Here is a 144,179-nt window from a genome sequence, read left to right on the forward strand (position 1 = left end):
GGTGCAAACAAATTGGGAAACATTTGCTGTTTTAATTCACACACACTCCTCCCTACACACTCACACACACTCCCATACATACACACACACTACCCCCACTTACATGCATATATACTCCTCTCACACATGCATGCACATACACACATACTCACACACACTCCCCCCACTTACACACTCACACACACTCCCCCACTTACACACTCACACACGCAACTCTCCTCCACATGCACATGCACATAATATACACATTGCTCCCACTTACACCATATACTCCTCATGTACACACTCACATACACTTACACACACTCCTCCACTTACACACTCCTCACATACTCCCCTCCACATGCACACATACACGCACTCACACACGCATACACACACTCCCCCCACTTACACATACACTCACACATACACACACTCCCCCCATTCATACACACACTCACACACATACACATACTCCTCCACTTACACACTCACATGCACACACTACTCACTTTCTCACTTGACTATGAGACCACACACTAAGAGAATGCAGTGTCCTGTAAATGCTCACACACTTGTCAGTTCTAAAGGTGCCAAATGCTTGATCTCTGAACGCGTTTTCCTAGCACATTGTTCTGGGGTGGGGGTCTCCATCCTTCAGTAATGTGGACCGCGTAGGACAACTCAGATGGTCTGTCTGTTTTGTCACCTCACATCCAGCTAGTTTAAGTCCAACTGGCTGGAGACCATCTTGTCTTCCCGAAGGCCTGTAAGAGTGGACAACCATAAATAATCCAAGTCCTGTGCTATGAGAGCAGACTAAAGCCAAAGAGAGCATCGCTGTTGGGGTAACCTGGAATAACTCAGATAAGGCTGATACACATGTATTCACCTCCCCTCCCTCTTTCTCCTCATCTGAGAGTCAAAAATCCTCCTTCCCATAGGACACTTGAAGCAAAGCATGCATATTTAACATGTCTGCATTCGAGCAGAATTCCAGTCACAGCCCAGCCCACTGCTCCCACGGTGTACTCAAAAAACTTTTACTCAAAAACGAAATAAACAAACAAAATGCCAATCTTTTATCAACTTATAACTTTAGAGAGAGTTGTGCTAGGTAATCCAGACTGTCTTTGAGCACTTAATCCTCATGTCAGCCTCCCAAGTACCGGGATGACAGCCTTGTAACAGCACACCTGGCTTCCCTTAACGACAGTCTTAAGCACCTCCTTCCACGTGCGTATTCACGAGTTGGTTGAAAAATTTCCAGCACACAGACCACCTGGCCACCACTTTCTCCCTTCTGGAAACTTCTTTTATGTGTTTTTTCAGAATGACCAGGGGATCTAGGATTGAGTTTATGGGCAAGTGAGTGAGACCTGTCATTGGAGAGGCCACAGCTCTGGCAGGTAGTGAGTGAGGCAGAGGGGGAGGTGGATGAGGAGAGATTGGTCCAGCTTCTACCATGCCTTGGAAGGTTCTCGCCTTTGATTGTGTGCTCCGGTTCAGTGAAGTGATAGTTACACACAAGAGAAACAGAGCATTATAGCGCATACCATGTATACGCTGAAGTCTTTGACTTTTCCTTCCTGCGAGATATAAAAGTAAACTGTAAGAGTCACCATTTATCATCATATTTGATAGAGAAATGTTTTAATCCTAAGATGTATGGCACATCTGTGTTCTGTGGACTGGGTTCTAGGGACATAACATTCATTTTGGATTCAGATTAACTTTCAAGTTGTATTTTAGCTGAGTTAGCTTTACCTTCCTTACGAACGATGTTTTTATGTTATTTATTTAGGGTATTTATAAAACACTCCCGTCGTTTTAATGGTCACCCGTGGGTGCAAGGAAAATGGCTTAGAGAAGTTTCCAAAATATGGTGACACCCCTGTAGCCAACCATTACAGAAGCAAGAAAAACAAACACACTAAAAAACCAGCCTAGGACATTCCTTAACTAACGGGGCGGGGGGGGGGGCCGGATAAACCAAAAAGCAATGTCTTTCATCATGCAGGCAGGTCAGCTAATGAGGATCCGCAGGCGAACCCAGGAATGATGCGCTATAGAGGAGGGTCTCTTCTAGGGGACTCTCTTGCCTCTAGCTCCCAAGGAGGGCAGGTTAGAGAGGATGGAGGAGATTAATCTCGCTGAAGAAAATGGGAGGGAGAGGAATAGAGCATGCGTCCTAGGTAATGTGGAGGCTCCAAGTTCTGTCAGCAAACCCACAGAGAGCCGCGTGTTTCAGCTCGGCCCCCTTCTTGCTCTGTGAGTAGAAGGGAGAGATGTTTTTAAGTTGTTATTTGTAAAGGGGCTGTAAGAGAGATTGGTGTTTTGTGTTGTGGCATTGCTATCTAGATCTTGAGTCTAGAGTCTCAAGATCTAGACTCTCACAGAGTCTAGATCTGTGACTTTAAGTGACTGAAGTCTTGGGCAAGTTGGTTTGCTTTCCTCGAGTCTGAAGTGCTCTTCCCACGGAAGTGTTCCTCTCCCCCTTGTGTTTACACAGTATGCACGGAAACAGTCTTCAGCAACTGTGACTCAAACCTAAGGAAAGGCCAAGCAACCCTGAGATGGATGGACGACTCAATGCAGGAGCACACAGACACATGCTTACTCACTTGCCTAGAGAGGAATGGGGCAGGAGGAAAGGCTAGGAGAGACACAGGTTAGGGTTATCTGGCTTTTGCCTGCCATGTTGAAGCGATGGTTTGGATAGGGGGCTCTGAGGTCTTCTTGCCTGTTTTTTGTTTTTGTTTTTTTTTAACCAGTGACCCTTACTAGATCTCAGGGCTCAGCACCCCATAACATTACATGATTTGCAACACTACAGTGAGGAATAGTTGGATAGCTATTCATTGTTCACCGGCATAAACTAGCGAGACAGAAGGGCAGAGGAGCTGACTGACCACCGTGTGACCGTGAGAAGTCCCCAAACCTCTGTGATAATGATGCTTCCTGCCTCCTGCCTGGCAGCAGTTGGTTTGAATGGACAGTCTCTGGGGCTTAGCACACGTTTGCTTTTTGTTTGTTCTTTGAGATGGGGGTGGGGGGTCTTGCTATGTGATAGGTTCTTTGAGATGTGGTCTCAATCCCGCATTGTCACTCACGATTGGCCTTGAACGTGACATCTTCCCGACTCGGCCTCCTGCGTGCTGGGATTATAGGATGCACTCTCATGGCTGGCCTCGGACATCCTGTTGGTGTTACTGCTTTTAGTATTTGCAGCTCACCCCACAGCCGGCCTGAAGGAGAGACGTGGACATTGTGTGAAGCCTTTTTATGGTCTTTCCGTGACTCTTACCTGGCCGTGCCTACCCTGTCTCTAGATCTCTTTGGGATGTGCCTATGGAAGGAATGACCGTGGCTCACTGGCCTTCTAGCAGGCAGACCGAGCACACCTCACTCCTCGTCTTCACCCGGGACTGGTGTTCATTGCCTGTAGCTCTCCTTGGTATTTCCACTTCCTTCTGAGCCCACTGGCTCCCAGGAGGGCTTACGGTGGCCGCTGTTGGCCTAGATGGTGAACAGAGGGTGGAATCCATAGGTAATTCCTGACTTTTCGTTTCCATAAATCAAAAGGAAGTGAGAAACAGAATTCACGGGGCTGGAGCCATGGCTCAGTGGTTAGCGGCCCTTTCTTTCCTTGCAGTGGACCCAAGTTCTATTCCCGGCACCCACATGGCAGCTCATGGCAGTCTAATATTCTATTTCCGGGGGATCTGGCACTTACTGTGGCCTCTTCAAACAACAGGCAAGCCCGCCGTGCACTGATATATACGCAGGCAAAACACTCACACATACATGTAAAACGAAAAGCAGCAAGCAAAGAAGAAAAGGAGAAAGAAGAGTAGAAAACATCAAGTCTTTAATTGATTAATGTAATTCTTATTGACTCCATAGAGCCAGAGAGCGATCACTACCGTTTGAAGAGACAGGAAATAAGTATTTTTCTAAAACATTGCAAAGGGGAGTGCCCTTAAACACCCTCTTTCATCAGTCCATGAGCCAGACAAAGGCCATGGCGTTCCTCCACAGCTGGGCAGAGCACAGCGAGCTGGGCGGACCGTTTCAAGCTAAGCCCCGGATACCCAGATTGCAAGGCCTTTAATTTATACCTCTGTGTAGCTTTGCTATTGACATTTATTAGCCGAGAGTGTGGCTGCCAACACCAGTTTGGAGTAGATTGTGGTAAAAACAGATTTCCTCTTTACACATTCTAATCAGTGCGGAAGGACTGTTTTTATTGAAACCGTATCTTAGCTCAAGCCTCTCTACACACGCAGACGCACATGTACAGAGTTTAAATTGTATTTATGGTTGGTAAATGTTCTAATTATGGGGCTGCGTGTGTTCAGAGAGGAAAATTAAATCAGTGAGCTTAGGAGGTCATGCCGCCCTTCCGCTCCGGGTTGGGCTCCTTATGGTTTTAGGCTTTGAGAAATCAGTACCGTGAAATGGCGGGTGACAAGCCGGGCAGACATTTGTCTCCTGGCTGATTTACAATGTTATCTGCAGATTGTTTTGTTTTGTTTTGTTTTCCCCTTCTTGATGAGGTGAATTTTGATTCTTTACTGCCTGCTTCTCTTAACACATCACAGCAATTACTAACAAGAATCTCTCCTGGATAATGTCCCGGGCCTCGCTTCCCATAGTTGAACACATAAAATATTGCATGGCGGCAAAAAAGACGGATATCATTGACACTGGGCTCAGTGCTCAGCATCATCCCATGCTGTTGCCATGGTGATGATGAGCAGACTCCCTAGCCATTGGAAGTGCCTGCCCTTCTCTAGGACTTACCTGAACAGGAGTTCTGATGTCTTTCCAGTGTTACTAAAGAATGAGTCTTAGGGTCTGGGTGGGGGTGGGGTGCCTCAGTCCAAGCACTTGTTTGTGACAAACGAATGCTGGGTGTAGTGCACACTTCTCACCATCACTGCTGCATGCTGGTCATACCGATGAGTTCCAGACCAGTAAAGGACCTTGTCTTAAAAGAGGTGGACAGGAGTCCTGCAGATGACACACAAGGTTGCCCTCTGGCTTTACACACACGTGCATGAACGTACTCTCTCAAGCTCATGAATCCATTTAAAGCAAAAAGGAATGGGTCTCAGCTCCAGCAGACTAAGGGAGTCTAAAGGGGTTTGAAAATGGCTGTTACTGTTCCTATAGTCAGCTCCAGGAGATCATACCTTTCAAAAGTGGGCCCGATCTACCCAGGTCTTTCCTACCGCAGTGATTTTGCTGCTAAAGGCAACATGCCTCATGGTATAGGTTCCAGTTGACGGATCACTGAGGAGAGCTTTCACTCACGCTGTCAAGTTATTTGGCTTATTTACGAACAGCTCACTTAGCCTTCCAGGAAGATTGTGCACTGTAGACCTGCCAGCCTCCCCTGACCGGTTGCTGACAGTTGAGGGTAGAGGCGACTGCGGCAATCCGATGGGTGCCTTGGGTTGGATCCAGATGCTGAGTTGATTAATGTTGGACTCAGTGCTGCCTGCAGCCAGGCCACGTGAGTGCTGGTCCTTAGGAAACTGCTGTGGTAGCTATGGCATCAGATACTAGCAGCTCGTATAGATACTAAGCAGGTGCCAGGACTGCATCAGCTCAGAATCCCCAGAAAATCCTGCAGGATACAACCTCCCAAGCAGAGAACGGGCTTGCTCTTTTCCATGTCTGTTAAGCAAGAGGCTGCTTCCTAAATCGGGAAAGCACTAGTTTCCACTAGTTGTTTAGACAAAGGCAACCCATGAAGGCACCATCCCTTCAGGGTCACCGGGGTTTGTGCTTCCTCAACTGGGAACCAGGGTGCTTTTCACCGTCCCACAACAGAGTCCATGGAGCCAGAGACCTCGTTATTCACGGCCCTTGCCTATCCTATGGGCCAACTATTTCCCAAAGAGTGGGCAAGCAGCACTGAAACCTCCTGATGGGCCTCTGGGGTTGGGGCTTCTGTCCTATCATGCCCTCTAGATCAGTCCAGTGCTTGAACAACATCAAGAATCGCTGGCTTAAGCCAGCCCTTCCCGGTTTGGGTTTTGGATACACCAGGGTCCAGTGGGCACAGTGATGGAGCTCCACCAGTTACTTCCAGCCATTACATAAAACGTTAGAAACCACACTCGCGGTGGCTTTGGAACATGGACGGTCATTGTGTGCTACGAGTGCATGAGCATTAGTAGAAGAAAGAACGATTGATGAGTGGCGGTTAGCGTTCTTGTATTTATTGCTTTCTGATGTGCTGTTTTAGACATAGGGATGGCCAAAGATGGGGACATCCCTGCCCTCAGGATGACTGCAAGCTTTAAGTGGATTATTTTTAACATTGCCACAGGTGACATAAAAAAGATATAAATAAATCTACAATTAAAAAAAAAACCTTAAATCCCTGGGGAAAAGAAATCTGGTGGTGAGGTGACGTGGCTTGAAGGCTTCGAGGCTGAGAGAGAAGTGTGGAGAGAGGAGGGTTGCCTGACCACAGCTGGCTGCCTGCTCCTCTGTCTTCTTGTTCCCATGCCACCTGAGCCTGCTCCTGGGTTCTGCTCCCATGATCCATCTTGGAGGCCCAACCTCTTTCTGACATAGTAGCATCCTGATCTCAGGAAGCATGTGCCGGACAGGCTCATAGAGGCTCTGCATCTGTGTGGAAATCTTTAAAGGAGTCCTTCGACTTACATTTTTTTTTTTTTGGTAAACCTGTTTGGAAAAAACAAAAACAAGCAACAGTGACAAAACAGAGGCTCATGCTGTAGCCCAGGTTAGCTTGGAAATCACAGTCCCCCTGCCTTTGATGGCTCATCTTTCATTATCCTAGGCCATTCTCCTAGAAGTCCCTTTCCCATCTCACCAAGGGCTGGAAGCCAGACGGCACGTCTACTCGGAAAACATCACTTTCAACCTAAGACATCACTTCAGAAAATGCATAGGTTTAATTTCGGTTTGACACTTTCCAGATCTTTGTTGTTAAAAACTAATTACATGTTTTTTGTTTTTTATTTTTTAAATTTCAGCTTAGATCTCTGCTTATCAAGCCCTCGGCCAAAGTCCCTGAGCCTGAGGAGACGGTGAACCTAGCTCTGTGTATCGCTTTAGTTTCACCTCTCATCTGCTTGTGATTTCACGTCCAATGTCTGTGTGCTCGAAGGATGTCTTGTATAGATACAACATGACGGACAGGTAGACATAGCAGGGCTGTGAGTACAAGCAGGCTTCTGAGGACAGCTGACGCTTACACTGAGGACACTAGCGGCCATTTCTTCTTTGGGAGAGGTGGTTCTGACTCTAAACGAGCGTGAGTGTTCAGGAGGTTGGTAACCCTGTCCTGTTGAATTATGATGAGAAAACAGTTCAGTTGCTTGCAGAGCCAAAAACAAACCTCAGGACTGCTTAACTCATCCGTCAAACAAACTGTATTTTAGGAAATGCAGGACAGGGAAAAATGCACAAAAGAAAAGGAGATTTATTTATTTGTACAAAAGTGGAATGACAGGCGTTTGAGTGGATCCAAATAGAGTTTAGGGAGGAAAAAAAAATGTGATTCATTGCCAGCTATTAAATCTTGTTTATCCTTTTTTAAACTAACCAGAAACACATTTTGGAAAAATCCAAGTTAACAGTTGAAGCACTGAGAGCCGTTTCAACCCTGCCTTGGCCCCGTGCCTACCAAAGGGAGGGGAGGGAGCAAGATGCGTCAGCAGGGTTCCGGAAGTCTGGAAGGGTGAGCATCCAATAGCCACCCAACCTCTGCAAGGAGTCCATCCATTTCCTCAAAGTGTGTGTGTGTGTGGGGGGGAGTATATCTCAAGGCAGCCAGGAGAAGGCTTTGAAGGACACACAGGATTTTCCTGAAGACACAGTCTCTGAAAGATGCGTCCTTCAGGAAGCGCCACCTCCCTGTTGCTAGCGGATCTGATCGGTGCTGACTCCAGACACAGGCACAAGACTGAAATTCTTCAGCACGTTTGGTCAGGTATCTGAAAGCAATGGCTGGAATCCCACTTGGTGGTGGAAGAAATCTTTGCAGTGCATGTGCTGAGATGGCTCCTGTGTACCCCTCTGTCAAGGCCTGGGAGGGAATGGCCTCTTCTAGCTGCTTCCACTGTCTACCAAAGGCGCTGTATGTGCCTTTAGAATAAGAAGAGATGGACTTAGCCATAGACTATAGGAATTAAGCTCATTTAAGTAATCATAAAATGTACCTATTTTTGGGGTGTGGGGAGAGTAGTGCAAAAAATTAACTTCTTTGGAGCAGAAACTCTCATATCCCCATTGTTTTTTCAAGCAAGTGTGCCAGCCTGAGGAATAGTTTCAGTTGTGACTGCAGATGGGACTCCTCTGAGTTTAAGGACTCCAGGAATGGCCAAATGACTCATCCAGAGAACTGCTTTTCTGCTTCCCGCTCCTGCGTGGCGATCTAGGTGGAAGGGGCAGCCTTACTGTGGTTTTCCAGCTTTCAAGCCTCCGGGCAATACTTCATAAAGCAAAAATCTAATGCCAGATTCTGTTCTCCCTCCCCGCCAAACCTCTGGTCTCTCTCTCTTTTACTCCCCCCACTTTCCTGCTCATGTTTCTACCAATACTGTAGATTTCCTGATGGTAACAACTGGGCCTTAGTCAATCTCATCTGTCATAAAGAAGGCCTTGAATGTGTAATTAGTCTGGGGCCTCCTGCAAATAAATACAGAAGCTTCTGACATGGTTACAACATCCCCCCACCCGCCACCCCCTGGGGCTAAGTAGACACAGGTCCCAGATGCAGGTCAAGACATATTTCTCCAAGTGTCTATTTCAATAACTAGTACTAGAAAAATGCTTTTAAAATACTTTAACTCCAGAGCCAGCATCTTAACCTTAATCACAACAGAAGAGAAGATCGGACTTCCCATCTGGTAAGGCCTCAGCATCTGCACTGAGAATGAGGATCCCCTTGAGATGTCTGTGGGATAGCCTTCATAAGAGGAGCACAAAATGTCCAAGAGGGAATAGGGAAAAAAGTTAGAAGAAAGTTGTGCTGTTTGGTCAGGCTGGCAATTTTCAGAAGTAGGAAGACTTGCCCACTGTGGGTGGTGCCATTCCCTAGGCAGATGATCCTGGGCTGTATAAGAATGAAGAAAGAGATCTGAGTGCTGGTCCACACCTATGCATTGCTCATTGCTACTGACTGTGGATGCTCTGTGTCCACCTCCTTCAAGTTTCTGAGACTGTGTCTTCTCCACCATGATGAACTGTAATCTGAAACAGTGAGCTGAGTGAAACCCTTTCTCCCTTAAGTTGTTTTTAGCTGAGTATTTTTTTAAAAAAGCAACAGGAAAAGGAGTCAAGACAGCATGCACACTTCCTTCCTAATTACTGAAAGAAGACATGGGTCATGATTTGAACCTGTAACGTCCCCTACAGGCTCAGGGGTGGAAAGCCAGGATGCTCTGAGTAAATGTGTGAAGAACAGACACATGATCAAACATGGATGAACTTTCAAAATACGGTGTAAGATTTTACTTATATATGACATTTCTAAATGGGCAAATTCATAGAAACAGAAGCATGGGAGGAAACGGCAGAGGCTGCTGATGACATAGTCTGGCTAGTGATGGTTGATTACTCGAGAACCACCGCACCATGCACTATAAAAGGTGGATTTGGGGCCGAGTGAATATCATCAATGGTGAATTACTTGGCTAACATGGCTGATTCCCAGCCCTCCAAAAGTGAAGGGAAAGTGATTCTGTGCTGTATCAGGCATCTCAATAGAGATGTAATTAGAAAGAAAGAGGACGGAAGTCAACTCATGGGAGCAGTAGTCATTCTTTATTCTGGAGTCAACTGGAGCAAACCCAAGATCTGCCTTCAGGACTGATGGGCTCTTCCTCAACCACATTTCGCTCACCACCCTCTCAGTCTCGGGTGGGCATTTGGTTCTGAGTATTTGTTTTGGTGCCTAGACTGCGAGTAGGTTGTGAGGTGTTTTGGTGCCTAGACTGCGAGTAGGTTGTGAGGCTTCGTTGATGCAGCACTTAACTGCCCCTGTCCCTAACAACCCCATCACTGTGTGGTGGTCCCTTGGATGCCGGACAGCCCAGATGCTGGAAAGCAGCAGGAGGCTGGCTTGGGAGACTGACTGATGAACAGGGCTTGAGCTCCGTGAGCTGCTCATTTTTGCTGATGTTGTTACTGCCGACACAAGACAAAGCCTTGGGGTAAAGAGAGACCGCAATCACAGGGGTCCCGAGGATGCCACAGATCGCTCTTAGGATCTGCCTGTCCCCTTCCTCAGCAGGTGCCATCACAAACACTCCCTTCATGAATTTAGCTTAGAGCACTCAGGGACCAAGCCTCATCCTAGTGACAGCTGAGGCACTGGCTGTGCCGCTGATGAAGTACTGGCCTGTTTGCCTCGCACACACGCTGTCCTGCTCTGCACTCCAGGTGGGTTGGGCTCCTTCCTCCGGCCGGAGGTACCAAGACCCAGAATTTCCATCCTTACCTACTTGGCCTCACTTCCAATAAGCACAACTAAGCAGCCTTTTCATGCGAACAAATGACTGAAAGAGAGTGTAGGAGACCCTCTCATCCTGCCTAAGAAGGAAGGAAACTCACAGACACCAATGCAGGCATACTGAAATGTGACAAGACTAAAGTGTAAGTGTCTCGATGGGGCCATGTCATCAAAACTAATAAACACAGAGGCTCGACACAAATAACACCCCCCAATAGTCAAATATGTTGAAAACTCTCCAAGTGATTCTAGTGTGAACTCTGGCCATTGTTTAGTCCCCGAGGGTGACACAAGCCTGATCATTAATCTAGCTCCAGCCCAGACAAATGCTAACTTACTGAGATCTCTCCTGAAGACTGCAGAGGTGTTTCTGGAGTTAGAAATATGTTTTCCTTATTTGTCTTAGTGGGTAAGTCTGAGGGCCCCAGAACGAATAATAGGCAGACATCCTGGAGAGACCACTGTTGGCAGCCATAAGGCGCTTAGTTACTGACAGGAATCCTGAAGAACCAGGCTTGGGAGAGGAAGAAATCAAGACCTCTATGAAGAATGGAGGCTTGGGGTATAGGAGTGAGGCCATGGCTAGAGAAATCCGACTGAAACAAAGTTAGATCTTGGGTTGCTCTGGACTTAAAGTCTCGAGGAGTACATGAGGCTGACTGAGTCTTTGACAAGCCTGCTGACAACCATAACTGCCGTGAGAAGGAAAAAAGAGCTCATCTCTTGGCTTCTGTGGTAGGATGTGGTAGATGTCATTCCACAAGACAGAGAGGGTTCCCCTATTAAAGCAATTTGTTGTTGATGAGGAAGATATCAGAGGGCTAGAAACTATCCATCATTTCTTACTTTTATAGTATAGAAAATCACCCCAAACCCACGAAGTTGAATCACAGATTCTCTCTGAGTGAGCGTGTGGTGCTGTGTTTGCAATGTCAAAGACGGTATCTGGACATTGCTAAAGGAATATCTAACACTGACACTAGCTAATGTGCTTGTATAGCTGGGCACACTTGGCTACTTCAGGAATGATAAGATGAGCTAGAACATAGAGCAGTCATACAGAGTATCTGGATCGGATTAGATACCTACGTAGGCAACCCTATGTGATGGGTGTCTTCAGCCATTTTTCTCCTATGAAAATATTTAACCAATGATTAGCAGTGAGAGACAGGGATGAACAAGTCCGAATGTCAGCATTGAAAGATACTGTATGCAATTAATGTGCAATCCATAGTCTATGTATTTCCACACATAGGCTGTTTGTTGGCTAGCGAGAACCGCATAGTATAGCAACCAATGAGGAGTGTGCACCATGGGGTTGGTAGATGAGGATCTGGTGAGCTGACCCTTTGGAGAGGGTGATGGCTAGTGCTTTTAAGTGGGTTGTTTAACTTTGCTGTGATTTTTTTCCTATGTAAGTTTCATTCTGAAGAAAAGTTGAACAACACAGCTGAAAAAGATCCACTGTTTCAAGGAGACAGAAGTTGAGAATCATCCAAGACCACAGATTTTTACAACCTGTGCCCTTTGAAGATGACGGGTGAGCCAACACTAGGTGGCGTTCAACAGGCAAGAGGATTGGAAGAATTCTTTGATGTGATGGGAGAGCTCATGGGTATCCCAGCGTGTTTGGAAGACTGAACATCACTTTTGTGAAAGACAGAGGAGGAGCTGTTGGCAGAGGTGCATCATGGAGATTGGAATGAACTGAAGGGTAATTGCCAAGACAATTTGCTCATCATTGGCTGACAGAGGGAATGAGTTGTGCTCCCTTTCACCAGAAAGTGCTCCCTCTCACCAGAATTCCTCTTTCCCACGCAGTTGAAGATGGCAACATGCAAGACACAGCCTGCCTCCAGGAGCTGCCCTTTCCCTGCTAGTTTTCCAGAGACTTGACTCTCATCTTCTTTGCAGAGCAATCCCTTGGGGCTTCAAAAGAAGGGAAGCCATATGTGTCCATGGCACTTGTCCTGGTTCTGTGGGTCCAGTTGGCACGCTATTATGAGTCTTGGTGGGTGAGCCACAGATAACATTTGCTATGCCTCTTTGCATGTAATCTTAGCACTAAAAGGCTGGGCAAATGTTTTATTGATTATAGGGAATTATGAATAATAATGGTTGTGTTTGCTGGAAAGTAGGGAGAGATAAGTAGGAACATTTTTTTTGGGAGGGGGGTGGCTCATAGCAGTGAAATAACTGCCATGTTAGCATAACGGGATATTCCTGGGAGAATATGGATTGCTCCTTTTCCTAAAGAAAGATTTCTAAAAAAAATGGCATAATGCTAAGGACTAAGAATATGCTTAGAAAATCTAGGAGTCGGTGTGATAGAAGTACTATCAGCGATAAAGGGCCAAAATATATACTTGACTATGTTGCTTATAAAATTTCACATGCAGAAAACTTGACTTCAAGAAATGTTACATTTACCTGGACGGTGGTGACACACACCTTCAATCTCAGCACTCAGCAGGCAGGGGAAGGCTGATTTCTGAGGTCAAGGTCTGTATGGTCTACAAAGTGAGTTCCAGGACAGCCAGGCCTCTACAGAGAAATGCTGCTTCAAAACACAAACAAACATGAACAAACAAACAAACAAAACATGGTGCATTGAATGGTGTTCAACTAACTACTGTTTTCTGCACAGGTCCTGAGATTGCATTTATATAAAAATATCCACGCATTTATATAAAAGTTTATTAAATATTAAAATACTTAAAGCTCATGTTTGTATAGATGGAATTGAAATGGTACTCATCAAATCATCTGTTCTGTATATCACACAGCTTCTTTAAAAACGGAGAAATGCTGACATAGCACTTCACAGAGGTAGGCGACTCTCTCATTTATTTGTAAAACAAATAAACATTAGAAATAGTCATTGTATCTGTGACCTAATAAATTTCTCTAGGAGATTTATAAGAAAATAATTTTATATTTCTGTTAACACATGATTCTTTCCATTTCTCTTTCATGCATTGACATCGAGATGTAAAAAAGAAAAAAAATCTCATAACAGGATTGCATTTGTTTGGGTGGGATAAGAAAATCAATTAAGAGTCTATGCCAATGATCCAATGCGATATAGAGACGTCAGAGGCAGGATGAAGTAGTAGGAGTGTGAATACTTTTTGAAAGTAGAACCAGAAAGATTTGCTGATGGGTTGAATGTGCGCACGCAGGGAGGACTTGAGAATGACCTCAAGATTTTGTTCCAAGCAGACAGAAAGCTGAAGTTTCCAAATACTGTCATAAGACGATTGGACATTCAGGGTTGCTCTTTCAATTCAAGTGTTTAATGTGAGATGGTCTAAGAAGTTATTTTTTCCCTCCCTCCCTCCCTGTTTCCCTCCCTCCCTTCCCTCTCTTTCTTTTTTGTTTGTTTGGTTTGGTTTTTTGAGACAGGGTTTCTCTGTGTAGCTCTTGCTGTCCTGGAAGGAACTCACTCCGTAGACTTGACCTCAAACTCAGAGATATAACTGCTTCTGCCTCCTAAGTGCTGGGAACAAAAGCTACACCGTCACTGCCCAGCTGGGTTTAAGATTTCTGAGATGCCAAGGAGTGGGTAGCAATCGAAGTCTAGAGTCCAGATGAGAGGCTGGACAGGAACCTGGACATCATCCCTGCACAGGACGTACTGAAAGGAAGCCTAGTACAGGGACAGGCGAGAGGAAGGTGAGGACAGACCCTTCATTTTGTGTGTGCCAAAATCAGAGGTCAGATCCAGCAAGGAGGCTGATAGAGTGGCCAGAGAGCCAAGGTAGACCCAAGGATAGCTATGTCCTGGAAAACAAGAAAAGACTGTTCCTCAAAAAAACAAAACAAAACAACAAAAAGACTACTCACCTTTGTTAGCTGCCTAAGAAAGGTGATAAAGATGTGAACGGAGAAATGGACAACCAGGTCTCCATTTGTCCACAGCTCTTCTGGCTTCAGCACTGGAAGTCTGCTGGCTTCTCAATGGCCATCTGTACTGTCACCATCATCTAAGTCAACAGCTCACCTCCAAGGTTAAAACTGGGAGATAACTGGATCTCAAGACCAGAGCTCTTCAGTATGAGATCAGTGTCCCTGTAACTGATGCCCGAGAGCTGCCCTGCCTTTTACTATACTGGGTATAGTAAGAAAGGCTGCATGGATGAAGAAGACAGTAAGTTCTGTTAGACACTAAATCTGCTGGCACCTTGACCTTGGACCTCAGTTTTTGGAACTATAAGAAATCCATTTCTCTTGCTTTTAAGCCACCCCTTTGTGGACCTTTTGTTATAGAAACAGAATTCCTTGTTTTGAGAACTCTCTCAAACCCCAAGCAAACAGCAGTGAAGAATGGCCGTTGGGTTTAGTAACACATTGCTCATGCATTCAGGAGAAACCTTGAGTAAGAAAGGCTCATAGGAAACAGTGAGGGGTTGGGGATTTAGCTCTAGTAAGTGCAAGGCCCTGGGTTCGGTCCTCAGCTCTGAAAAAAAAAAAAAAAAGAAAGAAAGAAGGAAACAGTGAAAGTGAAGCCCTGCACACACTGGAGTGACTTTGAGGGAGAATGAGAATTATTCTATAATACGTTTATATCAACCTCATGTAATATTAAAGTTAGCTAAGAAACCCCTCAAATTTAATAGCCAAAGCTTGAAATATCTGGGAGTGGAATGCCCTATTTCCTGGGACCTGCTTTGAAATACTTCAGCAAGAGGGGAAGAAGTGAAGCAGTCTTGCATGTTTGTTTGATTGTTTGTTTTTGACAGGGAGGGTCTCACAATCTTGCTCTGACTGGCCTGGACTTTGCACTGTAGACCAGGCTTATCTTGAACTAACAGAGATCTGCCTGCCTCTGCCTCCCAAGTACTAGGATTAAAGGTGTGCACCATCAGGCCCAGCCTGTTCATAATTCTTAATTCTGGGTGATATAATTATGAGATTCGCTGTTCTCCATTTTTACATGTGATAGATTCAATATGGAAAGTCTTAAAAAATTAGGTAAGGCAGAAGAAAAGGAGTTCGAAGCAGCAAGAACACACAGATCTTATGAGGAGTCTAGCTATACGTGGGGAACAGATAAATTCCTAAATGAATGTGTATTGTGGATATAAGCATCCTCATATAAAGGAGCCCCTGGGATTCCTGGGAATAGCAAGGCCTTCCCCCATCTGAGTGTGGATGCTGACAGTGTGTACAGAGAACACCAACCATGGCTTCCTCTTCCCTGCTGACAGACACTGAGACTGCTCCCATGTAGAGACCCCTGATAAGATTAGCTCTCCTCATTCCTGCTGAGCTCCCAGGCTGCTGCTGCTGTGACATCATCAGAGTGTGCGCCCACCTGACACCCACTTGTCTTCCCATCTGTTTCTTCATTCCTGTCACCCCAGTCAGGTCAATCCTGCTTTACAGGTCACAGCAGCTACAGAGGAAGGGAAAGGCATAGGCAGCGTTTGGTTTGGTCTCTAGACCTTATCAGTCCATTTGCTTTTTGAGACGGGAGAAGCTGCAGCACGGTTGAATGCTGACTTAGAAGCGTGGGTGAGGCAGGTGGGGTGGGCCTAAGCAGTGTGCTGTCCTTGAGCAGAAAGGAGGGATGGGACCGATTGGATGTGCCGCATTCATTTGGCATCAACCAGAGGTGGCAGAAAGGACGGGTGGGAAAGGCAGGCACTGTGTTGGCAGGATGGCTTCTGTTTTGTTCTAGTAAGTTGCAAATGGGCTTGTGGACTGCGAGTAGAGGGAAGAGGACCCATCTGAGGCTTAAGCATAGAGGAAAAGGCGAGGGAGAGAAGCAGAGTTGCTTAGAGAAATGAAAAAGAATTTTCAGAGATTTCCAAAGACCTACTTGAGACTGAGAGCAACCAGTAAGTGGAGAAGCTACAGATATTCATGTCCCATGATGCCCTGTTCTCATTCACTCATCACTCATGCAATGACCATGACTAGTTAGCTCTCTCTGCCTAACTCCTTTTGGGGAACATATTCTACTTGACTATAGGCTAATCTGGAAGTGAGGAAACATTTCTACCTTCACGAAGTAGCTATCAGCTAATAGGGCCATCAGCTAATAGGATAGTTGCTGTTATCCACTGAATATTTATGTCTCCCTGAGATTCCTGTGTGAAGTCTTACTGGCTGATAGGTGTAAGGCTATGTAGTGGACAAGAGGCACTAAAGTTGGATATAGATGAGAGATGTCAGTGAATGCTAGAGGTGTTGCAGTGTGGGAAGAGGTGTGGAACACAGAAGGTGGAAACAGAGAGACTGAGCCTAGCATAAAACCTCCACGGACTCTCCTGAGGCTCCATGGTGGTCAGGCATCATCTGATGTTTGAGAGGGAAGGTGAGAGAATGATTTGGAAGAGGAAAACAAGGAGGCACCCGCCCCAGCTTAGGACCACTGTGGGACATAAGCTGGAGAACTGCAGAAAGACAGTACCTACAGCATCCTCTTCCCATCTCAGTCAGAAAGTAAAGGGATATACAGACAAGCAGTGGAGGACATTGGGGCTTTGTTGATACTGGGTGTGAATTCCAGAGAACATCCAGGAAAAGGGTCTGGGGGTGAAAATGATGGGGGAGGGGCTGGTCACACTGGAGATATACTGACTTATGTGGAAGTGTAGCTGAGTGAGATGGGACGTCTGAGGTCTTGGGCTTCTTGTTATGGTAAAAACCAACCAGCAAGCAAACAAGAAAATGAACATCTCAGGATATATAAAAGTTTCTTTTCTTATTATTTATTATTTTTGTACACAAAAGGAAGAGTTTATTTATGACATTTCCAAGCATGCATGGCATAGTATATCTTACTCACATTCACCTTCCATTCACCCACCCTTGTCTCCGTTCCCCTTCCCACTGGCTGCCCTTTTCTCACCTGGTCCCCTCTGCTTGCAGGTCACGTAGAAAACGTACGTGTTCAACATTCATTCATCCTGCACCCCGACCAGCGTATGAAGTGGAAATTCCTGGTTTCTTCGGAGACTCAGTTGTGTCAGGTGATGTTTTTCTGGAAACTGTCTTATGAAAAAGTGATTTTGCTAAAGCAGACATGTGGGAGGATGTTTTGTTGAGAGCAGACATGTTTTGTTTTTCTGGAAGCAGCTTGGGAAAACAGAACATGATGTTTGGCTAGAGTAGATGCTTGAGAGAACACATTATGTTTGGAGAGGATGTAAGTATAACCCAACAGGCAGTTGTGTGGTATTGGTTCGCCTTGCCACTCTTTCGCCAGTCATCATTTGCCATGACATCATAGAGAGAAACACCACTGAAGAACTTCTGGCGCTGTCCCAGTGGCTTCTTGCCTGGCCGATTGGCAGAGCCTTGTGGTTTCTTCTGGATAGACCTGCCGCTGTTGATTCATGAATAGTGTTTGTGAGTGGATTGAGCTATGGCTGTTGATTCATGCAAACTGAACTGCTGATATCCTGACAACGAAGACTAGATTTGCTACAGAGAACTATTTCTAAACAGGCCCACATCCTCCTTTGTTCTATTAACCTCTCCTTTCCTCTACCTCTGATGGGTGGTGGGCTAGAAGGGAGGTTAAAGCATTTAAGTGCACTTATTAAATAAGGCTTAGAAAAATATAAGCCTGCAGGAGTTCAATCTTTTGCGCTCTGGAAAAAGCCCCCCTTCCTTTCATCTACCCCATGTACTGTGTCTCATGAAGGCAGCTTCTACTGTGCCACCACTCTTTGGAAACCTCGGATAAAATGTTTCTCTCACTTAAATCCTCATCTTTTACCTGCTCTTACCCTGGACTGGATCTCTATCTAGCAACTGTATCCTCTTTTTTTCTTAACTCTGTGTTTTACCTTCTCCAGATGTAAGAGTTGAAAACACACAGTGTGTGAACTTTTCTGGTTGTCTTATTTCACTCAGCCATGTGCATACAGGCTTCTCTTTGTCTTTACTGAGCACAATGGCCCATTTCTGCGAAAGGCTAAATGACAGTTCGTCATCTGACATACCAGGTTGTCCATTGTGTTTGAAGGTCATTTTGGTTGTTTGTCTTGTCAGTTTGAATAGAGCTGCTATCACCATAAACAAAAAGGGTTCCGTGTGTGTGTATAAGTTATAAATGAGCACACTTGCTGACTCATTTGGCAAAAATATATTCAGAAGAAACAGACAAACTGTCTCCAAAAGTAGCTGTAGCATTACTCACAGAGCTGGCACGATGGCTAAGTGGATAAAGGTGTTTGTGGCCAAGCTTGGGTTCCATCTCTGGGACCCACCCAGTAGAAGGAGAGAACCAACTCTCAAAAACTATTCTCTGACCTTCATACATGTGCCATGAAAACACACACCACATGTCCCCCCAAACACATACAAGTACATGAACACACACAAACATACCACATACAGGCACATGAACACACACACACACAAGTAATCATTATCATAAAAATTTTTTAAATAAGCATAAAAGCCTAAAATATTACTTGTGAAAAAGGGTCCTTGTGTCTTTCACAATCCTTATCTGAAACTTGTGGGTTTTTTTTTTTTAAATCACATAACAACAGCAAAAAAAAAAAATCAGTGACAGATATTTTGTAACCCTGACTCTAAATGATACTCTAAATCCTAGCAAGTACTCTATTTCCACTCTCCGAAAAGCACATTTCTGTGCTAATATAACTGTAGGAGGAGAAATAGAGGTATTTTGTGGGCAAAGAATTGAGAGTGAGACATCCTTCGTAGAGAGTACCCTGCCTTGAACCCAAAGAATCAGACACAGTCATTATCCAGCCAAGGAGCACAGGTGTGAGCCAGCAGTTGTCCTGACCCACGCTGCATGGTGTCATGGGACTTATTTCCACACACAGACTGGTCTCAGAATCTTCGTAACCAGGATAGGTACGGAGGCCTGGAGGCATCCAGAAAATGGCGGGTTTGTCATTTCCCAAGAAGTATTACCCTCGGGGTTGGGGATTTAGCTCAGTGGTAGAGTGCTTGCCTAGCAAGCACAAGGCCCTGGGTTCAGTCCCCAGCTCCGAAAAAAAGAAAAAAGAAAAAAAAAAGAAGTATTCCCCTCAGCAGAACATGGCATCAACAGCCAATTTCTCTCCTAATCGATCTTTACATCCTAGCTCTCTTTCACCTTGAATCATGTCTTCACCACTGAGGTGGGGAAGGTTGCTTTGGGCTCATTAACACACAGACCTACCGAGCCCTTAGGGGGTCCAGTGTGATCAGTGTCAGTGGCATGGGCGTACCTCACATATCCTTCCTTGTCAGCTGGCTCTGAGGAGTCGGGGTCCTTGTCTCCACATGCAGAGTATTTTATGAAGAAGGAACATTTCAGACGATTGGGTTTCTCTCTGGAAGTTAAAACAAGACGCACAGCAGCAGGCTCTGCTTGCTTGCTTGACTAGCCCCTTGGGTAGAGAGCTACCCAGCCCTGGGAGGCTCTGCTTCCATCCAAACCAAACTTCCCCCGCTGACCTCAGGGAGAGATGGTTTACATCATGAAGAGAAAACCATTTATTTATTTATAATAACTTCAGGGTTTTATGGACCCACAAGACGATATAATTGAAGAAAACATTAGCAAACAATTCCAAGTCCCAAGGTTTTACAATTTGTCGGGTCAAAGAATCATCAATGGAAATATTTCAACATTAAGAAGGGAGAGCTATGCGAAAACTCCTTTTGAACAGGGCTTGGGAGGTGAAGGTAGTTCACAGTGTATATTTTTGTTCACGACATCCTGGGGTCTTAGGAAAAGACAGTTGTTTCCAGGAACTGTTCTGAGCAACATATGACCTAAGAGAAGTGGGCCTTCTAACGCTGCCCTTGTGGGGCATTAGCCCCATAAATAACCTTAGGCAGTACATGGGCTGGTCTAAATAAACCTCTTGAGCCTCGCTTTGAACATGGTGTTGGAGCAAATTACGTAGTGTTTTTATTAGGGTTTTAAAGACAAAATAAAGAGGTTACCAGGAAAGGGAGTGAGTAAGAGTGGCTGTTGCCGTTGAAATATGCTGGCTTTCAAGTTCTCTTGCTGTTAGCAGCCATCTGCTAGTGATGTTTTTATCTACTGAAATATCCAATATCATGAATCTTTAGAAAAAGTGTTTCTGAGCCGTGTTCCGCTTTTTTTTCCACACTAGCGACTGAATGTGGCACCTGATATATGCTGGGAAATCATGCTGCCACCGAGCTCCATTCCTGGCCCTTCAGGCTCATTCTGTAGAGGTCTGGAGGAGTCGTGCGGGAGGAGGACACATGTTCCTCACCCAACACCCCTCACCTCATACCTCCAGGGAGCAGAGTTTGAGAAGGGCAGATGCGCACGCTTGATCACTCGTCTCACCATAGATATGCACACTCACTTACAAGTAAAGGAACTTCTTTATAAGTATGTGTCTTCCTGGCCTCCTCGGTCGGCCTCTTCGACGGTGCAGTCAAGTCTCACGTTTACATGCAGTCACAGACTGGCAGAGTACTGTTGTGTTGTGTAAACTCAGGGCTACCAGCTTTGTGGGCACTGCACACATTCTCTGGTATGTGCTGTGAAGACCCTCTGGGACTTGGGAGGTGGTAGAATCTGTAGGAAGTGGAGTCTGTGGGTGGTTACGTCATTCTGGGTGTGATTGAGGAGAGTCGCAGGGATCTAGTTTTTCCATCTCTACCACAGACCTATTGCTTCCGTCCATGCCTTTTCTGTTGCCATGCTAAAGCTTTTTAAAAAAAAATATTGTGTCACTTGACGGTTTCAAACAGGTATACATTATACTGCGATTATTCTCTCCCCTCTTGTCTCTTTCCTGTCCCTCTCAGCACCCTCCCGCTGCCCCTAGCGGTTCCTTTCCCAGGTCCATGACTCCTGCTCTAGGCTCTAGTTTTGTGACTCACTTAATTTAACCACAGCCACCTGCATCACCATTGCATCAAAACCATCCACTGGGTCCTGGTGTGTACCAGTTATGTCATCAGTGTGTACACAACTGAAGGTCATTACTCCCTCTCCCTGAATCTATCAGTAGCAAATAGTCCTGAAGTGTGGGGCAGGGTTCCCTGAGCCCCTCCTCTATTTATATCTGGAATGGGTCCCTTCTTCGGCAGACCTAGCACACGCATCCCGGTGCCTGTGAGTTTCTCTTTGCAATGCTTGTGTCTTGCCCAGGAGGTGACACATTTCGTCACTTCTCCCTTCCTCTCACTCTTATGTTTCTTTATCCCTGATTTTTCTGCAGTTTCCTGAATGTTGAGAAGAAGGTCTCATTAAATTTCTCAAATTTTCTCCTGTTTCAGACTCCCATGTAGCCGGGATCACAGGCCTGTACCACCATACTGTACTTCTCTGTCTTTTGTGTCTTAGCCACGAGGTGGCTGGTTTCCCATGTGCTGTGTGACCACGTGTTGCCTCCTCCTGGGGGCAATCAATCATGGACCAAAACCTCCAAAGCTGTGAGCAGAAGCAATTTTCTCTCTAAGAGCTGATTGTCTCAGGTGTTTGTTATGGTGGAGGAAACAGACCGACACCAACGCCCAAGAGTTGGGAAGAAGTGATGAGGTCATTCTTAAACACCCGAGTCTGAGGAGAAAAGCTTCCAAGTCAGAAGACAACTCTGTATCTGAGCTAACAAGTACTCTCGAATGTCTTTATCTTTTGACATTTGCAATTTATAACTTGAAAAGGTCACAAATGACCTCTTATAGAGAACACATCTCTGCCTGTTTCTCAGGTGCAGGGATTGAGAATCCAGAGTTAAGCTGCTATTTTTTTTCAAGAGCAGATTTGGAGTAAAACTGCCTCTCTAATCTTTGGTTTGGTTTGATTTTTACCTTTGTAACTTTTCCCGATACTTTTCTCTCGTGGTAACTTTATTAAAATATAAATTATCTACCATAAAGCCCACCCTTGGAAAGGCCCGCTCCTGTAGTTTTTAGTATACTCATATACACATACAGCCATCCTCTCTGTAATCCCAAAACCCTGTCAGCACCTCCCAGAGGAATCCCACATGCATCAGCAGTCGCCCGTCCCTCCTCCCCTTGTCCCCATGAGCACTCTTCTTTCTGTCTCCGTCTCTTTAGATGCTTTATGGGAGTGGAGTCATGCACCTGTGGCCTTTTGTGTTGGCCTATTTCATTGGGCATAATGTTTGCCCCATGATTCTTCCTTTTCATGGTTGAACTTTAATTTCCTTGCATAGACATTTGTGTTCAGCCAGTGATAGAAGTGCTGTTTCCCTTCATCAGCTGCCAAGCATAATGTATTTCTACTCAAGTGGTTTATATGAAGATATGTTCTTATGTCTCAAGCATGTATCTAGCAATAGGAGTTGTAAGGTTCTATAGCAATTTTGTATTTAAATGCTTTGAAGCTAATCAAAAGCGTTTTCCGGTGTGACACTCCCATTTTCCATCTCCACCTTCAATGCTTAACTGCGAGCTCTTCCCATCTCAGCAACACTTGTTATCTTCTATTTCTGACAATGCCCTTGTGTAGGCTTACGTTTTAATAAACCTATTTTTAACAAGGGTTCTCAAACACTCCAACCTCCCTTCTAGCCCACTATCCAAAGTTGAAAAGATGGTGAATAGGACAAGGGGATGTGGACCTGTTCAGATGTAGTGTTTTGGGACAAGTCAAGTCTCCATATTCAGGATAACAACAGTCCAGTTCAGTAGTGTCAGGATACCAAGCATGCATCAGCAGCAGTGTAACAATCCAGCAGAAACAGCCAGGCCTCTGTCGAATCACCATCAGTCAGCAGGAGCAACCAGGACCTGCCTGGACGCCAGAAGTTCTCTGCCGTGCCTCTCTTTAGGAAGTAAAGATGGCCAAAAACACAGACCCATGACGCACTGCAAGGCTAGCTATGCAAGGCTAGCTATGCAAGGCTAGCTATGCAAGCATCCCCACCACTGACCATTGAGTCCCACTTATTCTCCCTCCAAACATCATGTATCCTCCCACAGGTCTTGTCTCAGCAAAACAGCACGAGAGTCTGAATCACATGATCAACCAAAAACTTCCACTTTACCCATGTTAAGGAATATGGATTGAGATCTCACTGATTTTATAGGTATTTTCCTGGGGGCTAACATTTTCATATGCCTAATGGTCATTCTTAATGTCTTCAACAGAAGATATTAAATATTTAGATATTGTGATGGTTTGTATATGCTGAGCCGAGGGAGTGGCACTATTAGATGGTGTGGTCATGTTGGAGTAGGTGTGGCCTTGTTGGAGTAGGTGTGGCCTTGTTGGAGTAGGTGTTCACGGTGGGTGTGGGATTTAAGATCCTCATCTTAGCTGACTGGAAGCCAGTATTCTGTTAGGAGCCTTCAGAAAAAGATGTAGAACTCTCAGCTCCTGCACCATGCCTGCCTGGATGCTGCTGTGCTCCTGCCTTGATGATAATGGACTGAAGTTCTGAACCTGTAAGCCAGCTTCAGTTAAATGTTGTCCTTATAAGAGTTGCCTTGGTCATGGTACCTAAGACAGAGGTTATGGTGTTTAAGTTCTATGTTCTTTTAAAAAAAGATTTACTTATTTTTATTTTATGTGTATAGGTGTTTAGCTAATATATTCATATACCACATTCATGAGACCCCTCAGAGACCAGAAGGAGCATTCAGGTCCTCCTGAACTAGAATAACAGGCAGTTGTGAGCTACCGTGTAGGTGTCTGAAACTGAACCTGGGTCCTGTGAACGAACAGCAAGTGCTCCTAACCACTGAGCTAGTTCTCCCGGCATCCCACGTGTTTTTAATCAGATTGTTTTTTCTTATTTACTTGTTTATAAATTCTCTGCATGTTCTAGATGAAATTCCTTACAAAATGATCCCCAGGTATTTTCTTCCACTCTTAGGATTCTTTTCATTTTTCTCAATGGTATCTTTTGAAATAGGAACTCTGTGATTTCAGTGTGTTAATGTGCAACACATCTTTTTTTTTTTTAACTATGTGAATAGATTTAATGTGGGGAGGACTTTTCTTTTCTTTTCTTTTTTTTATTTTATAGACACCATTAAGGTTTTCCTTTTTTTTTTTTCTTAACTTGAGTATTTCTTATTTACATTTCGAGTGTTATTCCCTTTCCCGGTTTTCCGCCCTAACATCGCCCACCCCTCCCCTTCTTTATGGGTGTTCCCCTCCCCATCCTCCCCCCATTGCCACCCTCCCCACAACAATCACGTTCACTGGGGGTTCAGTCTTAGCAGGACCCAGGGCTTCCCCTTACACTGGTGCCCTTACTAGGATATTCAATGCTACCTATGAGGTCAGAGTCCATGTATAGTCTTTAGGTAGTGGCTTAGTCCCTGGAAGCTCTGGTTGCTTGGCATTGTTGTTCATATGGGGTCTCGAGCCCCTTCAAGCTCTTCCAGTTCTTTCTCTGATTCCTTCAACGGGGGTCCTATTCTCAGTTCAGTGGTTGCTGCTGGCATTCGCCTCTGTATTTGCTGTATTCTGGCTGTGTCTCTCAGGAGAGATCTACATCCGGCTCCTGTCTGCCTGCACTTCTTTGCTTCATCCATCTTGTCTAATTGGGTGGCTGTATATGTATGGGCCACATGTGGGGCAGGCTCTGAATGGGCGTTCCTTCTGTCTCTGTTTTAATCTTTGCCTCTCTATTCCATGCCAAGGGTATTCTTGTTCCCCTTTTAAAGAAGGAGTGAAGCATTCACATTTTGATCATCCATCTTGAGTTTCATGTGTTCTAGGCATCTAGGGTAATTCAAGCATTTGGGCTAATAGCCACTTATCAATGAGTGCATACCATGTGTGTTTTTCTGTGATTGGGTTACCTCACTTAGGATGATATTTTCCAGTTCCAACCATATGCCTAAAGTCCAACCATTTCATAAAGTCATTGTTTTTGATAGCTGAGTAATATTCCATTGTGTAGATGTACCACATTTTCTGTATCCATTCCTCTGTTGAAGGGCATCTGGGTTCTTTCCAGCTTCTGGCTATTATAAATAAGGCTGCTATGAACATAGTGGAGCACGTGTCTTTTTTTATATGTTGGGGCATCTTTTGGGTATATGCCCAAGTGAGGTATAGCTGGATCCTCAGGCAGTTCAATGTCCAATTTTCTGAGGAACCTCCAGACGGATTTCCAGAATGGTTGTACCAGTCTGCAATCCCACCAACAATGGAGGAGTGTTCCTCTTTCTCCACATCCTCGCCAGCATTTGCTGTCACCTGAGTTTTTGATCTTAGCCATTCTCACTGGTATGAGGTGAAATCTCAGGGTTGTTTTGCTTTGCATTTCCCTTATGACTAAAGATGTTGAACATTTCTTTAGGTGTTTCTCAGCCATTCGGCATTCCTCAGTTGTGAATTCTTTGTTTAGCTCTGAACCCCATTTTTTTTTCTTTTCTTTTTTTCGGAGCTGGGGACCGAACCCAGGGCCTTGTGCTTGCTAGGCAAGCGCTCTACCACTGAGCTAAATCCCCAACCCCCTGAACCCCATTTTTTAATAGGATTATTTGTCTCCCTGCGGTCTAACTTCTTGAGTTCTTTGTATATTTTGGATATAAGGCCTCTATCTGTTGTAGGATTGGTAAAGATCTTTTCCCAATCTGTTGGTGGCCGTTTTGTCCTAACCACAGTGTCCTTTGCCTTACAGAAGCTTTGCAGTTTTATGAGATCCCATTTGTCGATTCTTGATCTTAGAGCATAAGCCATTGGTGTTTGATTCAGGAAATTTTTTCCAGTGCCCATGTGTTCCAGATGCTTCCCTAGTTTTTCTTCTATTAGTTTGAGTGTATCTGGTTTGATGTGGAGGTCCTTGATCCATTTGGACTTAAGCTTTGTACAGGGTGATAAGCATGGATCGATTTGCATTCTTCTACATGTTGACCTCCAGTTGAACCAGCACCATTTGCTGAAAATGCTATCTTTTTTCCATTTGATGGTTTTGGCTCCTTTGTAAAAAATCAAGTGCCCATAGGTGTGTGGGTTCATTTCTGGATCTTCAATTCTGTTCCATTGGTCTATCTGTCTGTCTCTGTACCAATACCATGCAGTTTTTATCACTATTGCTCTGTAATACTGCTTGAGTTCAGGGATAGTGATTCCCCCTGAAGTCCTTTTATTGTTGAGGATAGTTTTAGCTATCCTGGGTTTTTTGTTATTCCAGATGAATTTTCAAATTGTTCTGTCTAACTCTTTGAAGAAATGGATTGGTATTTTGATGGGGATTGCATTGAATCTGTAGATCGCTTTTGGTAAAATGGCCATTTTTACTATATTAATCCTGCCAATCCATGAGCATGGGAGATCTTTCCATCTTCTGAGGTCTTCTTCAATTTATTTCTTCAGAGTCTTAAAGTTCTTATTGTACAGATCTTTTACTTGCTTGGTTAAAGTCACACCGAGGTACTTTATATTATTTGGGTCTATTATGAAGGGTGTCGTTTCCCTAATTTCTTTCTCGGCTTGTTTCTCTTTTGTGTAGAGGAAGGCTACTGATTTATTTGAGTTAATTTTATACCCAGTCACTTTGCTGAAGTTGTTTATCAGCTTTAGTAGTTCTCTGGTGGAACTTTTGGGATCACTTAAATATACTATCATATCATCTGCAAATAGTGATATTTTGACTTCCTCTTTTCCGATCTGTATCCCCTTGACCTCCTTTTGTTGTCTGATTGCTCTGGCTAGAACTTCAAGAACTATATTGAATAAGTAGGGAGAGAGTGGGCAGCCTTGTCTAGTCCCTGATTTTAGTGGGATTGCTTCAAGTTTCTCTCCATTTAGTTTAATGTTAGCGACTGGTTTGCTGTATGTGGCTTTTACTATGTTTAGGTATGGGCCCTGAATTCCTATTCTTTCCAGGACTTTTATCATGAAGGGGTGTTGAATTTTGTCAAATGCTTTCTCAGCATCTAATGAAATGATCATGTGGTGTTGTTCTTTCAGTTTGTTTATATAATGGATCACGTTGATGGTTTTCCGTATATTAAACCATCCCTGCATGCCTGGGATGAAGCCTACTTGATCATGGTGGATGATTGTTTTGATGTGCTCTTGGATTCGGTTTGCCAGAATTTTATTGAGTATTTTTGCGTCGATATTCATAAGGGAAATTGGTCTGAAGTTCTCTTTCTTTGTTGTGTCTTTGTGTGGTTTAGGTATAAGAGTAATTGTGGCTTCATAGAAGGAATTCGGTAGTGCTCCATCTGTTTCAATTTTGTGGAATAGTTTGGATAATATTGGTATGAGGTCTTCTATGAAGGTTTGATAGAATTCTGCACTAAACCCGTCTGGACCTGGGCTCTTTTTGGTTGGGAGACCTTGAATGACTGCTCCTATTTCCTTAGGAGTTATGGGGTTGTTTAACTGGTTTATCTGTTCCTGATTTAACTTTGGTACCTGGTATCTGTCTAGGAAATTGTCCATTTCCTGCAGATTTTCAAGTTTTGTTGCATATAGGCTTTTATAGTAAGATCTGATGATTTTTTGAATTTCCTCTGAATCTGTAGTTATGTCTCCCTTTTCATTTCTGATTTTGTTAATTTGGACACACTCTCTGTGTCCTCTCATTAGTCTGGCTAAAGGTTTAATCTATCTTGTTGATTTTCTCAAAGAACCAACTTTTGGTTCTGTTGATTCTTTCTATGGTCCTTTTTGTTTCTACTTGGTTGATTTCAGCTCTGAGTTTGATTATTTCCTGCCTTCTACTCCTCCTGGGTGTATTTGCTTCTTTTTGTTCTAGAGCTTTTAGGTGTGCTGTCAAGCTGCTGACATATGATGCTCTTTCCTGTTTCTTTCTGCAGGCACTCAGAGCTATGAGTTTTCCTCTTAGCACAGCTTTCATTGTGTCCCATAAGTTTGGGTATGTTGTACCTTCATTTTCATTAAATTCTAAAAAGTCTTTAATTTCTTTCTTTATTTCTTCCTTGACCAGGTTATCGTTGAGTAGAGCATTGTTTAACTTCCACGTATATGTGGGCGTTCTTCCCTTATTGTTATTGAAGACCAGCTTTAGGCCGTGGTGGTCTGATAGCATGCATGGGATTATTTCTATCTTTCTGTACCTGTTGAGGCCTGTTTTTTGACCAATTATATGGTCAATTTTGGAGAAAGTACTATGAGGAGCTGAGAAGAAGGTATATCCTTTTGCTTTAGGATAGAATGTTCTATAAATATCTGTTAAGTCCATTTGGTTCATGACTTCTCTTAGTCTGTCTACGTCTCTGTTTAATTTCTGTTTCCATGATCTGTCCATTGATGAGAGTGGGGTGTTGAAATCTCTTACTATTATTGTGTGAGGTGCAATGTGTGTTTTGAGCTTTAGTAAGGTTTCTTTTACGTATGTAGGTGCCCTTGTATTTGGGGCATAGATATTTAGGATTGAGAGTTCATCTTGGTGGATTTTTCCTTTGATGAATATGAAGTGTCCTTCCTTATCTTTTTTGATGACTTTTAGTTGAAAATTGATTTTATTTGATATTAGAATGGCTACTCCAGCTTGCTTCTTCCGACCATTTGCTTGGAAAGTTGTTTTCCAGCCTTTCACTCTGAGGTAGTGTCTGTCTTTGTCTCTGAGGTGTGTTTCCTGTAGGCAGCAGAATGCAGGGTCCTCGTTGCGTATCCAGTTTGTTAATCTATGTCTTTTTATTGGGGAGTTGAGGCCATTGATGTTGAGAGATATTAAGGAATAGTGATTATTGCTTCCTGTTATATTCATATTTGGATGTGAGGTTATGTTTGTGTGCTTTCATTCTCTTTGTTTTGTTGCCAAGACGATTAGTTTCTTGCTTCTTCTAGGGTATAGCTTGCCTCCTTATGTTGGGCTTTACCCTTTATTATCCTTTGTAGTGCTGGATTTGTAGAAAGATATTGTGTAAATTTGGTTTTGTCATGGAATATCTTGGTTTCTCCATCTATGTTAATTGAGAGTTTTGCAGGATACAGTAACCTGGGCTGGCATTTGTGTTCTCTTAGGGTCTGTATGACATCTGTCCAGGATCTTCTGGCTTTCATAGTCTCTGGCGAAAAGTCTGGTGTGATTCTGATAGGTCTGCCTTTATACGTTACTTGACCTTTTTCCCTTACTGCTTTTAATAATCTTTCTTTATTTTGTGCGTTTGGTGTTTTGACTATTATGTGACAGGAGGAGTTTCTTTTCTGGTCCAATCTATTTGGAGTTCTGTAGGCTTCTTGTATGCTTATGGGTATCTCTTTCTTTAGGTTAGGGAAGTTTTCTTCTATGATTTTGTTGAAGATATTTACTGGTCCTTTGAGCTGGGAGTCTTCACTCTCTTCTATACCTATTATCCTTAGGTTTGATCTTCTCATTGAGTCCTGGATTTCCTGTATGTTTTGGACCAGTAGCTTTTTCTGCTTTACATTATCTTTGACAGTTGAGTCCATGATTTCTATGGAATCTTCTGCTCCTGAGATTCTCTCTTCTATTTCTTGTATTCTGTTGGTGAAGCTTGTATCTACGGCTCCTTGTCTCTTCTTTTGGTTTTCTATATCCAGGGTTGTTTCCATGTGTTCTTTCTTGATTGCTTCTATTTCCATTTTTAATTCCTTCAACTGTTTGATTGTGTTTTCCTGGAATTCTTTCAGGGATTTCTGTGATTCCTCTCTGTAGGCTTCTACTTGTTTATTTATGTTTTCCTGTGTTTCTCTAAGGGAGTTCTTCACGTCTTTCTTGAAGTCCTCCAGCATCATGATCAAATATGATTTTGAAACTAGATCTTGCTTTTCTGGTGTGTTTGGATATTCCATATTTGCTTTGGTGGGAGAATTGGGCTCTGATGATGCCATGTAGTTTGGTTTCTGTTGCTTGGGTTCCTGCGCTTGCCTCTCGCCATCAGATTATCTCTAGTGTTGCTTTGTTCTGCTATTTCTGACAGTGGCTAGACTGTCCTATAAGCCTGTGTGTCAGGGGTGCTGTAAACCTGTTTTCCTGTTTTCTTTCAGCCAGTTATGGGAACAGAGTGTTCTGCTTTCGGGCGTGTAGTTTTTCCTATCTACAGGTCTTCAACTGTTCCTGTGGGCCTGTGTCCTGAGTTCACTAGGCAGGTCGATTGAAGTAGGAAGGTTTGTCTTACCTGGCAACACATCTTTTAAAAAATACTCTTCGCTCTTCTAAAGTTAGGAAGCCCTTACTTAATTCAAGGTCATACAGATGGTTTTTTTAAAAGAACATAGAACTAATAGTTGCCCTCATATTTTCCTAAGTGCTTTATTGTTTTCCTTCTCACACTTAAGACTTTTTTGCGTTATTTTGTTTGTGGACTGAAGCAGAAGGGTGTCAATATCTAACTCTGCTGACACACTTGCCAAAAGTCAACCAGTCACTGAACCAAAAATAACACAGTAGATTACAGACATAAGTGTAAGATCTGAAACTAAATAACTACTGAAAAAACCCGAGAGGGGAAATCTCATTAACATTGTTCTAAACATAGATTTAAGAAGAAGAAACCTCAAACATATGAGAAAAAGCAGTCTAGGCAAATGGGATTCCATCGGGTTGAAATGCTTCTGTCCTGAAGAGAAAAATAATCAAGAAGAGACACCACCAGAATGAGTTAACAGGAACTCAAGACAATTCAACAACAAAACTAAATTTTAAAACTGGGCTAAAGGCCTGTACAGACACTGCTCAAAGAAGCCATTAGTGTAACTAATCATTAGGAAAATGCAAATCAAAACCGCAATGAGATTCAATCTCAATCCAGTCATGACCACACCCATCCAAAAAAAAAAAAAAGATAATAAGTGCTGGTGAGGTATGGAGAGAAGAAAGCTTTCTGCATTGTTGATGGGAGTAAAGATTAGAACACTTATCAGAGAAGACAGGGGTGGGGAGATGGCTCGGCAGTTCAGAGCACTGGCTGCTCTTGCAGAGCACCTGAGTTTGGTTCCTAGCACCCACTTTGTGCAGCTCAAACTGCTGGTAACTGTGACTCCAGAGAGTCTGACACCCTCTTCTGGCCTCCATGGGTATCTGAACTCACGGGGACAACACACACAAGGCACACACACACGAGGTTGATATCAGACATCTTCCTATCATTGAGACAGAGTCTCTCACTGAACCTGGAACTCATCAGTGCAGCTGGGCTGGCTGGCTGGCCAATGAACTTCAAGGATTTCTTCCTGTCTCCACTTCTGTAGTGCTGGGATCACACGCGTGAGTTGCCAGATTATTTACATGAATATTTGGGATTCAAACTCTGTGCAACAAACACTTTACTGCCTGAGCCATTTCCCGAATTCCCTTCTTAGGACTGTCCTATATCCCAAATCACATTGTCTGTCAGTGTAAATATTCTTACTTTTTATTTTCAATCTGTATGCCGTTTGTTTCTCTTTCTTGCCTAATTGCTGTGGCCATCACCTCCAGAACTCTACTGAATAGAAGTCTTAGAAACAGAAGCTTTTTTTTGTCTCTAGGGAAAGCATTCAGTCTTGACCACTAGATGGTATCATGTAGGTCTTTCATAGACACCTTTAGCAGACTGAAGGAGTTCTTTCTTGTTCCTAATTGGCTTCGATTTATTTATTTATTTATTATTTATTTATTTATTATTTATTTATTTATTATTATTTATTTATTTATTTATTATTTATTATTTATTTATTTATTTATTTATTTATTATTATTTATTTATTTATTGTTTATTTATTTATTTATTATTTATTATTTATTTATTTATTTATTATTTATTTATTATTTATTTATTTATTTATTATTTATTATTTATTTATTTATTATTTATTATTTATTTATTTATTATTTATTTATTTATTATTTATTATTTATTATTTATTTATTTATTTATTATTTATTTATTTATTTATTATTTATTTATTTATTATTTATTATTTATTTACTTATTTTTGCCTGTTTGCTTGTTTTTGTCATGGAACAGCACTGAATTTTATCACATGTTTCTGCAGGTATTGAGATGGTCGTGTAGTATTTGTCTTTTATTGTCTTTTACATTACACCGATCCATTCTTTATTTGACCTAACCGTGAAACCCTAGTCCTAGTTATGGTAACAGTCCCTTTTATAGGTTGCTGGTTGCAGTTTAGTGCTACTTCCGAAAACCAGTTTTGTATCAATATGCACACCCCACCCCCAACCCCTACCACCCCCCATACTAATCTTTAATTTTTCTTTTGTTTCCAATTTTTGTATCAGTGTAGCACTGTCCATATGATGTGAGTTGGGGAGAATTACTGTTTCTATCTTATAGAAGTTTTTAAAGTATTTTTCTTCTTTGAAGATTGTGTGTGAATACAATGTGTTTCTCATACCCATCCCTACTATCTCCTTCTAATTTCCTTGGAGTCCTCACAACCCATCCCAGGGGACCCCCAAAACCCATCTCCCTCTCAGCTTCATGGCCTCTTACCCGTTAGCATTTGTAAATATCATTCCTTGTTTTTAATAATAATATTTATCTTAGATGTATTCACTTTATTACCATAGCCAATCCTCTCATCTTTTGATGATCTTTGCCTGAAGTCTTTCTCCACAAACTTGCTTTTACTTTGTCTTCTGGTTTAATGCTCTTCTGTTAATAATGGGGAGATTAGAGCTTGGGCTTCGTTTATTTCTCATACCAATCTCTCTCTCTTTTTTTAAAAGATTTATTCATTTATTATATATAAGTACACTGTAGCTGTCTTCAGACACCAGAAGAGGGCATCAGATCTCTTTACAGATGGTTGCGAGCCACCATGTGGTTACTGGGAATTGAACTCAGGACCTCTGGAAGAGCGGTCGGGGCCTTAACCGCTGAGCCATCTCTCCAGCCCCCAATCTCTGTCTTTTGACTGGAGTTTTAAAATGTGACTTTTGATCACGTGGGATTTATGGCTGTCATTCGCTACTTTTGATTTATGACTGTTTTCCTATTTTATTCCTCTGTTTCTCAATCAACGCCTTCTTTTGCCATCAGGCAGATAATTTCTATTTTTATCAGTTTGATTCCTTGGTTGTTTCTATGGCAGAGTGTGTGTGTGTGTGTGTGTGTGTGTGTGTGTGTGTGTTTACATGCATGCATGCACACATGTTCGCTCTCACATGTGTACATGCCTGTGGATGCCAGAGATCCACTTTGGGTGTTGTTCCTCAGGAGCTGTCCGCCTTATTTTTTGAGACCCATTCTCTCACTAGAACCTAAATCTTGTAGATTAAGATAGCAGGGGTGGCTACTGGGTCTCCTGTCTTCACCCCCGAGGACTGGGATTATAAACTCATGCCACCTTGACCAGCTTTTGACATGGCTACTAGGGTAGAGCTTAGGTCTTCCTGTTTATGCAGCGAGCATTTTATGAGCTACATCTTCAACACCTTGACTTGAGGTTTTAAGTTTTCTCTGATTTTGTTTTTTAGTGGTTACCCTGAAAATTACAAATAACACCTTAATTTAGAACAATTCGGTTAGAGTTAATTTCATTGCAACAGTACAGAATGAATTTGTTCCAATATAGGTGTTTTATCCTTCTCCCTTGCTCTATTATTGCCACCATATTACATTGCTATACATTTTAAGCCCATAAATGATTTTATAGCTGTTGCTTTGTGCATTTGTCTTTTAAATCATATGGGAGAAAGAGTTATAAATGAAACTACTATACACTGCCGTCCACGTTTGCCCTGTGTAGTTAATTTTACTGGTGGTTTTTATTTCTTTGTGTGATTTGAATTATTACCCAGTGTTCTATAATTTCCACCCAAAGGGCAGGTCTGAAAGCTATGAGTTATTTCCACTGCTGTTGATTTAAGGGTATCTTAAATGCTGCTTTCACAGATATAGCACTTTTGGCTGAGAGTCTTATAACATTGGAATACGTCATCCTCCTGCTGTCTGTCATTCATGCCTTCTGGGAAAAAAAATCCAACTCTTAGAAAATTATCCCAAGAACTGTTGAGGGAGTTAAAAAAGCTTCTGTACAGCAAAGGAAGTGATCAGCAGAAAAGAAACTAGCCTACATTAAAACCCTTGTCAACCATCTTCTCATAAGAGATTAATATCTTGAATACATAAAGAAATGAAAAAATTAAGCACCCCCCCCCCAAGATAATTCAGTCAATAAGTGAGTAAGTGAGTCAAGCAGTTTTCAAAAACTGAGATTACAGGGTTGGGGATTTAGCTCAGTGGTAGAGCACTTGCCTAGCAAGCACAAGGCCCTGGGTTCGGTCCTCAACTCCGGGAAAAAAAAAAGACAAAAGATGAAATTACAAATGAATAGTAAATATTTTTAAAATGAAATAAATAATAAAAATAAAAATAAATGAAAAAAGTTCAACATCCTTGGCCACCAGGGAAACGCAAGTTGAAGAATATTGAGATCCCATCTCACCCTAGGAGCTGGAGGGGCAGCTAAATGGTTGAGCACTGACTGCTCTTCTGGTGGACCCAGGTTAACGCCCAGCACCGGAATGGCCACTAACAATGGACCGTAACTCCAGTCCCTGGGGATCTAATGCCCTCTCCTGGATTCTACAGGCAATGCACAAATGTGGTACACAGCCCTGAATGCAGGCAAAATCCCCGTGCGTGCGTGCGTGCGTGCGTGCGTGCGTGCGTGCGTGCGTGCGTGCGTGAGTGTGTGCTGAAAATGGAAAGAGAACTATGGGGTAAGAAGAGAATGCCTAAAACAAGGTAACAAAAGATAGTGCCATAGGGAGAAAACACAAACCATCACACATTTTCTCTCATATACTGTATTATTACTATCATTTGCTGTGATGAAGCACCGAGAACAAAAACTCATCTTAAGGCATAAAGAGATCATTTGGTTTACCGTGTCAGAGGGATGGTGTATAAGGAGAGGGAGGTATAGCGGCAGGCGGCCAGAAGAAGGAGTTGGGTAGGATTTTCAGCCGCATTCAGGAAGCAGAGAGTATGAACCGGAAGTGGAACAAGGCTGTGCTCTTTCAAAGCCTTCCTCCTTGGGCGGTACTTCCTCCAACAGGCCCGCAGGTCCTAAACGTACTATAACTATGACCTCCTCAAACAGCGTGATTAATTGAGGACCAAGCATTCACACACCTGAGCCTACAGCTGACATTGCTCATCACACAGAACATAGGCTTAAATACATAAACAGAGGGGTTGGGGATTTAGCTCAGTGGTAGAGCGCTTGCCTAGCAAGCGCAAGGCCCTGGGTTCGGTCCCCAGCTCCGAAAAAAAAGAAAAGAAAAAAAAAATACATAAACAGAGATATGTGGTAGAAAAAACAGAAGGCAGACTATTTCGAGGAAGGAGACCAGCAAGAGAGGAGAAAGGACGGGGGAAGGGAAGAGGAGGGGATGAGCAAGCTACAATGTATGCTACGGGAACATCATAATGAAACCTACCATTTGCATGATCATTTAATTCATCAAAACGTCCGCTATTAATCATAGTAGCATCTGTCTTATGTATGAACTGCTTTCATTCACTGTTATCAGGAGCCTGGGGCCTTGTGTTTTGGTAACTTTTGAAAATATCCTGTGTGGGTGTGGAACTCTGAGTTTATCCTGCTTGGAGTTTGTTGAGTTTCTTGGATGTGCAGGTTAATTATTTAATCCAACTGGAAGCATCTCAACCCTCATTGGTCCAACGATTCTTTCTTCTCCCTCTCTCTCTCTCTCTCTCTCTCTCTCTCTCTCTCTCTCTCCGATTTTTATAAGAATCCAATAGTGCATGTACTGGTATGCTCTGTGGCAGCCTCCAAGTTTCTAACGCTTATGTGTTTGTATTGAATCTTGGACTAAACAGCCTCATTTGATGAGTCTTTGGCTTTTCTGACCCAAAGTCTAATGTTGGGTCCTGTGGAGATTAATTTTAAGTGTTAGCCTGTCTAGGTTAATGAATTCCTCAGAGAGTTGATAAAACATCATTTCTATGTCTGTGAGAGTGCACCTAGAAACAACTGGAACTTGAGTCCAAAGGGCAACCTGCCTTAATCTGGCGTTGGCAGAGGCACAGTGGAGATAGATGAGGACCCGAGTAGAGCAAGAAAGTGAGAGAAAGGAAAAATTGCATTTTATATATCAAGATGTAGGTCTAAGCCTGAGGTAGATGGTAGACAGTGTCCTAGCTAGCATTAATTGTCAGTTTGATTCATCCTAGAGCCATCAGAGAAGAAAGCCTGGATTGAAGAATATTGCCCAGATCACATTGGCCTTTGAATATGTTTGTGGGGAATTGTCTTGATTTTTAATTGATGTAGGAGGGGCCAGTCCACTGAGGGTAGTAACATCCCTAAGTAGATGGCACTATGCCGTGTAAGAAATCTGTCTGTCTTAGTTAGGTTTCTATTCCCAGGATAAAACACCGTGACCGGAAGCACCTTGATGAGAAGGGGTCATTTCATCCTCCATCACCTAGGAGGATCAGGGCAGGAGCTCAAGACAGGAACTTGGCGGCGGAAACTGATGTGGAAGCCACGAGGAAATGCTGCTCACTGGCTCACTCAGCCTGCTTTCTTATAGCACGCAGGACCACCAGCCCAAGAGGTGGCACTGCCCACAGAGAGCTCTGCCTTTCCACATCAATCACACATTTTTAAAAAATTCCCTGGGGGGCTCTAGCACCTGGAGCTCTCCCACAGTGATCTCCCCCACTCCCCGCTAGGTGTGTGGGTTTGGGCGCGGGGGAGAGAACTAACTCGGGCATGGAGAGCAAACAGCTTTCACCATCCCTCACTGCCAGTCCTTCTTTCCGCCGATGCCGCTTCGGTTGCTAGGGTGGGTTGAGCCAGCAGGAGACTGACTAGCGGGTGAGGGGTGCAGGGGCGCTTCTGGTGGCGATTTTGGGAGAGCATATCTCTTCCCCAAGCGGTGGTGTTACATCTCTTATGACAGAAGCTCTCAGACGATGGAATAATTACTGCACCCCTTTAATACAGAACAGGACACTTAAATACAGTTGTTTGAATGGGTCAGTGTCTGACTGCAGGTGCTTCCTATTGGTTTGGCCTGAGAGCTTGGGAAGACCTCATCTGCATATTCGGGGGTGTGGTCCTGTTTCTATGACTGATCTGTCTTGAGCCTACGCGACCAATGGTCACGTCCTCACCTGTGGAGGAGGGATTTGGGGTGATGTCCTCTGTGACTGATCTGTCTCAAACCTCTCTTACAGGGGTTTGTGGGGGGCTGCAGCTAGTGAGGCCTTGATCTGGGAGGCTGGGAATGCGCCTGCCGTCCCTATTAGGATTTCCGGGGATTCGACCAGGAATCCGGGTACCTTTCAGAGCCTGCTGCCCCACAGTTCTCCACAGACTTATTCACTGGCCTGTCTGGTGGGAGAATTTTCTTACCTGTGGCTCTCTTTTCCCAAATGACTCCAGCTTGTGTCACACTGACAGAAAAAGTCAGTACACTGGCTAAGTAGAAGTTTTGGTGGGCCAGCGAGAAGAATAGTTCCCTCTATAGTTCCCACTTCAAGTTTTTGCCCTGACTTTTCCCACTGATGGACTGTAAACTGTATGAATAAACCCTCTTTTTCCTAAGCTGTTTTTTTGGTCATAATATTTAACACAGAAACAGAAGGAAACCATAAATAGACAGACTGACTGACAGACAGCTAGCTGCACTGATTGATTCTGGGTTTTGGAGAACATTGACTAAAATAAGTCCCTGATTTTTTTTTTTTATTTCCAGTATTATTCCCTTCTGACCCCAAGTATGGTGTTTTGAATATGGTTGACCCAGGGAGTGGCACTATTTGGAGGTGTGGCCTTGTTGGTGTAGGTGTGGCCCTGTTGGAATGGGTGTGTCACTGTGGGTGTGGGCTTTAAGCCCATGGTCCTACCTGCCTGGAGGAACAAGATGTAGAACTCTCAGTTCATCCTGTGCCCTGTCTGCCTGGATGCTGCTGTGCTCCTGCCATGATGATAATGGACTGAACCTCTGAACCTGTAAGCCAGCCCCAATTAAATGTTGTCCTTATAGGAGTTGTCTTGGTCATACTGTCTGTTCACAGCAGCAAAACCCACCAAATCTCTACCAATACCTTCTGTTTTCTTACTGATATCATCGTTTAGTGAGATATCATTCTCAGACTTAATTCATTAGCCACGTTTCCCTTCGGTTGTTAATATTTGAACACATCTACCATAGCTGACAGTGTCTCCATTTTCCAAGTCCAATGTCTGGGCTTCCTTTCAGAAAGTTGTAACTGATCAGCCTACCATCTGTGCCTGGGACACAGTTTCCCAGTCCCTTTGCATGGCTAAGTCTTCCTAGCAATGCCAGATATAAACTGAAATGCAAACCTAGATCCTTCCTTCTCCTAGCGACTGATGCTGAGGTTGTCAGTGCTTCTATTACTGTTTTCCTTTCCTGTACTTGTAGAAAAATACATATTCGTTACCTCATGGGGCCTTCTAGGTGTTCATTTGTGAGCTTAGAAGTTTAATGATGACAAAGAGATTTCATTGAATGTCTCAACACCTAGGTTTCCCATGTGTTCTGATGGGACTCGAGACAACTGGCAGCACATTTTTCATAGGTTCATATAGGTCAGCAGCTCTCAACCTGTGGGTCGTGACCCCTTTTGGGGGAGAGGTAGCATATCAGATATACTAAATATAGGTTATTTACCCTACAACTCATAACAGTAGCAAAATAACAGCTATAAGGTAGCAATGAAATGACTTTATGGTCATGGGTCACCACAGCATGAGAAACTTTTAAAGGGTTGTGGCATTAGGAAGGTTGAGGACCACTGATGTAGATGATATTCCTGTGTTGTCTTCTTTTCAGTCATGAACTCAATTCTAGATATTCATAAGGTCCCTTGATTGTATGTGGCCCACCAGATTCTCAGAGATATATTGAATATTTATGAAATTTCCCTATGAAAGGCTCTCTTGGCACTTCTCTTTTTGTGTTTGTTTGCTTGTTTAATTGGTCTTGTGGGGAAGAGACAAGATCTCATGTAACCCAAGCTGATGGTAGGTACCTGATTAGCCTATCTATCTATCTATCTATCTATCTATCTATCTATCTATCTATCTATCTATCTAATGTCTTTTTAAGGATTTTTAGTAAGCCTCTTATTGGCTGAGGCTGGACGTGTTGCCTCTTGCATCTGTGACGTTAAACAATGGTTCAAAGCTGATTGTTTTCCATGGATATACTGGGGGAAGATTTTTGCACACAGCTCAGATTTAGACCAAATAAAGACAAATCTTGGGATGGAGCTTGGCAGCTTCCAAACCTTTGAATAGCAACAATCCTTTGGGGACATGTTTTTTAAGGGAGCTCCAGGCTTGTCTGCAACAGTGACTGTTGGATTTCTGGTCTCAGTTTCCATATTTCCTAGACTGTTGGCCTTTCCAACTGCCGTGGACGTGGGTGGGGGTAGTGAACTTGGGAGCAGTGAAAACACTAGGCTAAACCCGATCTGGACTGTCCAGGGTTCTGAGGTCAAACTCTGATCCAAGTATTTAGTCAAAGGACAAAGTAAATAAGTCACAGATCCTTACTGGCATGGCTTCCTTTCTAAATAACAAGGCTGTCAGTATTTCAAAAGAAACTGTAACTGACAATGCCAAGAGCTGGCAAGAATGGTGAGTAATTTAAGCTCTCGTCCACTGCCGGTGGGAATGCAAAACAGCACAACCACTCTGGAAAATAGTTCGCCCATTTGGATAAAGCCAAACATACACTTAGTGTTGGATGCCACAGTCTCACTGTATGATATTTACCCAAGGGAAAAGCAAGCACGTCGATGCTAACATCTACACGGGAATGTTTATAGCAGCTTCTTGAGTGTCACAAAACCAAGGGAGAAAATGCCCTTCAACTGGCAAAAAGATAAACCAGCTAGGTATAACCGCACAGTGGAATTACATTTGGAGAGAAAAAGGACAGATCTCTGATATTCCAGTAAACATGGGTGAATCTTAGTGGTTCCCAGAGAAGGAAATCAGACTCAAACAGCTGCGGACGGGATGACTTTATTTATAGGATGGTCTGCAAAGGGCAGAGGGTGTCGGAGCCTGGATGTGGCAAAAGAAATTATTGTGAAAGGGTATGAGAAATCTGGGCAGAGGGGATGGTGTAGCTGTTGAATGTCTTGATTGTAAGGGCTGACTGCATGTTTTCTACATTGAAAATGTGCATAACTGTACAACAAAGAGGGAATTTATTGTACGTGTTATATATTTAAAAAATAAATATGTCAGAAATGGGAAAGACAGAGGTGGAGGGGGTGGAGAGGAGTCTTCTGTTTTATTGCTGTCCATAAAGAAAAAAAATGAATACTGAGATCTTGGTCATATCCTCCTGGAGGAAATTGCTTGGGTCTGACTAGTTTCCTCCCTCTAACTAAAAACTTATAGACACCCAGATAGCTCAGTTGAAAGGAAATTAGTACTGGTCCCGTTTAATCAATGGCTTTGTGCAATGTTCATTCTCTCCTAACAGTACTTTCTGACCAATACCAACCTCTGGTTCATGTTGAGGGATCCTGTAGCTGATGCTGCATTATGTTCTAATGTGCTTTTAAAATCTCCATGGGAACAGCCAGGGGGTGGTGGTGCACGCCTTTAATCCTAGTACACAGGAGGCAGGTGCAGGTAGATCTCTGAGTTCAAGCCCAGCCTGCTCTCAGAGCGAGTTCCAGGACAGCCAGGGCTCTACAAAGGAACCCTGGCTTGAAAAAAAAAAAATCTCTGGGGGAACACTGATCCTGAGTTGATCATATCGTATGGAGCTACAACTGAAGACAGTACTCACAGTGGGCCGCTCCCTCGACAGCCAAGCTTTGGTTATCCTAAGGGTAGAAAGCACAGTATAAAGACTCATTGGCACGAGTGGATAGAAACTGTCCAGTCTCTTTCTGGTGCAGTATAAATGCTGGTTCAGTTACTCTTTTGAAATCAGTGTAAAAAGATGATCAGGTAAGTAGAGGTTGTGTGCAAGAGGGATAGGAAGTGAGCTAAGACTTGGGTAGATCTGCTCTGGTTACATACAGGCCACAGAGGACTGCTTCACTGGGTATGGGTTTGGATTTGTATTGCTGTCTAGGGTAAAGCTCTGGAGGGATGCTGGAGCCAGTGTGGCTTCCCACTCCTATGGAGACACACAGTGACCTTAACTGTCAAGCTTCATCCATCAGTTTTTGTCTGGAACGTTCTTCTCAGGCAGGATGAGAATATCTGGTCACTCCACGCAAATCGACCAAGATGGTGCAAAGCTGTGAGGGAAGCTGCTGTGGCAGGGAAATTCTCAGTACAATCCTCACTTCCTTGGTTTCTTCTGTTAGGAGGAAGGCCATTGGAGACAGAAGGGGTTTCTTCTTGATGTGGGATGTCCCCCTGTCTCAGAGAGACTGCAGTGTGCAGTGAGATCGTTCACAGGAGTAACAACTGTAGATGGTTTCAGACGCACTGGGGCTCTGGTGGGAGACCCACGGGCAGCGTGCATGCACTTGGGAGTAGGAACCGCTCAGTTAAAACCTCCCAGGGGAGATTAAAGCCACTGTTTAAAGTAGCTGTTTCGGGACTGGATAGCTGTTAAGAGCATGTACTGTTCGTCCACAGGACTCAAACTCAGTTCCCAGAATCTGTCATATAAGCTGTAACTCGAGGTCAAGGGGGGTTTGACACCCCCAGCCTCCATGAGCCCTTGTGCATGCCCTCTCCTCCTCCCTCTCTAAAACACACACGCAATTAAAATTAATAAGAAATAGATCTTCCAAGATGGTTGTTGCCTGCCAAAAAACGGCAATGGGTTCGGGAACACCAGCAGCTCCCATGAGCTGAACAATATACTCCAGAGTGAAGTCTCTTAATACTGGATGGAGTACATCGGAGTTTTTACAAAACAACGTGTAATCTTTAAACACCCTTTCTGGCAGTTCTTTATAACTTTTCCTGGTTTTCTTTGGCTTATTCCACTCAACCAGGTAGGTTGTATTAAAACAAGCCAGCAACGAGGGACAGTAGACGGAGGCTGCTAAGGGCTGTAGATGGCAGCCTGGGCTCAGGAAGTCTCTTGGCTGTGACTCCAAAGCTCCCTGCAGCTCCCCGAACTTATTACGTCAGCCTCTGCAGTCTTGGTCTGTTTCCCAGTGTGACCCACTTGTCCCGTGTGTCCCACGAGGAAGCTTCCAGTCCACTTACCCTGCCGTTGGATTTCAGTCTAGCCTGAGGCTGCAAGTGTTATATATCGCCAGTGAATGTGTTGCTCGTGTTTATCTCTTCTTGTGCTAAACTATTTCCTCTAAACTGAAACTTTCTGAGAAGAAGGGTTCCTAAAACTTGGGGAAGGCCCAGGAAGCTCATGAAAGTTACAAGGTCCTTTCCAATGTTGCATTAGCCGTAAGCGACGTGGGGGTAGATATTCCCTCTGCACATCGAGCAGGGACGCAGCTCCTATTAGTTCTCGACAGGAGGCCAGACATCAATGGTGATGTCCCCTCTGTTACTCTTCAGTTTCTTTCTGGAGGTAGGGCTCTTCACCTGAACCTGATGCTCATTTATTTTGATAGACTAGCAAGCTATGAAACCCCAAGAATTCTGTCAACTTCATCCCCTCCATGCCAAGGCTGCCATGGCCTGGCTCATATGTGGGTACAGGAAATAGAACTGAGGTCTTCATGTTTGCCCAGCCACCTCCCCAGCCCCTTTGAGTTTGTAGTAATAAAACACTGATAGCTGACCCTGAACTTGGCTGTAGAATGAATTATGTCACCTAGAACTTTACATGTTGAAGTTCTAACCACCTTTAAAGAAGAAAAACCAAAGGGAAGTAAAGCCGAAAGTCCTTACCCACGGCCATTCATATACGGAGAGGACGAGAGACCAAGAGATGCACACAGGGGAAAGGGCCAAGTGATCACAGCAACAAGCTGGCCATCTGCAAGCCAGGGAGAACCGCAGGAGAAGCCGAACTGGCCAGTGTCCAGCATCTAGAAGGGCGGGCAACATTTCTATCCGTTAAGCCAGCCTGCCTGTGGTATTTTGTTTTGGTGTCTGTAGTAGACTCTTAACTTCACAGTGAACGTGAGTTTAATTAACTGCTTTACGTCCATTATCTTGCTTAAGAGTTTAAGCGAGGTCATGTGACATCCCCAGTGCATAGATGAGGAAACACCAGCAAAACAAATTATCTGTCCTGACCCTTGAACTCCAGTCTGCTAACTGCAAAACAGTGCACGTAAGTTCAACACGAAACCATCTTACAAGAAACCATGTGGTTCGGGCTGCTCTCAGAGATGGGGCCTCTTTGTGTTGGACTTTATGCTTCTGTACGTATGAGCCCACATGTGTGTACAGGAGCTCAGGCACACGTATGTGATGTGTGCAGAGGCCGGAAGTCAACAGCCCTTCAGCGCTGTCCACAGGAAATCACGCAACTCAAGGCCTAGCCCTGACTCTGACAGTGACAGAGGGCTTGTCATGGGCTCCCAAAAAGGTAAGTCCATGTCTTTTTTTTTTTTCTTTCTTCCTTTTTTTCGGAGCTGAGGACCGAACCCAGGGCCTTGCGCTTTCTAGGCAAGCACTCTACCACTGAGCTAAATCCCCAACCCCAAGTCCATGTCTTAATCACAGGAATCTGTGATCACACCATATATGGTACAAGAGTTGATACACATTACACGTCAAAAGGGATGATGATTTGGGGGAAAGGAGCTTGTCCCAGTTTATACAGGGGGAAACCTAAATACTCTCACGGGTGCCAAAAAGAGACAAAGACAGACACACAGACAGAAGAGGAGACAGACACATAGAGAAGGCCGTGGAAAGGCTGAGAGAACCAGCTACAAGCCAAGGAATGTCACCAGCTTGGGTTTGCACACTGGGCCTCTGGACCTATGAGGAAACCGGTTTCTATGGTTGATGCCAGCCAGTTTGTGGTGGCAGCCTTCATAGATCCAGACAAGGGCCTCAGACACCTCTGTGTCGTCTTTGAAAGGGCATGTGAAGTCAGGACAGTGGCTGTGGCCCACTGGTGATGATGCTACGTGTCCCGCACCCCCCACCCCCATAGTCCACCCTGTGTATGAAAGTGTTGAGAAGCTAGAGAGCTGGCTCTGCTGGGAGAGCATGAAGACTGGAATTTGGATACTTGGAGTTTGGAAGTACTGTAGGGCAGAGGGGTCCGTAACCCGGCTTCCAGGGGAAGAGATGCAGAGACAGGAGAATCCTTGGAGTTCATTGGCCAGTCAGTCTAGCCAGTCTGTGAGCTCTGTGTTTAGTAGGAGATCCTGTCTTAACAATAAGGCGGAAGAAACCTGATGCTAAAAACCTTGAAGTGTGATCATTCTCCCAAAGTAACCAGCAGGAACCGCCTGGAGGATGAGTGAGCGAGAGCCCTCAGGTGAGTCTGTAAGTACCAGGCCCCCAGTCCGTATCCAGACATGACGGTTCCCAGAGTTTGTGACACCCTTTACTTCCTACCCCCATCCTAAGCCTCAAAGAACCATGTGAGGTTTTGAGCACTGAGAAAACAGAAATTTCCAGAGTAGACATGGAGAGAGAGCCCAGGAGGCCAACCAGGACAGGTAGGGAACAGGGTGAACATCACAGGCAGTGGCAGAGGCAAGCCACCTGGGAGGTCTAGGAGCTTTCAAAAACATTGGAAGGAACAGGATAGCCATAGCACGGTGGAGGGGCCTCAGGGCCAACTCCAGGCACCTGAGAAAATAGCAAATACTTGAGGCAGAGACACTGCACATCCTGCCCTGCTCCCAGAGGCTCCCCATGGAGGCAAGGATCACCAGGCCAGGGTGATGTGTCTCCCACGGTGTCAGTGTCCCCAGAGCCCCACAGGAATTTGACATCGGCAACCAGCTCCGGGGTGCAGAAAAGAGAGGGGAAAAAGGAAGAGAGAGGCTGAAGAAAAGAGAGAAGGGAAGTAAAGAGGGAGAGGAGGGGGAGGGGAAGAGCAAGAGAGGAAAAGGAGGGAGGAGGAGAGGCTACAGTTCCCTAAGACTTAGCTTTGCCCCTCCTTCTTGCCCAGGCTGGGAGACCGAGATGAGCCAGAAAGTTCTCTGGGAAGCAGGGGGCTGGGGAGGGGGGCCGGAGGCTCTCCCCCACCACGCAGCTGACAGACACTTGAGAACTTTCCTTCCCAAGCCTGTGTCCTGCTGGTTCGGGGCAAAGTGTGCAGGTTTCCCACCAGGATCAGTGAGGAAACGGCCTGGTTTGGACTCAAACACGCTGATTTGTTTTCTCAACAAGGCCCCAGCTCCATTCAGGGAGCCAGGGAGATGCCCGCTTTTCCAGGATGCCTCTCCCTCTCCGCCTCCCTCTCCGAGAACACATCACCCAGTGTCTGTAAGGTTTCTGCTTCTTGTTTGACATCCCTTATTTACAAAGCAAACAACGTTCCTTTTAACACACATCACACTAAGTTTATTAATGCAGAAAACAATCCCAGGAGGCCGACCCGGGGGCCCCCGTGAAACCTGCCAGCACAAACTCTTCAAAAGCCGAGCCCGTCAGATCCTCCAGGACAATATTTCACACAATGGAGTAAAAATAATATTTTTCTTTGGGCCTTTCCAGCCGCTTTTGTGGCAAGCAGACAGAAATTATTTTCTTACTCTGCTCCCAGACCAGAGCTCTGGATGAAGCTGAGTTTATTTGTTTAACACAATGATTTCATCCTAAATGTCTCCACAGCAAATAGCTGGTGGCTTAATAAAGGGCCTTTGAAAGAAGGCCGGGGCTGGGGAAATGTGTGGCCTGTGGCTCCCAGGAGCCTGGTGGGCCACAGTCTGCTGAGACTGGGTTTCCCCTCAGCCTGCTGTGGAACATTTGGAAGAGGCATATTACTGCTCCCTGGGTCAGAATATTGGCACTTGGAGAAGGCAGGAGGCTGAGCCTTTGGTCCCAAATGGCAGGCCTTCTCCCGGATGGGCCCTGCCGGATAGAAATGGACGTAAACCCACAGTCGGATACTCAACCCTGTGAGGAGAAAAGAGAGCTTTTGTGTTCATTTCTGCCTTTCCCTGATTAAAAACGATGTCTCCTGTCAACCAAAAGTTGGCCGCTCCTCACATGCCAGCTGGGACTTCTGCAGCCAGGCCTCTTGATTAAGGGAAGGGAGAGGGAACACAGCCAGCTTAGGCCTAAGAGTCCTCCAATCAGCGGACACTCCACTCAGCTAGCTAGGACCCAAGCTCCCTGGACACTTCCAACCTGCAATCAGAAGTGTCAGCAAGAACTCCAAAGGGTTGTTTGCATTTCACTCTTGTCCTTGGGAAGACCTGCAATGGGCATGCAATGAAAGAGAGCTTAGAAGAAAGACGAGGAGAAGGAGGTGACTTTGACCCAGCTCTTCTGGTGCCCTGGCCATCAGAGCCTAGACACCACTACATGGAGGAGGAGGAGGAGGATCGTGGGGTGTCTCAGGACACACAGCCTGACTGGAACCAGGCCTTCTGTGTCCATGGTAGAAGGAGAAAGATCCCACTCTAGTCCTACAGCCGAGTTGCAGGTCTCGTCTTGACCATGGGGACTTGAACGGAACAGTCGCCTGCTTCTCGATGGCTGGATGTGATTCCGTTCCTGGTGTTTCGATGCCTGGAATAACTTATTTGGACATGACTTTGTCACTAGACTCAACAGGGAAGAAAGACTATGTTCAGACCCGCGGAGACTGCTAGCATTAAAGCAAGTCTAACTCACCGAAGGTTGCACTGATGCTCGCACACGAGCCTAGACAAGACAATCGCGTGGACCGACTCACAGTGATGTGCTACTGTTGATCGATGGGCCTGTGTCCCCTTAATGCCTTTGTTTCCTTGGTCTGCATGCTTTCACTCTTGGCATTTTACAAAACAGAAACATCCTAACTTATTTATTTTTTAAAGTGCTTGATTGGACCTTGGGCCTCTCCTGTATCATGCTATCAAGTGCAGCCAGCGTTGGAATGACTACGTGATGCCGTCTCGTGCTGTAATTTATGGTGCAGAGTTATTCTCCAGCCCCCGTGGCTGGTTGTAGAACAGAGTATCTGAGTTGGTCTTGAGGGATGTCAGGCTGTGTGGAGAGTGTGGAGAAGGTGACCCTTGCATCCCCCGAAGCAGTTTCCATCTCCTTCCCTCACTCAGTGGCTCCAGGTTGCCACTGCCTGCCCCACCCCTCCCCCGCCCCGCCCCAGTCCCTTTTCATCTTTTCTACTGTTTATTTTTCCTCCTTCCTTCCAAGACCCGAAACGAGCAGATATTAACTCCTCAGTCCTGCTTGGTATTGTACATTCCTAAAGAGGTTTTACACAAATGACATTATTTGATTGTCATCGAAACCCTGAGCACGGGCACAGAGGTATGGCCTCCATTCTACCCGCAGGAAGTGTTTTTTTGTTTTGTTTTGTTTTGTTTTATTAACTTGAGTATTTCTTATTTACATTTCGAGTGTTATTCCCTTTCCCGGTTTCCAGGCAAACATCCCCCTAATCCCTCCCCCTCCCCTTCCTTATGGGTGTTCCCCTCCCCATCCTCCCCCCATTGCCGCCCTCCCCCCAACAGTCTAGTTCACTGGGGGTTCAGTCTTAGCAGGACCCAGGGCTTCCCCTTCCACTGGTGCTCTTACTAGGAAGATATTTTGAGAGTCGCTGGAGGAGGGACACAAAGAAACTGGCTCTTGTCTCCAGGAGTTCTCTATCCGGTGGTGTTCCTTTATGGAACCTCCTTAGTTCTGTCATGTAGCGCAGGGAAGTGACATTGCTTTCTTCTCTCCATCCCATACACCACTTGGTATGACTGATGTCCACCATTAACCAAGAGTAGGTGCAGCCTTGGGAGGAAAGTCAGGCCAGGTCAATGGTAGGGATGTTCAAACCCCTGCCACCCTTTATTTACCTCAAGCTGGAGTGCAACATCAGAATCAGCTTCCAAGGGGAGTGAGTTGGTCCATCTCTTGGCAGTTTCTTAATGTTGGTCTTTTCATGAACAAGGATTTGTTTGAGGACAACTTCATTTTTCAAGAAGAAAAAGGAAATAACAGAAAATCACCCCACGGGCCATTTTTAATATCGGATGCTTTGCAGACGTTCTTTTGTTTAAGTCACAGCCACAAGGTCCTTGCATGCCAGAAAAGCATTCCACCAACCAGCTGCTTCCCCAACTTTCCCCTCTGTTCATTACTTAGGTTCTAAGTGGTTCTCAACCTGTGGGTCACGACCCCTTTTGCAAAGGTCAACTAAGACTATCAGAAACACAGCTATTTACATTACTGTTCATAACAGTAGCAAAATTACAGTTATGAAGCAGCAACCAAAACGATTTTATGGCTGGGGGGTCACCACAGCACAAGGAACTGTATTAAAGGGTTGCAACATTAGGAAGGTTGAGAACCACTGAGTCGGGGCCTGGTCTATCTCTTTGAGCCTGTGAAGTGTTTACTACATCAGAGACGATGGATGAGTGCCCCTCTTGTAGATAAGTAGTGGAAGCTCTGAGGGATTAGATGGCCAGTAATCTGTCACATAGTAAGAAATAGAACTGAGATAGAAACACAGGCTACTGGCTCTGGCAGTGTGCACAGCCCACCACTGTACCCTTGATAGGCTATGTACATTATCTAGGCCATAGGGAATTAACTACACAGTCTCCATGGATGTGGTAGCTTAGAAACGCCAATTCATAGTGCGCTGACGAGCCTCCCACCCATTCCCATTTCTGTCTCTGTCTCTGTCCAGTTCTTAGCACTTTCCCACGAAAACCCTTGCTGGTGCTTTCTGATTGGCCGAGCTCCCTTTAGTGCTGGTGGCTCCCTCCTCCTTGCATCATGGCTTGCACAGGGTCCTGATTCCTATAGAGTGTATTAAACTATCTAAGTGCTGCCAGAGCTATATTCAGAGAAGGTGAACTGAACTCGAATCTCAGTTCCATTTCTAACTGGCTATTGGCCTGGTACTACTGCCTAATCTCACGGATTATACATCTGCCACTTTATAAACTCAGCATTCACTCTTTCAGCTGTTTTCAGAAGAGAATCATACAAAACCTATGATCAAATTTTGCCACTGTCTCTTGAGAATGTGTTGCAGTCCCATTACCAAAGACCCAGCAGCAGGGGTTGAGCTCTTCTAAAAGAGCTGCATCCTGAAACCTTGGAACACTCACACTCTTACCTGACGCCTCAGTCTTGCAGGAGCTAATTGGTAGATCCACGTGGGAAAAAAATCTTTCTAGTAAAACTACCTGCTTAGCACACGTGTGTTTAAACTGAATGCATACATAGTTCATCATAGAGATAACCTGGGAAGGAATAGTAGGAATATAGAGCCTGGGAGCTTGTGTTTCATGCATTTCTGAGATGTAAGATTACATAAGGTCTTTAAAACAGAAGCAGATGAAATAAGAGCTGACTTTGCTGGAGCTGAGCAGCGTTTGAATCTTGCTCGTTCCAAATTGTGAGATCTTTGCTGATATCACATGTATTGACACAAGAACTCAATGCTTGCCAAAGGTTTACACGCAGTCTCTGGGAATATCTAGTTAACACCCAAAGGCCACAGCAGTGCTGTTTGGGCAAGAACATTGATTTGTGTCAAAGCGAGCTGCTTTCAGCTCTGAAGAATGTTTAAAATCACGTCTTCATTCTCTTTTTCCCTTCTCTCCCAAGATTCACTTGTTCAAAGTATTCGGTATGTCTGCATCTGACTAACACCAGCAAAATGTTTTCTAGATTATTCTAGTACGATTTCTTCTTCTTCATCACCCATGTGTAAATCTTACTGAAGCAGACTTTGACCACCCAGGCTTCCCTCCCTCCCTCCCATCTGCTCTCCCTCCCTCCCTCCCTCCCTCCCCACTCCCTCCCTTCATTCTCCCTTCTATTCTTCATTCCTTCTCCTCCTCCCTCCCTTTTTTCTTTCTTTTCATTTTTTTAGAGGACAAAGGTTTTCCAAATAGTGATTTTTATTTTGAAACTTATAAAAAGTAACACGATCCTTTCTGAAATATTTGATTTGGATCTCAAAATGTAACCTGATGCTCCCAATCAACAACGCTTCTTCTTCCTGGGGCTCAGGCTGGTATCGTGGGGTCTCATTAAGTTATCTAGTCAGCCTGTCTGCTTCAAGCTTGAATCAAATCTGACGTAGTGCCATTTGAGATTACCCATGGAGCTTCGATTGTAGCCCACCTTCATCGACTTGCAATGTGCATTCTTTTTTTTTTTTTTAAAGATTTATTATATATAAGTACACTGTAGCTGTCTTTAGATAACACCAGTAGAGGGCATCAGATCTTATTACAGATGGTTGTGAACCACCATGTGGTTGCTGGGATTTGAACTCAGGACCTCTGGAAGAGCAGCCTGTGCTTTTAACTGCTGAGCCATCTCTCCAGCCCCGCAATGTGCATTCTTAACATGTTTGTATGTATACGTGTGTGTATGTATATATGTATGTAAGCATGTATGCATGCACACATGCATGTATGTACATATGTATGTAAATGACGCCATAGGTTAGAATACCGAGCAGATCACTCTGATGTAACACCTGGCCTAGAACAGTTCATTTGCTCATTCAGAGCAATCAGGCAATGGAGTTACTTTAAAACCTCAAATTGTGTCTAAATATAACAAAATCTTCTTCCATCATCATCGGATCATTTGAAGCTCAGTGACAATTCTTTAACACATGCCATACATGTCAGAGGTCAGAAGAAGACCCTTAATTAGAACAATAGCATTGAGGGAAAGTTACATAGAGTCTTTCTCTATAAGAAAGTTAGTTTTGACCCCCGAACATCACTTTTATTAATCCCTATAAAACCAAGTATATTGGTTACTTGTCTATTACTGTAATGAAACTTCATGGCCAAGCAATCTTTAAGAGAGATGGTTTAACTATGCAATGGTTCCAGAGAGACTGTAATAATGGGGTGAAGAGGTGGTAACAGGACACTGAGAGCTTAAATCTCAAGCAGAGAGTACAGTGAGAATGATGCAAGCCTTCTGTAACCTCAAAGCCCACCCCCAGGGCAGGCCACACCTCCTCCAACAAGGCCACTCCTTAATCCTTCCCAGACAGTTCCACCAACTAAGAACCAAGATTTCAAGCTGTTGGGTCTATGGTACTACCCCACCCCACCACCACTCTATGATTCTTTCTTTCTAGCTGGATTTTTTTTCAAAGCCTCATAATGAATTTCTTAGTTATGTGTTTAAAAACTAACACAAAATAATGTTAACTCCCCCCTAGTCCATAGTATATGAAGAAATATAATCCACCAGGGAGCAGTCACAGAGGCTGACACTGAAATGATAATTTTAAGCAGATATGAGTTTTGAAAAAGCCCCAGTAAGGAGTTATGAACACATTTGTAATATAATATTTTAAAGAGAAAAAACATAAAGGGATTCAGAAAAGAAATAGAATGTCTCAGCAAAGAAATAGAAAAAATAGAGAAAAAATATATTAACTTCAGAACTGAAATATGCAGTAATCTTAACAAAAGGCTTTATCACCTCATCAATAGAACGAGGGCAGAGGAAAAATTAAGGAACTGGAAAATGGAATGGTTGTCATTGTGCACGCTGAAAAACCAGTTTAAAAAGCAAGCAAGCAGACAGACAGACAGAACAGTGTCAGGACCTGTGGGACCGAGACTTTAATTTCCATGTCCTCTGTGAAGGAAAGAAGAAAGAACAGGAAAGCGGGTGTGTGTAGAAATAACAGCTGGAAATTTCTCAAATTCTCCAGGTGAAATAACTTTACTGACTCAACACACACACACACACACACACACACACACACACACACACACACACACACAAATTTGAAACAAGGGAACACAGATGAAATCAGTCTTAAGGGGTCTGCCACTTTCTTTGGGTCTTTGATGACACTTCATGAGTATGGTGCACAGAGAAATGTGTAAGCAGAACAGTCGTACACAAAAAATAAGAATAAATAGAACATTTATTTTAAAATATGATTATAGGGGCTGTCTGAAAAGAAAACCCAAAGAAGATATTTACTAACATCCACCAATGGAAACAGGAGTCTATGGTAATTTTAAATAGAGCAGACTGTACAGCAAATTATCAAAGAGGACATTGTATGCCTACAAAAGTGTCAATCCACGGGGAAAAACAACCTGGGACATTTAAGTGCCAGCCAATAGAACTATAGACTATAGGAACCAAGAAAAGATAGCACCGGATGGAATTGAACATTCTGTGTTGTAGCTGAAAATATCATCAGCCCTGCCAACTGCTTGCAAGGGAAAAACCAAGAGTCTCACTGGGTATACAAGCCACATTTAAGGGCAGAAACTTATATATCACAGTAGATGGCCAACCCAAAATGAATTTAAGTTATTTCTGGAGATTTGTTTTTGTCTCATAATGTGTCGTTTGGCCTTTTTTTTTTAACCTTACTAGTCTCATGCACAAGTCTCTGGCTTATATATTATGATTTCCAATTGTTGTGTTTTTGCACTGTGTGTGTGTGAATTTTGTATTTTTGTGGTGTGTGTATGTGTATGTTTGTGTATGTGTGTGTATTGTGTGCTTTTGTGGTGTGTGTGAATTTTGTATTTTGTGGTGTGTGTGTGTGTGAATTTTGTGTTCTTGTGGTGTGTGTGTGTGTGTGTGTGTGTGTGTGTGTTTCTCCTGTTTTCTTTTTCTGTTTGTTTGGTGTTCTGATTGTCTGCTTATTTTCTAAAGAGAGAGAGGAGGCCAGGGTATGGTGATGTATAACTTTAATTCTATCACTTAGGAGTCAGAGAAATGTGAATCTCTGTGAACACAAAGCCAACTTGGTCTACATTGTGAGTTCTAGGACAACTAGAGTGTCATAACAGAGACAGGCATGGAGTTATATGGGTTAGGAGGTTGGGAGGTTCTGGGAGGAGATGAGAGAGAACAAACTATAATCAAAATATTGTATGAAAATATTTATTTAAGAAAACTATATGTTTCATCAGTCCAAGCAACACCTTAGGTCCCCAGTTGAAATGATTGAATAGCCTCAAACCCTTGAAAAAACTTAATAGAACACTACACATGAAATTAGTAAGAATAGACAATAACAATTCTATCAACTGACAGACAGTAACGCATTTAAGTCATACAGGATGTACCTGATTCAGTGCAGCAAAACTGGAAGTGGCTCTTTGACTCTCAGGACCTCTGACTCATCTCAGACCTCACAACACAGCCCCTCAAACAACCTTGACTGGACATAGACCTCCAGCTATTTGGTCTGAGGTTTGCAATGTTTGGGAGCTTTTGACTTGCTGTTGGACTGGTTTTATTGTTTGGTAAATGTGGTGGTTTGAGTAGGAATGGCCTCCACAGACTTATGTGTTTGAATGCCCATAGGGAGTGGCACTATTAGGAGGTGTGGTCTTGTTGGGGGAAGTGTGTCACTGTGTGGGAAGGCTTTGAGGTCTCCTATGTTTAAGCTCCACCCAGTGTGGTACACAGTCTCCCTCTGGTTGCCTTTGGACCAAGATGCAGAACTCTCAGCTCCTTCTTCAGCACCAATCCTGCCTACACGCTGCCTTGCTTCCTGCCATGGTGATAATGGGCTAGACCTCTGAAAGTGTAAGCCAGCCCCAGTTAAATGTTTTCTTTCATACGAGTTGCTTTGATCATGGTGTCTCTTCACAGCAGTAAAACCCTAAGACAGTAACAGAGAGCCAAGCAGAATGGGGGCGGGCGCTGCAGTGACAGGAGGCAGTAAAGGGTTACGTTGTGGGTTTTTTTTTTTTCAGATTTATTTTATTATTTTAATTGTGAGCGCGAGTGTGTGTGTATGTGAGTGCAGACGAAGCAGACGAGGACAGATCTGTCCGTGTGGGGACAAATAGCTCTGTGCACAAAGCCCATTGATGCAGATTTTTCTTAATATTGTGTGCACTCTCTGGGTGCTGAGCTCTGTGCTGACCATTCTAAGACATGAGTTAAAAAATACAGACGCCCTGGATCCTTTGTAGGAGGAGATTGATTCATGGTTTGGGAAAACGGATATACACGGATGACGTAGCGAAATGTGTGCACAGTGTTAGTGTCTTGGTCACATCGTGTGATGGGACCTGAAATCAGTTGGATCCGCAGCCCCTCCTGGATCCTCTTGACCAGTCTATCACACTCAGCAACCTCACGATTTAACAAGGAACAACACAGATTTGAAAGAGACAGAATAAACACAATATGAACTTCTCTGTGATACTCAGAGAAGGCAAGAAATGTCACGTTCCCTTTCCTTGATAAGATAAGCCTGGCGTACCTTTCCCCCTAGGGAAATCCCAGGATCAGTCAATCTCTCTCTCTCCCTCTCTCTCTCTCTCCCTCTCTCTCTCTCCCTCTCTCTCTCTCTCTCCCTCTCTCTCTCTCTCTCTCTCTCTTTCTCTCTCGTGTGTGCGTGCACACATTAGGCTTGGTGTCAGGGGCTGTCACTGAGGGGTTCAGGGTCACATGTGGAAAAATGTCTGGTTCTATTACCTCAGGGTCCCTGGGCAGGTGGACCCAAGTGTGTCTAGATCTGAATGCTTTAGAAAACAGTGCCTCTAAGTCTTGGGGGGCTGTCTTGTCAGCTCATGGTACCTGTTCCTTCCTTGTTAGACCTTCAGCCATCTTTCTGTCTTCGGGCTTTCATCTTTGAGACTAAAATCCTAAGAGCGGGTCACCTTCTAGGAACCCTTTGCATCACCCTACACACAACCACATGACCGTCAAACAAGCAAACAAAACAAGGCATCCGTGGTAGGGTATGCTATAATCCCAGTACTTGGGAGGCAGGATCGTAAGTTTGAGGCCAGTGTGGGTTACCCAGTGTCTCAAACAAAACAAAATATCACCCCCACTGAGGTGATAGGGAATTGGGGACTTAGGGTTAGGGAGGAAGGCTCTAGGACTTGGCGCTATATTTGGAGAATAGTCAACATTCAGTGAGCAATAGCTGTGGTGATCCCAGCCTCCTCCTGAGGTTGCTGGGGAGGAGGAGAAAGAGTCTCGCTCGCTAGACTTCCGGAACTTGAGCTATATAGAAAATAATGAGTAAAGCCCACTGGTGATGGTCTCATGCTCACAGTTGGGATAGAGCAGTGGGAGTAACCATAGTTTCCCAAACCAGCGGTGATGAGGTGAGGTAGCGTCCTGGGGGTAAAACCTCGGGAAGTAATGAGTGCTTAGCCTCAGAGTAGGGATAGATGTGGCAACAGAATGTCTCTCAGGGCCCCTGTGTCTCTCCTGCTGCTGTTCCAGGGCAGCTGTCATCCTAGGCGTGTGACTTCCGGAGAAAGTGACATTTGCAGACAACCAGGATACATTCCACCCACCCCAAACAGAAATCACAGGGAAAACGCCCCACAGGCTTCAGTCCCTTCTCGAGGGGCAGTGACCAAATCAAAGTCCAGGAACTTAGGATGTTTCTAGATCAACTGTGAGGGCCTCTTTTGCAGGTGGCATCCATTTTGACAGAAATTAGAACAGCCATTTCACAGAGCAGAAAAGAGGAATTAGATCCCATGGACCTTCTGAGGCGGGACTTTTAGCAACCGGAAACATTCAGGAATCCAGGTTTTTTTGTTTTTGTTTTTGTTTTTGTTGTTTAGGTCTTTGTCAGCTGCAAGGAAGCAGGTGAGTAGCTTGGAGCCATTTAAAAGGGGCCTGTTCCACACGGGCTGAAGATAAACCTGTGGCTGGCTTTTTTTTTGGAGTAAGCATAGCTTGAAGAGGCACCATTTGCTTTCAGTCAAACTGTCATCGCATTCCCCTCAGGAGGGCAAGGGTGGAGGAGCGCCGTTCCAGAGCAGAAGACCCTGAGCCAGCTAGCTGGGAAAACCTGGGTTCTAGGCCCATCTGGTCACTGAAGGGGTGAGTCCTCTCCGTGGACCTGCTTATTTTCTGTCTGTGGAAGGGGTGGGACCACCCAAGAATGTTCAATTGCTGACCCCTGGGCCAAATCCAACCTGCAACCATGTTTTTCTTGGGTCTACAAATTATCCTTAAGAGAGCCATTTGCCTGCTTTGGAAAGGGTGTACACTCTCCTCCTCAAGAGGCCCTGATATGCTGGTACTGTGTCATACCAGGCCAGTCCTGCCTTAGGAAACTGCCCTATTCCTGTAAACATCTGTCTGCGGCCCAGGAGCTAGGGTACCTTAGAAACTTCTGGCCACGGCTTTCCTGGTTCTATAGTTCTCTAAGGCCTCTTCTAATTTCTGCTGCTTCCACTGCCACACACACCACTGTCCATAAATATTTGACACCCCGGCACTTTGAGTCAATTATTCTTTTCAGAAAACTGGAGGGATAAAAGACATAATTAACGACCTGAGAGAAAAACGAAGGCAACGACAGCTATAAATAGCACAACGGTAGGCGGAAACCCTGAACCCCACTTGACCTTCTCTAGGCTAGGACGGTCTGAGCCTTGCCTGGTAGAAGGGGCTAAGTGGAGTCAGCTCAGGTCACATACAGGGCTGTAGGCTTCACACAGCCAAGCAACGGGAAGCCTGGGTACAGCTGAGGCAGACTTGGGGCCAGGTAGGTATGAGATGGGGAAGGGTTGCCTGCACCAACCCCACCTTCATGCACCCAGGAAGCGACACTCACCCAGCCTTGGCAGATCCTTTCCTAAAGCATCTGTTTTGTAAGCAAATTCTCCCTCATCCCTCTTCTCGAGACCTGCACACTGTAGGTCCATTCCCTCCCTCCTGTCCTCAATTCACGAACCAGAGAAACGGAGTTGAAGTGACGTCAAAGCTAACACTGAGCGGGGCTGTCCGAGACTCATTCCCGAGTGGGCCCTTTTATCACTGTGTAACCAGAGTCCCAGAAGAAGACACAGGTCCAGAGTGCTGTGGCTTTGTTGGTTGATTTTTTTCAACCTCAAACCTTTGCAGTATTGGGTTAATTACAGCATCATTGGGGTTGATTCCTTTAAGCTAGGGGTTCACAATCTGTGGGTCCGCGGCCACAGTGGTCACCTAAGGCCATCAAAAAAAAGATACTTACATTAACATTCTTAGCAGTAGCAAAATTAGTTATGAAGCAGCAACGAAAATAATTGTATGGTTTGGGGTCACCACAACATGAGGAATTGTATTAAGGGGTCGCAGCATTAGGAAGGGTGAGAACCAGTGCTTTAAATCTGTCTGTAATTTGAATCCTTTTCAGATCAGTGATCAACACTTTGTAATTGTAACCTCTCTTCCCACCTCCAGCCCTGAATAAAACATGTCACATCCCAAGCACCCCACCCTAAGCCTACAATATCATGCCTAGAATGGTCCAGTGACGGGTGGTTTCTCATTCTCCTCCTGGACCCTCCTGCTTCTCAATCTGTGTTTTCTAGAATGTCTATCAATCTTACCTGAGAGATCAAGAACTACTTTGGAAGTTCAGGTTTGTCTCACAGTGTGAGAAAGGTTTGCAATCAAGATATTCAGCCAGTAATGTGGGGACCAAAATGTGTGGTCCTCAAGGTTCAAAGGTAGATGATAAACTGAGGCAGGGAAGACAGCGAAGGCAGAGACTCCTGCCCATCTGCATCCTGGGATCCAGATCAGTGCTGGGACACAATGAGATGAAGTGTGCAAATGAGAGCTGAGTAGATCCCCCAAATGAAAGAGATCCTTTCCGAAGAAAGCCTGAAACCCTGTCCTATCACATGACTTTCAAAAAGAACGCAGTGAGCAAAAACCAAATTGGATAATAATGTGGGAGAGAAATGAAAAATAGTATGTATCCTATGATACAATTTTACTTTCCTTTTTTCAGAGATTTATTTACTTATGTATGCGAGTACACTGTCACTGTCTTCAGACACGCCAGAAGAGGTCATCAGATCCCATTACAGACGGTTGTGAGCCAACATGTGGTTGCCGGGAAATTAATTCAGGACCTCTGGAAGAATAGTGTTCTTAACCACTGAGCCATTTCTCTAGCCCTTTTTAAATTTTTTTTTGCACTTTTACTTTCATTTTTTAAAAAGTGTACTTTCATTTTTTTAAAAGTTTCATTAGGTGTATTATACCTGCAGGTGTCCAGAGGTGTGCAGAGAGGCCAGAGGAGGCTTCTAGATCTCTGGGAGCCAGAGTTACAGTCAGGGATCAGCTGTCATGTGGGTGCTGAAATCGAACCCAGGTGCCCTGGAAGAATAGCCAGTGCTCTTAACTACTGAGCCATCTCTCCAGCCCCTTGGTCTAATTTTTTTTAATGTCTACTCATTTAGAAGAATAGAGACAAAAGCTATGGATAGGTTGAACTTTGCACACTCACTGTCTTTGGGTAAGCAGAACACCTCATTTTGCATAATACGTTTCTGAGGCATTCAGTGAAGGGAAATGGGTTTCTACTACTGTGTCAGCTGGTAGATAAGGACATGCTTTAGACCTCACTTGGAGCACACCAGCTCTCTGAAGAGCTGTACAGAAAAAGATTGCTTAGCCGCTCATTAGCACGGGAGGTCATGACGGTTTTCTAACTCACGATCTATAAGAATTTTAGTGTGTGTGTGTGTGTGTGTGTGTGTGTGTGTGTGTGTGTGCATGAGCGTGCCCTCTGAGGGCAGAAGCACTGGACTCTTTGGAGGTACAGTTACAGGCAGTCGTGAGCCACCTAATGTGGGTGTTGGGAGTTGAACACATCCTCTGTAAGAGAAACATCCCATCCAAACCGCGGAGTTCTCTCTTCAAGACCAGCGATTTCCTAACACCCAAAAGCTATGCCCACCCAAACCACCGATGAGGAGGTGGGGAGAGTCTGAACCACATTTAGACTCAATATTGATTTACTAAATAAATACTTATCGAGGGCTATGCTTATCTTACAGGCTTTTAATCAAAACAAACGTTACGGAATGAAGTCGGAGTGAGCTGTCTATGTCAACTGCATCCTAAGTGGCCTCTCAGGCTGCAGAGTGTGTAACCGGGGTTGGCTGCTACCCTGAATTCTTCATCTTGGTATGGTTTTTCTCTACGTCTGTCATTTAACAGGACTGCGGTCCCGTGATGTTTTCCTGTGAATCCATCAGAACTATAAATGTGGATGCACGATAATAATTCAGAGACCCAGTGTGAAGAACGCTCCCAATGAGAATGTTAGCTGCCATGGACAATTTCTCTTTTTTACTGTAGTTTGAAGCCATTAAAATATTTGTTCGTGATTTATTGCTTCTCAAGACAGATGTAGGGACTGGTCTATTTTTCATATGACATGGGAGTTTACTTTTCAAAATATTCTCCCTGGCCTTGTGGAGAAATGCACATTGTGGCACTTCCTTCTCCTGACATGCGCAAAAGCACTATTCATCAAGAGGCGTTTTTTTTTTTTTTTTTTCAGTGTGCTTCTTATTCTTTCAAGAGTATAAACTCAGGGCTGGAGAGATGGCTCAGGGGTTAAGAGCACTGACTGTTCTTCCAGAGGTCCTGAGTTCAAATCCCAGCAACCACATGGTGGCTCACAACCATCTGTAATGAGATCTGATGCCCTCTTCTGGTGTGTCTGAAGACAGCTACAGTGTACTTATATAATAATAATAATAATAACAACAACAACAACAACAACAACAACAACAAGAGTATACACTCAGCACAGCCCTTTACAAGCAAAGGAGAGCCTCGGACTCAAAGTGCTCTGGGAAATTAAGAACAGGGCCATCTTATTTCTCCAAGCTTCTCTCCTGTCTGCTCTCTTTCTTTTCCTCCTCTCAAATCCATAACTGTATTGGACCCAGTGCTGAATCGCAGGAAATGAGACGTGACCTATTAAAAAGGAAATGAATAATTTGAGAGAGGGGAAATTGCACTGGTGGCTGGAAGCATGGACATTACGGCTTAACTGTACAGGCTTATTCTACCGCTCTACGGAGTGAATTGCTTCCGGGCGGCACATCTCCCATCACCGAAATTACCGCATGACGTCAGCAAAATGAGTCAAACCGTGTTTAGGTTCTATATCAACTTTACGTTTTTCTCTCAATATTCTTTTTATAAGTCATTTTTAATTAATGGATGCATATACATAGCCACCCTCTTGGAATAGTTGTTAAATCCCCTAACTCTCGAGCTAAACCTGGACTTAAATGACCTGCGTAAGCGGGCTCATAAGCTAATGTTTCATGGACAAAATTATAAGCAGAATCCCTCGTGTCTTTAAGGACCAGCAGAAGGAACCTTGTCCCTCCTATGAGCCGTGCGGGAACAACAAAGAAGGAGGATGGGGATCCCGGATGCTGCTGGAGGTCACATTTGGAAAGTGTTGCGTCCACACATAACGTTAGAAAGCATCACCATTAAAATCAGGATTTGGGTGGTTTGACTGTACGACATGCTAGCTTAGCAATGTTTGCCTTAGAAATAAACCTGCTCGCTACAAAGCTCTGTGCTCTAAGCCTGAGCTATTGGGATTTATCCCTTTGATTTAATGATTATGATCTGTGCTCTAAGCCTGAGCTATTGGGATATATCCCTTTGATTTAATGATTATGAACAACCGTGTATCAGCTTCCTGGGACATTCTTTTTTTTTTTTTTTTGGTTCTTTTTTTCGGAGCTGGGGACCGAACCCAGGGTAGGCAAGCGCTCTACCACTGAGCTAAATCCCCAACCCCTTCCTGGGACATTCTTAATGGCTCTGAAATGGAAAGAGCAAGACTTTCCAGGAGCTGAAGAGTGGGTGAGGGAATTACAGTCTGCTTATCTGTTAACAAAGAGGTTAACAGTTATCAGCATCAAAACTAGAGAATAGAAGTCAGCAGTAGGAAATGACTGGCACCTCGGGCTGGAACGGAGAAGGAGCAGCAAAGGGAGATCAGGGAGGTGTGGGTGGTCGGTTCTGGGTCAGGATGTCAGGGGGTGGCGTGAGGGTGCAACTGTGTCAGCCTTCAGCCACTGAGCCTTCCAGACGGGTTTCACTGTACAGATGCGTATGTGACTGTAGTTAATCTAAAAATTATAAACGGTATCAACAGCAAATGCATGGCCTTTGAATGGCTCCCAGATGACTGGAAATGAGGGATCTGAAAACAAAGTCTTGTCCTTCTTCCACCTTTAGAAGAAGATGTGCTGAGGTGGGAAAAGAATGTATTTCGCTGTTTGTTTGGTTTTTTTTTTACTTTACATCCTTCCTATAAGTAGTACTAACTTCATACGGTGCTAATTATGATGAAGTAAGTCCAGGGGAAGGCACTGGTATCCAAAAGAAGTCACTCAGGCCTCAGGTAGATGACATCACTCAGGTAACATGAGCTTGCCTGTGTGGGGGGTGACTGTGTATAGTGTGAACTTGTCTGTAAGTGACATGGTTGTATGTGATCGTGTATAGTCTTAACTTGCCTGTGTGGGGGGTGATTGTGTGTGATTGTGTGTAGTGTGAACTTAGTTGTATGTGGGGTGACTGTGTGTTATTGTGTATAGTGTGAACTTGCCTGTAATTGATATGGTTGTATGTGATTGTGTATAGTCTTAACTTGCCTGTGTGGGGGTGATTGTGTGTGATTGTGTATAGTGTGAACTTGCCTGTATGTGACATGGTTGTGTGTGAATGTGTATGGTATGAGCTTGCCTGTACTCAAGGTGATTGTGTGTGAATGTGTATGGTATGAGCTTGCCTGTATGTGAGGTGGTTGTGTGTAAATTCAAATCATACTGCATCTCTCCACCGGAGTGAGTCTACAAAACTCCCCAGGCTGAGGCTTCAGGCTCAGAGTCCAGATTGAGTGCATTTGTGGGACCCCAGCTCCCCTGAGCAGAAAATAATGGTGTCAAGCACTTAGCCTCAGGAATAGCTGAGGACAGGTTATACCACAACTACCCAGGGTGCAAAGGCAGAATTGGAATCTCTCGGGGATTCCTAAAGACCTTCACTGATATCAGACTCCCTCCCTCCTACACTTTTTAGTATTTTATTAGCAACCAACCAACAACAGATCCTTGGCTGGGTTAAAGGGCAGTCAGCCTTTTACATCATTTGATTCGTCTTGTCACTGAGATAAAGGGGACAGGGCTGTCTGTGGTGACCGGAAACATGGTGAGCGATCCATAAAGAGGAGGAGCAAATAGACACCCTGCACAAAAATACTTTTCTTCTAGACAGTTCTGTGAAAACCTTGGGGTCAGTAGGGAGAAGGGTACTCAGTTAAGATTTCATAAACCCAACAGAAAACAGTAATTTTAAGATTAGCTTGTCATGTATCATGCTTCTCCAAATGGCCAGAAGCGAGTGTGACTGGCCTCTGTCTGTCAGGCTGGTTTGGGGAAGCCTTTGAACACCAACGCTTGTGGTTCGGCAGGGCCTATGACTAACTGACCCATCTGTGTACCGTCCACTTTGGAAAGAGAAACTTTCCCGGTGGCATGCAAAAGAAAACACCAAGCGAATCCCAGAAGGGTAAGTCTAAACCAAAGCCCAACCAAGAAAGAGAGCAGGAGAGAGACTACCAGCAGAGGCAAGAAGAAATAAAAGTCCCATTGTCCTCAACGGGTCCTGGGCTCCCAGACAGACTTGCATGCTTGCCCTGTGGCTTGTGCTACACCCAGATGCTCTGTCCTAGAGAGCACATTCCAGTGTGGGGGGGGGGGACATCAGGTAGCCTTCCACCTAAACTCCTCAACCAGTGGGAGAACTCACTCTGAAGATAGGACATCACGATGTGGAAGATCAGTGGACACTAATGAACCTAAGACTGTATTTACCAGGACATTAGGGAATGATGTATCTGGAAGTGGTGGGCTCTTGGGAGGAGTCCGGGTGGGTTAGGGTGATAAGGAAGGAGAGGTGTTCCAGACTGGCTGAAGCGGGGAACAGGAATCTGCCTCCAGGAACCAGACCAGGCTCCAGATTTTAGTTTCCTGTCCACGTTTGCCCCTGGAATCCTGGAAGCAACTAAGAAAGATTCCCCAGTAGCAAAAGCTATATTCAACTGCATTCTGCTAGAAACAGAGTCTGCCGGAACATCCATGTGCTTAATAGAGAGCCCTCTGGGATGAGAAGCCCTAAGATAAAAGTTCTATTGTTTTGTCTGTCTGTCCGTCTGTCCCTCCATCTGTCCACCCATCTGTTTGTCTGTCCGTCATTTAAGAAAAGGGTTTAAAGGGTCGAGTGTGAAGCCAGGTGTGAAGCCAGGTGTGAATCACATAACTGTTGACCCCAGCATTCAGTAGAATTGAAGTTCCAAGGCCATCCTGGCCTACATAGGAGTTTTAGGCCAATCTGGGTTGTATAATGAGATCCTGCCTCTGGAGCGGGTTTTCGAGCCCCAGGCATGGTGGAAGGTAGTGAGGGAGAGGAAGGCAAGGGAGTGGGAGCACAGGCCATTGACCAAAGTGGACAGAGTGGAAAGAGGGTGGTGTGTAAGTCGAGAATCACGGATGTGAGTGAGTAACTATGTAGGACACCTGGTGGCTTTGCATCTGGCACCACCAGGGAGAGAGGGCTGGGCCTTCGCCATTCCTTCCTGAGCCAGTGCTCTGAGAGTCTCTGGACACGGTCCTGCAAAAGAGAAAAGAAAGGGGTTTGCTTACTGGTCCCTCTTAGGTTCCAGTTTTAACACACAGTTCTAGAACTCCCTAGGGTTCCCTGTCACCAAGACTGAAAACTGTTGGCAGCCATTGCCAACCCTTTAAACTGGAGGATGGCAGAGGGGTACATACGGGGGTGCTAGGAGTGCTGAATGCTGAGGAGGAAGGAAGACACCATGGCGACAAGGGCCGAAGGAGACAGGCCAGGAGTGCTTTACCACTCCACCCCTAGGTCGCTGTCCTCACCCCACCAGAAGAAAAGTAAAAAGGATCCCCCAGAACATTAGGACATTCTAAACAAAACCAACAGAAAGCGTCCTTTGTTAGAGGTGGGCTGCACTCCTACAGGCCTGATGAATTTGACGGCGGGCTATGCTGTTATCAGGTAGGCTCTGTTCTGTACACTTGGGAGACTCTTGGCACCCCTCTGGGCTCCAGGGTTTTCATTGGTAAATGAGGACTAGATGTGGTCCCTAATGGTCCTGATGCTGTTCTCTGCTGCTAGGAGATAAGCCCCGCCCCCTACTTCACATCCTTAGTTCAAGGCACCTGCTAGCTAGGCAATTGACACCTGGCCCTCAGCAGCTCTTTGCCCTAACAGGAGCAAACCCTCTGCCAGCAGTGCAGGCCAGGGAGGCAGGAGGCAGGGCTGATCCCAGGAATCTGCAGTCTCTGAGAGCCTCCCGCTTAGTTCAGTGCTCCACTGTTATCATACTGAATTTTTCAATAGCTTCCCGACAAAGGGCTCTCCGTTTCCATTTTGTACTAAGCTCTGGAAATCCTGCCACCCTTTCCACCAAGGCAGCTCAGTGCCTTCCAGAAGGCAGCCACTTAGATTGGAAGCTTGTGTGGACAGAGCTATCAAAGGAACCATTGCTACCAATGACAGCTTTGATTGGTTTTAACAGAAAGTTCAAGCAATGCATATATTTGAATGCTCTCTCTCTTTCTTTATGTGTGTGTGTGAGTGTGTGTGTGTGAATGTGAGTTTGTGTGTGAGTGTGTGTGAATGTGAGTTTGTGTGTGAGTGTGTGTGAATGTGAGTTTGTGTGTGTGTGAATGTGAGTTTGTGTGTGTGTGTGAATGTGAGTTTGTGTGTGTGTGAGTGTGTGTGTGTGAATGTGAGTGCGTGAGTGTATGTGAGTGTGCGAGTGTGTGAGTGTGAGTGTCTGAGTGTGAGTGTGAGTGTGTGAGTGTGAGTGAATGTGAGTGTGTGAGTGTGAGTGAATGTGAGTGTGTGAGTGTATGTGTGTGAGTGTGTGTGAATGTGTGAGTGTGTGAGTGTGAGTGAATGTGAGTGTGTGAGTGTATGTGTGTGAGTGTGTGTGAATGTGTGAGTGTGTGAGTGTGTGAGTGTGAGTGAGTGTGTATGAATGTGAGTGTGTGAGTGTATGTGAGTGTGTGAGTGTGTGTGAGTGTGAGTGAGTGTGTGAATGTGAGTGTGAGTGTATGTGTGTGAGTGTGTGTGAGTGTGAGTGAGTGTGAGTATGAGTGTGTATGTGTGTGAGTGTATGTGAGTGTGTGTGAGTGTGTGTGTGTGTGTGTGTGTGCGCGCATTCATGCATGCATACACCCATGCACAGGAAAAAGCTTAAAATGCCCAGAGATACCTTGAGCGACTTACTACTATCATATAAATGGCACATGTTTCAAACTGAGCAATTCTGTAAATCAATCCATTTGGAGAATCTGTTGAGTTATTGGTATTTTGAAAACTTGACAGAAGTAGCTTATAAGTAATACAGTTGAGGAATACAGCTGTGTCAGGACCATCGTGGGACAGGGGCGTGTGTGTTGTCACCAATCACTCAGAGTGAGTTTATATTCCCTCATCATCACTCAAAGGAGGTAAACACCACATCCACCTTATATTTTTGGAGATTCACAGTTATCTGAGAATAAGAATTTCATTGTAGGGCTGGAGGGATAGTTGTGTGCACACTGCCTTTTGCAGAGGACCTGAATTTGGTTCCTGACCCCACACTGGGCAAGTCACAACTGTCTGTATCTCCAGTTCCAATGAGTATTAGCCTCCACCAGCACCTGCACTTACATACATGAGCACCTACACACACACATACACTCTCACTCACACACTCTCACACACTCTCACACACTCACTCACACACACTCTCACACACACTCACACACACTCACACACACTCACACAACACACTCACATACACTCACACACACTCACACACACTCACTCACACTCACACACACTCACACACACTCACACACTCTCACACACACTCACACACTCACACACTCACACATACTCACACACACTCTCACACACACTCACTCACACACACTCACACACTCTCACTCACACACTCACTCACTCACACACACTCACACAACACACACACACTCACACACACACTCACTCACACACACACACTCACACACTCTCACACTCACTCATACACACTCACACACACTCACACACACACACACTCACACACACACACTCACACACACACACACAAAGGTAGGGAGATATGGGGAGGGACAGAGAGACTTAGAAGGAATAAGAACCTACTTGCATCCGCCCTTGTTTCACAGAGATGTCTCTTTATAATTTGTTTAAAATGTGCTTAATCAATCAATCTCTCCCTCCAGACAGGATGTTTTCTCTTAAAAGACCAAAAGATATTAAATAAGGACAGATAGTGTCCGTGTAATTGCAAGGACACAATGGGCTCCCAGAACATTAGCCAAAAATGACCCTCGAACTATGATCTAGTCAAACCTTTCATTTCACAGATTAGAAAGCCAAGAATTGAGGCGTCTAAATAAGCCGTCTGAGGTCACAGATTAATCTGTACCAAAACCTGGCATCTAACCCCAGTGAATTTCCCCCTAAACCACTCTGCCTTTAAGAACGAGGAAGCATAAATAAGAACCTCAGCCCTTATATAGTCTTCCCAACCCATCATTATGGGGAGAAGACCTCAGCTGTTTTAATTGCCACCTGTAGAAGTACTTGGCGGGCCCATGCATTACATATTTGGCAAGCCCACGTGAAAGACGCTTTGAGAACTCGGGCAAAATGAGAACGTCAACAGAGTGCTTTTTATTTGTAGGTTGGAAGCGAGCACTCTTAGCTCAGGCTGCCGGCTTTCTAGTGACTTCAGGGTTGCCGCTTTAATGCTTCAGTGAGCAGCAAATTGGACCACAAGAGCGTCAATCACGCGATCCTGCCAAGCAACACCCCCTCCAACCAAGCGAAGTGTGATGTTTTGCTTGCTCGGAAACAGCTCCATTCATAGCATGGGTGTGGAGGAGCCCTCAATCCAGGGGATTCTGTGCTCCTCAAACATCTGCCCTTCTATGTGATTCTTCGAAACTGAATTTCTGAGTTGTGTCCAGTCCATAAGCGTCCAATCAGATGTGAGCAACTGCTGCCACTGCTGTCCGGGTGGGTGGGTGAGCAGTGACCAGACCGCATTAAGCCTCAGTCAGGAAATTAGTGAGGTGCAAATTGCATAGCAGTGGCTTCAGGGCAAGAGGAAAATTGCAGACCATGGGGGAGGGAGAGAGAGAGAGAGAGAGAGAGAGAGAGAGAGAGAGAGAGAGAGAGAGAGAGAGAGAGAGAGTATTTTGGAATCTGGCAGTGGGGAGCCACTGGGCATAGTCGTCATTGGCGGGGTCCGGGTGGGGAAGCAACAGCTTTTAAAAAGGAAGCACGATGTGCCAACGGAAAAACTCAGTGTTCCTAAGGGTTTGCCCTGTAACCTACGCCCAGGTCAAGACAGAGAGCGCCCTCTTGTGTTCATTTCCAGCCACCCACCCGGGGTTGGGCGGGGAGGCAGGCGCGAGGGTGTGAGGGTACTGCCATTTTCTGCCTCGTGTTTTCACCTAGCCCAAAAGACAAGCCAGGAAAAGACCAGTTACTGGAGTCCTTCCAGATTTTTTTTTCCCCCACAGCTCAGCTGCCGAGACAGAGCCTGGTAGTCTGCTGACCCAGCCCAGCAGCCCCTTCAACAAGCTGGCTCTTGAGAGGATGGATGAGATTAGGAGCTGAATGGGTGGGTGTCACCTGGAGGACCGACTAGGAAGTGACAACACCAAGATGGCCGTCGGGCTCCCATCTCCTTGCAGAGCTAGCCTCTGCCCTGAAGAGTCTGGCTGAGGGATGCGGACTCTTCGAGCATCCTTCTCACATGGAATGGCATTGGGCTGATCTTCTGTTTCTTTTTTTGGTGTTTCTGTGGTTTCTTCTTTTCCCCCATTGTAGGCTCTCTGAGTTTCCTTAGAGAAACCATCATGGTGGAGGCCATAGGTTGCTTTGCTCCGTGGGTTTCCTGTTAGGCCCACAAGGCTTTGGCAGCCACGGTGCTGACTTTTGTGGCCTGGAGTCACGGCTGGATTTGCTTAGCTTGCCACCTGGCTGGAGGGGATGCTTTTGCCACGAGAGGAGAAGCCTCCAGAGAGTTTTAAATAGTTTTCATATTCTGGCTGCGAGTGTGGGTTTGGCTTTCCTCCAGTGCATAGTGTCTTCTGCACTAGTTTGTGTGTGTGTGTGTGTGTGTGTGTGTGTGTGTGTGTGTGTGTGTGTACCCCGTTTCAAGTTAAGCATCAAAATGAACAGCCAGTGCTCACTTTGGCAGACGCGCTGGAACCAAAATAATACACGGAAGCTTAACATGGCCCCTGCACGAGGATGACATGCGGATTCCTGAGGCAGTCCGTATTTTAAAACTCAAACAAAGTACCAGTTAGAGTCCTTTTGTGCATCCTGTGGGATGAAAAGGAGATGGTCACAACGACCCGGCTAAGGCAGCCCAGGGCTTCTTAGATGTCAACTCCAGTGAAGACTTTTCTTAAATGGCAGCCTTCAATCAGCCCCTTGGTGGAGCTGGCACTGTTGCACTTCCTGTTACCATGTTCCTCGTGGAGACTCATCCCTCAGGCCTTTCTCCTGCATCGCCAGCTCTCCCAGTCCTGTCCCTTTTGCAGTCTCTCCTCCTTCCACTCACTGTGCTTGCCTTGAGCTCTCCTGGGATTCTATGCTCAGATGTCTTCTCCTCTCTCCTCTACATCCCATGGGTCGTCACTACGTCCACAGAGCCTCTCAGATCGCAGTGTCCAGGTAATGGTCCTTCCTTAAATCTCCAGCTGACTACTGGCCTCTCCGTGACCTCCCCTAGGCTACTGCTTCCAAACCCAGCAGCCTATTAGAGTCACAGCAAGTTGTTTAAAATCCCTGTGTGGCTGTTAGCACCTGAGCTGGTGAATTAACCCATCTGGATCTGCCTGGGCTGTGGTTACAGTCCCCGACTTAACCGTGATTCACCTTAGGATTTCTTTCACCTTCACAGTGGTTTGGAAGTAGAAAATGTATTCCCAGTTGTCATTTTTTCTCCTAAGCTAGTGGCTCATGGTAGAATAGTCTTGAGCTACCGGGCAGTAGCAGCAAACTGCAGTTTCCAGTCAGCCAGGAAGTCACAGGGAAAACAGCAGGTACTCCTATACACCACATTGCAAAGCCAGGATATGTGATAGGCTAAGTATATAAACGCTTTGCTTTACTTACACTATTTCAAGGCATGACGGGGGCTCTCTGGGGGACACTATTAAGTTTAGGAGCAAGCCCAGGTATTCTAATGAAGAGTCAGAAACCAGACCCCTGTGGTATAACATACACAGACACGTGGTACACATACACAGATATTGAGAGGACTTGGTTGAAGGATCCCTTGACTCGTAGTGCAGACTTCTCTGCGGGACAGCAAATCACCATGCTGGCCCTTACACTTCCAGAGCTTAACCAAGGCAATGGGAGACACCTCGGTCAGAAGACTGATTCTTGACTCCTTTGCTCAAAACAGTGACCTGCTCTGATCCTATTCACAGCCAGAGCGATGTCAGGGTGGCTTCACATACTCTGCCAAGTGTTTCTACAAATTCTACAGTAGACAACTTGACAGAAGGAAGAGGGGGAGGAGGTGGCTGAAGATGGCACTAAAAACAACCACAGCCAGAGTCGCCTGTCTTAGGAAAGCATCGAAGCGAAACATTGCCATGTGATGTTCCAGTCTGAGTCCAGGCTTGAACCCATTCCTACCATGGCCAAAAATGGTTCCAGGTGCATGTATGAGCAGGAAGAGAGAGTCTCCTGTCTAATCCGCCTAATCTGCAGTTCACAGGACAGGACCCGGGTTAAGAGACCTACCAACGGCTTAGGTGGACTTTCTGACTCTTAGCCTAAAGCTCACTATGTAGTTCTAAGCTGTTCCAAAAGTGACACTGCATGCATGTGACCAGGCTTGACTTGTCCCATGCCACTTTTATAAACCATAGGCCCTGGGAACTGTCTAGGGTGCAGGGTTATCTGGGGACCTATCTTTCCCAAAGAAACCAAAGCTGCCATTTGTCCTTTCTCATCCTGTCTCCTTCCCTGATTAAGACCCTGGCTGCGGACGGTTCTTTGCCCCCGCAAGCTGTGGCTTTTCTGACCCCATAATCTCCTGCCACACTGCAGAGCAGTGGTTCTCAGCCTTCCTAACGCCGTGATCCTTTAATACAGCTCTTCGTGTTGTGGTGACCCCCAACCATAAAATTATTTTCATTGCTACTTCATAACTGTGGTTTTGCCACTGTTACGAAATTGTAAATGTAAATGTCTGGGTTTTCTAGTGGTCTTACACTACCCCTGTGAAAAGGTTGTTTTTGCCTTCAAAGGGCAGAGGAGACCCACAGGTTGAGAATCGCTGGTCTAGTCTCCCAGGGACTCAACTTGAAGAACAACAGCTGAAAGTGACTCGGTATAGGTGAATGTGGCTCCCCAGCACTGAACTAACCTGTGCTATGCCTCTGAGCTAACCTTGGACCAAGCATAGACATTTCCTAAGTCTCAACAATGTTACTTAGGAAAAAAAAATGGCTATCCAGTATCAGGCAGGGGAGATATTTGTAAGGATGGAGACACTTACCCTCAGGAGCGATCCTCAGACAGAGCTGTGTGTTTGGTGTGCTTAAAAACTCCAGAAATCTTATATCAAGCCGTCTTGGTTTTTTTCATTCAAGAGTGGATTCGATTACTCTGAGCATCAAAATTTCAAAACTTCTCCAAAGGCTTCAGATGTGCAGCTAGGGTGGAAATTTGCCTTGAAAGGTCTCTGCATGCTTCCTCCACTAAGGCCATCTGATAAAGCTCCCTCCCCACCAGAATGCTACAGTTCTCTACAGGGAGGACTCTGGCCTTCTGGATTTAGGGGAAGGACCTTCTGCTATCCTCCTCCTCCTTCTCAGTGTGCTCAGAGCTTCCACTCTGATTTTTCCAAAAAACAAACAAACAAACAAACAAACAAACCCATGAACTGAAAGTTAGATCAGCTAACAGAGCCAGGCAGTAGACCCAAACACATGCTGGCGGCTCTTCCACATGGGTTACTCTGCCTGGCTGCCTGTAAAATGGAAAGGGGCCACCATTATTTCTCCCCTAGACACACTAGACACAGTGCTAAGCAGGACAGTCACCTTTGTCTTGCTAGGAATGGGACAAAGCCAGCTTGCAGCCACTCACTCACAGGCGGTGCTGATAACTGGGAGCCGTTGTCTCAGGCTCCTCCTCTTGATCAGTACATGGCAGCTTTCTCCTTTATTTCAAGTGTGCAACTAAGTTCTGTCCTCGAATGCTCCTTGCACTGGGAGATGCGGCAGCCTTCAGAGGTGTGTGTCCATCACCTGATTTTGCGGTGTAAGTTGTCAGTGTCTGGAGAAGACAGTAGAGCATTATCACTCTGGTAAATGCAGCTGGTGGCCCTGCAGGCCACCTGGGAGCTGCAGTAATCCCGTGCCTAATCGCCCTCCTCCCCGCTCAATGGTCCCTGAGCCACTTCTTTTGCAGAGGGTTGCACCTGGTGTCAAAGAGACCCAGACCCAAACTTCCTTCACGGCCACCAGCCCTCATGAGAAGAAGATCCTCAGTGCCTGGCTGGTCACCCTTGTCATCTCTCCAGAGTAGCAGGAGGTCCATGCTGATGGTTCTTGGCCCAGCACGATGCAAGGCTTTCAGGACTGAGTGAAACCATTACTCTTAGGTGACCAAGAATTCCAATCCACTCTGGGTTCCAATGTATTCTGGCCATTCATGGCCAGGAGGCCTAGGATGGATTAAATGATCTCTTGATGCTTGGGGTGTTGATATGTAAGACGGGATCGGGCTATTCTTGCCCATACGTGCGATAGGAGGAAGGGGAGGATGTCAGGCACGACAGCACACAGGAAACATACCACATGTGTTTGGTATTATTAACAAGTAGATGTCACAGAGGCATCAGCTGAGGTAATATAAGAAAGATCTCTTATATTACTAAGTGGTGGATAAATAATACCTATTAGTCACCATTACTCCCAAGGCTCTATCTCTCCGTTTCTACCTGTCATATTCTTTCTCTTTCTTTATCTCTTCTTCCCATTCTCAACATGCCTATTTTCCCTTCAGACTCCATAAAAATCAACCCCTGACTTAGTGCCCACTGGTAATTTCCCTGGGGTTTTGGAAGGGCCTTAGCAGTGTCCAGCCAGTCCAGAACTTTTGTTTGCAAGAGGGCGGTGAGAAAATTACATCCTGGGCTTAGGAAATCGAAGAATAAACACGTTCACAGTAGGACTCTTCGGATGAACTATTTTATTTCTCTTTCGTTATTTTTTCCGTGGTTGTTGATGGTCCACTGCAGACTGATGTGGCTTAATATTAATGGGTCAGACCTGAGTAACCACGGGGCCCAAGCAAAAACAAGGCAAGATGCATATTGTCACTTTCTCCAGCTGGCTTCCCAAACCCTACCTCTGAGTTCTGCAGAAAACATCCCCTGGGTCGCGCTTTAATTTAAACATCCCACTTTCTTCAGCCGTCAATGTTCAGCTTAAACAAAAAGCAGGAGTGCCCCTCTTGGCTGATATCAGGGGTGCTAATGTTTAACCCTGCACATGTACATTGAAATCAGGTCAGGCATCTACCTTCCAAACCGCCCACACCTATACATATACGGCAGAGCATTAAAAGTGAACCAAGACAACGTGGGTCATAAATGTGTCATAAAACTCCGCCTTTAAAAGATGAGGTTACATTTGCGAGGTCTCTTACTCCCTCCCCAGTGCTCAAGCCTGGCGACGCAGGTAAAATGAATTCTACTGAAAAAGACACTTCTGGCCTCTGTCTGTGGTGCTCACGGCCCCCATCCCCCCATTTCTGCTCCTCTTGTGTTTCTCAGGACTAGGCAGAATCAGGGCCCTAGCCTAGACCCCTGTCACCAGGTTCCAGAACATAGCCTCCGGGTCTGAAGGTCGGTAGGGCTAGTGTCAGTAGGTTCCTGAGCCTCTGTTTCTGCAGACTCCTAAAAACTGAAAGGGAGTGAGAGGCCAAGTTTCTACCTTTTAGAAGAAAAATCTGGTTCATGCCCTTGGCCTCCACGAAAATTAAATGCGAACCCTGAAGCAACTACAGAAGGCCGGGGTAGTTCAGAAGGGTTCAGGGCCAGGAAGTTGGTGTCGGGCGGAGAGCACGGTTTGCGTGTGAGCCCCAGGGCGTTCACAGTCGCGCTGGGGCCGTGGACAGCTGTTTATAAACTCCTTGCGGGCAACGCCGCACCCCGGGCGCCATTTCTGTTGGATGTTTTTCCTCCTGGAAGCGGAGGGCCAACAAAACAACCTCCCGCTGCACTGCGGGTGCCCTGAAAGCGTTTAGCGAATGTCAAGCAACAGCTTTATTTGCTCTTGTAGAAAGTTTAGCAAGAGCCATCTTTCTGGGTCTCTCTTTGATTCTGTCTTGGATTAGCTTGCTTTTTACTCAGAAACTCGCCTGCTTGTGGCCCAGGCCAAAAGCCCCAGGCGCCCATCCCTCAGCAGCCCAGAGGAAAACCGTGGTAGGCTTTATCAACCCCCTCCCCAAGACCTCGGGTTTCATCCCTTTCTTCCCCCCCTTATGTTCAGTTTGTTTTCTCAAGACCTAAGCAATTTTTAATGTAGTCTATACTTCCCGTTAATCCTCGTCGTTTATTGTATAATTATAGTTTCAAAGTGATTATGTAATTAAAATCATGTTTCGTTGAAACGGGACTTCAAAAGGGCGGCAGACCCCCGCTCTGGCATTATTTTCTGGTGATGTAATAATTTCCCTGTGATATTTAAAATAAACACATTAGTTCAAGAATTCTAAACATGTCTCAAAGTATATAGTAGGCTTGATTGGCACGAGGCTGGCTTGTAAAGAAATGGTAAAACCCATCACTAGTTTAATATATTTCTATGCTCCCATGCAGGGTAAATTACAGGATAATGGGGCGCAGGCGATGGTAAGCTCTGTTTATATAATCCATTTCTTCACACGAGTTCCCACTGCCTTCTCTTTCCTTTGCTGTGTGTGGTGGTTCTCTGCTCCCCTGACCTCGGCCATGTGTTTTCACTTTTTCTTCTGATCTCAATTCCATGACCAGCGGGGAATAAAATACAAATTGAATAGTAACCATTCACAGGCCGCTCTTTTCAAACTGTTGTTAAAACCTCTTTGTCTTGTCTAGCGGTTGATAGATAAATGCGTTCTGTTTTTCCTGACTTTCCCCCCTGTCTTTCTTCTTCCCCTTTTTTCCCTCCCCTCCTTGGCCAAGGGAAAAAAAAAAAACTCTCCTCCAATTATACGCTTTAAAAATTAAAATCTACACTTCCTTTCAAACTATCTCCTGAGCGTCCGGCGCTCTCCCGGGTCGGCCCATTGGTTTGGCGGCCGTAGGAGACTCCGGAGGATTCACCACGAGGAATAAAGAAACCCGGCAGCTGAGCAGGGCCGGGGGGAAAGGCTCGGTGCCCCCGTGTGAGGTCCGCGCCATTGTCCCCGCCTGAAGGTTCATTTAACCGAGAACCTGTACAGCCTCTGATCTCTTCGCAGAGCTCCCAGAATGGGCTCGGCTGGCTGGGACCGCCCCTCCTAGAAATTCCGAGGACCAGGGGGCGAGGGAATTTAGAGTGATGGGAGGGGGTGTGACCCCCCCACCCCTCTTCGCCCGTCCCCCGTCTTTTCGTTTTTGATGGCTGGTCCAGCTAGGAGGGCGAGGTGGACCCGAGAACGAACTGTTTTACAGCTCAAGTCCCCAAAGCGACACAACGCCTCCAGGTTTCTGACCTGCCTTTCCCAGATCCCCCTCTCTCCCACCTCGGGAGCCGCGGCTCCAGACTGGTCAAGCAAAAGCAACTAATTGTAACTCCGCGATCCACAGCCCATCCCTCTCTTCCCAAGAGCTTCCTTGGATGGGGGGAGGTCAAGGGCGCGGCTCGCCTTTGTCACTCCACTGCCAGCGCGGGAGGGAGGCGGAGGGTGAGCTAGCGTGGCCCTTCTCCCCGCGGCGCTGGACAGCGGGGCAGCAGGCTCTAGGGTTGCACAGAGCGTCTCCTAGGGAGCCGGCCTGCGCCGCCCGGTCTGCAGCACAGAGAACCGCCGCGGGTCCCCGCAGGCAGTGCGGGCGGGCGGAGCGCACGGCGGGGCGGGGAGCTCGGTGCCGCCCGGCTGCCGGCAGCCGCCGGGTAGGGTTTCTCCGGCCGCGCTGGGCGATGCCGCCTGACAGCGCCCTTCGCTATGGGCCGGGTACCTGTAAGCTGAGCCCGGCTCACATGCTTCACATTAAAGCTCCGTGCCCGGTGCCTTCGTGCTTTTTTTTTTTCTTCCCCCTTCTTCTCCTCCGAAAGGGTTCTTATAAACTTCCCTTCGTTTATCTAGCCTGGTTTTCATTGCTCCAGTTTTGCATGGGTTGACTTTGTTTAGTTTATTAACCCACGGGGTTACTTTAACTAAACATTTGGGCTGAATACTTTGGGATTGGATTTCAACGTTTTCTAACGAAATTACGAAGGTTTTTGAAGCCGCACAGAGAACGCTGTGTTGAGTTTATTAGTCAATTTAACAGACTATAAGTGGGGTGCGGGGTGCATTTAGAACAGTTCCAGTTCGTACCCACCGGATGGAAGAAGCTAGCCTAGGGTGCAGGGAATGGCTACAGGGAGTGCACCCCGGCCCAGCCTCGGCGTTCCTAGGCCTCCTCCGCTTGTTCGCAGCCTGGTTCCTGAGTGCACCAAGCTCCCGTTGGCAGAACCCAGGCAGGCGACCTAGGTCCGGAGACCAGCTGTACGACATAGAAGGTCCCTCCCAAGCTTTCCCCTCTGCTCTGGTGGGAAGTTTTATTTGGTGTCAGTTGTAGAGAGCTTGGTGTCTTCCTCGTGAGGCCTTGAAGGGAAACCTGACTGTGATGGAATCTTCCAGAAAGTGTAGAAATCTCTGGGTAGCTAATGAAATAGCTACCTGGGTGGGTATGTGTAGGACAGAGGAGGGAGGGAGGGAGGCGGGGTGGGGGTGGGGTGGGATGGACACGGACCAGCTGGCCACAATGTGCCACCAAACCCTCTGGAGGCTCTTCCCTCAAGCAGAGACACCCCAGAAGTTGGACACAGTAGGAGGCGTGGCCTCTTGCCTTCTGCTTGACTTGAGGCAGTAGCAAGGGAGATAATCTAGCACAGCCAGAGATCAGGGAACTTTCTCCCGCCACTTCCTGCCATTCGTAGGCCCTTCCTTGCCTATCAGATTTGAGCCTGGTGCCAGCTAAGAGTTGGCCTAGCTAAAATGTCCGTGATCATTATGCATCTCAGACAAGACCGAAGGCTGTAGTGGTGATCAAGTGAGAACCCCCAGAGAGTGGGTTTGTGGGGAGGATCTTCCGTTTGCTTGGGCAATTGTAGGTAGGGGGAGAAAAACATTGATACTTTTTCCGCCTAATCCCCAGCTGAAACTCCTGAATTTCACACCGTGAAAACGTGTTTTTAGCACCACAGCAGGGTACCAGGACCCTGGTGGACAATACTAAGATTTTTATTTTGTGTGCAAGGAGGTCAGTTATTGGAAAGAGTTGAAATAAGTAAAATAGGAAAATACTCTAGTTTTGTTCCTCAGCTTCCCCTAAATTTTTTTTGCCCCTGGTGGTAATTATTGTTTATCTTTGTAATTCTAGAGGAAGTACAGTTTTTAAACCAACCTACCTATCACTTAGTGCTGGGCTTTGCTTCCCCGGTCTGAGGCCCTGTGTGTTTCCTGATGCCTACAGGCTGCTGAGAGGATCTCCTAGGCTTTGGCTGCCATCTCCAGTGGTCCTTACTCTGCCAATACTTAACCAGGCTGATGATTGAAGAGACCCTCCCCGACTGACTGAGGACATCCACTGCCTTAGTTGGGTGGTCAGGTATCCAGTTGGTTCCTTAGTAGGTTGACTGGTCAGTTGTTGCCTTGGTTGACAGTGGTTGCTTGGGTGGGTGGGTTGATTAGCAAGTGGCTGTCACTCTGCCCATCTGCCTGATACTTGGGATAAGTTCTGCTCCCACCCCCACCCCCCATCTCAAGTACTAATTTGCCCCATTCCCTTTGCCAGAAGTCTGACCCCTTCCGTTCTCCAAAGCACTACCTCATTTAACTTCATAGGTCTCTCTGGAACCTTCTAATGCTTTGGAATACCCTTTTCCAATTACCGCTGGCCAAATATTCTATTTCGGCCGATGTCTTCAAGGCCCAGTGCTTGGAAATCGGTTCTTTCTCTGCACTCCATGGTAGCTTATTTTGACAGCACTTATGTCAAGTTTGAAGACTCATCTGGGTTTTGTTCTACCTCCCATTCTAGATAACAAACAGTTAACTCTTAGCACAGAGAAGCAAACGCTGATTTGCTGTTGTTGCTGCTGTTTTGGTTGTGGTCCTCAACCATCTTTACCCCTCTCACCAAAGAGCAAGAGGAAAAAAAGGAAGCTCCAGTAAAGACCGCTCATCTTACTCAAATGCTATTACTGCTTGGGGTCACATTCTTATCAGCACAAATATCATTGAAACCTGACTAATTCATGGCACAAAGCCCTGTAGAATCCTTGGGGAGGCAGATCTTCACCTCCCTCTCCTCTCTTACCAATCCAATCCCCCAGTCTGGTCTCATCCCCAGCTCTGTAGCAGAAGACCTGCTGTGGTCTCCCCTTCTCCTCTGCCCTTATCTCCAGGTGACTGCTCAGATCTCCTCCATCCTTCTTCCCCACTAACCTTGTTATCGAGAGCCCCCAACTCCAGCTTTCTCTTGGAATCAGCAAGCTGGTCAAACCTGCCACAGTAGCCAGAAGGCCAGTGGAGAGGACAGGTGAACTTCTGGATCTTCACTCCCCTCCTCTCCTCCATGTCCAATCCCCCAGTCTCATTCCCAGCTCTGTAGCAAACCACCTGCTGTGGTCTCTCCTCACTCTTAGTCCCCTTTCTCTGGGCACTCAGCTGATCCTGGCGGAACACCCAGCTTTCCTCTCTCCTGTGGACTTCCTCAGACACACCTTCATAGGCTGTCCCCATCTCTAAGTGTCAGCTCCAAACACCTAGAAATGCATTCTACCTGAAACCCTCAGTGGCTACCCCATCAGGTTCCCAGAAGAATTGACTACTCGGCAACACACAGCTACCACACTCACCTAAAAACCAAAAAGGGCAACAGAAACCAAAGAACAAAACACCCATTCAAAAAAGAAAAGACTAGATATTAGCATCTAGAATTACAGTCTTCCTAATCCCAGATGTCTAGATGCTAGTGTGAAAATACAGTCAGAACTAAGACAATATGTCTCCGCAAAACATTTAGAAAATCTAGGACACCATGAAAAGACCAAATCTTAGAGTAGGAATAGAGGGAGGAGGGTAAACACAGGTTAAAGGCACAGAAAATACTTTCAACACAATCATAGAAGAAAAATTTCCCAACCGAAAGAAGGAAATGCCTATCGAGGTACAAATAGCATACAGAACACAAAATAGAGTAGACTGGAAAAGAAAGTTCTTTGGCACACAATAATCAAAACAACTCTAAACATACTGTAGTGTGGAGTTTGGCTACTCTGCTTTATGCTCCCGGTGGTTCATGCTTCCAGCTGCCCCGCCCCCCAGCTCTTTGGATCCCTGAATGAAAGACACACACACACATTAGCTTTTTGAAATGCCTTGGCTACTCAAAGGCTGAGCAGTTCTAATCCTCCTGCGGCTAGCATACTTTTCCCTCCAGCACTCCTGGCTCAACACCTTCTAAATCTACCTTTAACTTTGCTGCCCTGTTACCTTCTGCAAGGCCCATTGGTCTATGCTGCCCAAGACTTCTGGGCAGTCCTTCTGGGACCTCTTTCCCTTTCTAAATACATTTTGGATGACTTTCCCTCTGCAGCTCTAAATCTGATCAGGCTTTCTCTCCCCCTGAGTCATGAAGATTCTCCTCTCTCTTCCCCCAAGTCCTCTCCCAGGCAAATCTAAGGCTCTGCCCCTTCTCCATTTGCCCAGTCATTAGACACTGGCGTCTTTATTGATGGATCAAAAACCAACTGGGAACAAGGTCCTTCAGCATTTGGACACACAGATTCCAGATCAAATCAAATCATCAGAACCAAACCCCAACACAGAGAAAACAAAGGAAGAAGATTAGAACCTGCAAGGGGGGGGGGGACCAAGGAATATATAAAGGCAGACTGTTTAGATTAACACCTGACTTCTCAGTGGAGACTCTGAAAGCCAGAAGGGCCTGAACAGATGTTCTACAGACTCTAGGAAACTCAGATACCAGCCCAGAATACAATACCCAGAAAGACTTTCAATTTCAATAGATGAAGAAGCTATGACATTCCACTATAAAACCAAATTTCAGCAGCATCTACCTACACATCTAGTTCTAGTTCTATAGAAGGTGCTAGAAGAAAAATCCAACCTAAAGAAATAAACCACACCCAAGAGAACACAAGAAATAAAAACTCCTAGACCAGCAGGTCAAGAGGGGACACACACACACACACACACACACACACACGCACACACATGCACACGCACACACACGCACACACACACACCCAGAGAGAGAGAGAGAGAGAGAGAGAGAAAGTGCAAAATAATAAGAATCAATGAACACCGCACCCATCAATGGTCTCAATTCCCCAGTAGAAAGACACAGACTAACTGAATGGATGTTACGCAGGACTCATTCTTCTACTGCATCAAACAACGCTGTAATATTAAGGGTAGACATTACCGCAGGGTGAAAGGATGGAAAAAGATACCCCAAGTAGATTGACCTAAGAAACAAGCTAGTGTAGCCATTTTAATATCTGACAAAATTGATTTCAAACAAAAACTAATCAGAAGACATAGTGAGGGACATTGCATATTCATCAAAGAAAAAAAAAACAAGAGGATGTTACAATTCTTAACATTTACACACCAAACCCAAGGGCACCCGAGTCTTAGAAGAACCATCACTACAGCTTAAATCACATATTGACCCTCCCATACTTATAGAGGGAGACTTCAGTCCACACTCTCATCAACAAACAGGTCATCCTGACAAAGCAAAGTAGGAATACTGCAGCTAAATGTTGCTGTGAACCAAATGGACCCAACAGATATTTACAGAACATTTCGCCCAAATAGGAAAGGATATATCTTCTTCTCAGCACCTCATGGACTTAACGACTTCCTAGAATTAAATGAAAATGAAGGCACAATATACCCAAACATATGGTACACAATGAGGATAGTTCTAAGAGCCAACTCTACATCTGATAGAGGGCTAATATCCAAAAAATATAAAGAACTAAAAAAAAAATACCGTAAATATCAAGAACACAATACCCCGATTTAAAATGGGGTACAGATATAAACATAAAATTCTCAAAAGAGGAAACACGAATGGCTCATTTAAGGAAATGTTCGGCGTCCCTACTCGTCAGGGAAATGTAAATCAAAACTACTTTGAGATCCCATCTTATGACTATCACAATGATGAAGATCAAAACCACAAGCGACAGCTCATGCTGGTGAGAATGTGGGAAAGGTGAACACTCATCCAAGGCTGATGGAAGCCGGGAATTGTACAGCCAGTGCGGACATCAGTGTGTCAGTTCCTCGCAGTTTTAGGAATTGATCTACCTCAAGATCCAGCTGCACCACTCTTGGGAATCTACCCAAAGACACTTCATCCTGCTATAGAGACCCTTGCTTAACTGTGTTCGTTGCTGCTTTATCCGTAATAGCCAGAAATTGGAAGGCACCTAGCTGTCCCTCAGAGTGGATAAAGAAAATGTGACCGACTAAGAAGAAAATCGTTCCGAGTAAGACTCAGAAAGACAAATGTGCTGTTATTCACTTGCATATGGATATGGGCTGTTAAGTCAATGAAAACAAGCTACAAACCACAGAGGTTAGGTACAAAGTAAGGGACTAAGGGGGGAAGATGGATATCTCCAGGAAGGAGACATAGGATAGATAGTTATGGATAGTTGGAAGAGGAAGGACCAAGTGGAGAGAGGCAGAGGAGTGGGAGTGAAGAGAGAGGATAGAGAAAATACAGAGACACCTAAAAGTAAGGGCCATTTGAGGGATAGTAGGGAACCATAACACACTAAAAACTCCCCCACATATTATATCTATGAAGGTGATGTAACTGAAATAATCAAATAATCATGATTTCAATCAAATAACTCTGGAGACAGAGTCCCATCCGGCCGCCTCTTGTCACCGAATGAAACTTCCATTACCAGGATTGAGTTTATGGCCAAAGGCATTGCACGAGAACCCCAAACATCCCAGGTTATCATAGAGACTAAAGCGTGCTCTCCGCAAACTGATGCCAAACCTTCACCGGTGAAGTCAATACCTCTACAACTCATTGATCTCGGAGAAGTTGAGCTGGTGACTACATAGATTCCTCACACCTATGTACTAGTGTCTTTGATATAGGAAAGTACCCTGCACACTACCAAAAGAGAAACGTAAACACCAACCCGGTCACAAATCCTCTGATCCACAATGGTGTTCTGCCTGGTAAGATATGCCAACATAATTGTGGTGCAGAACTTGTAGGCATAACCACCCAATATCTGATTTGACTTAAGGCCCACTCCACTAGGTAAAACCCATACCTGAAACTACTTGGGTGACCAAGAACCAGAGACTAGATTGGTCAAGGATCTAGGGTACACCCAAATACTATTCTTCTAAAAATCAAACAAATACAACATAAAAAAGAAGCAACAAAATGACTCCTGGTGACATTCTGCTATACTCATAGATTAGCACCTCACTCAGTTGTCATCAAAGAAGTATCCTCCTGCAGTAGATGGGATCCAACGCAGAGACCCACATTATGCAGAGAGAGAGAGATTGACCTTGGAACACTCAGCCCCAAACTGGATGTCTTCGTCGCACCCCTCCCCTCAGGGTTCAGGAAATCCCAAGAAAGAGGAGGCATAAAGATTGTAAGAACCAGAAGGGATGGAGGACACCAAGGAAAGAAGGCCCAATAAATCAAAAGAATTGATCCATACATCAGCTCCCAGAGACTGGGGCAGCATATACAAGGCCTGCACAGGTCTGCACCGGTTGGAGTACTAGAGCAAAAAGAAGAAGACACATCCCCCTACCCCTTCCCCAGATGCTATTTCCAATTGATAACCACCTGAGAATGAAAATTTAGTTTCTGCCAAGGTGGTCTCACTGGGGAAACAAACTAGTCTTAAGGATAGGCTGCGTGCCCAGTGGCAGTACTCGGCCAACAGGAAATTAATTCAACAGCATTTTTGGAGGTTTCTTGTCTCAAAATTTCATCTCAAAGGCTTTTTTTAAATCAGTTTTTATTTTTAATTTAAATTTAATTTTATATATACAAATATATATTTCTCTCTTTTCATACTTTGTGTGTATCATGCCTTCCAGTTCAGTGTTTGTATGCTATTCCTGAGCGTGTGAGCAAGTGGGTCTCTGCTTCTATAACTGTGTCTTGTTTATTTTCTTGGGCTTTTCCCCTTCTGTTGGTTTGTTTTGTCCAATCCTGATGTGTTAGTTTTCGTTTTATATTATTATATCACATTTTGTTCTTACCCCCTAGAAGCCTGTTTCTTTTCTAATGAGAGACGGCAAGGAGATATAAATCCAGGCGGAAGGGAGACCGGGGAGGAACTAGTTGGAGTAGAGGGAGGGGAAACTATAATCAGGATATATTATGTGGAAAAATATACTTTAATTTAAAAAGCTATATGTGTGTATTTAGATGTAAAATTATCGTAAAGGTAAATTTTTGTTTTGTTTTGTTTTGTTTTGTTTTGTTTTTAAAGGCATCCTTGGGGGCCTTAAAAGGACCCGGTTATTGCAAGGGAGCTTCTCAGTCATGGATGACAAGAGACACACTGGCTGTGACTCATGGCGTCAGAGTGGTGCACGGTTATTTAGGGTTTAAATGATGGTTTTGGGGTCTCTGGCTAAGATCTCTCAGCTTGGGACAGATACGTATGTCACTCAAGCTCTGGGTCACCAGGGAACCACTCAGAATTAATTTTATGGGCATTCCTCTACATTCTCTGCTTTGTAGGGATAAGAAAGCTGACTCCTGGGAGAAGCTGGAAGCCTCTATTAATTCCCCAGCATCTTTATAGTCTTTTACCCCCCCCCCCTTAGGTTCCCATTAGCGTAGCTTCACACATCAGATGCCTTAGGATCCCTGCCACTCAATACAAAAGGGGCGAAGCTGTGTGGCCTCTGCCAGGACATGTTTAAGTCCCCACCCTCCCTCCAGCCAGATGTCAGTGACCAGTCCTTTCAGAGACACAGCTGGATTGACTGGTTTTGGTGCTTCACAGTCCTGCTTTCCATGGACAGTCTATGAATATGTCCCATCCTGGCCACTGTAGTGGGCAAGTGACAAAAGGTTGTCCTTCACCACCAGTGTTAACTGTCCACTGACAGAGGAGGTCCTAAGACTACAGCGAGAGAGGGAATGGCCAAAGGCCCTACTTGCATGGGCCTCACCATCCCTTTGCAGGGAAAATGGTAAATATCCTTGGGGCTTAACTCCGCAGTCCCCAGGCTCAGGACGGACAGACCCCAGGCTCAGGATGGACAGACCCCTTCCTCTTCAGCTCCTCCGGTCCCTGGATGCCCATTGTGTCTCTAGATACTTTGTTCAATCTTTTGGTTCAGCATTTCACCTCCAAACTTAGAAGGTTTTGTGAGATTGCCCAAGTCCACATGCATTCAGATCCTCTAAATGTGAAATATTTGTATGATCTGGTCTGGACGTTTAATTGTGATTATAAAAGGAAATCTGATCAGTTCTGTGTAATAGCAAAAACAGACATACCCTCCTCTCTCTGGCTCTACACACACACACACACACACACACACACACACACACACTCATACACACATACACACCCTGGAACGAATCTACAGTTAAAATAAAAACCAGCTGGCAATAGGCCCATCGTGTGTGATGATAATTAGACAAACGTTTCCCAAGGCTTGGATGAGCTTGTGAAGACAGCATGTGGAGGCAGAGGCTTGGGAATTGGGGGAGAATGAGGCACCCGCTTACAAATGGGTTAAGTGATAACACAATGTCATACAATCTCTAATTTGGTACCTTTTGTTTATTGTTTTTCGCCATGCATCCTGGGAAACATGTCTTCCGCTAAGCAAGTGAAGAGAAACTGAAGGCTTTGATTTACAAAAATTAAAGCCATGAGCAGCTTTGGATCAAGGTTGAGTCCTGAGCCTGGGAAGTCTCATCCTCCTCCGTCTCCGTCTCCTGCCCTGGGGAAAGAGTTAAGGGTCTTAAGTTAATGCAGCTCTTCTGCCAACTGGGGCTCTGACTTGTTTGACCCTCTCCCAAATGATTGCAATCCTGAGCCTGGAACAGATATGCAGCTGCTCAGGACAACATGGCTGCCTTCTGCTTCTGGGTGGCTTAGGATCCTGCAAGGAGCCCCCCCCCCACACCCCCCACTCCCCCACTCCTCACCCCCCATCCCTCCCCCCCCCCCCCCCCGGGGCTCAAGAACCAGAGGAAGCCAGCACCATCAGCAAAGCTGCCTGACTGAGAGCTGTCCTCTCCTTGCCACTTCTGTCCTCCTCCTCAGAGAGTAGACATTTACACACCCGTGTGAATACGAAGGCCATGTGTTAAAACCACCCAGAGTTATTTACATTTTAAGTTTAGGCTTTGATTTTTAGATGAAAGCAATTTATCCTCATTAAAAGAATGCCAAGTATGTGGATGTACAGAGGAGGCTGCTGGTGTGAAAGAGAACTGAGGAGGGCAGGAAATTCTCTCCTATAGCTATGGAGAACCCTGCACTGGTTGAGGGAGGGGGGTATGCTGATAGGAATTCTACCACCCACACCAGATACCATATCATGTGTGGAGAATACACAGTAAACGCAGAAGAAAGGAAAATGGCGGGGAGGGTATTTTTGCTTTCTATTTAATTAACAAAAGGTTTTTTTTTTCTTTGACTTAATAAATCTGCTTTGTGATTCTAAGGGAAGAGACTCGTAGGTAGTGGTGGATCAGAAGCTGCATGTGGAAAGGTCAGGAGAAGTCAGGGTAAGAAAGAGGAGGCTCTGAGGTGGGAAAGGCAAACACTTGGCTGCCCCCGTGTCTTGTCAGATTTTGTCACAGGAGCTTGTCCTCTGTGGATGAGAATGATTCGGGCTGCTCTGCTGAGACCCAGAGCTGGGCTCAGAAGCAGTGGATGACCGTGAAGTATACTCAGTGCACACGCGCATCCTGCCCTGGTCTTGGCGGAGGCTTACTTAATTCTTTGCCAGGGTCCTCTTCAGTCCCCGAGTAGCTGAGACTGCAGACAGGAGCCACTGAACCCACCAAAGCAAGACTTGTTTCTTTTTTAATCCAGGAGTTGTGTGGTGTGCAGTGCTGGGACAGAGCTGAATTTCTTCCATCTCACCCATCGAGATTGTGAAGTTTCCGGTTTGGCTCTATTTTGGATGTAGCTGCTATGGATGGTACTGGATGTGGTTTTGTAGCGAATGCGTGGACGTATTCCTGGGGTATATCCAGAGGGATAGAGTTGCTCGACCACGGGGTGTGTGCTCATTTTCAGTGGATATTACCAGCAGAGGCAACTTTTGGAGTAGCCACGTGGAATCCTTTTCTAGTCACGTACTGGATTCACATCATAGTCCCACGGATATGATATGTTGCCCACCCCTCTTCTCCAAAATGGAGCTGAGTCATCCAGAGACTGATACTCCTACTTCAGAAGTTCAAGGCTCAGGGCTTCCCAGGTATTGTGGCTCAGGAAACCGTCAGATCACTGTTCATAGATGAACAAAGACCAGCTTTTATCTTCCTTCGTACAATGCCTTTATGAACAGAAACAAGGCAAGAGTCTACTTACAGGATACAAACACGCCTCAGCCTCCAATCCTGTTCATGTGTGAAACCAGGAGGGCTATGGAGCCCCCTCAGCTGAAACCTCTATTGTCCACACAGACCAGGTGAAATGATCATTGAGCTAAAAGGATTCAATTACCAGCAACTACGTGCGAGAATCATCTCTAGTCTTAGTTTGGCTTTTACAATGCTACACCATGCATTACGTAGCCCGTGAACCAAAGCAATATGAAGAGTGTGAACTGAAAAGTCTCACTCGCTTTAATTAGATTCATCTTTATTCCCTCAGGGATCCCAACAGCGTAATTGTATTCTTTGTTATTTCATATATCCGATAATTATTTTAGATTTCTTTTATGTTTGGCCTGCTTGTCTCTATGTACACTGCATCTGTGCCCGGTGCCCATGGAGGTCAGAAGAAGGCATTGGATCCCCTGAGACTAGAGTTACAAATGGTTGCCTGTTGCCATGTGGGTCTGCGTCCTCAGGAGTAACATTGTTTTCAACTGCCAAGTCATCTCTCCAGCCCCGGGTAACCCTTTTAATTCAAAAGGTAGCAGGGGACCCGCACTGCCCTGTCTTCTTCTGACTTATCTCTCTGACCAGAGCCCCTTTCCTTGTAGTCTCGTAGTCCTAGTAGTGAAGGTCCGGACTATTCTAGGGTGATTTGATCACACCCTTGTTGTCTCTTAGCTTCCCTTTTGCCCCAGTTTCTGTTTGTTTTCCAGCACAGTTGTACTGACAGCAACAGCGTCTGCCAACTTTCCTCAAAAGAAGGAGGACAGATAATCTGAATTCGCTATCACTTTCATCAAGACAAATGCTCTTGTGGACACTTTTGGTTTCTTTGGAGATTCAGTTGTGTCATGTGATTCTTTCCTGGAAACTGTCTTATGAGAGGATGTTTTTCTGAGAACAGCCCCTGGAAAAGGGGCATGCGATGTTTTGCTAGAGTAGAGGCTTGAGAGAACATGTAATATTTGGAAAGCATGCATACATGACCCAACAGACAGCGGACAACGCCGTGGCATTGGTTCACCTTGACGCTATCTTTGTTGGGCTTTGCTGACACCAGTGAGCCTTGGATCACCTCGCCTTCTTCACTGATCATTGTTTGCTCTGACTTCGTAGAGAGAAAAGCACTGAAGAACTTCTCTTGATCTTCCCTCTGCTTCTTGCTGCTTCTGAACTTGGGCTGATTGGCAGAGCCTTGCTGTTTCTTCTGGATTGAGCTGCCAACAGCATCAGTGAGTAAAGCACGCTACTGCTCCTGATTCATGTGAACTGAACTGCTGACAACGAAGACTGGACTCACCCCCAAAATTCTTTCTAAACAGGCCCACACCCCCTTTTGTCCTATTAACCTTCCCTTTCCAGTACCTCTGGTGGATGAAAGACTCTAAGGGAGGTTAAAGCCAACCTTGAATTCTCTCATATTCATTAAGCTGGCCTCAAACTCATAGACATCCACATACCTCTGCCTCACTGATGTTGCATTTAAAGATGTGCACCACCATGCCTGGGTGGGCAGAGAGTCTTGAACATAAGCAAAAGTCAGCACACATTCAGTGAAGGTGCAGCCACTGTGGTCCCCATTGCAGAGCTCATCACGCACGGACAGAGTGGCGCTCTGGGGACACTTAGGCTTCCCAAGTAGCAGGTTTGCAGGAGTGGAATCTGCTGATGGAGAAAGGAAGCTGGCCCACACAGCCCAGCCTGCAAAGCGCTGATTCAAGAGAACCATGTTTTCCTCATTACCCTAGCAGTTCATTACACTTAGTGGGCACGGGAGGTGCATCTGCTGACTGTCATTCATTCATCCATTGAGCATCGAGTCTAAGTCAGTTCTAAGGGCCGGGTTACCTGTAAACGCAACAGGCACAAGACTCAGTCTTGGGGAGCTAGGTATCGTGAAACTTAGATTTCTACTCATTATTTATTTCACTTTTTTTAAAAAATAAACGGGGGGCACTGGTTTTCGTTCAGTTTCCTCTTGACAAGATGATTCTAGGGAACTATGTTCTTACTTCTGCAGTTTTCTAACTGTCAAAAGGTTTGGATAAAGACTTTGGGGACCACTGGCCTGAATCATCTTAGTCCTTACCTGCTCTGTGTCCATACGACCGTGACCTTTGTTTTTCTCCTCTTAAAAATAGCTATGACAAGCTGTCGTCACACTGAGGGTGCTTCTTTGGTAGCATACATAGAGTGACATATATAGTACACGCAAAGGCTTAATGAATGGCCCCCGCTGTGTGCTCCGTGGGTACAATAAAAAATGTGTCAAGTCGGGTTTCTGCTCCACCAGGGTTCAGTATCTACTCGGGAGGCCAGAGTTAAATGTAAGAACTAATTATGGAGTGGGGCCTGCCAGCGTATAATTAGGTGGTCTGGGAAATTGTAGAGGGCTAACTATAAATGCAGTCGGAAGTCAGAGGAGGAAGATGGATTTGGGATGGTGAGGATTGGACTCGTGCCTGCCCTTGTGGGAGAAGCTCGGTGGGGGCTTAGGAGGGCTCCCAGACTAAGGAGTGAGGTAGCAGGGGACCTGGCTTACTTCATAGGGTAGAGTGGCCTGATTGAGAAAGGGAAACCAGGTTGAGGTAAAGCATGGGGAGTCAGACTGGGTTCACAGCTGGTAAAGAAAGAATAGAGCTCAACCTGGTTAGGATCATCTCAGCCCAGAAAAAAAGAAGTCTCTTTTCACTGAGCCTCTTTGCTCTAAAGACAGAAGGCTGGTGGGTGGGGAATGGGTGCTTTTACTCGGGGTTGGTATGGGAGGATTTCAGACTCTAACGTGCCCCGGCACAGTGAAGCTTCTCTGACTAGGCTGAGAGTGGCACAGCTTTCACCAGACCTACTTGGCAAAAAACAACCTGGGGCGGTTTCTCTTTTCGAGTCAGCCTCAGGGTACTCCCTGTGTGCTTAACCACGGAGGAGGTGTGAGTAGTTTTTGTGCCTGTTTGGAACAAAATGTTCCAAGATATTTGGCAGAGGCACGAACAACTCGAACTGAAGCCTTTTGTGCACTCGTCTGCCACCGTGGTGCTGTCTTTCCAGCTGACCTCGGGTGGCAACTCTCAGGACAAACTGTGGCTGCTGCCTCACTGAAGGACCAGCCTCAGTTTGTCCAGATGTTCCAGGTACGTCTGCTTTCTGTGCTCCTGCTTTGTGTGGGCGTGCCTGTCACACGGGTGCCCGGCAATATGTGGTCAGGCATGACCAGTACACAAAAGAATCCTTCGCACTTGATCTTAACTAAAGCTAGGGCCCAAAGTGCTTCAGATATAGTGTATATCTTTCAGGCCTTCTTTAAAACCTAAAGGGAGCGGAGGGTTCACAAAATAAGGATTGGCTGTTCCCACGGGAGGATACCATCATCAAGGCTGAGAACCTAAGTGGAAGAACAGAAACATTCAGTGATCTAATTAAGGTGTCAGGGTTGAAAAATCATGTCCCTAACTTACAGATTGAAAAACAAAAGCAGAGTGCCACCACATAATCTACCCGACAGCTGAGGAAACATCAGTCAGATGAGGACCACTGCTTCCTGGTGCATCCCACAGTGTGACCGCCGCAGGCAGAACAGTCGTTAGTGGGATGAACAGAATCAAATGCCTTGAGAAGCTTGCATTAAAATGACTTTTGAGGAATATTTTACCTTTATTCTTTGAACAGTTCCATACATGTGTATGCTGTATCTTGATCAAAAGCACCCTAAATCCTTCTCCTCTCTTTTCCTTCTCCCTCCCCTCTTCATGTTCCCTCTCTTTTTCTCTTAAATAACTCTCTGGTTAAAAGAAGTGCTGCTTGCAGGCACATGAGTGTGGGGCCCTCCACCAGAGGGATAGAAAAATGACTACTTCTTCCCCCAACAGCCACCAGCTGCCAGCAGTTCATGAGCTACCAGCGGAGGGAGCCTCTTGGGCCCATCCTCATCTGTCTGTAATACCAACTGGCTTGGTGATTTTCATATACAGATGGGCACAGGTATGGACCCATGAGTGTAATGGCTGTGTTGTGTCCAGAGGACAGCATTTCAGAGCTTATGGCCCCAAGCTCCAATTCTGGCTTTCTTTCTGTCACCCCTCCCCCTGTAATGTTCCCTGAACCCTGGAAGGTGTTGAGACGTTGTACATGTTTCATTTAGGGCCGAGTACACTACATTACTTATTGATTATAAATATGTTTCAGTTGAACGTCTTGATTTAACTTAAGTTAATAGCTCATATATATGCAGAAACCTATCTGCTTCTTTCAGATTTTCTAACGTCCCGGAATATTTGTTTTTTAAGGTAAGACCTGATGACTTTCTGAGCTTCGTTGGTATCTGTTGTAACGGCTCCCTTTTCTTTCCTAATTGTATTAATTTGGGTCTTCCCCCCCTCTTCCTGCTAGTTTTCCTAAGGGTTTGTCAGTCTTGTGTCTCTTTCCAAAGCACCAACTCTTGGTTTTGTTTGTTCTTTTGGGTGGGTTTTGTCTGATTGCCTCCTTACCTGTTTCTGTTTCATTAATTTCTGCCTCATTCTTTAGGCTTTCTTTCCATTTATTGGCGTGCGCCTCGGCATACTCTTCCTCTTCCAGGGCCCTAAAGTATGTCACTAAGTCACTCATTTGCAGTCTCTGACTTTTTAATGTTGCAACATAGAGCTGTAAATTTTCCTCTTAGGACTGGGTTTTAGTGAACCCCATAAGCTTGTAGGCTGCATTCCCCTTTCATTTGATTCTAGACATTTTTAAACTTTCTGTTTTAATTTCTTTAAGGCCCATTTATCATTTAATACCATGTTGTTGGATCTCCACTAATCTGTGCGCATTCTAGGACTACTGTTGCCGTCGTTCCTTTATGGTCAGGTAGAGTACGAGGAACTCTTTCTGTTTCTTGGTATCTGTTAAAACGTTCTTTGTGTCCTAACAAATGATCTATTCTAGAGAAAGTTCTGTGAGCCATTGAGAGGAATATGTATCCTGCAGCGTTTAAATGGAATGTTCTATACAGTAGTCTATGATGTCACTTAAGTCGGATATTTTCCTGGCTTGTTTGGTTTTTGCTCAGGAAGACCTGCCAGTTGTTGAGAGTGCGATATTGGAGAAGCCATGGTTATTGTGCTGGGTTATCTGTGACTTCACCTCTCAAAGTATTAGTTGTGGGGCTGGAGAGATGGCTCAGCGGTTAAGAGCACCCGACTGCTCTTCCAGAGGTCCTGAGTTCAAATCCCAGCAACCACATGGTGGCTCACAACCATCTGTAATGGGACCGATGCCCTCTTCTGGTGTGTCTGAAGACAGCTACAGTGTACTTATATATAATAAATGAATAAATCTTTAAACAAAAAAAAAAAGTATTAGTTGTATAAAGTCCACTGTTCCTCTATTGGGGATGTAGAACATCACGATGTCCTCCTGATGCATTTCTCCCTTAACAGAATGTAGACTTCTTCAGCCCTTCCCACTAGTTTCAGTTTGAAATTTATATTGTTGGATATTAAAACAGGGGTATCTACTTGTCTCATAGGTCCATTTGCTTGGAATACCCCTTTTATCCTTCTTCTCTAAGGCAGTGTCTGGTTTCTGTGCTAAGGTACGTTTCGTGGAGGTAACAGATCCTGACTTTTGTCTAGCCTACTAGCCTGAGTCTTTTGATTGGGGGAATTAAGACACTAGCATTGGGGTTATTATCTAAAGTTATATATTATTTTCTGCCATTTTATAGTGTTTTGTATTTTTTCTTTTTTTTTCTTTCTTGCTTTAAGTATTATTCTAGTATGGTTCATTCTTTCCTGTGGTCTCATGATAAATTCATTTTCCTCTTTGGTATGAAGGATTTCTTTACATGTCTTCTGTACAGCTGACTTAGCGGACATAAACTTGTTAGTCTATTTTTTCAAAGATTTATTTATTTTATTTATATGAATACACTATAGCTGTCTTCACACACACCAGAACAGGTATCGAATCCCTGTTACAGATGGTTGTGAGCCACTGTGTGGTTGCTGGGAATTGAACACAGGACGTCTGGAAGAGCAGTCAGTGCTCTTAACCCCTGAGCTATCTCTCCAGCCCTAGTCTGTTTTTATTATGTAAAGTGTAAAGTTTTTAATTTTCCTTCAATAATGACAGATAATTGATGAACGAAATACTCTGGGTTGTCAGTTGTCTTTCAGGATTTAAATACATTGTTCTAAGCCCTCTGGCCTTTAAAGTTCCAGTTGAAAGTTTCCCTGTTTTCCTGCTAGTCCTGACTTCATACATGACTTGGTATGTCTCTCTTGCCTCATTTAATATAGTTCCTTTGTTTTGTGTATTTAGTATTTTAATTGCTCTTTGACTACAGGAGAGTCTTTTCCAGTCTTGTATGTTTGTCTCCTGTATCTGGATTAGCATCTCTTTTCTTAACTCTGGAGATTTTTCTGTTGTGATTCTTTTGAAAATGTTTTCTATACCTTTAGAACAATGTTCTTCTTTTTCCTCCATGACTACAACTCATATGTCAGGTCTTTTCAGGGTGAAATGTATGTGTTGGAATTCCACTGGTGACGCCTCATTATTTTATCTTTGTGTCTGATCGATTTAGTTCAGCCACCTTGTTCTCCAGCTCAGATATTTTACCTTCTCCTTCTGTTCTAACCCATAAAGCTGCTGCTTCTTCTGCTTCTGCTTCTGCTTCTGCTTCTGCTTCTGCTTCTGCTTCTGCTTCTGCTTCTGCTTCTGCTTCTGCTTCTGCTTCTGCTTCTGCTTCTGCTTCTGCTTCTGCTTCTGCTTCTTCTTCTTCTTCTTCTTCTTCTTCTTCTTCTTCTTCTTCTTCTTCTTCTTCTTCTTCTTCTTCTTCTTCTTCTTCTTCTCCTCCTCCTCCTCCTCCTCCTCCTCCTCCTCCTCCTCCTCCTTCTTGACTTACAATTTTTTCTCCAGTATTTCTAGTTAATTTTTTTTCCTTTCATACCTTGGACTGTCTCCCCTTTTATTCTGTTGTTTTATTCTGTGTTCTCAATCAGGAACTTACTTTCATTTCTTTGAACATACTTCAATTTATTCATTTGAATTCTCTGTCTGGGATTTCATCTAACTCACTCATGCTAGATGTCATTATTATATAATTAGCAATTTGGAGAGAATGATATGTTGCCTTGCTTTTTCATGTTTCTTATGTTACTGTGTTGAGATGTATGTATTTGGGGTTGTTTCGTTGCTTGGGGTTTTATCAGCTATCTCCTTGGCAGATACATTTGCACTCTTCACTGGTGCTTGGGTATAGCAGATGTGAAGTACATAGTTCAGAAAATAGGCCCCCTGTCTCAGGTTGTGTGGTCTCTGTATTATCCCAGAGTAGATATTAACTGTGAGAACAGTCACAACTGCTGGACATTGCCAGTATACAAATGTCATACTTGTGAGTTAACAACACTGTCCCCTTTGGCTTCAATAGCCGTTAGAGTTTAAACACTCATTTCACTAGGAATGGCCCCCAGAGACGCCTGTGTTTGAATGCCTGACCCATATGGAGTGATGCTATCAGGAGGTGTGGCCTTGTTGGAGAAAATGCATCACTGTAGGGTGAGCTTTGAGATCTCAGATGCTCGATCCAGGTCTAGTCCCATTTTTACTCTGCTGCCTGAGGGTCAGGATATAGAACTCTCGGCTCCTTCTTCAGCACTGTCTTCATGCCGCATGCTTCCCACCATGAAGAGTTGCCATGGTCATGGTGTCTCTTCACAGCAGTAGACACCTTAAGACAATAACCAAAAATGAAGTATAATTGGATTTAGTTGTTAAGATTGGAATTGGAAGGGAAATGGGGTGGCTGAAGCTAGGACTAAGTACTGAGTTAATTTTGAAAAGAAGTCATGGTAAGTAAAACAGTGATCCCTGTAGCCCCCATGTCCTGTCAGTCCTGCCTTCATACATGACTTGGTATGTCTCTCTTGCCTCATTTAATATAGTTTCCTTTGGAGTTTCTATAGTAAGTCTTCTAATCCTCCATCTTCTCCAAAAGGCTCTAAAATTATTTTTGTACAATGGTGCCCATGTGGAGGTCAGAAGACAACTTTTGAGTATCAGTCTTCATGGTATGTGTGTACGTATAACATGTCATCACAAGCAATCGAGTCAGACTACAGATCCCAATGCTAATCTCTTCCAGAAACACCCACATTAACATATAATATGTTACCAGACATCTAGGCAACCCTTCAAATGGACTCAAAATTAAGCATCCTATATGCTTGTGTGTAGAAGAATTTTAATCCAGCAACATGGCTGCTCTGGCAAGGGATCACATCCAAAAACTTTCTAAGTCTGTGTGGAATGACAAACCTTTAATCCTTCTGGCTAGAACACAGACACGCCCTCAGTAACACACCTTTAATCTCACAACAATATAGGTAAGGTTAGTTTGTAGAAGGGAGTGACCATATTTGAAAGTGACATCTAATTCAGGGGCAGAAAAAATGACAAATCAGAAAAAGATTTGACCGAATGAGTCAGAATAGGGTATACCCAACTCTCTGAAGAACAGCAGAGAAAAGAGAGGCTACTTAACACAGGTGTGGTGTATGTATGGCAGTTTTACCTGAACAGTTTTACAGAGACAGACTAGATACAGGTGAAGACAGAATGAGCCAAAAAATGGTAAGGAACCAGGAGTTTAGAGTTAGATTAGAGTAGAAGGCCAGAGTTAGTTTTTAGGCTTAGCAGAGCAATTCAGTCAAAAGCCAAGAGGAAATAGTTTGAATCAGTCAGCTTAGAAAGGAATTTGGGCCAGAACAACTGAAGTGAACTGGCTGGCTAGAGTTCAGAAGGAGCTGGAAGGGGTGAGCTTATTCAGCAATAAGCCTCTGAGAGGACAGTTACATCTGGTAAATAAAAGTTACTGTTGCAAGATTAGATTGTATGGAAGCTAGAAACTTCTGGATATAGGCCTCGGGATAGTTAAATCAGAAAAGGAAACGCTCTGAGCTCAGCCAAAGCCTTGTATTCACACAGTTTGGGCACGGCTCTCATCTCATCACTCCATGGGAGGAAATAGAAGCGACTTTTACACGTGTTTGTGCTGCACAGAGTTCTGCACTTCCCTGCGTGCTTGCCACACCCTCAGAAGATGGTCGTTCATGCTGCTTAGCATCTTTAAGCAAATGATTTCAATGCTCAGACTTAGCATAGGTTGTGATTTTCTACAAGTGAGATAGTGCACTTTGAGAGTGGGGGCTGTGATTCCAACCCCTCCCAGCTGTGTATACGATATCGATATTCTTCAAGTTCCTCATGCCGTCCCCTAGCCACTCTACCAAATATCGTCTGCCTGTTTCCTCGTGGTTAAAGAACCCAGAGAGGCAAAATAGCTTGTTCCAGATGTCATAGCCATCTGATGGAGGGGTCTACAGCTACTTTGAACTTCCAGTTGCAGTCCTTGCTCCAAGTATGCCTTTTCCATGGAGGCCCTCTCCCTCTGAGAGAAAGAAATGACACTGTATCTCAGTGTCTTGGGGTGGGGTGGAGGCAGGGTGGGACTCCAAACTAAACTTCAAACACTTTTTCTGTCTTGTCACACACACCCTTGAAGATTCTGTGACCTCTGGATGCCATGGGGCCAAGCCCTTCTCTCTGTTCCCATAGTAACCATTCTCACAACACAGAATCACACACAGAGTTCCTTGTCTGTCACTGAGATTACTCTTAAGGGCAACTTTGCTTTTGTTTGACACTCACCTCAATGGAAACAGGTTGGGTCGGTTCTGAAGTTTGACCCGAACTCTAATCTTTCACCTCGTACAATAACAGGACAAGTGCTGGGAATCAGAGAGGCAGGTAGGCTTTTGCTGAAGACTTAGGAGGCAATGCCTGAGACGGAGGGAGAGCAGACTGTGCCCAGCTTCAAGGTCTTCCCCACCGCTCTCACAAAGCCCATTCTGCTGACTTCATCTGTTAATGTGCTATCCCCCTCCTGCCCGGCCCGTGTGTGCGCGTGTGTGCGCGTGTGTGCGCGTGTGTGTGCATGTGCATGTGTGTGTATGTGTGTGTGTGCGTGTGTGCACGTGTGTGTGTGCGCGCGTGTGTGCACGTGTGTGTGTGCGCGCGTGTGTGTATGTGTGTGTGCGCGCGTGTGTATGTGTGTGTGCGCGTGTGTGTGCATGTGCGTGTGTGTGTGCGTGTGTGTGTGCGCGCGCGTGCACGTGCATGCGCGCTTGCACATGTCTGTGAGGACATGGAGGTAAGAGGAAGGTATTGGGTGTACAGCTACATGATTCTTCATTTTATTCCTTTGAGATAAGCTCTCTCACTGACCCTGGAGCTAGGCTGGCCATCAGTGAACCCCAGCAACCCTCCAGTTTCCACTCCCTGTAGCAGTAAGTTTTCAGGGACACAGCCTTGCCTGGTGTTTTACACGGATGCCAGGGATTTGAAAGCAGGACTCCAAACTTGCAGATCAAGCATTCTTGTCACTAACCAATCTCCCAGACACCTTACTCTCCTGACTCCAGTCTCTTCTACGTCCCCACAGTACATGTCATCCACACCCTTGTCCTTGCTGGGTATGACCTTTCACTCGTGTCTTAATCACAACAGAAAACAGGACAACCTTCGTGGTCGACACTGTTGCAAATCTGGATATGCATCCAACAGCTACAGTGACTGTTATGTCCTGCTCCATTACCTTGTGTGGCAAAGTTGAATGTATTGTCCAACGTTGCACTGTAGGTGTGTCCAATGTCAAGCTGTAGGGCACAGATTCAAACCCATGATGTCTAGTTTCAGAGTCTATGCGTTTAACCATGCCAAGGAAAAGTCTCTCAAGGGTCACATTCTCAACCACTCCCACAGATCCAACCCATGGAACTCAGCAAGAGTCTCAGACACCCTTTAAAGGACATCAGCTAGGTTAGACTTATCATATGCCTGCCAAGGTTATCACTTAGGTCTCGAGCCCTTCTTGTCATCTGCACTCAGCTGCTGTGGCCAAGGCTGCTTTTGGGTGCAGACTTCTTCACAGAACTTACTTCACTGTCTGCCCCTTGCTGTGGATCTCTGCTGATAACATACAATAACAAACGAACCAAGCAACAGGATCTTTTCCCCACCGTGTCTGTGTGCGGTGTGTGTGTATGTGTGTGTGTGTTTGTGGTATAGTGAGTGTACACGTGCTTGTGAGTTGTGTATGTATGTATGTGTATGCATGTGTACACATGTGTGTGGTATATAATGTGTACACATGCACATGTAAATGTGTGTGCATGTATGTGTGTGCAGATGTATGTGTATGCTTTATGTGTGTATGTGTGGTGTGCATGTGTATGTGTGTGGACTATCTAGTGTGCATGTGTGGTGTATACTGTGTGTGGTGTATACTGTGTGTGTATGTGTGTGTGTATGTGTGTTTGTGTGTGTGTCTGTGTGTGTGTGTGTACATGTGTGTGTGTGTGTGTGTGTTCATGCTTGTACACGTTCATGAGTTTGTTAGTGGTGACATGGATTTTGGCTAACCCGAAGGCCCTTAAACTGGGCCTTGTGGTGGGGGTGGGGGTGGGGGAGGCTTGGAGGTGCACTCAGTCTAAACTGTAGATGCCAGCAAGGATCTGGGCGGGGCTGAGGGACTTGCAGTTGGAAGTGACCTTGGAGGACCCAGCACTGAGGAGGCTGGCTGTACTATTCTGCTGCCTTAGGTGGAGTGGGAGACGGAGCTTACAGGCCTCACAAATCAAGCAGGATTTACACAGAAAATCATTGCTCTTTCCCTCGACGACGGTTCCTAGGACAGAGGAAACGGGGAGCAAGACAGAAAGAACAGGACCTCCTGGGACACATGAATTAAGTCTTGGGTAGCAGGAATTTCTGAGCAGCCCTTTCCCAGGGTACATCACAGCAGAGCCTTTTCTCCACAGGAGGCCTGAAAGGGGTTGCTTTGTATTACCCAGTATTCCCTGGTGGGGGCACCTTGGCTGTCATCTGCAAGTAGGTTCCAGTGCTCTTCCGGTCACAGCATGTTGAAGACACAAAGGTTCTCACTGAGCCCCTGGCCAGCTGGGCTGGGCACAGCCATGCCCACCCCCAACCCATGGAAAGAGAATCCAGTGATTTATGCCAGATTAGGAGGAAAACCGGCTGCTTCCAGTTAGTTCCCTGCCTGTGCCTCCTGTTGGGGGCCAGCCGGTGAGACACTGGTGTGGGCTGAGGTTTTCATGTTGATTTGGGAAGGTTCCCACTCATCTGAATGTCAGGGCTGCTCTGGTATTTAAAGTTGAAATTCCTTGATTCGGGTCAACTATTTTGTACAGAGCAAAGCTGCTGACAATCCTTGGGGAGTGGCAAGGCAGGAACAGTGAAGTGGCATGACAGCTCTTCAAACAAAGCCATCAGAGTTTGCCTGGTTGCCGCGGTCACCAGCCGGTCTCAGCCTCGACGCTTTTCCTCCACTGGAAATTTCCCCTTGGAAATCCATAACCCGCCAGACCCTCTCGAAAGCCTGAGGAATAGCGAGGGTTTGTGTTGCCGAAGGTGGATTTCATTCGGGGATTTCATCCAAAATAATTCATAGGCAAAGCTGGCGATCCCCTCCACGAACCAAGTCTGCTGATCCCATTTGGGATTTAAAACCTAAAAAAGCACAGTCACCAAGTAATGCATCTAATTTCCCTCCTGTGCCAGTTCTGGGACTCTCTAGAAAGAAGACTTGAGACGATTCAGACGGTTGACACTTGCGAACATTTTTATACCAATTTTAAAGGAACGGAATTTTTTCTTTTTTTCTTTAAAAAAAAAAACACTAGCCTTTCTACGTGAAAACCATGTGCATTTTATGTTAAAAATTCCTTCCCCTCTTAAATAACCTGTGAGGTTGTGGGGGGTTTAAGCTTATTAACCGGCGCTGTTTTCTTGTATTAATCATAGGCCATTAATTTATTTCAATAGTCCTACCACTGCGCCTGTGTTTTCCCTGGCTGCAGTCCAGTTCCTGAATGTACTGCGGAGCTAGGAGCAGGCAGTTTATCATAACACAGAGCTGAGATTATTGTTGCGAGAAGCAGGAGGGGGTTACAAGTGCACTGGCGGCCGGGGCTGGAATTCATTCTGACTTTCCTTGCTCTCCCGTGCTGCCTTGCTAGGGAGGTCTCCTGTCATGAGGTCATTCCGTTGTGATTGGCTGAGCGCTAAACCTTGCCCGGCATTAGACTTAGCATTTGAGGAGAATACGGTTGCCAGGCACCGATGGTCTTAAACACATTATTCAACCTGCAACTCAGGATACTTGTGAATGGGACCCGACGCAAACGTTTAAAACCAACCTGAAAATGATATCAGATGTTTGTTGCACTGTACCGATTTTCGATTGCGTGGTTCTTGGCGCGAACGCTGTAAACAGCAATGTGTTGGTGTAGTTCTGCAGCGTCAACAGGCCTGACATCTCTGGGAGGGAGGGAAAAGAACCAGGAAAGAGGTAAACAGACAGCTGTCTGAGTCATAAGAAAAAAAAAAACAAAACAAAACAAAACAAAACCTACAAACCCAGAGGTAAAAATAGAAGAAGATGCCCCAATGAATCGTGTTTGAGAAACGCCCACAGAGAAGGATGTTGGGGTCCGGCGGCTGGGCCCAAACTGGTGAAGTGTCTCCAGCTGCCCGCCCCAGAGTCCTTTTCCTTACTGGAGTTCTCAGCCAGGTCCCTGGAGCTGGGTGGGTTCTGCGTATGGGATTACAGCACTGGGTGAGGCATTAATCACAGACATGAAACAGCCTTGTTCTTTGCTTCTGGGTATACGGTGGGGGGCTGGGGGGGCAGGCCCCTCTCTGTATGAACAGGAAATCATACTGGGGGGAAACTTGAAGCCACTCATTTCTCACCAGAGCCGAGCCGTTACCTGCGTCTAGAGATTACAGGGAATTTATTAGGTTACACAGGAAGAGAATCCCCTCTGTGTGGCAGGCAGGAAGAAGACCAATCTTATGGGCTAGGTGGCTCTTTGGTTCCACGAGGGCCATGACCACCAGGAAGGGTCTTATTTCAGATAGCCCTCACCCCACCCCAGCCCTTTGACTCCTCCTGGGCCCAATCTAGGTCACAAACTAGTTGGAGCAACATTTCTGTTCACGTCGGCTTTCTCTCCGTCCAGAGTGATTAGCTTCTACAGAAAACCCAGTTCTCCTCCCAGCCAGCACTTCTGGGTTAGGATCTCGGTTCTGCCCTGAAGCCCTTCCTTCCCCAGCCCTCTTCTAGAAAGTTCCACACCCTCAGGCAGGCTGTGGTCTCTCAGTCCAGAGCCTTCCACTCACCACCTCGTCCTTTCGAGTAAGTGTCACTGTTAAATACCAGCTATGATGTCTGCCTCTGCTGTCTGAAGGAGCTCTGTCGGCCTGTTTTCAGATTTCATCAACGCTGCCCCTGCGTCTTGACACCGACAGGCCTGCAGAACCTTTCTAATCTTTTTGCTTTGGAGTTTTTCATCAGAGAAGCAAGAAAACATCCTGGGGTGACATCTTCAAGTGCCCAGAGTAATCAGGTGCCCCAGATTCCAGGGACTTTGTACTTGACTTGTCCTTAGCCTATGAAAGTCTCTGCAGACATAAAGGGGCCATGTCAGTCTGGGCCTGGACACAGAGCCTGGCACTTAGCTGGAGAAAATGGCAGCGGGGAAGGGTTGGGGGAGAGGGCTGCTGTGTAACTCAACTGTGTTCTCCCTCCAATGTCCTTCCACCACAGCAGGTGGTCCATGTCCTTCCTCTGTCAGTAGGAAAGCTAAATTGTGTCATATCATTCTAAATAAAAGTTCTTTGCTTTTTAAAGCTTTACTTATTTATATTATGTATGTGAGCACACTGTCACTGACATCAGACACACCAAAAGAGGGCACCATGTGGTTGCTGGGAATTGAACTCAGGACTTCTGGAAGAGCAGCCAGCGCTCTTAACCGCCGAGCCATCTCTCCAGCTCAAGTTCTTTGCTTTTGTGCTGCTTCATCTAAATCCCTTCACACCACACCTGACACAGCTGTCACACAACCAAGGCTTGCTGAGTGAATGAATGAATGAATGAATGAATGAATGAATGACTCTGTAAAGGTGAAAGTGTTGAAAATCACCAGAACAGCTTCTACTGGCTCTCGACCCTTAGTGACGAAAGGGTTAATTTGTCATTGGGTCAACGTTTTTTAAAATTAAGATTTATTTTTGTTTAGGGATGGGTGAATGTTCGTGAGGATGTCCAGGGAGGCCAGAAGAGCGTGTTGTAGCCCTAGAAGCTGAAGTTACGGGTGGTTTCAAGCTCCCCGAAGTAGGTGTCAGGAGCCAAACTCGTGACACCCAACCATTTCTCCAGCCCTATTTAGCAAGGATTTTAGATCTGTAGCTATGCTACCCATGAGTGTTACCATCCCACTCACAGATCCTTTTTGTATATCCTCCGATACATCTGTACTCTGTCTCCTCCCATTTCCCAGTAATAGGATCAGACAGCACACCCAGCCTTGGGAGCTGCTGTTTTCTCTTAACCGGACATTCCATACTTCTGTCTCCAGTGTCAATAGAGACCATTTGTGTTCAAACCTAGGTGACAGTAAACGCCAGGAGCGGGCCCAAGATTACCACCCAGTTGGGCACGGGAGACCCTTGGAGACATCTGCGTTTCAGGGGCAGAAGGAAGAGGGCTCCACCAGAGACTGGAAGGAACCAGAAAGATGGGAGACAGGCTTGAAATGGCCCACAGGAGGAAGAGGAAGGAAGGAAAAGCCGCAGTAAGAGGAAGCTGGCTGGCTCAAATGTGGAAGGATGAGTGACTCTGCAGATTGTGACTCAGCAGGAGGGAGCGCTCTATGAGCTTCCCCAAGCCCTTATTTCCTTGGACTGTGAAATAAAGAGGCTCTACAAGGTGATGAATCAAACTTTGTGTTTTGAAAGAGTATTAGTTAGAATTGCACTTAACTACATCTGCGGGAAGCCCAAATGCTAAGTCACAAGCAAAAAGTGTTTATTATTTTGGTTTTCAGTCTCTTGTCGCCCAAGCTAACCTTGAACTTGCTATGGTGGTGAACTCCTCACCCGTCTGCCCCACTTACCAAATGCTGGGGTTACACCGCTCTGCTCAGCTGCTGTGAGGGCTTTACTCTGCTCAGCTGAGAAGACATTTCAAGACAGGTAGAAGCTACTGAACTGGTCGCTGAGCGGCAAGGACACATATTTCTTTGCATGCTTATTCTACCACGATCAATGAAAGAATGCCACTTCCGGTTTGGTTATGATTCCTTAGAGACAAGATCTCTTTACTATGCAGATTTGGGTGTCTTAGAACTTGCTCTGTAGACCAGGCTGGTTTCTAACTCACAGAGATCCCTGTATACCTCTCTCTGCCTTCTGAATGCTGGGATTAAATGCATGCACCACTAGAGCTGGTCTCCTCGGGGACTGGAGGTTCCTCTAACCATCATACCCACACTCCAAGAAACAGATTTTAAAAAACTCTACAAATTCCCCATATTACCTGAGTCTGCCTGTTTGCATGGGCTCTCCACTTCACAGACTGTACTAACACGCTGTTGGTCAGAACTGGAGGGAATGGTTGCTCCTATGGGTAGAAGAGTCTGGGAATGGGCATAGGTCACTTCTATCTGCAAGGCAGATCGTGGGAACAGATGCTAGGGAAGCAACAGGCAACATCCTCTCATCTGACCATTTGAGAAAAGTTTGACCTGAACACTAACACCATGTAGCCTTCTTAGATTAATAATATTTTCTGATGAGAGAGAGAGAGAGAGAGAGAGAGAGAGAGAGAGAGAGAGATTTAAGCAATCCATTCTAGCCTACTACACATAGGCAGTAAAGAATAGGTGGTAATCACTCCTGGGCTAGTTTTCCTGTAAGGTCGGCCAGTTCCAGGTATCAGTGTTAGCTGAGCCTCTGCACTCTGGTCCTTCTCTTTCCTGACAAGCCTCTTGTGTTCTGTTATACTATTATTAAATTCCACCTTGCAAAAAATTTTTAAAAAGCTCAGCACGGTGCTGTGAGACTAGGGAACATTAAGGGAGTCACTTGGAGCCTGGGGGACTGAATTTCTCCCTCCTGACATGCTTGGACCTACTTGTTCTCCACATTTGCATAGTCCCTGGCAGATTTAGCTCTGGCAGAGGAAGAAGCCTCATCGACAGTATGGTGTGGATCTCCAGGCTGGCCATGCTGCAGGGAGAGGCTAGTTCAGAGCAGCAATGGGGTCTGTGAGGTATACCCTGAGTTTTATTATTAATTTTTGCATAGAGACAGAATCTCACAATGGAGCCCAGGGTGGCCAGGAGCAGGCTGACCTCTGCTTTAGCTTCCTCAGGACTGGGATTACCAGTGTGTACCAAACAGTGCAGCCTGTACCAGATAAGGCCAGCTGCAGTTGCCAGAATAGATAGATGGCTTCTCCTGCAGCTACATAGTCACTCTGCCCTGTCGCCCTATCCCCACAACTCTGGAAGAATCCCCTCGTTAGCGACCCATGAGCCCATGCCAGGAGCAGTTCATCTAAATGAGTGATTACTTTCTGGGAGTAGGCGGGACCACAGAGAAGCTGCTAGCAAGTGCCAAGCCTTGGCTGCAGAAAGGAAAACCAGATTGCTTCCAGGGACCAGTGATGGACGTACACCAAGACGAGGGTGAGTGGCCTCGGGCTCTTCACCATTGTCCAGTGCTCTCTGCCTGGCGTCCTTCCGCTGAACATAGGGGATGATGGCTCTGGGGAAATTCCAGTCTGTAACTCATTTAAGAAGGATAAACAGAACTCCTGCCTCAGAAGACTCTATCCTGAACAAGAGGCTCTTCTTGGAGATCTCAATGATCACGTACACTATAAACAACAGGCTTGCGAGATGCATGGCACAGCAGGCAGTGACCCTCAAGGTCAAAGGACAGGCATGAGGGACATCTTAGACTTTCATCCATAAAATGACTTTGGACAGCTCTGAGGAGCAACAAAGATTTGGGTAGATTGTCCCCCAAAAATGTGACATTAATGCCTTTGTCTTTTAAAAAAAATAACGCATAAAGAAACAAGAAGTACAATCAAATATATCATGTGCCACATTGTACCTTGTAAATCCTGCATGCATAGCTCAGGATAAATCTGCCCTGCTGTCTGCCCAAGAGAAAGAAAGCTGAGAGGACAAGGAAAGCTATCTCAGCAGCAACAAAAACCCGTTCTAACCACGTGCAACACATTATCCAAAGGAGGACATTTCCCGACATTGCGCAAACAGAGGTTCCAGAAGGGCACTGGACACAGGCAAACCTGACCGCTCCCATCTGTCTGTTCCACCTTGGGAAGTTATTTAAAAATGCCGAATTAGAGTTAGTCTACGATTAACTTCACCCTAACTTCAAAAGGTATTAACAGAAATAAGCTGCAGTTTACCTAATTGGGGGTGTGTCACCTAACATAGTTTATATTACACAGAGGGACCTCTGCTGTGATTCAGGTCCCTGGTTGAACATTTACTGTGAGTCAGGAATCTACAAGACTGGAATTCCACGGGGGCACCGCAGGGCAGCAGTGGGCTCCAGAGGTTTTAATGGGAGAAGACAGTCACTTACCTCAAGTGCATCTAGTAGCCAGTCAGTAGCCATTGACTTGAAAAGCCAAGCACTGGGAGGCTTCTAGATCTGTTCTAGATTGCCAGGAAACCAGAAGCCCATAAAGGAACAGGGTGAGGAAGCCACCATACCAGACACCAATAGGCAGAGCAGGCTGTTTGTAGTGAGATGTTTATCTGGGAAGTCAGATACTGTGCAAGTCTCTCAGCTGGCGAAGCTCAGCCCTTAATCCCTGCTGCTTACAGAACTTGTCACTTTCTAGGCCCAGGGATAGAGCCCTGGACCCTTTTGGGGGCACTTAATTACCTCAAATAACATGCTCAGTTATTTCTGTAACATTGCTTGAAGTTACCTTCTTAGTTTAACACGTAGAGCATCAAGGTGAAAGAAAGAACTGGGAAGATTCTGATATCCCCTCACCCCTGCCTCATCACCTAGAGTGAAGATGCTGACTCCCTTGCTCATGCAAAGATGGTGACAGTCTCCCTTCCCTACCTGTCACATACAGTGGAGATGACGCTTCTCGTGCTGTGTTGGGAAAACCTGCAGAAGTTGCTAAAATAGGGACTCGGAGCTCAGATCTCAGCAATCCTGATTCCCCAGGGTTAGCAGAGGACAGAGGTTGTTCATTTAAGAAGGTCTCAGGTGAGACTAGCTCTACTGTAGGAACGGCATTGAGTCAGTGTGGATGTAAATTCTATGGGACACGGGACACAACTGCATCACAGAACAGAGTGCAGGAGGCTGCAGTAAGGGTGTGGGGTGTCATGCGGGGTGTCATCTTTCGTCATCCGCTGGTGGCAGGGTCTGGATCCACAGAGGCTGTGTTCCAGTTTCGGTCCTGGCTTCCAAACAGAACAAATGGGGAAACAGTGAGATTAGGGCAAGAGCTAGAGCTTTGAAAATGAGATACGAAGAGTGAAGTACTCGGAAGAAGACCGGGGCTGTGAGACTGTGGCTGTCCTAGAGAGCACTGTCCTAGGGAGCACTGAATGTCCTAGAGAGGATCAGGAGGTGCTCCCTAGAAAACTTCATTGTGGGGACAGGTAGCCCTATGATGCCAAGAGCGAACTCAATCAGTGATAGCAAGCAGAACCAGGATCAGTCGCAGACCCCTTACTCTGTTTTCTTTACCCTGCTCCCATTCTGCTCAGGAGGAACCCCTTTCTGTAGCTAAGACACCAGGATGTTTCCTTGCCCATTGCTGGTTTAAAAAGCCAGCCACACCCCAAGAAAATCTCCTGGGTGTTTTTTTGCTGTAGTGACTACAAAGAAAACAGCAGAAGCCACTGTTTGATACATGCTGAGACTATCCCTGTCACTTCCAAATCTGCTGTTCGAATCCTGGGCAGGACCAGTGAAAAGACACAGTCAGATGTCCTTCAGGGCGGTGTGTTGTGGCTTCAATTGGGAACATCACGCGACTTGTTCCTATAAACTGATTAAAATGTTTTCTTTCTTTCATAATTTACCCATGAAGGTTAATTAAAGCATCAAAGAAAATGTATTTGGAACTATAAAACCATAATGAGCCAAAGCAAAAAGAAATTGAGCCTTTGCATCCCAGAAAATGTGTGTGTGTGTGTGTGTGTGTGTGTGTGTGTGTGTGTGTGTGTGTCTGTGTGTGTGTGTGTGTGTGTTTTAAAGTGACGGTATGGAGTTAAATTGGACTGTATTTTTCTTCAGAAAACTTAAACTTCAAAAAGGGAAACGAAAGCACAGGTATAAACCAAATCGCCTTTAAGAATTACCTACGGCAAAATGGCTTGTTTTACTGAGAAGCAGCAGCCTAGACCGCTTTGTGCTGAATGGCATGTATTGACGTGTGAGACAGTCCTCAACCATAAAAAAAATTACAAAAGCGTGTTTTGAGATATCGATTAAAAGATCAAGTACATCTTTTCATAGAAATAAATTGTTACAAGTGGGGTAAAAGGGGCCAGTGTGGTGCTATGAATAAAACGCCCCCATAGGTCCTTTAGGAGGTGTGGCCTTGTTGGCATGGGTGTGGCCTTGTTGGAGTGGGTGTGGCTTATTGGAAGAAGTGTGTCACTAGGGGGCAGTCTTTGAGGTCTCAGAAGCTCAAACCAGTCCTAGTAGCCCCATTCTTTTCCTGCTGTCTGTGGATCCAGATGTAGAACTCTCAGCTATCTTTCCAGCACCATGTCTGCCTGCATGTTCACAATGCTTATCACTATGATGACAATGGACTAAATCTAAAAAGAATGGCTATGGTCACGGTGGCTCTTCACAGCAATAAAACCCTAAGAGTGGATATGAGTACAGTTGCTCTGCTGGTAGCTGAGCTGAATTCAGGCAAAATTGTTTACCCGAGAAAGCATTTAGATCCTAGAACAAGAACCTATTTGGGCAGATGGGAAAGGAGATCTCTGGTCCCCGAATAAGCCCTATTTTTTTTCCTGAGCCCTGGGTATTGGTTGAAAATAGGTTGTTATTTTTTCCAATAATTGTGTGTGTGTGTGTGTGTGTGTGTGTGTGTGTGTGTGTTCGCACACATGCATGTGTCAGGGTATAGTCACACTCATGCCAGGGTACACATGTGTAGGATAAAGAACAACCTTGGGGTGTCAGTCCTTGATGACTCTTCCCCGTGTAAGCCAGACACTTGTGTAGCTGGGTTTGCCTTTCACCTGGGCGCTGGGCTCAGCACTCAGACCACCAGATGTGCTTCTGCTCTCTGAGCTCTCTCCGAAGCCCCAGTATAATCACACCTTTAATGGGCATCCTCTGTATCACAGGCCAGCCACACTGTGCTGCTGAGTCAGGGGATGTGAGGAACACGACCGAAAGGCAGTGTCCTTCAGCAGTGGGTCTTAGTGGGAAGGATAAACTCTTCAGGAGGGATTACAGAGGGAAATGCGTAAAATAAGAACAGCACCCGGCTTAAATCTGGGGTACCAAGGAAGGCTTCTCAGAAGAAAAACTCTGATGTCTAAGACCCGACAGATGTAAACAGGACACTCATAGGTGAAGCCTCAGAAGATTCAGGGAAGGAGGAGTGCTTCCCAAGAGAAGGATTCATATACCCAAACCCCCAGGACACTGGCATCAGGCTGGAGATAGGAAGGCATGGGAGGATTCTTCCTTAGAAGAGACAAGATAGTTTCCATTGTGAAAATGTTGCCTGCTATATTGGTGAGATGTAGTGGCCTGTAGGTGACTTAGTCGTGGCTTGTAGCTTAGCAAGGAAGCCCATTCTAAACACAGTCACCGGAAGCAGGCCTATGTGGACCTTTGATGTGTCTCCCTAAGGACAGCCAGACCCAAGAAGTCAAGAAAGCGTCACAAACAGGAAGGAGTCATAACGGTCAGGGACCAAGAGGAAGTCTCATAAGCCCGCAGCTCCCATCGTGTTTGTCACGGCGTCACTGATGATTTGGGCAAAAGTAGTTTCCCAGCAGTGGTCCGGAGCCAGATGGAGCAGGTGGAGGAAAGGTAAGAAAACCACACCCATCTACATCCGCCGGAAGTGGCTCTTCCCAAAAATCCTGCGCCAGCTCAGCAAGGCTGGGTAGAGGCCTGTGTGGCTTGTTTGCTTAGATAGCAGGTTAAAGGGAGTGGATGTGAGAGACAGGTAGGAGGTGTGAGAGAAAGGGGGGAAGGGCATGTAGGGAGGTCACCAAAGAGACAGTAGCAGAGACAGGACCAGGGCCCGGGAAGACGGAAGGTGGAAATATGGAGATGACCTGGTAGGCTTGGAGAGTCGGTCCAGCTGGTTACAGGGAGCTGAGCATGTGCTCCTCAGAGAGTGAGGGGCAGAGAGAAAGCCAGACCCTTCACCAAACATTCCCATATTTTTTCCTTTGCTTGGACACCTTCCCTCTCTCTACCGATCCCCGTAGCCCTCATCTCCAAGCAGTCACCTTCCCACTGCGCCCACAATAAACTCCCTTTTCTAGATGCTCATGTGTCTGGGTTTCTATCCAGCTGACCGGATGTTTAAAAGGAAGCAAGCAGATGAAACTGGTCAATGCTAAGTTTGCTCTGACCCACGTCTCACAAAACAATGTGAGCCACTTTCGTTACCTAAACAACCCCTAATTCCAGAGGTTTGGGACCAAAGAACCCAGTGGCTAGCTGGGGGGTGCTGTGAGCAAGGATAGAGAAATCTGTGAAGGGTCACAAACAAAATGTCTGAGGGCACCTTTTGCCCACAAACTGACCCAAGGATCAATGTCAAGGAGGCAAGGCACTCAGTCCTTTGTGTGGCAAGGATCCACTGCTCAGCCAGCTGTATGGTGGAAATGGAAGCTTCAAGTTGTTCTCCCGTCCCAACCCACACCATGACAGTGGCTCATAATCTAGACATCATGGCTCCTAAAATGGCCTCTGCAGTTTATAACCCTAGCCGAGGAGAGCTGGGCTTCTCCAGCAGAGCAACCCTTGACTACGTGGAGTTCATAGACACCCAGGTATAAAGTAATACCTCACATTCAGCTGAATTTGACCTTGTGAACCGTAGCTACACATGGTGACAGGTGCTAATACTTAGCGACGGATGGGTCATTGATCCATTTCCTCATGTCACTGAAGCTTTGGGCACAGAAACTATCAACGCGTACATCTGCTGGAGCTTATGGTTCCGTGAGCTGCGTGTAAAGTGTGTGACCGTGTGAACATGCTGCAGGTCCCTGGGCCCGAGCATGACTGAACACACACAAAACCTCTTTGTTTAATGACTCTGACCTCTCTCCACCGTGTGGGCTCAGGCTCAGAAGTTAAGGTTGTAGCCTTTGGAGTCAAAAACTCATTCAAAAAAATGTGTGTCCAAGAGAGGACCCTCATCTCCTGGATGACCACTGGCTTCTGATGAATTAGGGGAGAGGGACAGCCACTACCTTCAGTCCAATAGCCTCCGTTAGGTAATTCCAAACCCATGGCCACACAAATGAGCTTGATTAAGCTTGGTGGCTCACAGGACACAATAAGGAGACATAATTTGAAAAAGGATGGAAGCCCAGGAATGGTGGGGTGGGGTGTCGACGGGGTAGGAGAGAAAGAAGACTGGATGGAGAGAAACGAGAATACATCATCTACAGCTAGACATTGTCAAGAGAAACATTGTAAAAACTACTATACCACCACAACAAATAATAATGCATTTGATGGATTAAGGAAAATATTTTGTCTGGAAAACACAAACAGGCCTCAAGACAAAATAAACGGCCTGTAATCTAATTGGCTATTTCACAGCGTGACTACTGGGAGCCATTTAGTGTTTCGTTTCCGGGTTCATTGCCTCCCCCGCCCCCACACGCCCATCCCATCCCCTCTTTCCATGTAAGCCTCTCCTCCCTGTCATATCTTTCTCATTAGGGATCCTGTCTCCATCGAATGGCTCACCCTGCCCCTTTCCACTGAGCTAAACCAGGAAATGTAAAGGCCGTAACAGAAGCTTTTTATTTCCCCCATCTCCCGCCCCATCTTTCCTTCCTCTTCTGCCAGTATTCCTTTATCTTGGCGCGGTTTCCATTTTCGTACAAGTTCAATTCAAAACGTAAAACAGTCTATGCTTCCCGAGTTTGATTTCCTCCCTACACTTGTTAAAATAGACCAGTAAAAGGAAAAAAAAATGTCCAGATTATGATAGATCCGCCTCCAAGTGAACCGCTGCTTCAATTTAGAGTCTTAGGATAATGATCTGCCACCACATGTGGGTTATAACTTGAGGTTTTCATAAAAATGCGTCTTGATGAACCAACTTCGCCACGGTGCCAAGGAGCTGGCGGGTCTCTGGAAGTTCCAGGCCTGACGCTGGGTCCACGCAGCGAGGGCAGCGAATAAGGAAAAAGGAACTGGGGGTGGAACGTCAGGTGTGGTCCTCTCCGTGGAGAGGTGCCGTGCTCTCTGTTCTAGAAGCTTCCCTAGAGGGAGGCATGGTGCTTTAGAAAGTAATTATCTTATTTAAGCCTACACTTGTCTGGGGAGCTGAGGTCAGCCACAAAGACTTCGGAAAAAGAGAGCTGGCTGCCTCGTAGAGCAATTTCTTCTCAGGGTATGGGGGAGGGGGAGGGTGTCAGTTTGAGCAACTTGGCTTTTGAATCCAGTGACCTCCTGAGTCTGGAAAGATTAAACACGGAGCAAACTTAGGACGTAGTTGGCTCCCCCTCTTCCAATCACTCCCAACTCAACACAAAAACTAAAACAGAAATACTCTAAATGTCGTCTCTGCCCCCCCTTCCTTTCCTGCCCCCTCAAACTGTCTGTCACGCTTCTGCTTGTGTTATTTTCATTAGGGTGTGTTTTTCTGATGGAAGGCCAGGGCCTTGTCTTTGTGTATTTGCAGAGTGCCATGTCTACTCACTGGTCTTTAGAAATTACAGACAATAACAGGAATGCAGGGGCTGGCAGCCCTGCCTCACAGCTTTTCTGCACCGAAGCTCTGCCCACGAACCAGAATGGAATATTTTTATAAGGCAATATTGAAACATTCTAATCCCAAAAAACTAAACGAAGCCCCCATTAACCGGATATAAACCAGAGCCTGTGGTTGGCACGGGGTCGCTGCCACTCGCATGACTCGCTGGATGCCACACTAAGGAGGGCCTGTTCTGTGGTTAGGACAGAGGCCCTCTCCAGGGAGTGAACCTCCCGCTGAATGATATGATGGGGGAGGGAGGGGGGCAGGTGAGATTTCACACTGCCCTCTGTCCTTTCAGAACCAACCCTCTGGAGATCCAGAGGTTCCTTGGGCATGGGAGTTTTCTTCTTAGGACAAAGTTCTAACTGTGCTGAACTCCCAGAGTGTAGGATCCAGAATGAGAAGAATCGGGTGTCAGAGAGACATAGATCTGGGGTGTTTGGAAGAGGTTGGGGAGTACTACAAAGCTGGCACTGCAGGGCAGAGAAGAGGGGCAGAAACATGTCCCCCTTCCTGCCTTTCCATTCTTCTTCCTCTACTCCCTTCCATCCTTCCATCTTCTGCCCTTCCTCCCCTCTGTCATCCATCTATCCATCCATCCATCCATTTATTTGCCCATCAATCCATCTGTCCATCCTTCCATCCATCTATCCATTCAACCATCCATCTATCCATTCACCTACCCACTCATCCACCTATCCACTCATCCATCTATCCATTCATCCACCTATCCACTCATCCACCTATCCACTCATCCACCTATCCACTCATCCACCTATCCATTCATCCACCTATCCATTCATCCACCTATCCACTCATCCACCTATCCACTCATCCACCTATCCACTCATCCACCTATCCACTCATCCACCTATCCATTCATCCACCTATCCATTCATCCACCTATCCACTCATCCACCTATCCACTCATCCACCTATCCATTTATCCACCTATCCATTCATCCACCTATCCATTCATCCACCTATCCATTCATCCACATATCCACTCATCCACCTATCCACTCATCCACCTATCCACTCATCCACATATCCACTCATCCACATATCCACTCATCCACATATCCACTCATCCACATATCCACTCATCCACCTATCCACTCATCCACCTATCCACTCATCCACCTATCCACTCATCCACCTATCCATTCATCCACCTATCCACTCATCCACCTATCCACTCATCCACCTATCCACTCATCCACCTATCCATTCAACCACCTATCCATTCATCCACATATCCACTCATCCACCTATCCACTCATCCACCTATCCACTCATCCACCTATCCATTCATCCACCTATCCATTCATCCACATATCCATTCATCCACCTATCCATTCATCCACCTATCCATTCATCCACCTATCCATTCATCCACATATCCATTCATCCGTCTATCCATTCATCCGTCTATTCAGCCATTTATTGAGCCATCTATGCATCTGTCCATCCATCCTCCATCCATCCTCCATCCATACCTTCTTTCTCCTTTCCTTTCCCCTTCCCTTCTTGTCTTCCTTCCCTCTTTCTCTCTCCTCTCCTTCTCTTCTCTTTTCCTCCTTCTTTCCAATCTTCCCATCTCAAACTTTCCCTCCCCACCCAACTTCTTGATTCTCTCTCTCTCTCTCTCTGTCTCTCTCTCTCTGTCTCTCTCTCTTTCTTTCTCTCCTTCTCTCTGAACTTTGCCCCCCTCAGTTAAATGGTGTAGTACTTGACTACTCCTTGCTTTGACCATAGGTTTGCTTGTATAAAGATGGAAATAGCTTCAAGACACCACTTAAGATATTAACCTTGACTGCTGAGGCAGTGTCTGGTGTGTGGTGTGTGAGTTGAGCAGTGGGAAAGATGCCAGTCCTCATTACCAAATGTTCTGCCTTTGGAAGTTCCTTCAGCAGAGTCCTGCCTGAGCAGAGACAGGAGCCTTTCTGTTGAGGCTTCTGAAGGGTTTGGATTCAAAGTCAATATCACCCCACATGGCTATGACACACACCAAAGGGCTGGAACTACCCTTAAGTAAATAAACCTACCACTTTAGGGCAGCCTCTGTCACCAAGCCAGGCCCAGTTATGCCCCCACAAGAATGGGACATTTTCCTTTGGAAACAAAAGTACGTTGGATTTAAGGAATCAGATGGTACCTCGGTCATTGCGAGAGAACTCCAAAGTCTGTCCCAGGGAGCCACTCTGGAATGCCCCAGGCAGAGCCCTGGAAGACAGGAACTTTGGGCTTTCATTTTCATCTCAGGAGCCAACTACTGCAATATCTACCCAACTGCAAATCACACAAAAATCAGGCTTGAAAACTCACCATTACGTGTTCACTGGAGTTGGTTCCAACCATCCCTTGCTGAGTAAAAACGGTTAACAATATATGTTTTTAAACAATCGTTGCTATTATGAGGAGTTTTTTAATGAGAACATTGTTCAATGTAGTAACATTTTCTTTCTAAAAATAGACAAATAAAATGACTCACAGATGTCCATTTACAAGAAAAATAGTAAAGTATATAAACTACGATGTATTTGAAGGGGGACACAGCCCCTCATTAGAAACTATTCTGTAGAAAGTTCCCCCACTCCTATGCCTGCCAGGAAACCCCAAAGCCCAGCAGGATTCATGGCACAGAACCGAGAGCATTTGTGCTGGCTGTTCATACCTGCTGGCACTGCTTGTGGAACCCTAGACAATCAGAGCAAAAACCAATGGGAAGACATGAGTGCTCAGTAGGGCGAACGCTGGCAGGAGTGGACTCCGCTGAAGCCTGCAGCTTCCAGAGGAGCAAATCTCCACAGCCGGTCTGTGTCAGAGTCACACTTGTCATCCTAGCATTTGGAAGGCTGAAGCAGAGGGATTCTGAGCCTGAGAACAGACTCACCTATGTAGTAAAACCCTAAGGGGCTGGGGAGACAGATGGGCTGTGATGGGGGATGACCTAGACTGCCAGTTAGCTGGAGATCTTGCCACTATACAATCCAGTGTATCTAGGGACGAGCCCAGAAACATACACATTGCACCTACACTTTAGGTCATTCTACAACTGGATCCCACTTTCTGTAACACTCCTCTGAGGGACAATATGGGGATGATTTCCCTGCTTTCAGGATCCTGCCATTGCCACTTGAGGCTCATGTGTTTGTTGTATGTTTGTGATGCATGTGTGTACCCATGCTCATGTGTGTGTAGACCAGTGGTTCTCAGCCTTCCTAATGCTGCTACCCTTTAATGCAGTTCCTTATGTTGTGATGACCCCAACCATAAAATTATTTCACTACTTTTATACCCGTAATTTTGCTGCTATTATTAATAGTAATATAAATGTATGATATGCAGAATATCTGATCTATGATCCCACAGGGGTTGTGACTGAAGGTGGAGAACCACTGGTATGGGGGAGGTGGGTTCTCAGTTAGGGTTTTACTTCTGTGAACAGGCACCATGACCAAGGCAACTCCTATAAGGACATTTAATTGGGGCTGGTTTACAGGTCCAGAGGTTCAGGGTTTTCCTTCTGTGAACAGATACCATGACCAAGGCAACTCAGAAAAAAACACAGCACTATCAAAAAGTGCATGATCTGCTCTATGAAGAACATCAAGTCAATCTTTGGTCACAGAGTTAAGAGCTTTTGGTTTTACAGCCATCAAGCCCTCTTTGAAATGACCTTCAAGACAACTCTTATAAGGACAACATTTAATTGGGACTGGCTTACAGGTTCAGAGGTTCAGTCCATTATCATCCAGGCAGGCATGGTGCAGGAGGAGCTGAGAGTTCTACATCTTCATCTAAAAGCTGCTGGTGGAAGACTCACTTCCAGGCAGCTAGGACTAGGGTATTAAAGCCCACATTCAGAGTGACACACCTATTCCAACAAGGCCACACCTACTCCAAGAAGGTCACACCTCCTAATAGTCCCACTCCCTAGACTGGGACTATTATTGTATACTGAGCATATACAAACCACCACAGGGGTGTGCGTGAAGGCTTGAGATCAGTGTTAAATCTCTCCCCTTGTCAATGTCTGCCTTCCCTTTTGAGACAATATCTCTCTGTGAACTATCTTTGGCTTGGCTAGGCTGGCTGGCTAGCGAATCGTCCTGCCTCCGCACTTCTGGTGCTAGGGCTGCAAGCACATCCCCCCACACCCAGCTTTTCTGTGGGTACTGACGAATCAAACTCAGGTGGTGAGCACCTCCACGGCCTGGTAAGCATTTCCTCCAGCCCTCCCTGTTGGATTCCTTCAATTCCTAAAGAGTTTCTAATGCCCACATTTTCGATCACAAAAGAAGTAATTAGAAGTGGCGTCGGTGTCCACATTTCGAGTGAGGCCATACGGTGTCTTTGCTGTTCTTGTAAGCACTGAATGCACTTGCTATGACTAAACCATGTGGTTAGGCTGCTGTTAATGGAAGACGCGGTCCTCTCGATTCCATCGTGTGCTGTGTATTGCGTTGTCACATCTCACCTGTTTCAACCCCAACCTTAGGGCTCTGTCCCCAGGAGACGGGATTTCCCCGCCTCATTGCAGGTAGGGCTTGAATTTGTTTGGGCCAAAATGGCGGTGCTGCTGGGGGTGGAGCTTTAACGCTGTGCTGTCATTCTGTCCTTCCTCCACCTTCTACCACGACTACAGCATCCCAGACAGGAACTACTCCTTCCGTCTGGACCTCAGTGAGAAAGATGAGTGGGGCCTGGGGAGGGCACCGCTACATCGGAATCCACAACGGCCAGGGGTGAGACACAAAAAGCCGAGAGGACTGATGTTAGCCCAAGCCGCTGACTCGTACGGTTCTCTCAGTAATATTAGCAAAATCCTATGTTGGGCGTGGCTCAAGGAAGTGTCTCTCTCTGGGTTCTGTCTGAATTTTTTACTGTCCTCTGAATTCCCTGTAATCCACACTGCTATATGAATTCTTCGGCTGGGGTACTTAACGTTAACTTAAGAGTCATCTTGCAGATGCTCAACGCTGAGGGTTGTAACCAAAATGTCACCAGTCAATTCTTAATAACGTGGAACATAGCACAAACCCCTCTGCAGAAAGCTCCCCCCCCCCCCGCCCCATGGCTGGTCTGCAGGGCCACGACTGTACGTGAGCTCCTGTAGCCTCTCCATGTCCCTGCTCTAACCACGATGTAACAATGCGTTTTATGTGCCTCCATGGGTCAGTGGTGGCATAAAATGGTGTTTATTTGCTTCTACTTTGTGGTAGCAGAAGAAAAACAATCAAGTCCACTGGGACCATGCTTGTCAGCCTCCGATACAGCCGCCGTGACGTTTCCTGTATCACATTATCACGCACCTCTGTGGAAAATGGGACTTTATTGCTTAACCATGCCATGTCCCCCACTGTGTTTCTCCAGTGACCATACATCACTGTCAGAACAAGCCTGTGAGCCCAGATGGGTGGGAGAGAAGGGGTGACTGCTGACTGTGGATTTCCCACAGGTCACAGTCCATCTGAAGTCTGTGACAACTGGTGGTGAGTGACCCGCTTCTCGCTTAATCGCGCCTGGAATCTTACTTCCATGTCGACTTCCAGGTTTGCCGTGCACCGCGAACTAGCACGCTGGAGACAGTGTGAGGAAGGGACAAACTTTTTCAAAGAAAAGGTTTATAGTTCGGTTGGGAAAAAGAGAGTCAGCAGGAGCCAGACCGAGTTCCAGATGTTTCTCTCTACTCCCAGCTGCTGTTGCTTGGTACTGAATGCCCCGCCCCCAAGACCCATGTGATAAAGGTTTGGTGTCCAGTGAGGGTGGGAGATGGTGGGACTCTTAAAGGTGACACCTAGTGGGATATGCTAGGTCATTAGGGATGTGCCTTGGCACCAACTGATTCCTCTCTTTGGCCTCCTGGTTGAAATATGAAATATGAAATAAACGGCTTCGCCTCAGACTAAAGCAGTGAGGCCAGTGACCATGGATGGGAAACTCCAAAACTGAATGCAAACCACCTTCTCTTTGTATGAGCAGACTATCTCAGGTATCTGACAGAAGGCTCCCATCCCTACCCCACTGTCTCCATGAGACATAGTTCTGACAAACACATTACAGGTCCAGCCTCAAGTCTAGGAGGACTCTCCTCAAATTCTTAGTAACCAATAGACACTCAGAACGCTCAGACAGTGCAGTGGCTGCTTGGGTTACTTAGGGAAATGGAGAACCTTGGGGAGCTAGAAGATGGGGCCAGAGTTACGCTCCATAATATGTGACCAAGATGCCAACCAGGAAGTGCCATTGCCACGAGGTGCAGAGTTCCAAACATGACACAACCGATAAAGGAGATGCCAAGTGGGACCAGTCACCTCCTCGGGGTCTGCTTCAGATTTTCCAATGTACTTTTGCCAGCGCATGGTAAGTCAGTCTCCTGCTCTTTCTCTTCATTTTCTTTTCTTAGGCCAGATCAGTGGCTAATGTTATTAACTCTGTTTCACAGAAAACAAAACCAATAACCAGGGCCTGTGTAAGAGGAGCAGACAGCAACTCCCCAGACTCTTTCAAGGCTGACGAATCCCACAAATGATCAAATGACCAGAGTGTTTCTGGAATGAATTAGTAGTTGTTCACTACTAGGCCGTGTCATGCAAACCTATGCTGTTCTGTGACCCGTTCTCTTCGGGCCTGCCTGGGAAGAGAAGTGAAATTAGATAGTGCCTTCGTCTTACCTTCTGTTTCTATAAGAGAATGGTGGAGTCTGAGTAATTTATAAAGCAAACGGGCTTGCTTTGGATCACAGTCTGGAGTCTGAGGAACCTAAGATATACTGGCAAGGGATTCAGGCAAATGAAGATGCCCCGAGCCAAAGCCTGAACGCAGAATGAACACAGGCGCTGGAGGGGTTTCAGGCTGTGTCAAGTCCATACTGTGAGGTGGGCAGAGTGAGCAGCGAGGCCGGAGAAGGAGAAGGAGGAGAAGGAGGAGAAGGCAGCGCAGACCCAAGGAAAGTGATTTCTTTCTTCGGGCTGCTGGTTGACCTGATTTGGATTTAGCTGGTTATTGGGAGGAGTGGGATAGTAACTTTTGTTCCGGTTTAGTTTTGTGGCATTTGTGTAGCAAACATCTTTAGGATAAAGGTCTAGTCTCCAGAATAAAGGGAAAGCCACAGTGCCTAAGCCCCTGAAAAGATTTGGGTTCCCCAGGCTTGGGTTTCTCTGCAGCGGCAGAGCACCAGTTAATGTGTGGCACCTACCTGGGTCACTCCAGAATGCCCCAGGGAGACTTGGAAAACGGAGAGAATGTGAGTGCCTCCCGGCTTGCTGTGCTGGGGGTTAGAAATCCAGGACTCTGTGCATTGTGTCCACGTCTGTGAAGCTCCCTAGGATTCAGGTTAACGTGTTGGTTTTCAAGTGGGGTAAAACTCCAGAAAAGCTCATGGTCCTTGGACCCATGGTTCTCAGACAGCTTTTGCTGCTCCAAAAGACTGGAGGCTTTGGTGAGGATCCAAGTGAGCAGTGATAAGTTTCATAACCAAGTGTGTGAAAATAAGACTAGACTCCAAAGATGCCAGGAATATTTAGAAAACTGACTGAACTTGTGCCTTGTAAGAGCCTGAGGCAAGCATTCCCAGTGTGTCTTAAGAACATACAGACAAAAGCCTGTATGCATGCATCCATGTACATATGTATGCATGCATGCATGTATGTGTGCATGTATGTATGTATGTATGTATGTATGCATGCATGCATGCATGCATATATTAGCAAACCAGTGCTGTGGATGGAGCTCCATCCCAGATTGCTTCCACGCATGAGCAAGGAACCGGGATTGATCCTTAGCGTGGCTGGGAAAAAGCAGCAAGAACATTTGCTAAGTCCTGCAGACTACGTAATAAATTTATCATAATAAATCGGGCTTTATCCCAGGCTTAATCAATATACAAAAGCCGATGGAAGGATTTGGGTTAGCTTTTCACTGTTGTGGCAGTTTAAAAGGAGGAAAGCTTTATTTTGGCTCACAGATTCAAGAGTTTTTTCAACCACAGGTGTTTGGTTCCACGGTCCCGAGGCCCATGGTGCGGCTCATGGCAGTGAGCGTATGGTCACTTCACGACGGGCAGGGAGCCGACAGAAAAAGCAGTGTAGGTCACAGTCACAACATACCCTCCGAAGGCTTACCCTCTGATCTACGTTCTCTGGCTTGTTCTCCAACTCCAACACCTCCCAGCAGGCTGCTCCCATTTTGAGCCCAGGATAAGTCACTTATTAAGTCAGAGCCGTCCTGGTCTCTGGAAATGTCATCAGGGATGCACCCAGGAATGTTCTTTGCCAATGTGAGTGTCAACCTAATCAGGCCAACAATGAAGACCATCCCAATGTCCAGCCAGACCGGCAGGCTAAGGGAGAAAAATCCCACATGATCATTTCAATTTGACAAAATCCAAAACCCATTCTGCAGAGGAAGGGAAACCCCCATAAATCATTAAGGAACATTTACCAAATGATGATTGCTGACACCGTCATGATGAAAATGGAAATCTTCCCCCAAGATCAGAATAAAGGTAATGATTACTCCTTGTACTAGAAGTCCTTTAAAAAGACACACAAGTCAGAGAAGAACGACAGTCATTGTATTGTGTGTTTAGGGGCCACCACTTAAAAACCAGGAACTAATAAGACTGCGAGGCTTAAGAGCCTCATTTTCCATTACAAACTTCTGTTCTCACACTGTCTCACACTGGCATGCTATCATGGCTGCTTGCAAGCTCATCCCTTGGCTTGTCTGCCACTCCTCCTGTCTTCCCAGTCCTTGAGAGCAGGCTGAAGCACGGCTCTGAGCCTCTTAGTTTACATACTCAACGCCTTGCCCACCACGTGCAAACTCCCAAGTGTTCATTGACCGTGTATACCCATCAAGTGAGTGGGTTGGGTTTCTCCTCCCAAAAAAACCTTCTAGTGAAAATCTTATCAACAGCTGTTTCCCAACTGAAGCTCTTCCTGCTGAAGAAAAAGGGAAATTAATATTCTCTTGGGTCACTTCTCTCTTTCAAGATATGTTACTTTATTTCAGTATTTGCAAATGTCCAAACTCTGTTATTAGACAACATCTGCTCCTTTGTTCTTATCTAAGTTTCATAGTATAAGAAAACCAGTAGAAGTCAGTTCCAAGATTGACAAGACAGACATCCTAATATCACACCTGGATTCTAACATTGTCTCAGTCCTTGCATTAACAAATGCTTTTATGTAACCTGATGCTGACAGTAAATTACTGCTCAGTTCCACACCAGATCAACTGCCAAATGGCCTGACAAAGGACACTATTGCAAGTGACAAAATTAGTGACCATGGAGCAACTTGGGTGAGGCTTCTCAAAGAAAGCCAGAAAGGTGGAGATTGACCTTGGCGTATGAGAAGGAAATAGACAATGAGGATAGAATGTAAGGCGCTGTGTAATGGCTTTGTCCTTTGATGGCTTTCCTACATAGGCAAAGCTGTCTGCCGCTCTAATAAAGGACTTACCTATAACCTTCGAATAGGAAGGCCAGGCCATTAGATAAGGAAGAGACCTCTGTGGCTCTGGAGAGTGACTGTTCTCTTGAGATTAAACTCTTCATAACAGCATCATGACTTCTTCTGTTGATTCAAATCCAAAGCAAGGGACTGGAGTCATGGCTATACAACTAAGAGCACTGGCTGCTCTTCCAAAGGACCCAATTTGGCTTCCCAGCACCCATATAATGCTTTACAACCATCTATAATGCCCTCTTCTGGCCTCCACAGGCACCAGGGATTCACATGATACACACACATACGTGCTGATAAAACACTCATACATATATGTGGTGATTTGAATATGCTTGGCCAGAGGGTGGCACTATTTGGAGGTGTGGCCTTGTTGGAAGGGGTGTGGCCTTGTTGAAGGAAGTGTGTCACTGTGGGCAAAGGCTTTAAGATCCTCACCCTAGCTGCCTGGAAGCCAGTCTTCTCCTAGCAGCCTCCAGATGAAGATGTAGAACTCTCAGTTCCTCCTGCACGATGCCTGCTTGGACGCTGCCATGCTTGATGATAATGGACTGAAATCTCAGAATCTGTAAGACAGCCCCAATTAGATATTGTCCTTATAAAGGTTGCCTTGGTTGTGGTGTCTGTTCATAGCAGTAAAATAAAACACTAAGACAGCATAAAATAAAAAGTGATCTTTTTCTAAAACGTAGAGTAATCCTTTCTTCTCTGTGTAGCTGTCCTAGAACTCACTACGTAGACCAGGCTGGTCTTGAACTCAAGAGATCCACCTGTCTCCGCCTCCCAAATGCTGGGATTAAGGGCAGGTGCCACACTCACTACCTGGCTCTGCCTTGTAATTTAATCTCACTTCTATCTCCTTTACTTAGAGTCACTTTTTCAACACATCTATTGCAATGTTGACTGAGCACAGGGGAAAATCAGTTTATCACCACACTATTGGGTAATTTTTCAATGCAGTGGCCTGAACCATGTTATTGTAAGGCACGGGCATAGCACAGTGCCCAGTACTCCATCTCCGGGGGTGCTTCACCTGCTGAGCGGCGTGTTCTTGGGAAGAAGTGAGAGGGTCAAGTGCTGTCCAGTAGCTATATCACCCACCTATCAGTAAGCTGACCACAGTAACTGGAAGAATTTAATAAAAATTTGGTTATTTTTGCTGTCTCGGCAACCACTGACTAACTCAACCACATCCTGAACAGAGAACGGAATTAACCGTATTGACCCTTCAGAATATGAGAATGATAAAAAAAATGAGCATTTTCCTGATTGAGGTATAAAATTTCACCGTAGTCCATCATTCTTGAATGACATAGATGGCTTTTCAATTTATATTGGTATCCAGTTGGTACACTATCCACTCCATGTCCTGGAGAAGGAGCTAATTCTTTTGCTTGTGGATTTAGATCAATTTAATTCTATGTCTTGGGGAAGATTGGGTTAAATTTAAAAAACAGCATTTAATCTAATAAAAGTTAAAGAGTTGGTTTGAGGGTTTTCTTTGGGCAGGACGCTAGAACAGACATAGGTCCTTCTTGCTTACGTAGTCTACACTCAGTACTCCATTGAGCTCTGCCACAGGCCAGTGAACAATGTTTCCCACTGCTTACCCCCTTCAGCGGGGATCCACTGCCTCAGAATGTCAAAGGGACCTCACATCAAGGAGCCATGAGGTTCCTCAGAGCCCCATTTAAATTTTCTGTTAGCATCAATTAGGAGGGGTGTTCAATGGGTCTGCACACCACTGATTTATTTAGAGTGTGTCATGTGCCTTGGCAAGGAACCGTGCTAAACATAGAGATGCACACTGCATGCCCACTGGGCTCACATTAAAGAGGAAATACGCAATAGGGGTTTACCTCAGTGGGGTGAGGCTTGATGCTTTCCAGATGGTTGACTCCACTAGTGAGCTCAATAGAAATATCTTCAGAAAAAAAAAGATGCTCAAATATTAAACAAGCAATGCATAGACACCAAGCCATGATCTGCAACATTTCTTTCTTTACATCTGGGCTGGGAGTGTCTCTTGTCCCTAGCTGCAGATGGGGTGGTCTTCTCTGTCAGTGGGAGGCCCCATTAGATTTCCCATTAGGAAAATTATTCTGGCAGGGTAAGTTCTAGAACATTGTCCATAAATAGATTCAGGGGCTTCTCTTGGGGATGAAGAAGTGGGGAAGAGAAGAGAGCAGCAAAGCAGAAGTGCTTTCCTTGAGTGTGGGAGTGCAGCTGAACGTGAGAGTGGGCATTTCATTCTGCAACCTGGGAAAAGCCCATAAGCACACAGCTAGAACGCATGAGAAGCTAATCAAAGGACAATCCTGAAATTCTCGGAATTGAGCCATCCAGACTCCAGAGAGCCAATAACAAGACAGGACATTGTGCAAAGGGAGCACGGGGTTGACCCCTTGGAAGGCAGGGACAGGCGATACAACACTTTCCTTCAGGCACACAAAAGTCCTACACCTGTGATTTCAGCACAGGAGTTCCAGTTGTACCCCGGGCTGCACACTGGTGCCCTGTCTCAAAAATGTAAACACAAAGAAGGCCTACATTTGAGGAGGTCGGGGCAGTGACAGAAATCTGAACTATCTACTTTGCTTCCCATCTGCATGTATGCACATGTATGTGAGCACTACTGCATGTATGCACATGTATGTGAGCACTACTGTGTGTATGCACATGTATGTGAGCACTACTGCACGTATGCACATGTATGTGAGCACTACTGCACGTATGCACATGTATGTGAGCACTACTGCACGTATGCACACGTATGTGAGCACCACTGCATGTATGCACATGTATGTGAGCACCACTGCATGTATGCACATGTATGTGAGCACCATTGCATGTATGCACATGTATGTGAGCACCACTGCATGTGTGCACATGTATGTGAACACCACTGCATGTATGCACATGTATGTGAACACCACTGCATGTATGCACATGTATGTGAACACCACTGCATGTATGCACATGTATGTGAGCACCACTGCATGTATGCACATGTATGTGAGCACCACTGCATGTATGCACACGTATGTGAGCACTTATGCACCCACATGGAGGAGAGTTGGCAGATGGCAGTCTGGAGGCTCCCGGGGGAGGCAGGAAGGACTCTCCAGTGCCCCCTCCTAGTACCTGCAGCATCCGCTTCTGTTCTTCAGGAGTCTCTAGGCTGCTCAGTCAGGTTTGGGCTCAAGTTCATAGAATGCTCAAGGCCATCAAATACTGTCATGACACTGGGGTTTTGTAGAAGGCAAGGTCAGGACTGGTGAGGTGCTGTCAGCCACTTTAGCTCAGGGTGTATACACAATCACGTTTTCTTCAGCCGCAAAGAACGAAACTCCGTCACTTTTCAAGACAATGAATAAAATGGAGGGTTAGCGTATTAGGTGAAGAAGCAAGATCCAGAAAGACAAATGTATGTCTCCTCTCACATGTGGAATCTAGGGTGTGTGTGTGTGTGTGTGTGTGTGTGTGTGGTGCATGTGCACATGCATGACATGAAGAGGAAAAGGAAAGGAAGGAGGAGGAAGGGAAAAAGGAGCTGACAATAATCAGATTATATGACACACTTGGACGAAAGTGTCATTACAAGCCCACATTTTGAATATTCATAGATGATACTCATCTTAAAAACAAAAAGTGTGTAGATACACTGTATTTAATAAAATAATTGTGCATTAATTCTTTTTAAAATTAAGACTTACTTCAGGTGTTTTGTTTTGTTTCATTTTGAGGTAGGATTTCCCTGTGTATCCCTGGCTGTCCTGACTCAATTTGTAGACCAAGAGGCTGGCCTTGAACTCACAGAGCTATGCTATCTCTGCCTCCTGAGTGTGCTTGTATTAAAGGTGTGCCCAGCTAAGACCTACCCTGAAGCTGCGTTTCTAGAGTAGTTCCCAAGCCTTCCTTAAGACAAAAACTGGGAGAGCAGACGTCAGTCTATGGGTCGAGGCATTTGTGGTATTAGAGAGTCTGGAGCAAAGTGAAAATAGATGATGTTGGGGAAGTCAAGACTTTTATTCAGAAGTGTGCCCAGTGCCACATGGTGGACTAGGAAGGCAGCCATGAGACTGGACCAAATCTCCATGGTCTGTTTGGGTGGAAGACAGGCCAAGACGCTGGATTCTCTTACACAGGTGCCAACACGAGCAATGGCATCACCAGGGAGAGGATATCTGATGGGGTATTTGGAGAATCCCTAAAGTACATTCCTGAAACAGAAATGATGCCCTCCGGAACTGAAATGGAGAAAGGGCAGACCTGATAAACATCTACTAACGAGTAATACCGCTTTGATTCTTACGAAACAGATGTCTCATGACCTTTAATGTGTACCATAATTTAATTCATACACCAGAATTCAGATCATGAATAGCTCTATTTGAGGAGTCTTCTTGATCCGAGAGAAGAAAAGTCAAAAGAACATTAGCACAACTCTGGATATTGTTCAGACATTCATAAGACCAGTGAAATCTCAGTTGAGAACAGTAATCTAAGCTCACTAAGGCAAAACAATGTTCATTATCATTCAGACAAGTCCCATTCTAGATTTCTAATCCTATCTTAGGTTAGAACTTCAAACAGCATGAAGTTTTGAAAGGAAAACAGATGAATTAGCACTTCATTTGCCTTCCATATTGCATGACGTCTAAGTGAATGTCATGCTTGGGCTTTAAGAGTGAACTACATTGCATTTTATACGCATTTACTCATACAGATCGTACAGCCTAATAGCATCCGCCCAACCTCTACCGGTTAACTCCAGTGCCAAGTTTTTATAAGTCTGTCTCTTATAAAAATTGATTTGAAAAAGAATGAAGTCTTGCATCAAATTAAATCACAATGACACTATAGAGCTCCATCAATCTCCAAGGCTTAGGGGTTCATAATTTCCCCTTCAAGATACTCATGTTTTTAAAAAGAAAAAGAAAATATTATTAAGAGAGGTGCTTGGGTTGGAAGGACTGGACAGTAAAATTGCAGCCCAGTTTGCCTGGCCCGGAGAGAGTCCTCAGGAGGCTACAGTCCCAGTTCTTACGCATTTCCATGAGCATGGTCCATGTTGAGACATTTTGCCCAGGAAATGGCGACACACTCCCGTCACTAACCAAGTCCTGCAGCTCCCCGGCAGCCATCATCCCTTCCTCTTTAAAGGGGTCAGAGGAATGAGTTACTAACTAGCGTTCCAGGGAAGAGGAAGTAAATGAAGTAGACGACAGCATGGCTGGAGGTATACGGGGTTAGATCTCGGTTAGACGGTTTGCTGCTCTTGCTCTTGGATAAGCCCCGTGGTCTCTTTTCCTATATGTAAAATGGGGGTCCGTGACGATTAGGCGGACTGACAGATGGGAATACCTAGAATGAGGAAGTGCTCAACAGATGGTAGCTATCAGTAACTGCTGTGGGACAGGGAGAGAATAGGTCAGTCAAGGTTTCTGCCCAGTAAAATCTTTGGGAACGGTCTCAGTTGGGTTTCTAGGGCTACGTGTCGACGCCACCGAGCCTTGTAACCCTAATACATCTCCAAGTTCAGCACCTTCACTTTTGCCCTATGAACCCCTTGACCTTATTGCCTTTCTTCTGCTTGTCTAGCCAATCATCTCTTAGGAGTGAGCCCAAGCCATACACGTGGCGGCCTGGAAAACCTGCTCTCCCCCTAACCCCTGGTTCATTAAGTCTGCAGCCCTCTGCGGTTTAACCCCTCCCACCATGCCGGTTCCAAGTCACCTGATTATTTTCTGGAAGGGTGGCCTGTAGATAATGGCTTTCTTCCAAGTGTGTGAAAGATGAGCAATGTTTACAGTGCGGAAACCAGCTCCCTCGGTAAGGTGTTCAAGGTTTACCTCTGCAGTCATGAGTCACATCGGCACCCGTAGCCATGATAGGCTTTTATGACAAAGCCAGTTCACTAACGGAATCTTCTTTCCCAAAACATATTCATTTCTCAAGGCAACCTGTAAGATAAACATGAAATCTCAGTTAATGTTTTTTTGTTTTTTGTTTTAAATAAAATGCCGACCACTACTCCTCAATGTTATCAAGACTGGGGCTAGAGGATGGGTCAATTGTTGGGTGCACTGGCTTCCCTTCCAGAGGAGCAGACTTGCGTTCCCAGTGCCTACGTGGTGGCTCACAACCGTCTGTAATCGGCTTCCGGGGGGGGGGGGGTCTGACGCCCTCTTCTGGCCTCCACAGGCACTGCACCACACATAATGGAGACCTACACGCAAGCAAAACAATGATTGTCAAGACCATCCCAAACCAGTAAAGCCTGAGAAACCACAGCCGTATGGGGGAAAATAGTAACTCCGTGCAATGGGGGTGCCCTGGACGCACGTCTGGAGTAGAAAAGTAAACTAAGGAAAGGCAAGCCTGGGTTTCCACTGAAAACAGCTGCATGGGCCAGGCGTGGTGACCCACACCTTTGATCCCAGCGCTCAGAAGACAGAGAGAGGTGGATCACTGTGAGCTCAAGGAGCCTAATCTAGACTATCAGGGCCACATAGAGTGATCCTATCTCAAAACAGAACAACAACAAAAAAACAATGAACAACAACAATAACTATGTGAGGGAGATGGAGAGACGGCAGTGGGGGAGGGGACTGAAGGGAACAATTACATATACATTTGTTTACATATGATACACTCACATGCAAATATGCTGATGCCATGATGACCATTACTTTGTATCCTAGCCTAAAAAAATGTTTTTGAAGAATAAGGTATGGATACAGGCTTATTAAATGTAATATCTACCACATTAATGATTAATATGAAATATTAATAATGGGAAATTGCTTGTGGAACAGATGGAAATTTATTTACTATCTTTTTAATTTCTCCACGAATCTAACGCTATTCTAAAATAAAAGGCTGATGTTGAAAAAGAACCTGTATTTCTGAACACACAGCAGTGGACCCTCGAGGGTCAGTATGGTAGGGTCCAGCGCCATAGTGTCCTGCGTTCCTAACCACAGAAACTTTAGGCCCTATGGGGACAGAACAGGCGCATTACAACTGTGTAGCCCAGAGCTGGAGCAGTGTGGAATCCCTGCTCTGAACTGCAAGACACCCGAGAGTAATACAATCAGCACATCCACCCTAATCCCCCTCCTCCGATTCCCATCTGCTGCTTTCTTAGCAAGTATTTGGAGAGAGGCTTCTAACCAACTTGAACACCTGGTGACAGCACAGTTCTGTAGCTTCCTGGCTGTGTGGTCCTGATCAAGTTCTCCATGCCTTAGTCTTCTGGGCTGTATAATGGGAGTGATATGTCATACTAGTGGGCAGAGCTTAGGGGGAAAGTAGTTCCTATTAGTCCTTTCCTGACATTACCTTCGCTGAAATCTCAGTCTCTCTCTCTCTCTCTCTCTCTCTCTCTCTCTCTCTCTCTCTCTCTCTCTCTCTCACACACACACACACACACACACACCGTGCAAGCACTTGCTTTGAGCTGGTGAGAGAACCTCAGCCTGCCTTAGCTCCAGCTAGGCCTTGCCACCCTGTGGCATCCTCAGTCTTCCAGGAAATCAGTGGATAGTAAACAGACACTGGGAGTTCTCTCTCAGGCATCTTTGAGGCTCAATCTGCCAGCTGCCGCCCAGGAAATCACCACTCTGTGTCAATTGGTGTGAACCGCTCAAGCCTGACTGTTCACTCAGGCACACAAACATTTAGACTTTGAAAGGACACTTGACTTTCCCTTAGCCCTGGTCTCCTTTTAGCCAACCTGGAAAGGTAGGTGATATAAAGAACCCCACAGAAGACTGGGGTCCCAAGGAAGCCCTGAAAGAACTGAGGAGAGCCAGAAATCACTATGTTTTAGGGCTCCCTTGTGAAACACAAAAACAAGAATGCCTGCTGCTGCCCCCACACCTCCTTTCCAGCGGATGCCCCCCACCATTCTCTTTGAAAACAAGTGGGAAAAACTAACTGTCCATGACAGACGCTGGGGGTGGGGGTGGGGGTGGGGTTGAGGGTCCCTGGTGTAGAAGAAGCATGCTTGTTCACAAAAGAGGAGTTCTGTCTTGACTGACAAGTCCCTACAAATAATAAGGAAAAAAACCCACAAGTAAACTCGTGTGGTGTGGTGTGGTGTGGTGTGGTGTGGTGTGGTGTGGTGTTGCGTGTGGGGGGGGGTGTGGGGTGTGTGTGTGTGTGTTTGTGTGTGTGAGTGTGTGAGTGTGTGTATGTGTGTATGTGTGAGTGTGTGTGTTTGTGTTTGAGTGTGTGTGTTTGTGTGTGAGTGTGTGTGTGTGTGTGTGTCTGCGCACTTGTGCACACACTGGTGTGCATGCCCCACGTGCTAATGGATGAACTGGAGTTGGAGCTCAGCAAAGGTCTGGATTTGATTTGTAAGGCTGGGAATCGTCTTGCATGTTTTGAGGAAAGTCTAAGGATTTGGAAGCTATTTGAGAATTAGAAGTTTTATTTGAGGGGCATTTACGGATTAAGAGCTGATTATTTGGGAAACATTAAGGACCAGACTCCATTCTCAGCTGCTTCTCACAAATCTTCTGTTTTGAAGTCTGAAGCTCTTCCAAAGAGAAGCTCGCTCCTGAGATTTAAGACTTGTGATGAGTAAGGACTTAAGTGGAAGGTCAGGGGGAACTGGACTGGACGGGACTGGACAGGACTGGACAGGGACACTCCAGGACACACGACAGGACTCCCGCACCTAACTGCAGCTCACTTGATGTCTTGGTCTGACCGTCGCATGAGATTTCCAGACTGTACTGAGTCCACGTGACACACACTTACCTTAAAGCGCCATACCGATTTGTAGGCTACGTGAGAAGTACACTTCTTTATTAACTTAACATAAGTTGTTCATATTCCATTCAATCACAGTTTTTGATAGCCGGGAAGGTTATAAATCTTGTCTATATATGCACTTCCTTTCCATGGGTTGTTTGTGTGACCCTCGAGTACACATTTTGGAGGTTTTGTGAGGTTGATTTGCTTGTTTTCAAAATGTATAAGTCTATATTTTTGAGACAGGGTCTCATGTAACTGAGGCTGGCTCTAAACTCACCAAATAGCGTGGGATGACCGTGAATTTATTTCTTAAGATTATTTATTTATTTATGTATTTATTTATTTATTTATTTATTGTGCCTGAGTGTGAATACATGCACAACATTCGTGAGATGCTCAAGAAGGCCAAAAGAAGGTGACGGTTGGGTCCCCTGGAACTAGAGTCATGGACCACTGATGTGGGCACTGGAAAGAGAAGCTGGGTTCTGTGAGAGAGCAGCCAGTGCTTCTCTAACCATGAAGCCATTTCTCTAGCCCCATTCTTAAATTTCTAAACTCCCTTTTACCAATTCCAGAATGCTAGGATTTCAGGCATTGGCCACCACCCCTGGTTTTTCCACACCATACCAACTAAGCCCCATCCTCCAGTCTTAAGTACCTTCAAAGAGTACTATTTCTACACTTAGGCATACCTCCCCCCCACCCCCCCACACAGACACTAAAGTACTGATCTGTGATTTCTCCGTTGTTTTTATATGCCCGATAAACTTCTAAACTTAGAATTCCCGGCTCTTTTTAGACTCAGTAGTATATATTTTGACAAACTATGAAATGCAGCCTGTTCACTAAAATAGCCAAATTGAATCCTACTGTTTGCACACACCACAAGTTATATCTCCACTCTGAGGGAGCTCTCTGTAGGTCTACACATTGACTCTATTTCTGGTCGGGGTTGAGTAAGCACGCTTGTGCTGTAAATGTATGTCACTGGGTCTTCTCATTTCCACTGAGCTTTTTGTTCGGTTGTTTGGGTTTTTTGTTTGTTTCTTTGTTTGTTTGTTTGTTTGTTTGTTTTTTGCAGGGCTGTAGGCTTCTTAGTAAAATTAAATCCATTCACTGTCTCTCGGAGATATCTTCAGTTACTTCAAAGCAGGTAGCACATTCAAATTCCCAAGGAGCTAAGTATCCACTCCTGCCTGCCCGTTTGTCTCTGCAAACTTTCGATCTTTGATTTTTTTTTACCCCAGTTCTTTGCCTAACACTTAACACCACAGGGAGAGTAGTGGGACACACACGAGTTTCCTCTACAGTTTGCAATCTGTTTTCAAAAGGGTTTGCTCTGTTATACCATTCTGTGGGGTCTGTTTTTTTTAGTTTGGTTTGGTTTTTACCTCTTTTTCACATTCCAAGGGATGCTATGATTTATTTGGGGAGCATTCTGCTGTTTAACTGAAAACTGTGTTTAGTCTTACTTCGGTATTTGGGTCTTATTTTCATTATTATTGCTTCATTATTATTATTGTATTATTATTGTTATAAAAATTATGTCCAGAGCTCCTCTTTTTGCAAATATGATTTGAGCGGGGTTGTGGTGGTGCACGCCTTTAATCCCAGCACTCAGGAAGCAGAGACAGGCGGCTCTCTGTGAGTTTGAGGCTAACCTGGTCTCCACAGTGAGTGCTAGACTAACTAGGGCCACATAATGGGATCCTGTCTCTAAATTATCAAGCAGATAAATAAAATCAAAATGGCTTGATTTTCTTACCCATTTATGTTTTTTTTACCAAATTTGCTAAAATTTCACATAGCATTAGGAAATTTTGGATTTTTTTTTTAAGCTAGGATTGTGCTAAAACTACATGTTCGTTTGGGGGTAACTGGCATTTACTCTGTTGAATCTTCTTCAAAGCAGTTTCTTGTGACTTTCTTAGTTTTTTTTTCTCGGTGCACAACTATCCACCAAAACCGACATTTTGACTGATGATGTGTGGCATTTATTCATCTCCTTCGTATTACCCTATCTTGTATTAATCAGAATGTTTCAATAATCTCAGCGTAATTGAGGTCAATGTTGTAGATTTTCAAGCAACTGTATCGAATGCGTTGCCAGATATTAGCTCGAGGAAATATCCTTTTCTTCTGTTGTCTCCATGGGTTTTTAACTTAAATATATGCTAAAATTATCACAGTGTCTCTTAGTGACACTAATGTCAGGTTTCTGCAGCTAGGGATTTAGTTCAGTGGTAGAGTTCATAGTCAACACGCACAAGGCCCTCGGATTTACCCCCAACACCAAAAGCCAGCCCAGCACAAAACAAATACACCCCCCTTTTCTAATTTCTATCTTCATGTATCAAGTTGTAATATCCTTGAACTTTTTATATGTTTTATGTAATTGGCTTTTATAATCAACATAGAATATTCAGTCTGTTTTCCTGCCTGACTTGTTTTGGTTTTGCTTGGTTCAGGGTTGGGGGTGGGCCCTACGGTCCCATCATGCACAGCAAGGCCTCTACCACTGCTCTGCACCCCAGCTCTCCTTCCCAGGTTTTATGGTTTCTTTTTCCCTTTTAATTTTTTAATTAAAATATAATTACCTCATCTCCCTCCTCCCCTCCTGCCACACACACACACACACACACACACACACACACACACACACACACGTCTTCTAGATGTGACAGGAAAGCTGCACTCTTGAAATCTCAACAATGTGGCTGCTTAAACGGGACCTGGGCAATGATAAGACCAGCTGACTTGTCAGTGTGTGGATGTGAGAAATTACATGGGGCTCCACCCTGGGATGAAGAGCTAGAATCAGTTCAAAACTGATGCGTGTGTGTGAGTGAGTGAGTGTGAGTATGTGTGTGAGTGCGTGTGAGTGTGTATGTGTGTAAATAAATAAAAGGAGTCTGAAGGATCTACTTCATGTTATTGTGTGTATGCTATTTAGGGCTGGCCATTTTGCATTAGAAAACCATTTAGAGTGCCCATCTCCTGCAAAGACAAACTTCTACCATCCCTCTTTTTCGAGTATGTTCCACATCCTGCCCATCAGGAAACTAAAAGTACAGCCATTAGGTTCATTTGTCGTGCTTGACTCTATGTTCCTGTCGTATCTAAACGACACCCTCTTGCAGCAGACGCCCTGGTCCTCTGGCTCTGACAGTCTTCCTGCCCCCTCCTCCAGGAAGTTCCCTGAGCCTCGAGTGTGGGAGTTGAGTTGTAGAATTAGAACGGTCAGATGTTCTCTGCATTTCGATGGCCTGTGGCTTCCTGTAGTGGTCTTTGTGTGCTGAAGAACACAAGAGCATTTGACAGGAGTGAGGCTGCATTTATCCACGAGTGCAAGCATGAACATTTAGCATGTCCTGAGCAAGAGTTATGCTGGTTTAGGAGGGCGGCAGTAGTCGCTTCTCCATGGAGATCCGTATGGGCTGGCTAGCCGTGACTGATAGGCTAGGTTTCCAGTAGCAGGCATGATTAAGCCTGCTAACCAGGCCTTAAGTGTGGTGAGACAGCCGTTCGTGATCCCCAGACAGGTGTACCACTGTTGCACATTTGTATATAATCTCGCCATGCTGATCAATGCTGTGGTTCACAGGGTCACCGCTGGGTAGAATTATCAAATGCTTTTCTCCCTTGGCAGTTTACACGCCACTATCTGGTACTGTGAAAACTATTGCTCAAGGAGGAGGCCTTTAAAGCTCAAATCCAGTTGGATTCCTGGAAGTCTAGTGTCTGGAATATATGGTGTCTTCAGCAAGTGGGACTTAAACTTTCAGTTCCCAGGAGTCAACCAAGGGTGACCTCAATATCACTTATGCCTCCCCCGACTGACAGCTTAAAAGGAGGTTTCCTATCCCTGCTGCTGTAGTGTTTTGTTCAACAGTCTCTTGCTCTGTAGTGGAGCAACGCCATGAACAGCATAACTTCATTTAAACTATATACAGGAAAACAAAGACACCGGTACGCACTATATGCATTCTTAGGTAAACATGAAATAGTATGTTTTTTATTTTCCTATGTTTTTGCATTTATTGGACTTAGTTTCAGAATTATGCTTGCTTTGGTAGACTGTACTGGTCAGCTCCGATGCACATGGGGGCCGGGGAGGGGCATTGTCAGTGTGAACTTCCATTGTCTGTCACTGTGACTTGCCTTATTGGTGAGCTGTGGTAAAGCAGGCCCATGGTTCCTCACCTCCTCCTGGAAGCCAGCCTGCCCACACAGAGCGTGCTTCCCAACTTACAGCCATACATTTCACAGAGGCGCCTCCATATGGGGAGCACGTGGCAGCTTTGTGCTGTCTGTGGCGGACGGCGTGGGTAATTCTAACTACGCCTTTTTTTTGAGAAACCCGTGGTTGCCACACATCCAAGCCACATCCTCAAATGCTCCACTTATTGGCTATAAAAGTGTTCTTTTTATTCCCATCTGCCTGATTTCCTTGTCTAACGAACTTCATCAATCTTGGCTTTCAGTGCAGGGAAAGGGCGTCATACGTTAGGCTCCCTCAAATCCCAGGAATGTAGCATACACTTAAAAGGGACACCAAAGCCAGAATAAGATAGATCGTGGAGTGCCAGTGAGGTTCTTTAATAGGTAAAGAGACCTGTGACCAACCCTGATTGTAAAAGTAACTTTTATTCTCCTGGTTTAATTGTCATCTCAGAGACTCACTGCTGACTACACTCACCCTTTCTAGCTCTTTCTGAACTCTGGCTGGCTGGTTTAACTCAGCTGTTCCGGCCCAAAGTCCTCTCTAGACTGACTGATTCAATCTGGCTTCTCTCAGCTTCTCACCGAATTGCTCTACCTGGCCTCAAACTAACTCTAGCAATTTGTTTTAGCTTCCTGTCTCCTTCTCCTTCTCTGACTTGTTCTGTCTTCACCTGCGTCTAGCCTGTTCTCTCTGCAACTTGTCTCTGTACGACTATCCCTGTAAAAACTGCCTCTGAGCTCCATGAACTGAACTGCCACAAACTTCACTGCACTGCACTGCCTCTTAACTCACTCACTGCCTTAACCCAGCTGACTGACCGGAACACAAAGCTTCTGCCTCCTGAGTGCTGGGATGGATGGCGAGTAGTGCATGCATGGACCTAAGACTTTCTATACCTGGAACTCGTGCTATAGCAAGCTGGCCTTAAATTCAGAGATCTGTTTGACTCTGACTCCTGGGATTAAAGGCATATCTGTGTTCCAGCCAGAACACACAGACCTAGAAGGTCTTTGGCTGTGATTCCTTGCAAGAGCAGTTGTTGGATTAAAATTCCTCTACACCTGAATGCTTCACTCCTTCTTTAAAAGGGGAACAAGAATACCCTTGGCAGGGAATAGAGAGGCAAAGATTAAAACAGAGACAGAAGGAACACCCATTCAGAGCCTGCCCCACATGTGGCCCATACATATACAGCCACCCAATTAGACAAGATGGATGAAGCAAAGAAGTGCAGGCCGACAGGAGCCGGATGTAGATCTCTCCTGAGAGACACAGCCAGAATACAGCAAACACAGAGGCGAATGCCAGCAGCAAGCCACTGACCTGAGAACGGGACCCCCGATGAAGGAATCAGAGAAAGGACTGGAAGAGCTTGAAGGGGCTTGAGACCCCATATGAACAACAACGCCAAGCAACCAGAGCTTCCAGGGACTAAGCCACTACCCAAAGACTATACATGGACTGACCCTGGGCTCTGACCCCATAGGTAGCAATGAATATCCTAGTAAGAGCACCAGTGGAAGGGGAAGCCCTGGGTCCTGCTAAGACTGAACCCCCTGTGAATGTGATTGTTGGGAGGAGGGTGGTAATGGGGGGAGGATGGAGAGGGGAACACCCATAGAGAAGGGGAGGGGAAGGGGTTAGGGGCATGTTGGCCCGGAAACTGGGAAGGGGAATAACAATCAAAATGTAAATAAGAAATACTCACGTTAATAAAGATAAAAAAAAATTCCTCTACACTTGATGACTGAATTTGATCCTTGGGACCCACCTACTCCTAAAAGTTGCCTTTTGACTTTTACATGTAATTAATTACAAATAATTTAAAGTGCAATAAATTAAAAACCTAATAAAACCTTTAAAAACAGATGGTGGGAAAGCAGCATTCAAAGACAATGGGAGGGGGGTCATGTGACTGTGAACATCCCGAAGTCATTGGTAAGAATGTACATGCTTGAAGTTTATGGAAGACAACATACATGTTGATCAAAGGCTTAGGAAGGGGATAAGGTGGGATTCAGTCAGAAAATGATGAGCAAACATCTAGTCAGCCGCAAGTTCTAGGCCAGTGAGAACCGCTGCCTTAAAAGTTAAGGGAGACAAATGCCTGAGGAAAGACATCTGATTCAATCTCTGGCCTCCACACGGACACACACACACACACACACACACACACACACACGTGCACAAAAAGTCATTCTGTACACACCAGACAATAGATGAAAAGTTTTTTTTTTTAAGTAATAAAAAGCAGTAATGGTTTCAAAAATTGAAGTGTATTTCAAAATAAAGACATCTCCATAGTGAATGAGAAATTGTTAAATATTTAAAATAATATTCTTACATTTAAAATTAGCCTTTAATCTCATCTGTAGCTTTGAGTAAAATTTTTTTTCTGGGATTAACTGTCATCTTGTGGTCTTTAAATTTAATGACATAACTTATTAAAATCACAGTATAATTTCAAAAGTCTTAAACTCAGAATTTAAAAATCCTAAAAGCTACCAAGAAGAAAGATTGATCAACTATTAAAAAAAAAAATATGATGGTGATCATGTTAGCAAACTTCTTCATGGTGTAACAGATGCTGTAAGAGGAAGAGGAGGAGGGGAGGAAGAGGAGGAAGATGAGGAAGGGGAGGAGAGGGAGGAAGAAGAGGAGGAGGAGGAAGAGGAAGAGGAGGAAGAGGAGGAGGAGGAGGAGGGGAGGAAGAGGAGGAGAGGAAGAGGAAGGGAAGAAGAGGAGGGGAGGAAGAGGAGGGGAAGAAGAGGAGGAGAGGAAGAGGAGGGGAGGAAGAGGAGGGGAAGAAGAGGAGGAGAGGAAGAGGAGGGGAGGAAGAGGAGGAGGAAGAGGAGGGGAGGAAGAGGAGGGGAGGAAGAGGAGGGAGGAAGAGGAGGAGAGGAGGAAGAGGAGGAGGGGAGGAAGAGGACGGGAGGAAGAGGAGGGGAGGAAGAGGAGGAGGGGAGGAAGAGGAGGATGAAGAAGAGGAGGAAGAGGAGGGGAGGAAGAGGAGGAGGAGGAGGAGGACGAAGAAGAGGAGGAAGAGGAGGGGAGGAAGAGGAGGAGGAGGAGGAAGAGGAGGAGGAAGAAGAGGAGGAAGAGGAGGGGAGGAAGAGGAGGGGAGGAAGAGGAGGAGGAGGAAGAGGAAGAGGAGGAAGAGGAGGAAGGGGAGGAGAGGGAGGAAGAAGAGGAGGAAGAAGAGGAGGGGAGGAAGAGGAGGAGGGGGAGGAAGAGGAGGAAAGGTAGAAAAGGGTTGGAGAGATGGTTTAGGAGCGTTGGCAGAGGACATGGTGGCTAACAGCAGTCTGTAACTCCAGTTCCAAGGGATCTGACACCCTCTCTAGACTCCATGAGCACAGCATGCATATGGTGCTCAGAGACACAGGCAGGCAAAACACTCATACACATAAAATAAAAATACTTTTTTAGAGGTAGAAAATATGCAGTTGCAGAAACTGAGAATAAAAATGAGCAAATGAAAATATAAAGAAAAGATCTTTGAAATTATACACTAATAATGTCATTAAATTTAAAGACTACAAGATGATAGTTAATCCCCCCCAAAACAAACCAAGGTTTCCAAAACTAGAGATGACGTTAAACATCTAAGTAGCTTAGTAAATATTAAAGAACTGAGTGCTCATTTACAAGTCCCCAGTCACTGAAAGAGTGATCCTCTAAATAGTACACAAGCTGCCCCGAAGGAAAGCTGCCCTGAAGGAAAGCTGCCCCAATCTCCTCTCTGGGTTCCCAGGTCCTCACTCCCTCTCTAGGCTATTTTGAACTCCTACCTTGCTTCTCTCCACTGTTCTCTCCTAAATCCTAGTGCTTCTAAGACATTGCTGTAAAGGCTTCGTTCCCAACTCCTGACCTACATCCTCTGCTCTCTTCTGCTTCTAACTGGAGCCCTCGGCAATCACCCTCCGGTCCATTGTCCATCGGCTCCCCTGCCATTGCTCTCACCTTCCCATTCCCTTCTTTCTAGTGCTCTGGATTCAGTAAACACTCTGGCCTATCAGAATCCTCCTTTCATTCCTCCCTAACACCCCTCAAAGCCCTGTGGTCTCTGCTCTCATTTGAAATTCCTCTTCAATTCTCCAACATCTCCGTCTCTTTTTCCTTAGTCGGAGGTTAATGGTTGCGGTTTTAATGCAGATTTCCACCTCTTTTGAACCTGCAGAAGAAAAATCACACAGCTAATCTAACTGGCGGACGTTAAGTTCAGGGTCGGAAGCTTCAAACACGCCATGAGCTGTTGTCTCTGTGTCATGTTACCGCGTTGGGCAACAGGGAGTTACCCTTCCCACCTGCACCATCCTTGCTTCCCCAGACTCTGCTCAGCCTGTGGGGACCACTACTGTACTCTGTAAGCTCAACAGTTAGCTTCCATGTGTCAGGACAACATGAAGATTTTGTATGGGCCTCGTTTTTATTTCCCTTGTTCAACTCGCTTTTCTTATAGTCCACACAATTTCCTTTCTAACATCACATTCGTTGTACTGATATTTACTATTTATTTTATTCGCTGCGTGTGAGAGAGCATGCATGCGTGTGTCCTGGCACACTTGTGGAGGTCAGGGGAGATAACGTGCTCTCCTTCCAACATGTAGTTCCTGGGGCTTGAACTCAGGTCGTCAGGCTTGGCAGCAAGCACCTTCACTCTCCAAGCCATTTGATTGGCCCACTCAATTTCTTTTCCAGACAAAGAGCTCTATGTAGTTTCACCTGCACCTCACCCCTAAAACCTCCCTTTCAAGTTCCCTTAAAGGGCTCCTCTTGATTGACTCAGTACCTAGGCACTGGTGATCACTCCTGGGTATTCTTCTTTCTTGACATCCATCTTTGTGCCTGGTCCCTTGGCTGGAGTGTCTTCTCTGAGTCCTCGGGGCTGTGTAGGTCAGCCCTCCTCTCTCCATCCCTCCCCATGTGCACTTATTGCCTCCTTTCTTACCTAGATGTGCATGGCTTCACATTGATGCTAATTACTATGCAACGGTAACCACGTTTCCCTGTCTAGCCCACGCTTCTACCCTGTGTTCCAGACTCATGCGCCCAACTGCCCCGTAGTCAACTCTACTTGCTTAGCTGATACCGACATCCAATTTGACACATCCCAAACTAAACCCCCAGGCTCTCCCTACATATTCCTCTTTGAATGCCTCTATCCCAATGTCATCCTTCCATCCCTTCTACCATCCCTCCTTTTCTCCTGTGTTCCACACCCTGCCCATCAGGAAATTTAAAGTATGGTCAAATCCGGACTGGTTGCCAGTAGGTTCATTTGTTGTGTTTTCCTTTAAGTTTCTTTTTCTTGACTGGACGCCCGCAAGAGCCTTGTGACTGATTTTCCTGTCTCACTCACTTCTCTGTAACTGAGAGCCTTTATTATTAATTTATTAATTTTTAATATTCTAATTATGTATTGTAAGTACACTGTAGCTGTCTTCAGACATCAGATCCCATTACAGATGGTTGTGAATCACCGTGTGGTTGCTGGGATTTGAACTCAGGACCTCTGGAAGATGCCTGCATGGGTTGTTATGCAAAAGGCATCTTCTCAAGCTGCCGTCCTCTAGTAAACCTACCTGCCTAGTGCTTCTCACCAAGCCCCGCTTTTACCCACACTGTGGTTTGAGCATCCTCATCTCTCCAACTCGGTCACTGAAAGTGTGGTCCACAAACTCTCGAGGTAGTTGGAGGGAGGCCTTTGGGAAGGAGTTGAGGTTAGGAGAGGCCTCTAGGGGAAGCCTCCAAATGGCATTAGTAACTTTATAAACAGAGGAAGAGAGACCCACACTGGCATGCTTGTACTATCTTGCCAAGGGGTTCCTTTGTCATGTTACAATGCACAAGATGCTAGACAACCAAACACCAGGATCTCATGGCCTCTAGACTATGACCAAAGAAGGCTCTATACAGTTATACAGATCTCAAGTGTTGTAGCAATGCAAAACAAGCTAAGAAAATTCAATGTCCTGCAGTCCATCCATGCAGCATGCAATTCAGTGACCTTTTAGCATCTTCCCTGGCTTGTGCACCGATGACCACAGTCCATTTTAGAACATTGTGTCGCCTCTAAAAGAAACCTCCTTGTAATCAGCCACTCCCGTTTCTTTTTATATTTCTCCCCTTTCCCAGCCCTCATGTCCAGCTATGGACATGACAGTTATCACTTTGACACAGTGATTTCAATTTCTTTGAAGGAATCTCCGGACGTAGGATGGCTGGATCTCATGGTAACTCAGCTTTTGGTTATCTGAGGCACCTTCGTACTATTCCTCAAAACGTCTGTACCAATTTTGCAATGTGAATGCGAACACTGTTCCCTCTTCCCCAAGCCCCATGGACACTGATTTTCTATCCTTTTGTTCGTTTGTTTTCTAGGTTTTTGGTGACCGATTCTCACTATGTAGCCCAGGCTGACTCCTCCTGTGTGCTGGAACTGAGGGCGGGATTTCAGAATGGAAGGTCTCACAGTATAAGTTTAATTTTCGTTTTTTCGTATATCTGTTGACCATTTGTTGGTATATCTTCTTTGAAAAAAAATGTTCTTTCAGTCCACTGACCATCTTTTCTACTGTATTATTTGTTTTCTTACTATTGAACATTCTGCATTCCTTGTATATTTTGCCTATCACTCCCATATATGATGAATGATTTAGAAATATTTCCCCTGACTTGTTGAGGTTCTCTTGTCACTGTTCTTGATTTCCTTTGCTGTGCAGGAGCTCTTTAGTCTGGTGCAACCCTACTTTCCAGTTTTGGGGCCAGTTGCCTGTGCAATGCAAAATTTTAAACATCATTATTTAAATAGATTAAAATTACCAAAAAAATCCTTAGAGATAACACAAATGGGGAGGAGAAGAAAGGATATCAGGAGGAATTGGGGGGAGAAGGAGGTGCATTTTTGCCAGCTGCTAGGAGACACAGAGCCAAAAACTCTGTAGCAATGCAAAACAAAAAGCCGTAACTGAATTTTGCTTCCTATAGGGTCCGTCAAAGGCCATCAGTGTAAGTAAACAGACCTCCACCAAGAAGCCAGTTTATCCTTCTGGAAGCTGCCAGCCACAGGGTGTGCCAGCTTAACACCAAGCTCTTTGGACCAGCTCATGGGCAAGCATGTTGAATGTGAGCTCTTAAGAGTTCCAGAAGAAAGTAAAGAGGGAGTGGGTGGAGCACCAGGAGCCAGCATAAGGCATCAAGCCCTTCACTAGGTAAGACTTCCACTCAGTAAGACTCTAGTGAACGTTCACAGTCAAAGGTGGCCAGAGCTAAGTCCTGAGTGATGGGTCTGTAGGCAGGAAGTCAGCACTCCTGAAAGCCCCTTCATTTCCAGCAGAACTCATCATTCCACCAGAGCTCCTCTCCCAGGGGAAGCATCCAGGGGAAAAGAAGCAGCCTATCAGGACAGGCATGCACTCGAAGGCTTGGGTTCCAGTCCAAGAGTACTGGAGAAGACTGAAGAAATCTGGCTACACACATCAACCAGCACCGTGTGGTAAGTGTGCAAGGGTGAGTATAAAGTGACAGAGACGATATCGGCATCCATTTTTATATCTTTGGCGTTAAGAATTGCTTTGTTGGGGTGCTGCAGTTAAGATCACTGTTGCCTTCTCGAGGACCCAGGTTTGATTTCCAACACCCACACAGTGACTCACGACCATCTGTAACTCCAATTCCAGAGGATACAAGCCATCTTTTGAGAGCTGTGTGTACCAGGCACGTACAGGGCACACGCACATACATGCAGGCAAAGCACTCATACCCACAACACAAATAAAACCTAAGTATATATTTACATATTTAAACATATACATTTAAAAGAACTTCGTTTTCAAAGGTACACAGTTATCTAGTCTCTGTTGTACTTTGTGAGCCCCTGGAGGACTTTTTTTTATTTTAATTTCTCCAGAACGGCTACACCTAAACGCGGATCTGCAAAGTACAAATTAACCCTTTGTGTATTAAATTGGAACAGATTCGCTGACTGAAGATCTACTCCAGCTCAGAATCCACATCCACAAAGTCCTCCAACCCTAGCCCCCTGTCATCAACTGCCTACCGGCTCCTAAAAAGACCAGGAGATTCACTGAGACTGTGAACTCTGCTCACAGCACATTTTAACCCCGCAGCTCCCCTCTGGCTCCTCCGACCTTTGGTAGGGGGTTGGGGGGGGGATTCTTCTTCCTTTCTCTTGTCATCCCACCATGTCACCTCCATTTTCTACAAAACACACGTTTGGGGAGAAATGTTCTTCATTTGAGGCATACTTTCTTGGTCAGAGAGCTTGCGCCTGGGGGGGTGGGGGGACCTCAAGAGAGAGAGAGAGAGAGAGAGAGAGAGAGAGAGAGAGAGAGAGAGAGAGAGAGTGATGTTTGCGGGCACCTACAAAACTCGACCCTCGGGTGAGACACGGAGAGAAACTATCTAAAGAAGGTGGTGCAGAGCAGCTTTGCGAGGGAGGCTGAGCTGCTCACTGTGGGCAGTCCTGGGCTGTGACGCGGGCGGACCGATGAAGGGGGACGAGATGGAGTGGGGGAAGGGCGGGGGGAGGGGGAGGGGGCGGCCCCCAGAGCAATTCAATGGCGCTTTGATTTAACAACTCCAAGTCCTTTGAAAACATTTTGCCAGGAAAAGCTTGCCATCAACACGTATAATCTCTTATCAGAGGCCCCTGAAAGCCAGGGCCTCGGGGTTAATTCCCCCATCGCAATGAGTTTGAATCAGTTCTAAACCCGCAATGACATGAAAGCGCCCGGGCCTCGGGCCGCACAGAACCCACTGAGCTCTGCCGGCCGGGGAGGATTACGGGGCCTGTTCCTCGGCGGGCTCGCCCGCAGGACGGGCAGGCTCAAAAGAAAAAGAATAATTAGGGATAATTGCTTGTGTCCAAACACAAGCATTAAGGCCCCCTTGTTCCCCTTTGGGACTTTGTGAGCCAGAATGAAAGAGACACCCCCTGTTTTGACAGCTGGACCAGCGGCTTGGATCGCTGACCAAGGGAGGAAGCGCTAGCACTGGATGATGGGAACCGCGCCTGAGCCAGGCTGCGGGTGGGCGGAAGACCCTCCGGGATGGGCGCGGGTAGAGTCCACGCACGACATCCGCGTGCGCGCTTCGCCTGTCCCGCGATCGCAAAAACTGCGAGCGTCGTTGTCCTCCGGGGACTGCGACCTGAGAAGCCCGCTGCAGTGCAAGCACCGGGAGCTAGCACTGCGCCACCAGGCAAATGCCCTGTGCGTCGCAGTCTGCAGCGGATGGTAGCACTGGGACCCTGGGATGCAAAGGTTTCCTGCGGCCCGCAGACCCTGCGATTACACTAGACAAGTTCACAGGCCCAGCAGCCCAAAAATCTCCACCAACACCCCCACACGGGAATATCCGATCCCACCTCGCTCGGCGTGGGGTGGCCTGCGCCACATTTGGAGACACCCGAGGCACAGGGTGGTCCCAGCCACATCTGGATGCGTTCTTAAAGCTGAGGCCCGCGTAGGAGGCTTCTGTTCGTGTCTCGGAAGCGGTGAGAGCATTAAAACACAAATAGGGAACAGAGTTAGCGTTCTCCCACTACGCGGGGACTCTCCAACACCGCCTGCAGGGTGCTGGGGCCTGGGATCAGGCTTTCCCAAGAGGACACTGCACAGCCAAGGCCAGGGGAAGACAGCCTCCGGGTACCCAACAGTCAGCAGCCGGGCTAGCTTGTCTTGCCTAGTTCAGAATGTTCTAGTGCCCGAGGCCAAGACAGGCCTTGAGAGGTCCTCAAAGGAAGACAGGGGAGGGACAAAATGGGGCTCGTGCCAGCAGGATGCCGAAGGAACCCGGAGGAACCCAAAGGAACGAACAATTCTGTGCAAAGACCACCCTGAGCACCTGGACCACCCAGGCCGCAGCCTAGACCTGAGAAGGCTCGGCCAGCATGGTACACAGGCTGGAAGATCTGGAAGGGAGAGCGCACCTTCTAGAAGGTCGTTTGGCAAAGTGTGGGCAGTAGCCGCAGAGCGGATCCTTGTTAGAATCTTCAGCCCAGCCACCCTAAGAAATGAGCCAATTCTCTCTTTCCAAATGCGGATTGTAGTGAAGCCGAAGAGTGGGAAAGCGACGGACGCGGGGCCATGAGTGATTAATTAACGGAAAACCACATCCGAGGGGGGAAAATGTTTTCTGAAAGGAACCTAGTCCGAGAAGGGCTCTGGTCCCTGCAGCTGTGTCCCAGACAGATCAGCCAGCTGACGCCAGGCCCACCCCATTCTGTCGTGGACGCACCCTAGGGCCTCCAGGCCGGCGTGGCTTTCTGGCTTTTAATAAACTCTAGGTTTCGAATTTTTCCAATGCTGCCTGGAACTGGGCAGAGAGGTGACTGGGGTGATCCCTGAGCTTGTCACTTGCTACCTATAGTTACCAGATTCCAGTCCACTGCACAACTGAGCAACAGAACGTAGCCAAGGTTCTCCTCTGTACTGAGCAAAGACTGCTTGCATTCCCCAGAGGGAACTCCTGGTCAAGACAGAGATATCCAGGCAAATATCCTCTTGTCTACTTCTTTTCCTCTCTTTAGCCCCACCCACGGGTTTAAGAAAAGAACAACCAGTTAGGGCATCATGGTTACCAAGAATAGAAGGAAAATCGTATTTTCTGGATATCTCTTTTCATTGATCTAATCGCCAGCGTTTATTAAAATACATTCAGCCCG

The 144,179-nt window shown here is 45.7% G+C and overlaps 3 long non-coding RNA genes and 1 other non-coding gene across 4 annotated transcripts; 2 read left to right on the plus strand and 2 right to left on the minus strand.

The window, feature by feature from the left end:
• Positions 1–7,715: 7,715 nt before the first annotated feature.
• On the plus strand, positions 7,716–59,503 carry LOC120100680 (uncharacterized). The gene is made up of 3 exons (XR_005500535.2): positions 7,716–7,960; positions 17,363–17,463; positions 59,171–59,503. It is a non-coding gene; the product is annotated as an uncharacterized LOC120100680 (long non-coding RNA).
• Positions 20,351–35,310, minus strand: LOC134485584 (uncharacterized). Its single transcript, XR_010063717.1, has 2 exons — positions 35,223–35,310; positions 20,351–21,156 (listed from the first exon to the last, which is right to left on the minus strand). It is a non-coding gene; the product is annotated as an uncharacterized LOC134485584 (long non-coding RNA).
• An 8,956-nt stretch (positions 59,504–68,459) lies between the features above and the next one.
• On the plus strand, positions 68,460–68,563 carry LOC120101204 (U6 spliceosomal RNA). The gene has a single exon (XR_005501592.1). It is a non-coding gene; the product is annotated as a U6 spliceosomal RNA (small nuclear RNA).
• Positions 68,564–119,365: 50,802 nt separating this feature from the next.
• Positions 119,366–126,580, minus strand: LOC120100554 (uncharacterized). Its single transcript, XR_005500387.2, has 6 exons — positions 126,235–126,580; positions 123,640–123,852; positions 122,355–122,419; positions 120,934–121,061; positions 120,493–120,606; positions 119,366–119,970 (listed from the first exon to the last, which is right to left on the minus strand). It is a non-coding gene; the product is annotated as an uncharacterized LOC120100554 (long non-coding RNA).
• Between the last annotated feature and the right edge of the window lie 17,599 nt (positions 126,581–144,179).

This window comes from Rattus norvegicus, chromosome 2, assembly GCF_036323735.1.
Source record: "Rattus norvegicus strain BN/NHsdMcwi chromosome 2, GRCr8, whole genome shotgun sequence".
Classification (NCBI taxonomy): domain Eukaryota; kingdom Metazoa; phylum Chordata; class Mammalia; order Rodentia; family Muridae; genus Rattus; species Rattus norvegicus.